We start from the raw sequence: 144,179 nt of genomic DNA, 5'->3' as shown, positions 1-144,179 counted from the left end.
GGTCAAAGTCTCACAGCCCCCTTTCATAATCCAGAGTTTTGAGAAGATTGGAGAAACATAATTTTTTGGCCGAAAACGAAAAAAAACGAAAGGGGTAACACTGTCGTTTTTTTTTTTCGGGTCGAAATTTTGAGTTTCGATATCTCAGCTGTAGAAGGGTCTAGAGCCTCCATTTTTGCACTCAGGTCAAAGTCTCACAGCCCTCTATCATAATCCAGAGTTTTGAGAAGATTGGAGAAACTTAATTTTTCGCTCCGAAAATGAAAAAAAACGAAAGGGGTAACACTGTCGTTTTTTTTTTCAGGTCGAAATTTTGAATTTTGATATCTCAGCTCTGGAAGGGTCTTGAGCCTCCATTTTTGCACTTAGGTCAAAGTCTCACGGCCCTCTATCATAATCCAGAGTTTTGAGAAGATTGGAGAAACTTAATTTTTCGCCCGAAAATGAAAAAAAAAAACGAAAGGGGTAACACTGTCGTTTTTTTTTCTGGTCGAAATTTTGAATTTTGATATCTCAGCTCTGGAAGGGTCTAGAGCCTCCATTTTTGCACTCAGGTCAAAGTCTCACAGCCCCCTTTCATATACCAGAGTTTTGAGAAGATTGGAGAAACTTAATTTTTCGCCCGAAAATGAAAAAAAACGAAAGGGGTAACACTGTCGTTTTTTTTTCGGGTCGAAATTTTGAGTTTCGATATCTCAGCTCTGGAAGGGTCTAGAGCCTCCATTTTTGCACTCAGGTCACAGTCTCACAGCCCTCTATCATAATACAGACTTTTGAGAAGATTGGAGAAACTTAATTTTTCGCCCGAAAATGAAAAAAAACGAAAGGGGTAACACTGTCGTTTTTTTTTCTGGTCGAAATTTTGAATTTTGATATCTCAGCTCTGGAAGGGTCTAGAGCCTCCATTTTTGCACTCAGGTCAAAGTCTCACAGCCCCCTTTCATAATCCAGAGTTTTGAGAAGATTGGAGAAACTTAATTTTTTGGCCGAAAACGAAAAAAAACGAAAGGGGTAACACTGTCGTTTTTTTTTTCGGGTCGAAATTTTGAGGTTCGATATCTCAGCTCTAGAAGGGTCTAGAGCCTCCATTTTTGCACTCAGGTCAAAGTCTCACAGCCCTCTATCATAATCCAGAGCTTTGAGAAGATTGGAGAAACTTAATTTTTTGGCCGAAAACGAAAAAAAACGAAAGGGGTAACACTGTCGTTTTTTTTCGGGTCGAAATTTTGAGGTTCGATATCTCAGCTCTGCAAGGGTCTAGAGCCTCCATTTTTGCACTCAGGTCAAAGTCTCACAGCCCTCTATCATAATCCAGAGTTTTGAGAAGATTGGAGAAACTTAATTTTTCGCCCGAAAATGAAAAAAAAACGAAAGGGGTAACACTGTCGTTTTTTTTTTCTGGTCGAAATTTTGAATTTTGATATCTCAGCTCTGGAAGGGTCTAGAGCCTCCATTTTTGCACTCAGGTCAAAGTCTCACAGCCCCCTTTCAAAATCCAGAGCTTTGAGAAGATTGGAGAAACTTAATTTTTTGGCCGAAAACGAAAAAAAACGAAAGGGGTAACACTGTCGTTTTTTTTTCGGGTCGAAATTTTGAGGTTCGATATCTCAGCTCTGCAAGGGTCTAGAGCCTCCATTTTTGCACTCACGTCAAAGTCTCACAGCCCTCTATCATAATCCAGAGTTTTGAGAAGATTGGAGAAACTTAATTTTTCGCCCGAAAATGAAAAAAAACGAAAGGGGTAACACTGTCGTTTTTTTTTTCGGGTCGAAATTTTGAGTTTCGATATCTCAGCTCTGGAAGGGTCTAGAGCCTCCATTTTTGCACTCAGGTCAAAGTCTCACAGCCCTCTATCATAATACAGACTTTTGAGAAGATTGGAGAAAATTAATTTTTCGCCCGAAAATGAAAAAAAAAAACGAAAGGGGTAACACTGTTGTTGTTTTTTTTTCGGGTCGATATTTTGAATTTTGATATCTCAGCTCTGGAAGGGTCTAGAGCCTCCATTTTTGCACTCAGGTCAAAGTCTCACAGCCCTTTATCATAATCCAGAGTTTTGAGAAGATTGGAGAAACTTAATTTTTCGCCCGAAAATGAAAAAAAACGAAAGGGGTAACACTGTCGTTTTTTTTTCGGGTCGAAATTTTGAATTTTGATATCTCAGCTCTGGAAGGGTCTTGAGCCTCCATTTTTGCACTCAGGTCAAAGTCTCACGGCCCTCTATCATAATCCAGAGTTTTGAGAAGATTGGAGAAACTTAATTTTTCGCCCGAAAATGAAAAAAAACGAAAGGGGTAACACTGTCGTTTTTTTTTTCTGGTCGAAATTTTGAATTTTGATATCTCAGCTCTGGAAGGGTCTAGAGCCTCCATTTTTGCACTCAGGTCAAAGTCTCACAGCCCCCTTTCATATACCAGAGTTTTGAGAAGATTGGAGAAACTTAATTTTTCGCCCGAAAATGAAAAAAAACGAAAGGGGTAACACTGTCGTTTTTTTTTCGGGTCGAAATTTTGAGTTTCGATATCTCAGCTCTGGAAGGGTCTAGAGCCTCCATTTTTGCACTCAGGTCAAAGTCTCACAGCCCTCTATCATAATCCAGAGCTTTGAGAAGATTGGAGAAACTTAATTTTTTGGCCGAAAACGAATAAAAAACGAAAGGGGTAACACTGTCGTTTTTTTTTTTTTTCAGGTCGAAATTTTGAATTTTGATATCTCAGCTGTGGAAGGGTCTTGAGCCTCCATTTTTGCACTCAGGTCAAAGTCTCACGGCCCTCTATCATAATCCAGAGTTTTAAGAAGATTGGAGAAACTTAATTTTTCGCCCGAAAATGAAAAAAAACGAAAGGGGTAACACTGTCGTTTTTTTTTCTGGTCGAAATTTTGAATTTTGATATCTCAGCTCTGGAAGGGTCTAGAGCCTCCATTTTTGCACTCAGGTCAAAGTCTCACAGCCCTCTATCATAATACAGACTTTTGAGAAGATTGGAGAAAATTAATTTTTCGCCCGAAAATGAAAAAAAAAAAAAAACGAAAGGGGTAACACTGTCGTTTTTTTTTTCGGGTCGAAATTTTGAATTTTGATATCTCAGCTCTGGAAGGGTCTAGAGCCTCCATTTTTGCACTCAGGTCAAAGTCTCACAGCCCTCTATCATAATCCAGAGCTTTGAGAAGATTGGAGAAACTTAATTTTTGGCCGAAAACGAAAAAAAACGAAAGGGGTAACACTGTCGTTTTTTTTTTCGGGTCGAAATTTTGAGGTTCGATATCTCAGCTCTGCAAGGGTCTAGAGCCTCCATTTTTGCACTCAGGTCAAAGTCTCACAGCCCTCTATCATAATCCAGAGTTTTGAGAAGATTGGAGAAACTTAATTTTTCGCCCGAAAATGAAAAAAAAAAAACGAAAGGGGTAACACTGTCGTTTTTTTTTTTCAGGTCGAAATTTTGAATTTTGATATCTCAGCTGTGGAAGGGTCTTGAGCCTCCATTTTTGCACTCAGGTCAAAGTCTCACGGCCCTCTATCATAATCCAGAGTTTTGAGAAGATTGGAGAAACTTAATTTTTCGCCCGAAAATGAAAAAAAACGAAAGGGGTAACACTGTCGTTTTTTTTTCTGGTCGAAATTTTGAATTTTGATATCTCAGCTCTGGAAGGGTCTAGAGCCTCCATTTTTGCACTCAGGTCAAAGTCTCACAGCCCTCTATCATAAACCAGAGCTTTGAGAAGATTGGAGAAACTTAATTTTTTGGCCGAAAACGAAAAAAAAACGAAAGGGGTAACACTGTCGTTTTTTTTTTTTCAGGTCGAAATTTTGAATTTTGATATCTCAGCTGTGGAAGGGTCTTGAGCCTCCATTTTTGCACTCAGGTCAAAGTCTCACGGCCCTCTATCATAATCCAGAGTTTTGAGAAGATTGGAGAAACTTAATTTTTCGCCCGAAAATGAAAAAAAAACGAAAGGGGTAACACTGTCGTTTTTTTTTCTGGTCGAAATTTTGAATTTTGATATCTCAGCTCTGGAAGGGTCTAGAGCCTCCATTTTTGCACTCAGGTCAAAGTCTCACAGCCCTCTATCATAATCCAGAGCTTTGAGAAGATTGGAGAAACTTAATTTTTTGGCCGAAAACGAAAAAAAAATGAAAGGGGTAACACTGTCGTTTTTTTTTTTTCAGGTCGAAATTTTGAATTTTGATATCTCAGCTGTGGAAGGGTCTTGAGCCTCCATTTTTGCACTCAGGTCAAAGTCTCACGGCCCTCTATCATAATCCAGAGTTTTGAGAAGATTGGAGAAACTTAATTTTTCGCCCGAAAATGAAAAAAAACAAAAGGGGTAACACTGTCGTTTTTTTTTCTGGTCGAAATTTTGAATTTTGATATCTCAGCTCTGGAAGGGTCTAGAGCCTCCATTTTTGCACTCAGGTCAAAGTCTCACAGCCCTCTATCATAATCCAGAGTTTTGAGAAGATTGGAGAAACTTAATTTTTCGCTCCGAAAATGAAAAAAAAACGAAAGGGGTAACACTGTCGTTTTTTTTTCGGGTCGAAATTTTGAATTTTGATATCTCAGCTCTGGAAGGGTCTTGAGCCTCCATTTTTGCACTCAGGTCAAAGTCTCACGGCCCTCTATCATAATCCAGAGTTTTGAGAAGATTGGAGAAACTTAATTTTTCGCCCGAAAATGAAAAAAAACGAAAGGGGTAACACTGTCGTTTTTTTTTCTGGTCGAAATTTTGAATTTTGATATCTCAGCTCTGGAAGGGTCTAGAGCCTCCATTTTTGCACTCAGGTCAAAGTCTCACAGCCCCCTTTCATATACCAGAGTTTTGAGAAGATTGGAGAAACTTAATTTTTCGCCCGAAAATGAAAAAAAAAAAAGGGGTAACACTGTCGTTTTTTTTTCGGGTCGAAATTTTGAGTTTCGATATCTCAGCTCTGGAAGGGTCTAGAGCCTCCATTTTTGCACTCAGGTCAAAGTCTCACAGCCCTCTATCATAATACAGACTTTTGAGAAGATTGGAGAAAATAAATTTTTCGCCCGAAAATGAAAAAAAAAAAACGAAAGGGGTAACACTGTCGTTTTTTTTTTCGGGTCGAAATTTTGAATTTTGATATCTCAGCTCTGGAAGGGTCTAGAGCCTCCATTTTTGCACTCAGGTCAAAGTCTCACAGCCCTCTATCATAATCCAGAGCTTTGAGAAGATTGGAGAAAATTAATTTTTTGGCCGAAAACGAAAAAAAAACGAAAGGGGTAACACTGTCGTTTTTTTTTTTTTCAGGTCGAAATTTTGAATTTTGATATCTCAGCTGTGGAAGGGTCTTGAGCCTCCATTTTTGCACTCAGGTCAAAGTCTCACGGCCCTCTATCATAATCCAGAGTTTTGAGAAGATTGGAGAAACTTAATTTTTCGCCCGAAAATGAAAAAAAACGAAAGGGGTAACACTGTCGTTTTTTTTTCTGGTCGAAATTTTGAATTTTGATATCTCAGCTCTGGAACGGTCTAGAGCCTCCATCTTTGCACTCAGGTCAAAGTCTCACAGCCCTCTATCATAATACAGACTTTTGAGAAGATTGGAGAAAATTAATTTTTCGCCCGAAAATGAAAAAAAAAAAAAAACGAAAGGGGTAACACTGTCGTTTTTTTTTTTCGGGTCGAAATTTTGAATTTTGATATCTCAGCTCTGGAAGGGTCTAGAGCCTCCATTTTTGCACTCAGGTCAAAGTCTCACAGCCCTCTATCATAATCCAGAGCTTTGAGAAGATTGGAGAAACTTAATTTTTGGCCGAAAACGAAAAAAAACGAAAGGGGTAACACTGTCGTTTTTTTTTCGGGTCGAAATTTTGAGGTTCGATATCTCAGCTCTGCAAGGGTCTAGAGCCTCCATTTTTGCACTCAGGTCAAAGTCTCACAGCCCTCTATCATAATCCAGAGTTTTGAGAAGATTGGAGAAACTTAATTTTTCGCCCGAAAATGAAAAAAAAAACGAAAGGGGTAACACTGTCGTTTTTTTTTTCAGGTCGAAATTTTGAATTTTGATATCTCAGCTGTGGAAGGGTCTTGAGCCTCCATTTTTGCACTCAGGTCAAAGTCTCACGGCCCTCTATCATAATACAGAGTTTTGAGAAGATTGGAGAAACTTAATTTTTCGCCCGAAAATGAAAAAAAACGAAAGGGGTAACACTGTCGTTTTTTTTTCTGGTCGAAATTTTGAATTTTGATATCTCAGCTCTGGAAGGGTCTAGAGCCTCCATTTTTGCACTCAGGTCAAAGTCTCACAGTCCTCTATCATAATCCAGAGCTTTGAGAAGATTGGAGAAACTTAATTTTTTGGCCGAAAACGAAAAAAAAACGAAAGGGGTAACACTGTCGTTTTTTTTTTTTTTCAGGTCGAAATTTTGAATTTTGATATCTCAGCTGTGGAAGGGTCTTGAGCCTCCATTTTTGCACTCAGGTCAAAGTCTCACGGCCCTCTATCATAATCCGGAGTTTTGAGAAGATTGGAGAAACTTAATTTTTCGCCCGAAAATGAAAAAAAAACGAAAGGGGTAACACTGTCGTTTTTTTTCTGGTCGAAATTTTGAATTTTGATATCTCAGCTCTGGAAGGGTCTAGAGCCTCCATTTTTGCACTCAGGTCAAAGTCTCACAGCCCCCTTTCATATACCAGAGTTTTGAGAAGATTGGAGAAACTTAATTTTTCGCCCGAAAATGAAAAAAAACGAAAGGGGTAACACTGTCGTTTTTTTTTCGGGTCGAAATTTTGAGTTTCGATATCTCAGCTCTGGAAGGGTCTAGAGCCTCCATTTTTGCACTCAGGTCAAAGTCTCACAGCCCTCTATCATAATACAGACTTTTGAAAAGATTGGAGAAACTTAATTTTTCGCCCGAAAATGAAAAAAAAACGAAAGGGGTAACACTGCCGTTTTTTTTTCTGGTCGAAATTTTGAATTTTGATATCTCAGCTCTGGAAGGGTCTAGAGCCTCCATTTTTGCACTCAGGTCAAAGTCTCACAGCCCCCTTTCAAAATCCAGAGCTTTGAGAAGATTGGAGAAACTTAATTTTTTGGTCGAAAACGAAAAAAAACGAAAGGGGTAACACTGTCGTTTTTTTTTCGGGTCGAAATTTTGAGGTTCGATATCTCAGCTCTGCAAGGGTCTAGAGCCTCCATTTTTGCACTCACGTCAAAGTCTCACAGCCCTCTATCATAATCCAGAGTTTTGAGAAGATTGGAGAAACTTAATTTTTCGCCCGAAAATGAAAAAAAACGAAAGGGGTAACACTGTCGTTTTTTTTTTTTTCGGGTCGAAATTTTGAGTTTCGATATCTCAGCTCTGGAAGGGTCTAGAGCCTCCATTTTTGCACTCAGGTCAAAGTCTCACAGCCCTCTATCATAATACAGACTTTTGAGAAGATTGGAGAAAATTAATTTTTCGCCCGAAAATGAAAAAAAAAAACGAAAGGGGTAACACTGTTGTTGTTTTTTTTTCGGGTCGATATTTTGAATTTTGATATCTCAGCTCTGGAAGGGTCTAGAGCCTCCATTTTTGCACTCAGGTCAAAGTCTCACAGCCCTTTATCATAATCCAGAGTTTTGAGAAGATTGGAGAAACTTAATTTTTCGCCCGAAAATGAAAAAAAACGAAAGGGGTAACACTGTCGTTTTTTTTTCGGGTCGAAATTTTGAATTTTGATATCTCAGCTCTGGAAGGGTCTTGAGCCTCCATTTTTGCACTCAGGTCAAAGTCTCACGGCCCTCTATCATAATCCAGAGTTTTGAGAAGATTGGAGAAACTTAATTTTTCGCCCGAAAATGAAAAAAAAACGAAAGGGGTAACACTGTCGTTTTTTTTTCTGGTCGAAATTTTGAATTTTGATATCTCAGCTCTGGAAGGGTCTAGAGCCTCCATTTTTGCACTCAGGTCAAAGTCTCACAGCCCCCTTTCATATACCAGAGTTTTGAGAAGATTGGAGAAACTTAATTTTTCGCCCGAAAATGAAAAAAAACGAAAGGGGTAACACTGTCGTTTTTTTTTCGGGTCGAAATTTTGAGTTTCGATATCTCAGCTCTGGAAGGGTCTAGAGCCTCCATTTTTGCACTCAGGTCAAAGTCTCACAGCCCTCTATCATAATACAGACTTTTGAGAAGATTGGAGAAAATTAATTTTTCGCCCGAAAATGAAAAAAAAAAAAAACGAAAGGGGTAACACTGTCGTTTTTTTTTTCGGGTCGAAATTTTGAATTTTGATATCTCAGCTCTGGAAGGGTCTAGAGCCTCCATTTTTGCACTCAGGTCAAAGTCTCACAGCCCTCTATCATAATCCAGAGCTTTGAGAAGATTGGAGAAACTTAATTTTTTGGCCGAAAACGAATAAAAAACGAAAGGGGTAACACTGTCGTTTTTTTTTTTTTTCAGGTCGAAATTTTGAATTTTGATATCTCAGCTGTGGAAGGGTCTTGAGCCTCCATTTTTGCACTCAGGTCAAAGTCTCACGGCCCTCTATCATAATCCAGAGTTTTAAGAAGATTGGAGAAACTTAATTTTTCGCCCGAAAATGAAAAAAAACGAAAGGGGTAACACTGTCGTTTTTTTTTCTGGTCGAAATTTTGAATTTTGATATCTCAGCTCTGGAAGGGTCTAGAGCCTCCATTTTTGCACTCAGGTCAAAGTCTCACAGCCCTCTATCATAATACAGACTTTTGAGAAGATTGGAGAAAATTAATTTTTCGCCCGAAAATGAAAAAAAAAAAAACGAAAGGGGTAACACTGTCGTTTTTTTTTTCGGGTCGAAATTTTGAATTTTGATATCTCAGCTCTGGAAGGGTCTAGAGCCTCCATTTTTGCACTCAGGTCAAAGTCTCACAGCCCTCTATCATAATCCAGAGCTTTGAGAAGATTGGAGAAACTTAATTTTTGGCCGAAAACGAAAAAAAACGAAAGGGGTAACACTGTCGTTTTTTTTTTTCGGGTCGAAATTTTGAGGTTCGATATCTCAGCTCTGCAAGGGTCTAGAGCCTCCATTTTTGCACTCAGGTCAAAGTCTCACAGCCCTCTATCATAATCCAGAGTTTTGAGAAGATTGGAGAAACTTAATTTTTCGCCCGAAAATGAAAAAAAAACGAAAGGGGTAACACTGTCGTTTTTTTTTCTGGTCGAAATTTTGAATTTTGATATCTCAGCTCTGGAAGGGTCTAGAGCCTCCATTTTTGCACTCAGGTCAAAGTCTCACAGCCCCCTTTCAAAATCCAGAGCTTTGAGAAGATTGGAGAAACTTAATTTTTTGGCCGAAAACGAAAAAAAACGAAAGGGGTAACACTGTCGTTTTTTTTTCGGGTCGAAATTTTGAGGTTCGATATCTCAGCTCTGCAAGGGTCTAGAGCCTCCATTTTTGCACTCACGTCAAAGTCTCACAGCCCTCTATCATAATCCAGAGTTTTGAGAAGATTGGAGAAACTTAATTTTTCGCCCGAAAATGAAAAAAAACGAAAGGGGTAACACTGTCGTTTTTTTTTTTTTTCGGGTCGAAATTTTGAGTTTCGATATCTCAGCTCTGGAAGGGTCTAGAGCCTCCATTTTTGCACTCAGGTCAAAGTCTCACAGCCCTCTATCATAATACAGACTTTTGAGAAGATTGGAGAAAATTAATTTTTCGCCCGAAAATGAAAAAAAAAAACGAAAGGGGTAACACTGTTGTTGTTTTTTTTTCGGGTCGATATTTTGAATTTTGATATCTCAGCTCTGGAAGGGTCTAGAGCCTCCATTTTTGCACTCAGGTCAAAGTCTCACAGCCCTTTATCATAATCCAGAGTTTTGAGAAGATTGGAGAAACTTAATTTTTCGCCCGAAAATGAAAAAAAACGAAAGGGGTAACACTGTCGTTTTTTTTTCGGGTCGAAATTTTGAATTTTGATATCTCAGCTCTGGAAGGGTCTTGAGCCTCCATTTTTGCACTCAGGTCAAAGTCTCACGGCCCTCTATCATAATCCAGAGTTTTGAGAAGATTGGAGAAACTTAATTTTTCGCCCGAAAATGAAAAAAAACGAAAGGGGTAACACTGTCGTTTTTTTTTTCTGGTCGAAATTTTGAATTTTGATATCTCAGCTCTGGAAGGGTCTAGAGCCTCCATTTTTGCACTCAGGTCAAAGTCTCACAGCCCCCTTTCATATACCAGAGTTTTGAGAAGATTGGAGAAACTTAATTTTTCGCCCGAAAATGAAAAAAAACGAAAGGGGTAACACTGTCGTTTTTTTTTTCGGGTCGAAATTTTGAGTTTCGATATCTCAGCTCTGGAAGGGTCTAGAGCCTCCATTTTTGCACTCAGGTCAAAGTCTCACAGCCCTCTATCATAATCCAGAGCTTTGAGAAGATTGGAGAAACTTAATTTTTTGGCCGAAAACGAATAAAAAACGAAAGGGGTAACACTGTCGTTTTTTTTTTTTTTCAGGTCGAAATTTTGAATTTTGATATCTCAGCTGTGGAAGGGTCTTGAGCCTCCATTTTTGCACTCAGGTCAAAGTCTCACGGCCCTCTATCATAATCCAGAGTTTTAAGAAGATTGGAGAAACTTAATTTTTCGCCCGAAAATGAAAAAAAACGAAAGGGGTAACACTGTCGTTTTTTTTTCTGGTCGAAATTTTGAATTTTGATATCTCAGCTCTGGAAGGGTCTAGAGCCTCCATTTTTGCACTCAGGTCAAAGTCTCACAGCCCTCTATCATAATACAGACTTTTGAGAAGATTGGAGAAAATTAATTTTTCGCCCGAAAATGAAAAAAAAAAAAAAACGAAAGGGGTAACACTGTCGTTTTTTTTTTCGGGTCGAAATTTTGAATTTTGATATCTCAGCTCTGGAAGGGTCTAGAGCCTCCATTTTTGCACTCAGGTCAAAGTCTCACAGCCCTCTATCATAATCCAGAGCTTTGAGAAGATTGGAGAAACTTAATTTTTGGCCGAAAACGAAAAAAAACGAAAGGGGTAACACTGTCGTTTTTTTTTTCGGGTCGAAATTTTGAGGTTCGATATCTTAGCTCTGCAAGGGTCTAGAGCCTCCATTTTTGCACTCAGGTCAAAGTCTCACAGCCCTCTATCATAATCCAGAGTTTTGAGAAGATTGGAGAAACTTAATTTTTCGCCCGAAAATGAAAAAAAAAAAACGAAAGGGGTAACACTGTCGTTTTTTTTTTCAGGTCGAAATTTTGAATTTTGATATCTCAGCTGTGGAAGGGTCTTGAGCCTCCATTTTTGCACTCAGGTCAAAGTCTCACGGCCCTCTATCATAATCCAGAGTTTTGAGAAGATTGGAGAAACTTAATTTTTCGCCCGAAAATGAAAAAAAACGAAAGGGGTAACACTGTCGTTTTTTTTTCTGGTCGAAATTTTGAATTTTGATATCTCAGCTCTGGAAGGGTCTAGAGCCTCCATTTTTGCACTCAGGTCAAAGTCTCACAGCCCTCTATCATAATCCAGAGCTTTGAGAAGATTGGAGAAACTTAATTTTTTGGCCGAAAACGAAAAAAAAACGAAAGGGGTAACACTGTCGTTTTTTTTTTTTCAGGTCGAAATTTTGAATTTTGATATCTCAGCTGTGGAAGGGTCTTGAGCCTCCATTTTTGCACTCAGGTCAAAGTCTCACGGCCCTCTATCATAATCCAGAGTTTTGAGAAGATTGGAGAAACTTAATTTTTCGCCCGAAAATGAAAAAAAAACGAAAGGGGTAACACTGTCGTTTTTTTTTCTGGTCGAAATTTTGAATTTTGATATCTCAGCTCTGGAAGGGTCTAGAGCCTCCATTTTTGCACTCAGGTCAAAGTCTCACAGCCCTCTATCATAATCCAGAGCTTTGAGAAGATTGGAGAAACTTAATTTTTTGGCCGAAAACGAAAAAAAAATGAAAGGGGTAACACTGTCGTTTTTTTTTTTTCAGGTCGAAATTTTGAATTTTGATATCTCAGCTGTGGAAGGGTCTTGAGCCTCCATTTTTGCACTCAGGTCAAAGTCTCACGGCCCTCTATCATAATCCAGAGTTTTGAGAAGATTGGAGAAACTTAATTTTTCGCCCGAAAATGAAAAAAAACGAAAGGGGTAACACTGTCGTTTTTTTTTCTGGTCGAAATTTTGAATTTTGATATCTCAGCTCTGGAAGGGTCTAGAGCCTCCATTTTTGCACTCAGGTCAAAGTCTCACAGCCCTCTATCATAATCCAGAGTTTTGAGAAGATTGGAGAAACTTAATTTTTCGCTCCGAAAATGAAAAAAAAACGAAAGGGGTAACACTGTCGTTTTTTTTTCGGGTCGAAATTTTGAATTTTGATATCTCAGCTCTGGAAGGGTCTTGAGCCTCCATTTTTGCACTCAGGTCAAAGTCTCACGGCCCTCTATCATAATCCAGAGTTTTGAGAAGATTGGAGAAACTTAATTTTTCGCCCGAAAATGAAAAAAAACGAAAGGGGTAACACTGTCGTTTTTTTTTCTGGTCGAAATTTTGAATTTTGATATCTCAGCTCTGGAAGGGTCTAGAGCCTCCATTTTTGCACTCAGGTCAAAGTCTCACAGCCCCCTTTCATATACCAGAGTTTTGAGAAGATTGGAGAAACTTAATTTTTCGCCCGAAAATGAAAAAAAAAAAAGGGGTAACACTGTCGTTTTTTTTTCGGGTCGAAATTTTGAGTTTCGATATCTCAGCTCTGGAAGGGTCTAGAGCCTCCATTTTTGCACTCAGGTCAAAGTCTCACAGCCCTCTATCATAATACAGACTTTTGAGAAGATTGGAGAAAATAAATTTTTCGCCCGAAAATGAAAAAAAAAAAAAACGAAAGGGGTAACACTGTCGTTTTTTTTTTCGGGTCGAAATTTTGAATTTTGATATCTCAGCTCTGGAAGGGTCTAGAGCCTCCATTTTTGCACTCAGGTCAAAGTCTCACAGCCCTCTATCATAATCCAGAGCTTTGAGAAGATTGGAGAAAATTAATTTTTTGGCCGAAAACGAAAAAAAAAACGAAAGGGGTAACACTGTCGTTTTTTTTTTTTTCAGGTCGAAATTTTGAATTTTGATATCTCAGCTGTGGAAGGGTCTTGAGCCTCCATTTTTGCACTCAGGTCAAAGTCTCACGGCCCTCTATCATAATCCAGAGTTTTGAGAAGATTGGAGAAACTTAATTTTTCGCCCGAAAATGAAAAAAAACGAAAGGGGTAACACTGTCGTTTTTTTTTCTGGTCGAAATTTTGAATTTTGATATCTCAGCTCTGGAACGGTCTAGAGCCTCCATCTTTGCACTCAGGTCAAAGTCTCACAGCCCTCTATCATAATACAGACTTTTGAGAAGATTGGAGAAAATTAATTTTTCGCCCGAAAATGAAAAAAAAAAAAAAAACGAAAGGGGTAACACTGTCGTTTTTTTTTTTCGGGTCGAAATTTTGAATTTTGATATCTCAGCTCTGGAAGGGTCTAGAGCCTCCATTTTTGCACTCAGGTCAAAGTCTCACAGCCCTCTATCATAATCCAGAGCTTTGAGAAGATTGGAGAAACTTAATTTTTGGCCGAAAACGAAAAAAAACGAAAGGGGTAACACTGTCGTTTTTTTTTCGGGTCGAAATTTTGAGGTTCGATATCTCAGCTCTGCAAGGGTCTAGAGCCTCCATTTTTGCACTCAGGTCAAAGTCTCACAGCCCTCTATCATAATCCAGAGTTTTGAGAAGATTGGAGAAACTTAATTTTTCGCCCGAAAATGAAAAAAAAAACGAAAGGGGTAACACTGTCGTTTTTTTTTTCCGGGTTTGAAATTTTGAATTTTGATATCTCAGCTGTGGAAGGGTCTTGAGCCTCCATTTTTGCACTCAGGTCAAAGTCTCACGGCCCTCTATCATAATCCAGAGTTTTGAGAAGATTGGAGAAACTTAATTTTTCGCCCGAAAATGAAAAAAAACGAAAGGGGTAACACTGTCGTTTTTTTTTCTGGTCGAAATTTTGAATTTTGATATCTCAGCTCTGGAAGGGTCTAGAGCCTCCATTTTTGCACTCAGGTCAAAGTCTCACAGTCCTCTATCATAATCCAGAGCTTTGAGAAGATTGGAGAAACTTAATTTTTTGGCCGAAAACGAAAAAAAAAACGAAAGGGGTAACACTGTCGTTTTTTTTTTTTTTCAGGTCGAAATTTTGAATTTTGATATCTCAGCTGTGGAAGGGTCTTGAGCCTCCATTTTTGCACTCAGGTCAAAGTCTCACGGCCCTCTATCATAATCCGGAGTTTTGAGAAGATTGGAGAAACTTAATTTTTCGCCCGAAAATGAAAAAAAAACGAAAGGGGTAACACTGTCGTTTTTTTTCTGGTCGAAATTTTGAATTTTGATATCTCAGCTCTGGAAGGGTCTAGAGCCTCCATTTTTGCACTCAGGTCAAAGTCTCACAGCCCCCTTTCATATACCAGAGTTTTGAGAAGATTGGAGAAACTTAATTTTTCGCCCGAAAATGAAAAAAAACGAAAGGGGTAACACTGTCGTTTTTTTTTCGGGTCGAAATTTTGAGTTTCGATATCTCAGCTCTGGAAGGGTCTAGAGCCTCCATTTTTGCACTCAGGTCAAAGTCTCACAGCCCTCTATCATAATACAGACTTTTGAAAAGATTGGAGAAACTTAATTTTTCGCCCGAAAATGAAAAAAAAACGAAAGGGGTAACACTGCCGTTTTTTTTTCTGGTCGAAATTTTGAATTTTGATATCTCAGCTCTGGAAGGGTCTAGAGCCTCCATTTTTGCACTCAGGTCAAAGTCTCACAGCCCCCTTTCAAAATCCAGAGCTTTGAGAAGATTGGAGAAACTTAATTTTTTGGTCGAAAACGAAAAAAAACGAAAGGGGTAACACTGTCGTTTTTTTTTCGGGTCGAAATTTTGAGGTTCGATATCTCAGCTCTGCAAGGGTCTAGAGCCTCCATTTTTGCACTCACGTCAAAGTCTCACAGCCCTCTATCATAATCCAGAGTTTTGAGAAGATTGGAGAAACTTAATTTTTCGCCCGAAAATGAAAAAAAACGAAAGGGGTAACACTGTCGTTTTTTTTTTTTCGGGTCGAAATTTTGAGTTTCGATATCTCAGCTCTGGAAGGGTCTAGAGCCTCCATTTTTGCACTCAGGTCAAAGTCTCACAGCCCTCTATCATAATACAGACTTTTGAGAAGATTGGAGAAACTTAATTTTTCGCCCGAAAATGAAAAAAAAAACGAAAGGGGTAACACTGTTGTTGTTTTTTTTTCGGGTCGATATTTTGAATTTTGATATCTCAGCTCTGGAAGGGTCTAGAGCCTCCATTTTTGCACTCAGGTCAAAGTCTCACAGCCCTTTATCATAATCCAGAGTTTTGAGAAGATTGGAGAAACTTAATTTTTCGCCCGAAAATGAAAAAAAACGAAAGGGGTAACACTGTCGTTTTCTTTTCGGGTCGAAATTTTGAATTTTGATATCTCAGCTCTGGAAGGGTCTTGAGCCTCCATTTTTGCACTCAGGTCAAAGTCTCACGGCCCTCTATCATAATCCAGAGTTTTGAGAAGATTGGAGAAACTTAATTTTTCGCCCGAAAATGAAAAAAAAACGAAAGGGGTAACACTGTCGTTTTTTTTTCTGGTCGAAATTTTGAATTTTGATATCTCAGCTCTGGAAGGGTCTAGAGCCTCCATTTTTGCACTCAGGTCAAAGTCTCACAGCCCCCTTTCATATACCAGAGTTTTGAGAAGATTGGAGAAACTTAATTTTTCGCCCGAAAATGAAAAAAAACGAAAGGGGTAACACTGTCGTTTTTTTTTCGGGTCGAAATTTTGAGTTTCGATATCTCAGCTCTGGAAGGGTCTAGAGCCTCCATTTTTGCACTCAGGTCAAAGTCTCACAGCCCTCTATCATAATACAGACTTTTGAGAAGATTGGAGAAAATTAATTTTTCGCCCGAAAATGAAAAAAAAAAAAAACGAAAGGGGTAACACTGTCGTTTTTTTTTTCGGGTCGAAATTTTGAATTTTGATATCTCAGCTCTGGAAGGGTCTAGAGCCTCCATTTTTGCACTCAGGTCAAAGTCTCACAGCCCTCTATCATAATCCAGAGCTTTGAGAAGATTGGAGAAACTTAATTTTTTGGCCGAAAACGAATAAAAAACGAAAGGGGTAACACTGTCGTTTTTTTTTTTTCAGGTCGAAATTTTGAATTTTGATATCTCAGCTGTGGAAGGGTCTTGAGCCTCCATTTTTGCACTCAGGTCAAAGTCTCACGGCCCTCTATCATAATCCAGAGTTTTAAGAAGATTGGAGAAACTTAATTTTTCGCCCGAAAATGAAAAAAAACGAAAGGGGTAACACTGTCGTTTTTTTTTCTGGTCGAAATTTTGAATTTTGATATCTCAGCTCTGGAAGGGTCTAGAGCCTCCATTTTTGCACTCAGGTCAAAGTCTCACAGCCCTCTATCATAATACAGACTTTTGAGAAGATTGGAGAAAATTAATTTTTCGCCCGAAAATGAAAAAAAAAAAACGAAAGGGGTAACACTGTCGTTTTTTTTTTCGGGTCGAAATTTTGAATTTTGATATCTCAGCTCTGGAAGGGTCTAGAGCCTCCATTTTTGCACTCAGGTCAAAGTCTCACAGCCCTCTATCATAATCCAGAGCTTTGAGAAGATTGGAGAAACTTAATTTTTGGCCGAAAACGAAAAAAAACGAAAGGGGTAACACTGTCGTTTTTTTTTTCGGGTCGAAATTTTGAGGTTCGATATCTCAGCTCTGCAAGGGTCTAGAGCCTCCATTTTTGCACTCAGGTCAAAGTCTCACAGCCCTCTATCATAATCCAGAGTTTTGAGAAGATTGGAGAAACTTAATTTTTCGCCCGAAAATGAAAAAAAAAACCGAAAGGGGTAACACTGTCGTTTTTTTTTTTCAGGTCGAAATTTTGAATTTTGATATCTCAGCTGTGGAAGGGTCTTGAGCCTCCATTTTTGCACTCAGGTCAAAGTCTCACGGCCCTCTATCATAATCCAGAGTTTTGAGAAGATTGGAGAAACTTAATTTTTCGCCCGAAAATGAAAAAAAAACGAAAGGGGTAACACTGTCGTTTTTTTTTTCTGGTCGAAATTTTGAATTTTGATATCTCAGCTCTGGAAGGGTCTAGAGCCTCCATTTTTGCACTCAGGTCAAAGTCTCACAGCCCTCTATCATAATCCAGAGCTTTGAGAAGATTGGAGAAACTTAATTTTTTGGCCGAAAACGAAAAAAAAAACGAAAGGGGTAACACTGTCGTTTTTTTTTTTTTCAGGTCGAAATTTTGAATTTTGATATCTCAGCTGTGGAAGGGTCTTGAGCCTCCATTTTTGCACTCAGGTCAAAGTCTCACGGCCCTCTATCATAATCCAGAGTTTTGAGAAGATTGGAGAAACTTAATTTTTCGCCCGAAAATGAAAAAAAAAACGAAAGGGGTAACACTGTCGTTTTTTTTTCTGGTCGAAATTTTGAATTTTGATATCTCAGCTCTGGAAGGGTCTAGAGCCTCCATTTTTGCACTCAGGTCAAAGTCTCACAGCCCTCTATCATAATCCAGAGCTTTGAGAAGATTGGAGAAACTTAATTTTTTGGCCGAAAACGAAAAAAAAATGAAAGGGGTAACACTGTCGTTTTTTTTTTTTTCAGGTCGAAATTTTGAATTTTGATATCTCAGCTGTGGAAGGGTCTTGAGCCTCCATTTTTGCACTCAGGTCAAAGTCTCACGGCCCTCTATCATAATCCAGAGTTTTGAGAAGATTGGAGAAACTTAATTTTTCGCCCGAAAATGAAAAAAAACGAAAGGGGTAACACTGTCGTTTTTTTTTCTGGTCGAAATTTTGAATTTTGATATCTCAGCTCTGGAAGGGTCTAGAGCCTCCATTTTTGCACTCAGGTCAAAGTCTCACAGCCCCCTTTCATAATCCAGAGTTTTGAGAAGATTGGAGAAACTTAATGTTTTGGCCGAAAACGAAAAAAAACGAAAGGGGTAACACTGTCGTTTTTTTTTCGGGTCGAAATTTTGAGGTTCGATATCTCAGCTCTAGAAGGGTCTAGAGCCTCCATTTTTGCACTCAGGTCAAAGTCTCACAACCCTCTATCATAATCCAGAGCTTTGAGAAGATTGGAGAAACTTAATTTTTTGGCCGAAAACGAAAAAAAACGAAAGGGGTAACACTGTCGTTTTTTTTCGGGTCGAAATTTTGAGGTTCGATATCTCAGCTCTGCAAGGGTCTAGAGCCTCCATTTTTGCACTCAGGTCAGAGTCTCACAGCCCTCTATCATAATCCAGAGTTTTGAGAAGATTGGAGAAACTTAATTTTTCGCCCGAAAATGAAAAAAAAAACGAAAGGGGTAACACTGTCGTTTTTTTTTTTTCGGGTCGAAATTTTGAGTTTCGATATCTCAGCTCTGGAAGGGTCTAGAGCCTCCATTTTTCCACTCAGGTCAAAGTCTCACAGCCCTCTATCATAATACAGACTTTTGATAAGATTGGAGAAAATTAATTTTTCGCCCGAAAATGAAAAAAAAAACGAAAGGGGTAACACTGTCGTTTTTTTTTTTCGGGTCGATATTTTGAATTTTGATATCTCAGCTCTGGAAGGGTCTAGAGCCTCCATTTTTGCACTCAGGTCAAAGTCTCACAGCCCTTTATCATAATCCAGAGTTTTGAGAAGATTGGAGAAACTTAATTTTTTGCCCGAAAATGAAAAAAAACGAAAGGGGTAACACTGTCGTTTTTTTTTTCGGGTCGAAATTTTGAGTTTCGATATCTCAGCTCTAGAAGGTTCTAGAGCCTCCATTTTTGCACTCAGGTCAAAGTCTCACAGCCCTCTATCATAATCCAGAGTTTTGAGAAGATTGGAGAAACTTAATTTTTTGCCCGAAAATGAAAAAAAAAACGAAAGGGGTAACACTGTCGTTTTTTTTTTTCGGGTCGAAATTTTGAGTTTCGATATCTCAGCTCTAGAAGGGTCTAGAGCCTCCATTTTTGCACTCAGGTCAAAGTCTCACAGCCCTCTATCATAATCCAGAGTTTTGAGAAGATTGGAGAAACTTAATTTTTCACTCCGAAAATGAAAAAAAAAACGAAAGGGGTAACACTGTCGTTTTTTTTTTTTCTGGTCGAAATTTAGAATGTTGATATCTCAGCTCTAGAAGGGTCTAGAGCCTCCATTTTTGCACTCAGGTCAAAGTCTCACAGCCCCCTTTCATAATCCAGAGTTTTGAGAAGATTGGAGAAACTTAATTTTTCGCCCGAAAATGAAAAAAAAAAAACGAAAGGGGTAACACTGTCGTTTTTTTTTCGGGTCGAAATTTTGAGTTTCGATATCTCAGCTCTGGAAGGGTCTAGAGCCTCCATTTTTGCACTCAGGTCAAAGTCTCACAGCCCTCTATCATAATACAGACTTTTGAGAAGATTGGAGAAAATTAATTTTTTGCCGAAAATGAAAAAAAAAACCGAAAGGGGTAACACTGTCGTTTTTTTTTTTCGGGTCGAAATTTTGAATTTCGATATCTCAGCTCTGGAAGGGTCTAGAGCCTCCATTTTTGCACTCAGGTCAAAGTCTCACAGCCCTCTATCATAATCCAGACTTTTGAGAAGATTGGAGAAACTTAATTTTTCGCCCGAAAATGAAAAAAAAAACGAAAGGGGTAACACTGTCGTTTTTTTTTCTGGTCGAAATTTTGATATCTCAGCTCTGGAAGGGTCTAGAGCCTCCATTTTTGCACTCAGGTCAAAGTCTCACGGCCCTCTATCATAATCCAGAGCTTTGAGAAGATTGGAGAAACTTAATTTTTTGGCCGAAAACGAAAAAAAACGAAAGGGGTAACACTGTCGTTTTTTTTTCGGGTCGAAATTTTGAGTTTCGATATCTCAGCTCTGGAAGGGTCTAGAGCCTCCATTTTTGCACTCAGCTCAAAGTCTCACAGCCCTCTATCATAATCCAGAGCTTTGAGAAGATTGGAGAAACTTAATTTTTCGGCCGAAAACGAAAAAAAAAAAAAACCGAAAGGGGTAACACTGTCGTTTTTTTTTTATTGTCGAAATTTTGAACTTTGATATCTCAGCTCTGGAAGGGTCTAGAGCCTCCATTTTTGCACTCAGGTCAAAGTCTCACAGCCCCCTTTCATAATCCAGAGTTTTGAGAAGATTGGAGAAACTTAATTTTTCGCCCGAAAATGAAAAAAAAAAACGAAAGGGGTAACACTGTCGTTTTTTTTTTCGGGTCGAAATTTTGAGTTTCGATATCTCAGCTCTGGAAGGGTCTACAGCCTCCATTTTTGCACTCAGGTCAAAGTCTCACAGCCCTCTATCATAATACAGACTTTTGAGAAGATTGGAGAAAAATAATTTTTCGCCCGAAAATGAAAAAAAAAAAACGAAAGGGGTAACAATCTCGTTTTTTTTTTCGGGTCGAAATTTTGAATTTTGATATCTCAGCTCTGGAAGGGTCTAGAGCCTCCATTTTTGCACTCAGGTCAAAGTCTCACGGCCCTCTATCATAATCCAGAGCTTTGAGAAGATTGGAGAAACTTAATTTTTTGGCCGAAAACGAAAAAAAACGAAAGGGGTAACACTGTTGTTTTTTTTCGGGTCGAAATTTTGAGGTTCGATATCTCAGCTCTGCAAGGGTCTAGAGCCTCCATTTTTGCACTTAGGTCAAAGTCTCACAGCCCTCTATCATAATCCAGAGTTTTGAAAAGATTGGAGAAACTTAATTTTTCGCCCGAAAATGAAAAAAAAACGAAAGGGGTAACACTGTCGTTTTTTTTTCAGGTCGAAATTTTGAATTTTGATATCTCAGCTCTGGAAGGGTCTTGAGTCTCCATTTTTGCACTCAGGTCAAAGTCTCACGGCCCTCTATCATAATCCAGAGTTTTGAGAAGATTGGAGAAACTTAATTTTTCGCCCGAAAATGAAAAAAAACGAAAGGGGTAACACTGTCGTTTTTTTTTTCTGGTCGAAATTTTGAATTTTGATATCTCAGCTCTGGAAGGGTCTAGAGCCTCCATTTTTGCACTCAGGTCAAAGTCTCACGGCCCTCTATCATAATCCAGAGCTTTGAGAAGATTGGAGAAACTTAATTTTTTGGCCGAAAACGAAAAAAAACGAAAGGGGTAACACTGTCGTTTTTTTTTCGGGTCGAAATTTTGAGGTTCGATATCTCAGCTCTGCAAGGGTCTAGAGCCTCCATTTTTGCACTTAGGTCAAAGTCTCACAGCCCTCTATCATAATCCAGAGTTTTGAAAAGATTGGAGAAACTTAATTTTTTGGCCGAAAATGAAAAAAAAAAAACGAAAGGGGTAACACTGTCGTTTTTTTTTTCAGGTCGAAATTTTGAATTTTGATATCTCAGCTCTGGAAGGGTCTTGAGCCTCCATTTTTGCACTCAGGTCAAAGTCTCACGGCCCTCTATCATAATCCAGAGTTTTGAGAAGATTGGAGAAACTTAATTTTTCGCCCGAAAATGAAAAAAAAAACGAAAGGGGTAACACTGTCGTTTTTTTTTCTGGTCGAAATTTTGATATCTCAGCTCTGGAAGGGTCTAGAGCCTCCATTTTTGCACTCAGGTCAAAGTCTCACGGCCCTCTATCATAATCCAGAGCTTTGAGAAGATTGGAGAAACTTAATTTTTGGGCCGAAAACGAAAAAAAACGAAAGGGGTAACACTGTCGTTTTTTTTTTCGGGTCGAAATTTTGAGGTTCGATATCTCAGCTCTGCAAGGGTCTAGAGCCTCCATTTTTGCACTTAGGTCAAAGTCTCACAGCCCTCTATCATAATCCAGAGTTTTGAGAAGATTGGAGAAACTTAATTTTTTGCCCGAAAATGAAAAAAAAAACGAAAGGGGTAACACTGTCGTTTTTTTTTCAGGTCGAAATTTTGAACTTTGATATTTCAGCTCTGGAAGGGTCTTGAGCCTCCATTTTTGCACTCAGGTCAAAGTCTCACGGCCCTCTATCATAATCCAGAGTTTTGAGAAGATTGGAGAAACTTAATTTTTCGCCCGAAAATGAAAAAAAAAAAACGAAAGGGGTAACACTGTCGTTTTTTTTTTTTCTGGTCGAAATTTTGAATTTTGATATCTCAGCTCGGGAAGGGTCTAGAGCCTCCATTTTTGCACTCAGGTCAAAGTCTCACAGCCCCCTTTCATAATCCAGAGTTTTGAGAAGATTGGAGAAACTTAATTTTTCGCCCGAAAATGAAAAAAAAAACGAAAGGGGTAACACTGTCGTTTTTTTTTCGGGTCGAAATTTTGAGTTTCGATATCTCAGCTCTGGAAGGGTCTAGAGCCTCCATTTTTGCACTCAGGTCAAAGTCTCACAGCCCTCTATCATAATACAGACTTTTGAGAAGATTGGAGAAAATTAATTTTTCGCCCGACAATGAAAAAAAAACGAAAGGGGTAACACTGTCGTTTTTTTTTTAGGGTCGAAATTTTTAATTTTGATATGTCAGCTCTGGAAGGGTCTAGAGCCTCCATTTTTGCACTCAGGTCAAAGTCTCTCAGCCCTCTATCATATTCCAGAGTTTTGAGAAGATTGGAGAAACTTAATTTTTCGCCCGAAAATGAAAAAAAAAAAACGAAAGGGGTAACACTATCGTTTTTTTTTTTCAGGTCAAAATTTTGAATTTTGATATCTCAGCTCTGGAAGGGTCTAGAGCCTCCATTTTTGCACTCATCTCAAAGTCTCACATACCTCTATCATAATCCAGAGCTTTGAGAAGATTGGAGAAACTTAATTTTTCGGCCGAAAACAAAAAAAAAAACGAAAGGGGTAACACTGTCGTTTTTTTTTTCGGGTCGAAATTTTGAGGTTCGATATCTCAGCTCTGGAAGGGTCTAGAGCCTCCATTTTTGCACTCAGCTCAAAGTCTCACAGCCCTCTATCATAATCCAGAGCTTTGAGAAGATTGGAGAAACTTAATTTTTCGGCCGAAAACGAAAAAAAAAAAAAAACCGAAAGGGGTAACACTGTCGTTTTTTTTTTTATTGTCGAAATTTTGAACTTTGATATCTCAGCTCTGGAAGGGTCTAGAGCCTCCATTTTTGCACTCAGGTCAAAGTCTCACAGCCCCCTTTCATAATCCAGAGTTTTGAGAAGATTGGAGAAACTTAATTTTTCGCCCGAAAATGAAAAAAAAAAACGAAAGGGGTAACACTGTCGTTTTTTTTTTCGGGTCGAAATTTTGAGTTTCGATATCTCAGCTCTGGAAGGGTCTACAGCCTCCATTTTTGCACTCAGGTCAAAGTCTCACAGCCCTCTATCATAATACAGACTTTTGAGAAGATTGGAGAAAAATAATTTTTCGCCCGAAAATGAAAAAAAAAAAACGAAAGGGGTAACAATCTCGTTTTTTTTTTCGGGTCGAAATTTTGAATTTTGATATCTCAGCTCTGGAAGGGTCTAGAGCCTCCATTTTTGCACTCAGGTCAAAGTCTCACGGCCCTCTATCATAATCCAGAGCTTTGAGAAGATTGGAGAAACTTAATTTTTTGGCCGAAAACGAAAAAAAACGAAAGGGGTAACACTGTTGTTTTTTTTCGGGTCGAAATTTTGAGGTTCGATATCTCAGCTCTGCAAGGGTCTAGAGCCTCCATTTTTGCACTTAGGTCAAAGTCTCACAGCCCTCTATCATAATCCAGAGTTTTGAAAAGATTGGAGAAACTTAATTTTTCGCCCGAAAATGAAAAAAAAACGAAAGGGGTAACACTGTCGTTTTTTTTTCAGGTCGAAATTTTGAATTTTGATATCTCAGCTCTGGAAGGGTCTTGAGTCTCCATTTTTGCACTCAGGTCAAAGTCTCACGGCCCTCTATCATAATCCAGAGTTTTGAGAAGATTGGAGAAACTTAATTTTTCGCCCGAAAATGAAAAAAAACGAAAGGGGTAACACTGTCGTTTTTTTTTTCTGGTCGAAATTTTGAATTTTGATATCTCAGCTCTGGAAGGGTCTAGAGCCTCCATTTTTGCACTCAGGTCAAAGTCTCACGGCCCTCTATCATAATCCAGAGCTTTGAGAAGATTGGAGAAACTTAATTTTTTGGCCGAAAACGAAAAAAAACGAAAGGGGTAACACTGTCGTTTTTTTTTCGGGTCGAAATTTTGAGGTTCGATATCTCAGCTCTGCAAGGGTCTAGAGCCTCCATTTTTGCACTTAGGTCAAAGTCTCACAGCCCTCTATCATAATCCAGAGTTTTGAAAAGATTGGAGAAACTTAATTTTTTGGCCGAAAATGAAAAAAAAAAAACGAAAGGGGTAACACTGTCGTTTTTTTTTTCAGGTCGAAATTTTGAATTTTGATATCTCAGCTCTGGAAGGGTCTTGAGCCTCCATTTTTGCACTCAGGTCAAAGTCTCACGGCCCTCTATCATAATCCAGAGTTTTGAGAAGATTGGAGAAACTTAATTTTTCGCCCGAAAATGAAAAAAAAAACGAAAGGGGTAACACTGTCGTTTTTTTTTCTGGTCGAAATTTTGATATCTCAGCTCTGGAAGGGTCTAGAGCCTCCATTTTTGCACTCAGGTCAAAGTCTCACGGCCCTCTATCATAATCCAGAGCTTTGAGAAGATTGGAGAAACTTAATTTTTGGGCCGAAAACGAAAAAAAACGAAAGGGGTAACACTGTCGTTTTTTTTTTCGGGTCGAAATTTTGAGGTTCGATATCTCAGCTCTGCAAGGGTCTAGAGCCTCCATTTTTGCACTTAGGTCAAAGTCTCACAGCCCTCTATCATAATCCAGAGTTTTGAGAAGATTGGAGAAACTTAATTTTTTGCCCGAAAATGAAAAAAAAAACGAAAGGGGTAACACTGTCGTTTTTTTTTCAGGTCGAAATTTTGAACTTTGATATTTCAGCTCTGGAAGGGTCTTGAGCCTCCATTTTTGCACTCAGGTCAAAGTCTCACGGCCCTCTATCATAATCCAGAGTTTTGAGAAGATTGGAGAAACTTAATTTTTCGCCCGAAAATGAAAAAAAAAAAAACGAAAGGGGTAACACTGTCGTTTTTTTTTTTTCTGGTCGAAATTTTGAATTTTGATATCTCAGCTCGGGAAGGGTCTAGAGCCTCCATTTTTGCACTCAGGTCAAAGTCTCACAGCCCCCTTTCATAATCCAGAGTTTTGAGAAGATTGGAGAAACTTAATTTTTCGCCCGAAAATGAAAAAAAAAACGAAAGGGGTAACACTGTCGTTTTTTTTTCGGGTCGAAATTTTGAGTTTCGATATCTCAGCTCTGGAAGGGTCTAGAGCCTCCATTTTTGCACTCAGGTCAAAGTCTCACAGCCCTCTATCATAATACAGACTTTTGAGAAGATTGGAGAAAATTAATTTTTCGCCCGACAATGAAAAAAAAACGAAAGGGGTAACACTGTCGTTTTTTTTTTAGGGTCGAAATTTTTAATTTTGATATGTCAGCTCTGGAAGGGTCTAGAGCCTCCATTTTTGCACTCAGGTCAAAGTCTCTCAGCCCTCTATCATATTCCAGAGTTTTGAGAAGATTGGAGAAACTTAATTTTTCGCCCGAAAATGAAAAAAAAAAAACGAAAGGGGTAACACTATCGTTTTTTTTTTTCAGGTCAAAATTTTGAATTTTGATATCTCAGCTCTGGAAGGGTCTAGAGCCTCCATTTTTGCACTCATCTCAAAGTCTCACATACCTCTATCATAATCCAGAGCTTTGAGAAGATTGGAGAAACTTAATTTTTCGGCCGAAAACAAAAAAAAAAACGAAAGGGGTAACACTGTCGTTTTTTTTTTCGGGTCGAAATTTTGAGGTTCGATATCTCAGCTCTGGAAGGGTCTAGAGCCTCCATTTTTGCACTCAGCTCAAAGTCTCACAGCCCTCTATCATAATCCAGAGCTTTGAGAAGATTGGAGAAACTTAATTTTTCGGCCGAAAACGAAAAAAAAAAAAAACCGAAAGGGGTAACACTGTCGTTTTTTTTTTTATTGTCGAAATTTTGAACTTTGATATCTCAGCTCTGGAAGGGTCTAGAGCCTCCATTTTTGCACTCAGGTCAAAGTCTCACAGCCCCCTTTCATAATCCAGAGTTTTGAGAAGATTGGAGAAACTTAATTTTTCGCCCGAAAATGAAAAAAAAAAACGAAAGGGGTAACACTGTCGTTTTTTTTTTCGGGTCGAAATTTTGAGTTTCGATATCTCAGCTCTGGAAGGGTCTACAGCCTCCATTTTTGCACTCAGGTCAAAGTCTCACAGCCCTCTATCATAATACAGACTTTTGAGAAGATTGGAGAAAAATAATTTTTCGCCCGAAAATGAAAAAAAAAAAACGAAAGGGGTAACAATCTCGTTTTTTTTTTCGGGTCGAAATTTTGAATTTTGATATCTCAGCTCTGGAAGGGTCTAGAGCCTCCATTTTTGCACTCAGGTCAAAGTCTCACGGCCCTCTATCATAATCCAGAGCTTTGAGAAGATTGGAGAAACTTAATTTTTTGGCCGAAAACGAAAAAAAACGAAAGGGGTAACACTGTTGTTTTTTTTCGGGTCGAAATTTTGAGGTTCGATATCTCAGCTCTGCAAGGGTCTAGAGCCTCCATTTTTGCACTTAGGTCAAAGTCTCACAGCCCTCTATCATAATCCAGAGTTTTGAAAAGATTGGAGAAACTTAATTTTTCGCCCGAAAATGAAAAAAAAACGAAAGGGGTAACACTGTCGTTTTTTTTTCAGGTCGAAATTTTGAATTTTGATATCTCAGCTCTGGAAGGGTCTTGAGTCTCCATTTTTGCACTCAGGTCAAAGTCTCACGGCCCTCTATCATAATCCAGAGTTTTGAGAAGATTGGAGAAACTTAATTTTTCGCCCGAAAATGAAAAAAAACGAAAGGGGTAACACTGTCGTTTTTTTTTTCTGGTCGAAATTTTGAATTTTGATATCTCAGCTCTGGAAGGGTCTAGAGCCTCCATTTTTGCACTCAGGTCAAAGTCTCACGGCCCTCTATCATAATCCAGAGCTTTGAGAAGATTGGAGAAACTTAATTTTTTGGCCGAAAACGAAAAAAAACGAAAGGGGTAACACTGTCGTTTTTTTTTCGGGTCGAAATTTTGAGGTTCGATATCTCAGCTCTGCAAGGGTCTAGAGCCTCCATTTTTGCACTTAGGTCAAAGTCTCACAGCCCTCTATCATAATCCAGAGTTTTGAAAAGATTGGAGAAACTTAATTTTTTGGCCGAAAATGAAAAAAAAAAAACGAAAGGGGTAACACTGTCGTTTTTTTTTTCAGGTCGAAATTTTGAATTTTGATATCTCAGCTCTGGAAGGGTCTTGAGCCTCCATTTTTGCACTCAGGTCAAAGTCTCACGGCCCTCTATCATAATCCAGAGTTTTGAGAAGATTGGAGAAACTTAATTTTTCGCCCGAAAATGAAAAAAAAAACGAAAGGGGTAACACTGTCGTTTTTTTTTCTGGTCGAAATTTTGATATCTCAGCTCTGGAAGGGTCTAGAGCCTCCATTTTTGCACTCAGGTCAAAGTCTCACGGCCCTCTATCATAATCCAGAGCTTTGAGAAGATTGGAGAAACTTAATTTTTGGGCCGAAAACGAAAAAAAACGAAAGGGGTAACACTGTCGTTTTTTTTTTCGGGTCGAAATTTTGAGGTTCGATATCTCAGCTCTGCAAGGGTCTAGAGCCTCCATTTTTGCACTTAGGTCAAAGTCTCACAGCCCTCTATCATAATCCAGAGTTTTGAGAAGATTGGAGAAACTTAATTTTTTGCCCGAAAATGAAAAAAAAAACGAAAGGGGTAACACTGTCGTTTTTTTTTCAGGTCGAAATTTTGAACTTTGATATTTCAGCTCTGGAAGGGTCTTGAGCCTCCATTTTTGCACTCAGGTCAAAGTCTCACGGCCCTCTATCATAATCCAGAGTTTTGAGAAGATTGGAGAAACTTAATTTTTCGCCCGAAAATGAAAAAAAAAAAAACGAAAGGGGTAACACTGTCGTTTTTTTTTTTTCTGGTCGAAATTTTGAATTTTGATATCTCAGCTCGGGAAGGGTCTAGAGCCTCCATTTTTGCACTCAGGTCAAAGTCTCACAGCCCCCTTTCATAATCCAGAGTTTTGAGAAGATTGGAGAAACTTAATTTTTCGCCCGAAAATGAAAAAAAAAACGAAAGGGGTAACACTGTCGTTTTTTTTTCGGGTCGAAATTTTGAGTTTCGATATCTCAGCTCTGGAAGGGTCTAGAGCCTCCATTTTTGCACTCAGGTCAAAGTCTCACAGCCCTCTATCATAATACAGACTTTTGAGAAGATTGGAGAAAATTAATTTTTCGCCCGACAATGAAAAAAAAACGAAAGGGGTAACACTGTCGTTTTTTTTTTAGGGTCGAAATTTTTAATTTTGATATGTCAGCTCTGGAAGGGTCTAGAGCCTCCATTTTTGCACTCAGGTCAAAGTCTCTCAGCCCTCTATCATATTCCAGAGTTTTGAGAAGATTGGAGAAACTTAATTTTTCGCCCGAAAATGAAAAAAAAAAAACGAAAGGGGTAACACTATCGTTTTTTTTTTTCAGGTCAAAATTTTGAATTTTGATATCTCAGCTCTGGAAGGGTCTAGAGCCTCCATTTTTGCACTCATCTCAAAGTCTCACATACCTCTATCATAATCCAGAGCTTTGAGAAGATTGGAGAAACTTAATTTTTCGGCCGAAAACAAAAAAAAAAACGAAAGGGGTAACACTGTCGTTTTTTTTTTTCGGGTCGAAATTTTGAGGTTCGATATCTCAGCTCTGGAAGGGTCTAGAGCCTCCATTTTTGCACTCAGGTCAAAGTCTCACAGCCCCCTTTCATAATCCAGAGTTTTGAGAAGATTGGAGAAACTTAATTTTTCGCCCGAAAATGAAAAAAAAAACGAAAGGGGTAACACTTTCGTTTTTTTTTTCGGGTCGAAATTTTGAGTTTCGATATCTCAGCTCTGGAAGGGTCTAGAGCCTCCATTTTTGCACTCAGGTCAAAGTCTCACAGCCCTCTATCATAATCCAGAGTTCGAGAAGATTGGAGAAACTTAATTTTTCTCCCGAAAACGAAAAAAAAAAAAACGAAAGGGGTAACACTATCGTTTTTTTTTTTTCGGGTCGAAATTTTGAATTTTGATATCTCAGCTCTGAAAGGGTCTAGCGCCTCCATTTTTGCACTCAGCTCAAAGTCTCACAGCCCTCTATCATAATCCAGAGCTTTGAGAAGATTGGAGAAACTTAATTTTTCGAACGAAAAAAAACGAAAGGGGTAACACTGTTGTTTTTTTTTTTATTGTCGAAATTTTGAATTTTGATATCTCAGCTCTAGAAGGTTCTAGAGCCTCCATTTTTGCACTCAGGTCAAAGTCTCACAGCCCTCTATCATAATCCAGAGCTTTGAGAAGATTGGAGAAACTTAATTTTTCGCCCGAAAATGAAAAAAAAACGAAAGGGGTAAAACTGACGTTTTTTTTTTTTTTCTGGTCGAAATTTTTAATTTTGATATCTCAGCTCTGCAAGGGTCTAGAGCCTCCATTTTTGCACTCAGGTCAAAGTCTCACAGCCCTCTATCATAATCCAGAGTTCTGAGAAGATTGGAGAAACTTAATTTTTCGCCCGAAAATGAAAAAAAAAAATATGAAAGGGGTAACACTGTCGTTTTTTTTTTCAGGTCAAAATTTTGAATTTTGATATCTCAGCTCTGGAAGGGTCTTGAGCCTCCATTTTTGCACTCAGGTCAAAGTCTCACGGCCCTCTATCATAATCCAGACTTTTGAGAAGATTGGAGAAAATTAATTTTTCGCCCGAAAATGAAAAAAAAAACGAAAGGGGTAACACTGTCGTTTTTTTTTTCGGGTCGAAATTTTGAATTTTGATATCTCAGCTCTGGAAGGGTCTAGAGCCTCCATTTTTGCACTCAGGTCAAAGTCTCACAGCCCTCTATCATAATCCAGAGCTTTGAGAAGATTGGAAAAACTTAATTTTTTGGCCGAAAACGAAAAAAAACGAAAGGGGTAACACTGTCGTTTTTTTTTCGGGTCGAAATTTTGAGGTTCGATATCTCAGCTCTGCAAGGGTCTAGAGCCTCAATTTTTGCACTCAGGTCAAAGTCTCACAGCCCTCTATCATAATCCAGAGTTTTGAGAAGATTGGAGAAAATTAATTTTTCGCCTGAAAATTAAAAAAAAACGAAAGGGGTAAGTAACACTGTCGTTTTTTTTTTCGGGTCGAAATTTTTAGTTTCGATATTTTAGCTCTGGAAGGGTCTAGAGCCTCCATTTTTGCACTCAGGTCAAAGTCTCACAGCCCTCTATCATAATCCAGAGTTTTGAGAAGATTGGAGAAACTTAATTTTTCGCCCGAAAATTAAAAAAAAACGAAAGGGGTAAGTAACACTGTCGGTTTTTTTTTCGGGTCGAAATTTTGAGTTTCGATATCTCAGCTCTGGAAGGGTCTAGAGCCTCAATTTTTGCACTCAGGTCAAAGTATCACAGCCCTCTATCATAATCCAGAGTTTTGAGAACATTGGAGAAACTTAATTTTTCGCCCGAAAATGAAAAAAAAACGAAAGGGGTAACAATGTCGTTTTTTTTTTCGGGTCGAAATTTTGAGTTTCGATATCTCAGCTCTAGAAGGGTCTAGAGCCTCCATTTTTGCACTCAGGTCAAAGTCTCACAGCCCTCTATCATAATCCAGAGTTTTGAGAAGATTGGAGAAACTTAATTTTTGGCCCAAAAACTAAAAAAAAAACCGAAAAGGGTAACACTGTCGTTTTTTTTTTCGGGTCGAAATTTTGAGGTTCGATATCTCAGCTCTGGAAGGGTCTAGATCCTCCATTTTTGCACTCAGGTCAAAGTTCCAAATCCCTCTATTAGAATCCAGAGTTTTGAGCAGATTGGAGAAACTTAATTTTTGCCCCGAAAACGAAAAAAAACGAAAAAAAACGAAAGGGGTAACACTGTCGTTTTTTTTTTCGGGTCGAAATTTTGAATTTCGATATCTCAGCTCTGGAAGGGTCTAGAGCCTCCATTTTTGCACTCAGGTCAAAGTCTCACAGCCCTCTATCATAATCCAGAGTTTGAGAAGATTGGAGAAACTTAATTTTTCGGCCGAAAACGAAAAAAAACAAAAGGGGTAACACTGTCGTTTTTTTTTCGGGTTTAAATTTTGAGGTTCGATATCTCAGCTCTGCAAGGGTCTAGAGCCTCCATTTTTGCACTCAGGTCAAATTCTCACAGCCCTCTATCATAATCCAGAGTTTTGAGAAGATTGGAGAAACTTAATTTTTCGCCCAAAAATGAAAAAAAAAAAAAAAAAACGAAAGGGGGGGGGGGGGGGGGGGTTGGTGCAGTAAAAATGAAAGGTTGCAAATCAAGACCTAATGGGTTCCAGATTAAACATCAGTCTTAAGGAGATTCTGTATATATTCACCTCTATTTATGTCCCTTTAAGAGGCTTTAACCACACACACACACACTGCCTTTGGGCACACAGTGAACCCATAAGCAAAAGACAGCTGAAGTCAGCAGATCTAATTATATAGGACTCATTTTACATAAGGGGCGTTTCACTCCATTTTAACCTTTTCCCAGCAGTTTACTTGATTAGCTTAAATTTACATCCAACAATCATGCATTTTTGCCCTTCTGATGATACTTTGAACAACTATTTTGTGCAGTTACCTATGTATACAACTGCACAACATTAGACTGAAACCACATCAGCAGTAAAATATTTGATATTAACACCCACAGTTTTTTTTATCCCCCTACAGGTGGCAGACTGTTAGAGATTCAGCAAAACACTAATTTACTAATTATATATATATATAATATAATATATTGCAACCATTGTGGGAACTTTCCATTAATATATCATAAAATGTTATATTATGCTGCTCTTTTAGATTTAACATTTGTTTCGTTATACATTTTATTCTGGGTCGTACACCATCATGCTGTTGTTTATTACCACTTACAATTGTAAAAATTGTAAGTGGTAATAAGTAATAAATTTTAAGTGGTTTATCACCACTTACAAATAAAATTGTCCAGTTTGTATAAAATAAAAAAAAAATCTTACAATAGAAAAACATTCGGGAAATTAATGTGGTTTTCTCTTAAAAAAAAAAAAAATCATGCAAAATCGCCACCTTAGTTCACCGAAATAGTTCTCACAAGATCAGGTTGTAAATATCAGTAATGTGTTTTTTTTTTAGATGTAAAGTTGTTTAAAGCATCCTTCTAGCCTTCTGGTTATGCATGATTTTAACACGATTTTGTCTTGTTTTCTGCTGCTTTCTATTATACTGTCAATAGGGTTTAACTTGTAATGAACCCAGAACATTCAGTCAATATGTCCAGCATCCTGGTGGAATCATAAGCCATCAATTAGCGCATGGTGAGACGTGATTAACTATATCTCAGTGAACAAGAGCAAAGCCATTCATTCATCAAGATTTTATTATCGGACTGCAGTACGTACCATCGTTACATTTATAAAATGTGTTCTAACAGAAACCATGGTCAGACCTTTCTACAAACTGTATTATGTGTTCTCTGTAGTCTGGTATACAGTCCATTAGGTTCTTGAGTGTAACGGGTAATTAGCCTGATTAGTCTTGATGCCTTTAATCGTATGGAAATCTCAACAGTCTGTTTGCGCTATATGCTGCTTCAGTGCCTCGTTTTATGGCCCCCTCTCGAAGCTAAATAGTGCTCTGGCTGGCAAAAGCGGGTGGAAAAGGAACAGCTTGTCAAAGTTAAAGCAGCGTAGCAGAGTTTCAAAAATACACACAGAGCTCAATGCTGCCCTAATCAGTCTAGGATGGAACTGACATGTGAAGATGAATTAATATCAGATAAAGCAGGGTGTCCAAACTCGGTACTGGAGGGCCACCATCCTGCAGATTTTAGCTCCAACTTGCCTAAACACACATGTCTGGAAGTTTTTCCTTGATTAGCCTGTTCAGGTGTGTTCAATTGGAATTGGAGGCAAACTTGGCAGGACAGTGGCCCTCCAGCTAGGAGCAGAATTGGACACCCCTGAGATAAAGGAATATTACAGTTTTCTGCACAGGTTTGACATTTCTCCAAACTAAGCTCTCTATATTTAACAACTCATGTAGTAATAATACAGCAGGTTTATGCTAAATTCAATACCGAAGAATCAGATTACTTCCTTTGAATTCACGAGTGTGAATTTGAACTGAATTGGATACACTTCACGAGAAGTTGAATTTACTATATTGGTCCCACTTTATATTGTGTCTTTAACTACTAGGCTATGTATTAACATTTAAATAAATCATTGATGCAATGCACTTTTTGTGTACATACATGTTTTAACATTGTACTTATTTTAAAAAGTATTTTTTCGGTAATTAGCTCTATATTACACTGACTCATCCTTTACACCTTAAAAGAGAACTCCGGCACAAAATGAACCTTTGGTCTAATAAAACATTGATACTTAGTCGACCGTTCTCTGAGATTTGTTTTTTATGATAATCGAATGTAAAGAGTTTTATCTCTAAAAACTGTTTAGCGTATAATGCTAGTAATGGGGGCATTGACTAAGTAAAAAGAAATCGCTAGTTTATACCACTAACAAGGCTCAAAATAGCCCCACACTAACACAGTAACATAATGAGGGTCCCTAAATGCAAAACGAAGCATTAATAACTTTGTACAGACCATTTAATAAGAAGATATTTTATAAATTCACTTCCTACTCAGCTACTGTTCGGACGCTCCTGCTTACTGCTCTATCGCTTTAATATTTTTTTATATATTTGATCTCCTTTTCACCTAATTTTAACTTCAGCAAATCATTATGGGTATATAAAAGGGAGCCTACCAATGTTTTATTAGACCAAAGGTTGATTTTGTGCCAGAGTTCTCCTTTAACCCACTTTTAAACTACCATTACCAATAACACCCCTCCCCAACTTTACCCGTATCCCACCTCAATAACAGCAAAAGTGTGTTGCAACACTACATGAACACACGTACATTGTATCAAAGTACATATTAGTTTAAACACCTAAAATAAAGTGTGACCCTGGATAGTTATTCAAATAAATTCAACACAGGGAATGCATAGGATCTCTATATCATATAATGTTTTTTCAAGTTCTGGATCCAAGAAAAGTAGCTAGTTAAATACAACAATTTTCATCCCCATGCAGACATCCTAATAAGACTTCACAACTGAATTTAGAAAAGGAAAATTTCCTGGAAGAAACACTAGGCCTATAGCAAAATGGGTGATTTTCAATCCATGCACGCACCACCGCTACGTGGTGGAATTGGACATTGTCCCAAACCACAAGTTGCTCTGGTTGTTCCTGCTGTGCCTCCAATATTGTTTTTCCCTTTCCTCTTCCTACATCATGTCCAATTTCACGCCTATCATCTCTTTCACCTGTAGTGTTACAAGAAAATGATGTAATTTGTATGAAATCATGAATCAGTACAATACATTTAGGAAAAGATAACTGTGTTAATTGCTTAACAACTGTGTAACAACATTGACCTCAACATTGACCTCACTTTGGAGAAATGTCTAATTGGCGTGCAAGCATCTTCTTTCTGATGCGGATCTGCCTGCCGGATTGCACAACAACACCTTCTAAAATTACTCCACAGAAAACAGTTTCCACCCTAATAGCAATGATCATAAAAGATAGTCCCTTTAAAAAAAAAAAAAAAAAGACCTTGTTTACAGGCAATTGCATTTCAACATTTGGGCAATTCCTTCTGCACAGGTAAGATAGGCTACAAATGCAGAAATTTACAACTGGACAAGCGCATGAGGTTGACAGATAGTGCTAAATCAAATCTTGGACATGCACTGGTATGCCAACTCGTCTGGTCTCACTGCTGACAGCAGAGTTATTTATGACTGTAAACTGTATTATTATGCATAACTGACACAGTGTGCCATCAAGACTCTTACTGGGAACCTTTAAAAATGCTACTCTGATATTAAAAGCCCATATTACCCATGATTACTATTATATAGATGGATATGTGCTGCATGTTTTGGATATGACATCCAACTATAAAATGCATTCTGCAAAACATGAAAATAATGGTACAGAATCTCTCTCTCGCTGATGGGATCTACCCAACAGAGAAATTGATCTATGGAGGATATACAGCTCTGTCACATATACGACATATGTGGTGCCCTATTTCTGAATGTGGGAAAATAAAATAAAAATACTTAACAAATGTGCAGGAGAAAATTATATATAATTCTGCTTATTTTAATAGCACAAGTCTTACACACATTAAGTTAGAAATAATTAACCCAATAATAATCAGAGAAGAAACGTTCCTGAAATGTCAGATTATAAGAGAAAAAAAATATATATCAGAGGTGCTACAGTTATTAGAGCCATATCTGTAACCACAAATATAGAAACGTTTTTAGTCTATGAATTGTGCTTGCTGAATTTCACACACAGAAAAGTCGGTGGTTTCTGATTGAAATGCTTTGCACATCTGGCCTTTAGTCAAAGAGACCGCGAGACATTTCACAGCTAAGAACCCTGAGAAAAACTCATCGACCGACTTTTAAACATCTAGCCATACGCTGCTGCGGTGCATCAGATTACTCATAGTTTGCAAGTATGCTGAGCAAACCCGGTTTATCATTCTCTATGGGACTGTTGCACTCCTTCTCATTCAAAAGTGAATCTAGGAACATAAGGTCTGTTTTATTAAATACTTTTGGGAGGTCTGGGGGAGTGAATCCATCAGCTGATGGATGGATGAAACAAACCTTTTCCATATGGTTACCCGTAGAGGCTTCCTCTGGTTCTGGTAGTCTGGCGGGCTTACTGTTCGCATCGTTTGGTTCTCCAATAGGAAGTAACCTCACAAGAAGATTATGTTATTACTGCTAATGACACCCATTACCACTCACACATTACATCTCTATAAATAACATTACAAAATATGTGGATTATTCAATATACTTTAAGTTAAACCATTTGAGATAAAGGAAACATTTACCAAACATATCCAATAGAGATGGATACAAATTACTTTTCTGAAACACAAACTATTCTACACCATCCCCCATGATTTCTGTGAAAAACCCGAATTAAGATATTTCTCTACCCTCTGGGTCCTAAGGGTTGATAGCCATGATCAAATACATAATTTACATTTGTAGATTAATCTGAATGATAATATTTCACAAGATAAGAATTCACCAAATAAAACTAACAGCTGACAAAATATAAAGTAAGAATGTAATGCTTCAAACAGGATATGTAGTATAAAGTGGCTCTAGATGTCATGCAGTCTATGCCTTGATATAGTAGAGGCCCAATACCAAGGTTTTCAGTGTAGAAATCGTAGAGTTTCCACTGATGTCATTTCCTGCGAGAGGATGGGGGAAAAGGACAGGATTTCAGAGAGTCTCCTGCTGGACCGTAATGTCCGATCCGTGCCTGTGTTGGGTTCGAAGCGAGGGTTTAGAGTTCGACTTTGGCTGTAGCTTTAACTGGTGACAGCGAGAGAGATTAGTGCTGAGTTCTAAGGGTCTTTCACTGAGCCCACCTTCAGCACTGAGAGAACTCTTTCTGCAGACGTCAACAGCACTAGACCTGTCGGCCTAGCAGGCAAAGTCTTCGAACACTCGGTGGTGGGTACGGTGGTGGTGATGGTGATTTGGGAGGATGGTGTTAGCATAAGCTCCCTCCGAGTGGCTCCGGCTCATCTCATCAGAATCCTGACAGGAACAGAGAATGTCAGATGGGATTCTGTGAGAATACTTTAACTCCTACATCTTACACACTATTTCATTGTGAATAAAGTGCATTGAATGACTTACACTGTGACTCATTGTTTAATCTGTGGTGTGATAAAGAAAAAGCCACTCGAGGTTGAGACTTTACAGCGCTTTATCATAGTTAAACCCCTTTGAACAAACTAACTCACAGTTATGGCCTTGAGTGGCTTATTGCATCTATAAAATGGTGGCAAAAGTACAGTGATTAAAGACAGCAAAGTTTTTAATTAGATCACACACACATCCAAAAAAAAATAGGCCTTTATAGACTGTTTATGAATTAAAAGTTCTGCAAGTAATTCAGCTGCTTCTTATTAGACTGAAGTCTCCCCCTATCTACTCAACTTTCGTTTCAGAATTTTGTCACAAAAGAAAACAGAATATTTTGGATAACAGAATATTTCTTGTGGAAAGCATGATTATTTTTTTTTCAGGATCCTAAAGGTCAACGTGATCTCATGAGAGTATACATGTACGTAAAGTGTCGTTCTATCATACGTATAATTACGTTTTATATTCGCAGAAACGTATAATACTGACGTATTTACAGTACTATTTCGTAAAATATTTACGTATTGACAGCACAAAAACGTAATGTATTTACGCATTAACAAATCCACCGACGTACGAACACATTGTACGTATCACAATTTATGCATATCGTATCGTATTATGTTTTGACTCTATTGCATACCACTGTCTTATTAATGAAGTTTTCAGTCACATTATTGATATAATACTCATAAATATTAACATTTTGCTCGTTTCGCCTGCATGGTGTTAAACAATACACTATAAAACCTTAAAAATACATTATTTAACGTTACTCGTTTAACCATTTTGTAATAGTTTATTTACCTTGAGACACATAAAGCGTTTTCTCCTATAAAACACAACAAAAATTCACAAAAGACATCAATTTTATTAGTTTGATGTAATCCAAATCTTTTGAATCCATAGTTGTTTGCAAGAAACAACTTCTAATTCAGCCTCTTATCCAGTCGTGATCTCTCCATTCTCAGCAGCGACCGTACATGTCAAACCCCGCGCTGGTGATGATGAATTCAAATTCAAATATTGCGCCCTTGAGAAGCGATACGTCATCTTTTACGGCAGCGATATCAAACGTTCATTGGCTCTTCCCTGCTTCGTCACAGTTTGCGACATGAAGGACTGTGACGGTTGGTTAGTTTAGTTCATGATTTGAAATGGAGAAGCGCGAACCAACCGAAGCCGGATTAACATTTTCATTAGTGATTTAATTTCTGCTCTGTACTTCATACAAAACTATTACAATACTGCCAGAGAGAAGACACTTCATCACGCTTCATCATGTGAACGGCTTTTGGTATCGGTTTTGACATTGTCGCAATACATAAATTATTGTGATTATACTTGTCTGTTAGTTATGTTTTACTTCATAATTGTAGTTTTTTACGTAGTTTTAAGGAATTGTTATGGGTAGTTATCCAGATATCTTTATGATATAGAATATACGTAAATAGTTTACGTTTTGTAGCTGTAAAAACGTAATAATGATACGTTTAAATGTTGCAGATACGTCTATATTATACGTTTCAGCATCTATCCAAACCTACTAAAAAGTACGTTTTCTATCTTTGCAAAAACGTAAAATACCTACATATTAACAGTGAGACCAGGCTGTAAAGGTCAAAGGGGTAACATTCATTTGAAATATGACATTAAAAGCATTTAACCTTATGGACATTTTTGTTTTTTTCAGTCAGTAGGTGAGATGTGTTTGCGTCTCCAAACACAGGCAAGAAATTAACACCTGTCAGGCTCCAAATGCAGATAAAGTTCACAGGCCAGCCACTCTGATGGCTGATAATTTCATCGTCTATTACTGTAGTTGAATATGTGTGCTGTGGCAGGAAGAATCTCTGTCATTAATATCACTGGCAGAACAGAAAATTAATCATTGTATGATAAAGCATAATTTGCATTACTCTTATGCACGTATTTATATGTCGCTGAATAGTTTGTCATAACAGCAATAGAGTAACCTTTAAACTTCAAAGACGCGTGTCTAACAGATGGAGCTCATTAAAAAAAAATGAGCACAATAAAGTATCTTGATTAAGAGTTTAGGATATAAATTTGAGTAATATGTTACTGTGTTCAGACAGAGGACTGAATGTGTGTGATGCTGCAGTTTGAATGATTTGTGATTTTTTTAAAATATAAATATATTTATATATAGTTTATATTGCATACCACCGTGTTAATATATGCTACAACAACATTTATGCTATATACTACACCCTACTGACAAAATCTGGAGCATAAACTAAAATAAATATATTTTTATACAGTATATATTTATATTTATATACTTACATGACGCGATCCTACGGCGTCATCTAACTGACGCTAAAGGAAAGCGTCAGTTAGAGGACGCGGTTAGGTTTAGGTGTGGGGTGGGGGTAGGGTACACGCGATCCTAGGGCGTCATCTAACTGACGCTAAAGGGCGCCTAAAGCGTCAGATATTAAAGCATGTCCAAATTCTTCCCAAGGCGCCAGTTAAGTGACGCCTTGGGGGTGAGAATGGGCTGATTTATGACACCAATGCCATCAAAATCTCACTCCAGCAATCATCTAAAGTTGACAACCCTGATACTTGACGCATTAATATAGAATTGAAGAATACAGGTATAAGCATACCAGCATAAGCATAAGCATTCGGTTTTATACTAATCGAACAATCTTAGATCACAATTGCAGTGGTCATGCCTAATTGAATTAGTTTTGAGCTAGTTCTGAATTAGTTTTAATGTGCTCTGCAACATCTGTGTTCCTCTTCCATGAACAGAAGATCGGATTGGAAAAAAGAACAAGGGAGATTTGATTCAATCCTGGTCTAAGCAGACAGCCTGGCATCCCATTCATTGCTCAATATCCTGCCGCTGATGTCGTATTCCCCTCCGGGCTTTGTTCCTGTTCACAGATTTGATCTGTGCTGCATCCTAACACTAGCGCTTTAGAGCATGTGGCTTACCTTAGCTTTCATTTCCTCTAGGTTTACTGTGGCGACTGTGCTGGCCTGTTGCTGCTGCTGGGTTTGCTTTTTGTCATCTCTCTGTGGCCTCAGCAAACGCTCCAACCTGTGTTTGATCACCTAGGAAAGCGAGGGGGAGTGAGGGTGAAGAGGGCAGCAGGGAAAGTAGGACAAATGAGGGCTATAAACAGTTTTGCAGCATCAGCATTCCTGCTGCTCAGCTCAGAGGTCCTGTCTTATCTGCTCTTATGGGAAATACTGGTCACAATGGGGGGGGGGGGGGGGAAACAGTGCAGGAGAAGAGCTATTGGTTAAAAATGAATGATTGTGGAATATGCAGAGGGCCAAGACAATGTAAGCTTACCTCATATACATAATCCAGAATCTCCAAAATGGTAAGAACGCTGGCTCCTATAAAAAGACCCATCTGCCCGCCAATGTCCCCTGAAAACAAAAAGTAAAAAATACTATTTTTTTTTTCATGTGAACTGAAGACTATTTAACTTTATAAATATGCTTTATTTCTGACTGAAACTGTGTTTAAAAAATATAATGTATGTTCATTGAAATAAAGCTGAAATCAAATAATCTCACACTTTTACAACTAAAATGAAAAATAGATATGTAAGCTTGGTATGGCAATTAACTGAAATAAATGAAGTTAATGTTAAGTGCTAAAATTACTAAAACTAATTTTAAAGGTCCTGGTATTCAGATATAAAGCGAAATCTAAGAACTAACTGATGTTATGTCATTTAGAACAAAATCAGGCCAAAACTAACTTCGTTGGAGTTAGTTTTGAGAGTTAGAAACAGCTTGCCAAAGCCAATTTTCTGGAAAAGTCAAAAGTTTCTGCAAAAATGGGCTGGTAAACACTTTTGTACAATTGAGGCTCCAATTTATTTCACGTGGCAATCTTTTCCACTTCATTTTTCCTGTCCAATCCCTGGAGGTCAGATGTCCTCCAATGAAATCATGAACACACTGAATGGAGAACTGCTTTATAGTAGAAAATTACGAGACATTGTTTTGCATGTTTGATACAGTAAAGCCGCTTGATTTTAAGCATCTATTGAATAAAGTGCTGCAAATAAACGTGACTTGATTCTGCTAAAGTGCTGAATTGCAGAGCTTGTGCAAAAATATCCATGTTGCGATCATATGCTTTCTGTTTTTTTTTTTTAATTTTGTTATGTGTTTATTTGTTATTGAGAGAGGAAAGTGTCTTTATGTTGATGTTCAATAACAGTATGTCTGGTCACATATTTTCAAAACTACGTTTTACCTCTAAGTGAAGAACAAAAAAGAAATTTGCCGTGGGTATACTGGAACTGGAAAAAAAAAATTGAGTGATATAAGCCTGTTTGGCTGAAGTGATTTTTGCAACAACAGCAACAAAAAAAAAAAAAACAAAAAAAAAACAATTTATGTGAATGTGTAAGTGTGGTGAGCAGGACGGGATTGATAATGAGCGACACCTGCGTGACACACTGGTCTCGAATCTCTCACGGAGGAGCGTAGGCATAAAAGGAGGAGCGGCGATCTGAATGACGAGAGAGGACCAGGCCTGGACTGTTTTATTTGATGACAAACATTTTCTTCGTAGGAACAATGTGAACCAAGGAATTGTTCACAATAAGACCAGGAAAGTGCATTAAGAAAGTAAATAGTCGTTTTCATTTTATATTGATGTCAAGCTTAGTTCAGAATCAGATACACTGAAAATTACAATGTATAGAAAACAATGTGATAAAATGAAGCATAAGAGACCCACCTAATAATCCTGCAACGTCATACGCTTTTTTCTGTTCTATTGTTTCATAATTTAGAGCTTCGAAGAAGATGTCCAAAACAAGAAAGTTGTCTCTAAAACAAAAGGACAATAAAATAGTTATGTGTAAATCCTACCCTATCTCACGACCATTTCGTACGAATTCGACGAACGATTAAAAAGTGTCTAATTCGTACTAATTTGTACGACCTCATTCGTACGAATTCATACGATTTGTCTAAACCCACGTGATGGGTAGGTTTAGGGGCGGGGTAAGGGGTAGATCATTCGTACGAATTCATACGAATTGGCCAATTCGTAAAATATGTACGATTTAGCAAAATCATACTAATGCATGAGTGAGGTCGTATGAATTCGTACGAATTAGCCCCTTTTTAATCATTCGTCGAATTCGTACGACTTGGTCGTGAGATCGGGTTGGTAAATCATATACATTCATTATATATTTAGAATCAGAAAAAACTATATTGAAGGTGGAAAGGTTGCCAAACCTGATGTATTCTTCGGACTTGTCATATTTTCTAGATAGGTAGCGAGCCGAGCCCTTGCTGGGGATTTTAACCATGGACAGCTCTTTACCATAACGGGTCAGATTACAGGGAGTTTCACAGGAGCATGTGTCACCTGAACTTTTCTGAAGCAGTGCTGCAAAGAGGACACACATATCAGTTTAGAGCAGAAGAAAGATATGTGTGTGTGTGTGTGTGTGTGTATGAGAGAGAGAGAGAGAGAGAGAGAGAGAGAGAGAGAGAGAGAGAGAGAGAGAGAGAGAGAGCGAGCGAGCGAGCAGGTGCTCTAGCCCACACCTGCACACCCATTCTTCATTCATCAAACTAATGTGGAGAGATAACACCAGTGCTAAATAATCATCCATAAGATGCTTGAAACACACTCAACGTGTTGTTCAGATTTAATTTGGTTTCTGAAGGGCATCCAGAAGAGAGCACACACACTCGACCTCCCTGAGAGGAAGTATCATGAATGTCATGATCATAAATTGTCTACAATGAATGCACCATGTATTTAGCATTAGTGCCTTCTATTAAGAACAAAATTTAGTTTACATGCCACGTCACCGCCAATTTGATTTATATTATTATATGCAGATGTTGCAGTAAGGAAGCTACTTCACAATTTGTCAAGCCTCTCATATTTTAAAGTAGTTCAAGTAGTCAAGTGACCCTTTTGAAAAAGACTCAAACCACAAACTAGTTAGAAGCTGAAACTATATAATGAGCAATATAAATGTATATATTGTATAAAAATTATGTATATAAATTAAGCTGTATGTAAGCATAATATTTAATCCACAGTATATAAACTACTGTTCAAATGTTTGGGATCTGTAATTGTGATGAATTATCAGTGTTTTCCAATTGTAATTTTTAATATGTAATTTATTCCTGTGATGGCTAAAATTTCTGCATCATTACTCCAGTCTTTAGTCACATGTTCCTTTAGAAATAATTTTATATGTTGATTTTCTGCTCAAGAAACATTAATATCATAAAAAACGCTGTTCTGCTTAATTATTGTTGTTAAAACTGGGATACTTCATGATATTCGTCATTTGATTAATAGAAAGTTCAAAAGAGCAAGATTTATTTGATATATAAACTTTTGTTACATAACTGTCTTTACTATCACCTTTGATTTATTTATGTAATTTAATGTGTCCTTGCTAAATAAAAGTGTTCATTTCTTTCAAAAAGAAATGAAAAGATACACTGAATACAAATGAAGAGTTCAGATGCAAAAGCCTCTAAGTGTCATTTGAAATTTTCTTCTAAAATTATCATTTTTATCAAGCTTGTATATTTAAGTTCAGTAATTTTACTTAAATGGCAATGAAGATTACCTATTAATTGTCATTTAAGTGAAATTACTGAACTTAAATACACAAGCTTGATAAAAATGGTCATTCTAGAACAAAATTTCAAATGGCACTTAGAGGCTTTTGCATCTGAACTCATCAAATACAACTGGAAAACTGTAACAATAATTCATGTCAAAAATAAGTACCTGAATTTGATATTATTACTCATTATTATTATTATTATTATTATTAGAATAAATATTGTAATAAATATTCTAAAGTTATTTAATATGAATCGTTGAAATTTTAAAATAAATTTAAATAATGCTTTATGAGTAAGCAGGCATTTTAAGCAAGCTTTTTGTGTCTTAATAGGCTGTGGCATTTAGACATGTTCCTGTAATAGGGTGAGAAAATAAATCATTATTAAAGTAAACAATCAAGATTTCAGTCAGAATATTTGAATAGCTAGTGAATGCAAGTACAGTCTATTCTTTCGAGATATATCTGGATTTAGTTCAACTACCCATTAAATGGGGTCGAGTTTCCTTTTGACTGCGGAGATAATTAAATTTCTGGCTTATTAGATAAGGGCTATCATAATTGTACCGATACATCTCTCATCATCAACTTTTCATGAGCCGCTCCATTTACGAGTGTCATAAAATCAGTGGAACAAAATACCTACAGCGACCGATAACACCGTGAGAGTATCAGAGGGTAATGCACTACAGAGATACTCTCTAAAGAATGTCAAAGCACTGGAGAGCACTCTCCTTCTTGGACTGACCTGTTTCTCCCACCTCAAACCATGCACAGAATCATCTGTTTATCAAGGATTTAATTATTTGTGCCCACAACCTCCAGAGATATTACACTCCAGGGCGTTAGCAAAAATGAAAAATGCTTGCTTACCAAGTGCTTTGTCCACACATTTGATATTGCTGGGAGTACAGATATCGGCATCTCCTGAGAAACAAAATACATAATGACTCTGATCAATCACAAGCAAAATGATTGCTGTTATTTCACCGCCAGCCAAGGAAGAAAAAGTGTGAGTGGCAGAGAAAGAGACAGCGCGGCTCTGCTTTGTTATTCATCCTAAAATGATGGAAGGTAGTGTGTTACTGAGGGAGATGGGTTTGCTTTCACAACGCCTCCCTCATGACCATCATTCTAGGCCTAATTGCACCCAAAAAGAACTGATCCAAACCCTCCCTAAAGGCACATTAAAGGTCTAGCCCAATCCCCATCAACACACAATACCGCAGGAGGTCCAACTCGCCCAAATCATCAGGTCCAAATCAAAAGCACCACTGGTCTGAGGAAATATGCATGTCACCTAAGAGAAAATGGCCTTTGAGTTAATTCTTTTGGTCCCTCTTTTCAATTTGCATTATGGGAGATTGATTTGGAAACATTAAAGGAGAAAATCAGAGAAGCAGAGCTTCCATTAGAGCCCGGCCTCCAACAGTCACACGCTCTCTGAGAAGCCACACTGATAACAACTCAGGTGTGGTGGAGTTAATTAGAAAAGAGGTTTCTGGAGGGAGAGAATGTCCTCCACTCCATACGTTGTTGGTTTTCAAAAGTGAAAATTAATGTATTTGCTTTTTTGAAGTTTGCCAAATGCTTTGAGTGGAGCGTCACAAATCAGCAGCTCTGGGTCATTGGTGTCAGATTGCAATCGTTCCAGATCTTCCCTTCGATCGCCCGAATGAACTACTCGAGCTCCTCGTATTGTGTGACTAGACAGTAAGTTAATTTAGAGACTTGCATTAAGCTTTCGGCTCCACTGCCTGGAGCAAATTAGATGAGAAGAGTTTATTCATTTAGCATTTTAGCAATTAGCAGAATACATTAGCACGCTGATTAGGTTGAGTGGGAAATGAATGCGGCGGTGTAGCGTTACCCGGCATGTGCACCATCCTGCAGTTGCACTCACGCAGAACCTCAAGAGTCTCGCAGCGCAGGCGGCAGGCGCTGATACTGTAGGTATCGTAACCCGGGATCATCTGCTCACTGGTGGAGCGGCAGTTCCCCCAAGGCTGGGGCAGGTAGGTCAACTACACACAGAGAGGGAGAGCAAATGAGAAGAGCAGGGAAGATAAAGTGAGAGGGAGACAAACAGAAAAAATGCAAATTAAGTATGCATAAAAGCAGCGTTCTCAAGCTGAAGTGATTGACTAAGCGGTACGATTTTATTTTTCTATAATCTCTGTCACTTGGATGTACATTACAATATGGAGAGAAAAAAATCAGTCACTACTTCCATTTCAAGTAAAATTTCTCTATAGTTCTCTATAAATTTATCAGATACATAAGGTACAGTTAAAGTTGGGGTAGCCTACTAGGACTTGGACTGCAATTGAAGAGTTCAGATGCAAAAGCCTCTAAATGCCATTTGAAATTTTCTTCTTTAATGATGATTTTTATCAAACTTGTATATTTAAGTTCAGTGATTTCACTTAAATGGCAATGATAATTACCTATTAATTGTTATTTAAGTGAAATCACTGAACTTAAATATACAAGTTTGATAAAAAACATCATTAAAGAAGAAAATTTCAAATAGCATTTAAAGGCTTTTGCATCTGAACTCTTCAATTATAAATGAACTCAAATTTAGACGCATTTGAGCGGACTTGTACTTGAAGAGTTCAGATGCAAAAGCCTCTAAATGCCATTTGAAATTTTCTTCTAAAATGACCATTTTTATCAAGCTTGTATATTTAAGTTCAGTAATTTCACGTAAATGACAATTAATAGGTAATCTTCATTGCCATTTAAGTGAAATTACTGAACTTAAATATACAAGCTTGATAAAAATTATCATTTTAGAAGAAAATTTCAAATGGCACTTAGAGGCTTTTGCATCTGAACTCTTCACTTGTACTTGAAATTGGCATGGACACAGTAACAACATAAAATTAAGATAAGACATTACTAAATGTCTCCAACTCAAACTCAATTGTTTAAGGACCTGAACTCAACTTTGACTCGATAAGATGGACTCGGGCCCAACACTAGTTGAGAAGGTTGAATTTCATCATAGGTGGTACTTGGCCTGAAAAGTTTGAGAATGATTCAAGAGAAGGGTTATACCCTTTGCTCTTGACAGGATACAAAGGTCTGGAATCCCGGAGAGACTCCAAAGCCTAGCTGATGGATGTAGGGTGGCTCATCCTGACTGTGGATCTGAACACGGATTCCTGCCTCTAAAGATGTTTCATCTGCAAAAGAAATATAAAATAAAAATAAAACACAGAGGTAAGAGAGCAGAACTGCCAATATGAATGGGAACACAAAGATAAGCCTCACATTTCCCCTATCAATACAAATGGGGGAAAAAAAACAACATCACAAATATCAAAAATCTAACTTAACAGCTTGTGCAGGCACACTTCTGAGAAGCAAAAAATATGGGATGACTTTGCAACTTTCGGACCAAAAAAAAAAAAACATCTCTGTGTGGCATAATAACTCACTTGTCTCTTTCCAGATAGGCAGATATTCATCCTGCTGGATATCCAACATAATCTCCAGCCCGTTTCCCATTCCTCCTTGTTTTGTCTTCCTGGAGGTTGTTTTGTTGCCATTGAAAGTATAGCATTTCCCATATCTTGTGTAGACCTATGAAAAAAAAAAAAAAAAAACAACAACACAAATGATTCATTAAAAATGTCATACTCTGGCATTGGGGATGCCATAACAACAAACAAGCTTCAATATTTAGAAGCCATAACCTTTGTTATTATAAGATGCCTTTTTAAGATGCGTATGATTAATTGGGGAAAAGACCACTTTAAACATCAAGAGTTGTCAAATCAGACATTCATTAAAAGTTTAACAATGTATCACCTTGTCAGTAGGCATTTGTATTTGGAGACATAACAAACAATGTTTTTCTGTCTCATTCCTGTCAATTTCATTTTCAATTGAGGTGAGACAGTTCTACAATCCATAACATTAGCATGCAATACGTTTGTTCCTCAAGAGGAAAATGAATTGTCCACATCCCCAGAAACATATCTGCCTCAAATGAAATCATCACATCAAAATAAATTGCTCCATGTCGGTAATATTGACAAGAGTAGACTAGATCAAATGCAATAACTTTTGAAATTTGACTTAATATTCTTCCATAAACCACAACCACTAAAAATAAATAAATAAATAAATAAATAAATAAAAGCATGCAATTTGTTATTTATATAAGTTCATGTCTTTCTTCAAGCAAAAGTGACAAAAAGACTATTATATTATTCAGGTACAATGCATCCTGACGCACAGGACTCAATGGAATACTCAAGAATAAAAGACAAAACCACTGACACATAAATGTCAGGAGAGAATGGATCAACAAAAAGCACAGGTGGATAAAAAAAGAAATCTTAGTGGGTGTACTACCTTGTAACAATTCGTCTAGTATTCACACCCAGACTAATTGCCACAAGATTTATATTAGGGAGCAAACCAAAGTCATTTTGTATCCACCATTTTTTGAAACATATAAAACATCTCCAGTTAACTGGCAGAGCATTCATTTTGTTCCCTATTAAATAAGAGATCTAGCATTAAATGCTTTTAGTTTTAAACTCAAGCTGAACGCTCATTGCCACTGCTATCAGTTGCATATGTTGTTCTCTTGTGGCGCGAGCGCAGTCTTCACTCGGATGCGCTCTTCAATCTATCGCCGTTGTGGAGACTCTCTATTCACTCTGGTGAAATCACTAAATAAAATGCACACAAACGTTTCCCTGCTTGATATAGACTGTAACCACTGATGAACATATTCAGTTTTGATGAGAAAAACAAAAACAAAACAAAACAATATACTAGCGTGGATTAGAACCTGCAACCTCTGACACACTTGGAAAAGGATCTACCACAAGACTATTTAAGAACTCAAATAACATTCATATATAGTCATGATATATACGCGCACGCTTCTGTCTCTGCGTGCATTTCATATTTGAAGAGTCTTTGTGCAGTTTACAGACACTATTCAATAACGCAATTAGAAAAATGTACTTATAATTATTAATAAATGACTTACATCAGCTGCATCCGTGTGCTCCTCGAAATGAAACAGGTAACTGAGGTAACTTTTCCAGGTTAGATTTGTGATAAACTGGAAGTTTTATCTTGAGCTATTTGTGGTGTCTTGGCTGTGCACAATGGAAACATTTCCACCCATTTCGTCAACAACCACAAGAAGGTATTAATTTTGTTTACTGCTTTTAGGGAAAGGTCCCATTCAGTCCACTCCTAACATTTACCCAGGTTCGACAACATGAGTTGATTAAAGATGACCAATCAGCTTTGTTATTGCGGGTTTGTATTTTTGACTGGTAGTACATTCTTTGCCATACTTCCATAGATCACTTCTCAAATTATGCCAATATGCAATATCAAGTAATTTTAGAGTTTTCAATCTCCCCAGATGTCCACTAAGGGGACTATGATGTGAATAGTGTAACATAGCTTCACGTTGACTGGACAAGAACATAATTTGGAGTTTTTGTCCTTGTCCTTTTGGTAGAATACCAAACAGAAAACTGTTCTTCATCACATAGTGGATGCGTGTAGGGTCCGCAAATTCATTGCATTGTGCCTTGTGAATCAGTTCTTGTAACTCTGGGTCGTTTTGTTGATCCGTGGCAATCTGAGTTAGATCTACTTACAAGTTGCTTGGTAGTACATTGGTGGCTTTCATTACTGCAATAATTTTCTGAGGAGTATGGTTATGCACTCTGGACAATACGTCAGGCACCACATTGCATTGACCTTTACGATACTATTGTGAAGTGAAAGCCTTGTAATCTCAATGTTCAATGGGTGAGGCATGATGAAGGCTTTGGGTGCTGAAAGACCCAACGCATTCTCATCCTTTAACGTCATATAGAACGCTATATGACAAAACAGCGCTATACTACACACATAGCACCCGTTATCGTTAATATAACACGTGCTGTGAGGGCTAAGTTTAGGTATGGGGTAGGGTGTGCGTGTCATATTCACGCTAAAGGATTTATAACGTCTTGGGTTCGCGTGTTATATTAACGATAAAGGGTGCCATGTGCGTAGTATAGCGCCGTTTTTGCATATAGCGTTCTATATGACGTTAAAGGATGAGAACGGGCTGAAAGACCCATGTCAGCACTGACTGGTCCGTGATAACTGTAAATGGTTGACCCTCCAAATATGGCCTCCACTGTTCTACAGTCCACATTACAGTTAAACATTCCCATTTCAGAAACAGTATGCCTTCATAATATACATAAGGCATAGGAGATGACCTTTTCTTCACCTGCTGTTTCCTGAGTAAGCACTGTACCTAAACCAACCTCACAACAAGCATCTGTTTGCACTGTGAAAGTTACATCATGCACATCATCTAAGCTATTTTCCCTTTCCTCATCTTCTTCTTCATCAATGTACAAGTTGCTGAATGTGTGTAACGTACCCAAATGGGTCTCTTCTGGTTATACATGTCTTAGATGAGAAATCCAGTTCAGGATCATATTCATCCTTTCCCAGAGCAGCCTGACTTGCCATACTAAAACATCTGAAAAATCCACTGAACACAAGAGATTATAAATGCCTACGGGTCCCTGTTCGGTGCCAATGCGTAATAATTTGTCTAGTATTCACACACGGACTAATTGGCACAAGATTTATATTAGGGAGGGAACTGCCGGCTAGGTTCTGTGTTAGTCTAAATACTCAGTAAGACAAGAAATAGATGCAAAAGTGAGTATTATTCATAAAAGAAAGAGGTATACCACCATCAATACATGATAGGAAATCACACATAGCATGCCCAGAGTCAAATGATTTCAACGAAGGAACAAGTCACACATCAACAACACTTTACAAAAGCAGTGCAAAAGTTCTTATCTGGATATAGGCAAAAATGACAAAGTCCATTCAGTTGTACTTAAGTGTAAGGAAGTCTGGAAATGCAATGGCTGGAATCAGTCCGGTATATTCCATCATAGACCATATGAGCAACTAGACTTTTCTCCTTGTACACTGACCCAGAAGATCACGAGGAGAATAGAAGTAAGTAGTTAAACAGTCCTTTTGAACAATCCTCCTGGATATTATCAGTAGGACTAAAGAGTCCTTCTACAAACAAGCAAACAAAAATTAACATCATACTATAAACACATAAAGAAAACACAGAATCTTACATTGACTGAGCAGAAAATCCCATAGATGGCGAGTCTGGAATCTAAATGGGGGATTATCACGCTTACGGGTTTCATGGGCGGGATTTGTCAATTTTGTGCATGTCCACTTCTGACGCAGTTCAACAATGGCTGAGGCGAAGGCTATATATGTCACTGCTCTGTTCCACTTTGTAAATCTAACCAACAACGCCAACCCTACTTAAGCTTTGGATTCCCGACTGAATTGAGTATAAGGAAGAAGTGGATTAAAACTTTAAAATAAAACAAGGTAGCACGTTTATTTGCAGCCGGCACTTTAGTGAATCAGACTAATTTACCAGGGATGACGTATAAATAAACTTAGTGTAGTCTGTCATCAGTTCGCCAGTGAGATTAGTAATTCAACAGAAGTGGCAGTGCACATCACTGAATCCGGAAGTACCACGTATCAGCGTGATAATCCCCTATAGACCTTATGTAGCCCCCCCCCATTTTCAGCGTTGCGCTCGTTGTCTTTTGACTTTCGGGTATGTATTTCCACAGCGATCTTGCATAGGTTTGAATGAACTGCTCGTAAAAAAATTCCCGTTCGACATTTGTTAAGACATCTGCTTTACAATGCTTATGATAAACATTACAATGCTCATGATAGCTTTTGTTAACTCTAAATTCACTTTAACAGTAAATCCACTTCACCAGCTAATTACTCCTCAACAGCAATGCCATAGAAATATACAGAACCGGAAGTTCAAAGACAATATTCTAAAGATGACGGCGCCCACGTTTCTCTGGTGCATAAGGTCTATAGTGGCCCGCAGACACCTTCTTCTTCCTTGGTGTTTTACGACAGTTGGCATCCAAAAAGTTGCATTACTGCCATCTACTGATTTTTATCTTGTCATTTCATACTCATATTCGTCCTTCCAGTCCAGTCCTCTTTAGAAAATAAAATAAATATTTTTTTTCCTTGTTCACTCTTACCATATTCTAATATATTTTTAACATTATATTATCCTATACCAATTTCTTAAAAATTATGTTTCAACTCTTTTGCCTTTCTTGGGTAAATTTCCTGCATGACATAAAAATGTGACTGACTGTTTCCTCCTCTTGACATTCATCACATAGTCCTGTGGGATGTTTTCCTAAAATACAAAGAGTTCCATTTAACTTACTATGTCCAATTCTAAGTCTTGTTATCATAACTTGCTCTTTCCTTCTATTTGACATCTCTCTTACAATACCTACTTTATTTTGAATCCTGTAGCCTATAGATGTCTTCCTTTACTTTCCTGATCCCATTGACATTGCCATATTTCCATTACCCTTTTCCACTCTAGATTCTTACCTTCTGATTTTGACAATTTAATTTCTATGTCAATATGCTCTTTTTTGATGCATTTTTTGCCAATCTATCAACTTTCTCATTTCGGCACACAGACACCATTCTGTTCATCTTCTTTTATCATTTCCTTACTGATATCCTAGATCAATAAGCACACTACCTCCCCCTAGTGTCAGGTAGTAGCTTTACATACCAAAGAGAAGCTAATGTGACAGGCCAAGACTGTTACAACAACCTCACAATACAGGAAAAAATCACTTTTCATTAAATATATTAAATAATAATTATTTATGACCTTTACTTCTTAACGTTTTCAGTTCCTATCTTTAGCTAACATGCCAAATCAAAACACTACCATAAATAGAAACAAAGCTTAATTTGTAGGATTTATTGAAAGCACAAACAAAGAAAGAAAGAAATGTTACAGTAGAAAGACTCTTGGCAAAAGTCCAGAACAGCACTGGTCTCCAACATACTTTGTATTATGGAAGCTGGTATCAGCATGGGATGAAATTAAAATTAAAAGTCTGTCCTCATTTATTCAACCTCAAATCACTCCAAACTCTATGGTTCTCTCTTGTGAGGCATTTAGAAGAATGAGGCTGAGCCACTCGTCTATTTAAAGTGGATAGTTTAAGTCGAAGAAGCAAAATTACTGAAATTGAAATAAAAATAAATTCAAGCAATAGAAATATTTAATACAAACACAAATGACCAAAAAAAAGACAAAAGCACACAAAGTTACTAAAACTTAAACTAGAAATAAATGGAGTGTCTATTTACACCAAGTGAAAAATCCACCTTTTGACAGAGGCTATTTGCACTAACTCCGCCCACCATAGACCAGTAACGCATAAGAAATGCATGCTGGTTTAAGATGATCTTTTCATCAGAGTGACTGACAATAACATTTTTTTTTTTTTTTGTAAAAAATCCACCAAATTTCTCCATCAGCTGAGATGTTCTGATGAGAAGAGACCATTAGGGGCCACACTTATATGTATGTAACACATGGCTGTTCATTTAGCAGCCTGCATGTGGATTCTAATCTCAGCTGGCTCCGTGCTGAATCAAAGCAGGGCTCTCTGAGCAATATGGGCGTGCAGTAATTGCCAGCTGCAGCTGTGGACGACACACACCACACAGCTCTAATTGAGGCTGGAGATAGCCAGTGTTTTCACAAGCAGACGCTGGTCAAACAGGGTACAAGAAAACGGATATAAACATAATTTTACATAATCAGACTGTAAAAGAAAACACACAAACACCACCATAAATGTACTGTTTAGTTCATATAAAGTGTCACACAAGTGTGTCAAATACATTGATGCAACATGATTAAGTAAAGCACTATATTTTATAATATATTGCATAATCCAATGAAAGAACATTTAAAAAGGTCAAAATGTTAAATGTGGCATTTAAAATAATCATATTAGTCAGCATCAAAGCCAGATTTTCAGCATGATGCCTTTTTGAGTGACATGAGGTGTATTAAATGTAAGAATGGACATTGGAGGCAGAGATCCGGCAAATTGATCGACTAACTGATTCAGTCCTGTTTATTGACTTTTATCTGGTCCGATAGAAAACCTGGGGACTGCATAGAAAGAAAAGACCTCTCGTTTCACAGTTTTGCTCTGCAACTTCAACTTTCAGGGGACAAACATTTGTTCCTTTTTTTGGGGGGATGGGGGGGGGGGGGCAATGGAAGCTTTCCCATCATGCAGCAGTGGAAATGGCTGCTGGCACATTCTCCTCTGCCTCATTTCTCTGCTTTAGAGCCCAATGCCCAGAGTGCCTCTGATTGATGGACCATTTTTTAACATCTTGTCCAAAGTTCGCAAAGGTAAACAGTCCAACATTTGTCTGTTCCCAGAAACAGCCATCCAGCCTAGTCTGTTACTAAATCCTCCAGGTGCACAACTCCCACTGTCCGATGAGTTATGGGCATTCTATTATACATTTAAAACATAAATCTAAATATTTTTAGCAATTTCTAAGCAATTTCTGTTGATACTTTAAATCAACACTGTTGATATTTGAAATCAACCCCAAACAAACACACCTCTCCCTTCATTTCTTCACCTCAGAATCCATGAATATGCAATGCAAGAGCTGAAGAGATGCAAAATAATGCTCCGTGAAAAATAAAGCAAAGACGACGAATGAAAAAAAAAAGAAAAAAAAAAAAAAAAGGAAGAGTTGGTTGTCAGTCACCAGCAGACAATGGCACTCAAAACTGTCCAGGTATAACAAAAGCATATCTTGTTTCTGTGAAACAAAGCAAAAAGGTTACTTAACGTAACCTCGGTTCTTTCTAGAAGAGGGAATGAGTTTGCTTACACTAGGCGAGAGCAAAGCTTGAGGGAGGAATTGTTCAGTCATTCCTGCTTATATTCAGTATACAGTGTATTGTATATGGTATACAGTATATTGTATATGGATTGAAACTGATATATATATATATATATATATATATATATATATATATATATAAATCCTTTAGCAACAGATCAGTGGATTGAAAGCATTAGTTCTTCCCAAATGTAAATATGTCATTACAAAATAAATGCTTGTATAAGTACAGAATGTCCATTTTTGAATAAACAAATTTTCCATTCTTGCAAAAACTATTCTGAATGTAATGAATTTGCTGAGATTGCAGTCTTCCCAGAGGTGGGGAGTATAATTTTGTTGTGACAAACATATAATATTTGCTTACCTTTGAAACCATTTCACATTGAACCACTAACCCAAGCTTTCAGTTGCAACCTTTGTTGTAGTAACGCCTGACTGCAAAGCATTTGCATAAATCTCCCCTTTTCACTAACATCCAACTTAATTGGGCTTAATATCTAGCTATTAACTGTCCTCAGCTACAATTTCCCCTCTAAAATTGCTTTGTTTCTTTCCACTTCCACTCAGTTTGATGTGCCTTTACTGTCTTTCTCTTCCTGGACTGAATTTCTGCAAAAAGATGAAGTAAAACCCAAAGCCTCTCATTTATGGCAGGTATATGACAGATTCCACTCTCGACTGGTCTTCAATTATCTAGGGAAGCTACATAAGAACTTCAGTTTCTTAATATGCAGGATGTGAGTTGGACAGACTGAGAGTTTAAAATTCAGTTCTGGTGTTTGAAGGATTTGAGCTAACTGCCTCATAAGAAATTTGTACGGATCAGAGTGCTTGAGAGTGTAAATGTATCAGTCATTCCCTGGTCCTATAAAATGTGGTGGTTTGATTGACAGGATAGTGATTTAAACATTGACCCAATCGATATATCTGAAAGGTTCTATTGCTGACTGAATGTTAAATTATTAGAAGTTAAAGGGTTAGTTCACCCAAAAATGAAAATTAAGTCATTAATTACTCACCCCCATGCTGTACCAACCCCGTAAGACCTTCGTTCGTCTTCGGAACACAAATGAAGATATTTTTGATTAAATTTGAGAGCTGTATAACTACCACATTGGCTCCTAAGGGACTGCCTCTTGACGGCCCAGAAAGTCAATGAAGAAAATGTTTAAATATCCCAAGTGACTACCGTGGCTCAACTATATGTTTATCAAGGGACGCGAATACTTTTTGTGCGAAAAAACAAACAAAAATAACGAGTTTATTCGACTATTTCTTTTCTTCCTTGTAGGCCAGAACGAGACTTCCTTAGATTTCCACGACGCATGCGCGAGAATTGCGATCTGAAGTAGTGTAAGCTGGTGTAAGCAGATCGCAATTCTCGCGCATGCGTCGTGGAAATCTAAGGAAGTCTCTCTCTGTCCTACAAGGAAGAAAAGAAATAGTCGAATAAACTCGTTATTTTTGTTTGTTTTTTCGCACAAAAAGTATTCGCGTCGCTTGATAAACATATAGTTGAGCCACGGTAGTCACTTGGGATATTTAAACATTTTCTTCATTGACTTTCTGGGCCGTCAAGAGGCAGTCCCTTAGGAGCCAATGTGGTAGTTATACAGCTCTCAAATTTAATCAAAAATATCTTCATTTGTGTTCCGAAGACGAACGAAGGTCTTACGGGGTTGGTACAGCATGGGGGTGAGTAATTAATGACCTAATTTTCATTTTTGGGTGAACTAACCCTTTAAAGGTGTCCTTGTAAATAATCTGGGGTGCGTTTTCCAAAAGCATTTTTATTCAGCTATGTCCGCAAGTATAAGTATATAATCGAATAAGTATATTCGTTGCCAAACTAGAAACCAAACAGATGTGACAGAACCCTGGCACTAACACCTAACCATAACCATAACAAAGAGTCTACTGACAGTCTACTACAGCTTACTAATACTCTAATGACATTTAGATTACATGTAGTTGAATAGTTACTTATAGTTAGTAGAATGTCTAAAGTGGAGTATCGAAATAAAGTGTAACCCTTACTAAACCAAAACGGTGTGGTCTTGCTACAATTAATTCACGCCAGGCTATACCTTAAAAATTCGCTGAAAACTATGTTTTAGGCAACTTCAACTATAGTGCAGAAAACTCGAATTGCAATTAATTTTGACATGTCATTACATTAAAGAAATGCACAGCAGATATAAATACTGTGTGAAATAGTCTTATTATTAAATGTCATGCAAATACTGCCTCTATAGGCAGCTCACTATAGGTTTTAGAAGAGTCTTTCTTTTACCTAACATATCAAAATCTTCAGAGTAAACGGTTGAGACTTTTAAACAGTCAGACTAAACAGTTGAGCCAGAAAGTGCCGTACAGCATTACGCTCCATTAGTTCAGCTTTTGTGGGCAGCCGCTCATCTCTGCATCTACGGTATCTCTTTGGCAGGCTATCAAACACGTTATATTTATTGTATCAATTCTTAACTTCATTAAACAACTGACTGGCAGTATCTTTTCCTAAGCAGCTTATCCCTCATGCACACCATGCAGAAAAAATGGGCCATGTCTCGAGGACTTATCGACAGCGTTTTACACTTGTTCTGAGAGGATTATCACAGTTCTTTATCTTTCTGCATCAATCTGAGGTGGAAATGCTCACACATCCGACACAATCTGACACTCACATAAGACATTTCAACACAAAAGTATGTCCCTCTCCAGTGAGAAGAGCCTCTCTATTGTCATTGTTCATAAGCTGAAAAATACATCAAGTAATCACAGTAAAGAGGTCTATCAGTCAAACATTTCAAGGTCTAAGGGAGCATGAGAGCGTCATAATAATATAATGAAGAAATCCTTTCAAGATAGCATTAAAGCTTTCCATTACAATATAAACTGAGAATACTAGCTGACATATTGTGGCCCCTTAAATGAATATTTTGGGTTAAAACAAGCTATTGAAAGCATCTGCATGATGTTCTCACTCTTTGCACAGTTTATGAAAATAAAAATCATGCACTTACAATGCATTGACATGCTTTTATGTAATCTTTAGGTAAATAGAAATTGCCAAGCAAATGTTTTTGGTTCATAGCTAGCAGGTATGCCTATAGTGGATTTAGATGTGTGGATGTATTTGACTCCTGCACTCTTCTTTAAGGTGGGATGTCATCATGACTTATTCTCAAACTGTCGCTGTCCTCCTCAACACTATCATTTAGACCTCTACAGAGACTGAAAAGTGAAGCGAATGAAACACTGAAGCATCCCTCTTTGCTGCCGCACCATTTAACACAGTCTCATCCCAAAAAGTCATATAACTGACGTCTTGGGACGTCTTTTGACCATACGTCAATATCCGCCTTTTTAGGGCCCCCTTAAACGTCGGTAGATGGCGATCCCGGGCTGTCATACAACTGACGCTTTACCTTTAAAGTCAGTTAGGTTTAGGGTTAGGTTCAGGTCTGGGGTAGAGTTAGGATCCCATAACCTCATCTACCGACGTTTAAGGGTACCCTGAAAAGGCGAATATTGTCGTATGGTCAAAAGACGTCCCAAAACGTCAGTTATATGACGTCTTGGGATGAGATCGGGTTGCACCATTAAAAGGCACATACAGTAGCCTAATGATAATCTCAAGGGACCCCGAGGTAAGCTTCCATCGTTCCTGTGTCTACATGTTGGAACATGCCAGTTAGCAACAGAACTGGGTTTGGCCGCAACTCTCTTGACCTCGACCACAAATTTAAACCACTCTCTCTGAGTCCAAAAATAAACACTTATTATAGGTGTACCATGGTGATTCACGATTCAGGATACTGACTCCAGTTCTCATAATATGGTTTCGGAACGAGATTCTCCAGTGTTGAAGTGCCCAGAGAGAAACACATTCACTGGCAAACCACTGCAAATATAAGCAGGAAGAGTGCACTCGCTGGGAGATCGCCATCACACCAACACTGGAGAATCTCGCTCGTCAGAGTGGCAACAGTTCAGAGATGGCTTATGGAGTAAAGAATAAATTTGGCTCCGAAGCGAAAACATATTTGCAAGTTGCCGGCGTCATCCTTTATACCCATGAGGTGGGGTGGAGTTGCGCTATGAAAATTCCACAGACCCATGGTATTGCTTTGCCATTGGCTCGTTTTGTAATACTCTAAATTGATAGGCTTTATAAGCAAAACCCCATTCGTCGTCATCCGACGATACTCGGAGTGACAACGAAAGAGAACTGATGATACACTCTCTGCCCGAGGGTGGTCAGATAAACTATTTTACTTGATAGTCTGAACCGGAGCTCAGCTGAGTGGGGAAATTTGCAGCTGTGCAGCTTGTGTGGGTCTGCAGACCATGAGAATTATTTTTATTTTTTTTTTATTTTTATTAACCATCTGCCATATGGGCCATGTTTGGATTTACTTGTCTCCTTTTCTCCACATACTTTACCACTCAGTGATTGTTGACCGTGCCTGCAAATAAGCAGCAGCTGTCACCTATGTTTTTGAGGCGCACTTTGTTTCCTTCAGTTTTAATTAAGATTTAGCTGAAAAGTAAAGGCAAATAACTTCCTTAGGTGCTATCAGCATGACACCTTGTTCATATTAAAATGGTAGGAAAATATAAGTGAATTAAGTACCCTGGATGTTCGTGTTTTTACAGCCTTGGGATTCAGACAGCATACCAACACTAGACAAACAGGTTTAATGTTTTAAAAGTGCTCAGAGTCCAAAAGTATTTGTGACAGTGTATTGAATGTCGCTTCTCTCATGTAAATAAGACATGTAACACTTGATTTATTCACAAGGTGGTGCAATAGCCACAAAATAACATACTGTATAAACAAAACAAAAAAATAAATAAAATAAAGTATTTGGGATCTGAAAAGTCCTGGTCAAACGGGGTTGAGCACACTACAGTGTAATCAGATAAAATGGAAACCACGAAAGCTTGATTTGATGTGAAATGTTCGAAAAAATATAAGCCTGTCTGTCCAGAGCTTTCACCTATCCATAATGGGACTTTGCCTGAATTTCTGTCTCTTCTAAATGAAGAGATGTATCAGAACTGCTGGTGTGCTATTAGTGGTGTGGAGCAGGGCCATCCTCGCAGATGTCCAGCATGTGGACTCCATGCTTGCCAAATTGGGATCACGAGATGGCAAGGTACTCCAGCAAGGCCACTAAGGCTCCCCAGCATCAGGGCCGAATGGATGGTCAATACTCTCTTTCCATAAAGAGCTGCTAATAAGCTTAGCTTTCTCAAATACACATCTAAAAAAGTTTCACACTGCTGACTTGCAGCTGTTTGATTTGCAAGTTTATCTGGCAAACATGTCTTAGATGTTTTTTTTTTGTTGTTTTTTTTTTTGTTTGTTTTTTTTTTCCTAATTCCCTGCTGAATGAGTGACAGATGTTTTTGTTGGTTGCATTGTATGGCAAAAGTACAAGATTCAACATCAGAGCCTCTTACAAGCTTTCAAATGATTTGGAGTCCTGAGCACAGACGACAAATGGAAGAGGAATAGACATATGAAATATGTTTTTTATGGTCTGTCTTGTATTTTTCTTTCTTACATTTTTTAATGAAATAATATCCAGCTGGAGTGGTGCATTTTCTCCTCTCATTTTTTTTTTTTTTTTTTTTTTGGAGTAAGATATTTGTTTTGAAATAAATTGTATTAAGGAGAGGTGCATTAAAATTGGATAGAAAAAAATGAATTTCAAATAAATGTTGTTCTTTCTATTCATTAATGAATCCTGAGGAAAAATCATCACAGTTTCCACAAAAATATTCAGCAGCACAACTGTTTTTTTTTTGTTTTTTGTTTTTTTCAGAATTGATAATAATAATGAAAGCAGATCAGCAGATCGGAATATTATAATAATTTATAAAGGATTATGTGACATTAAAGACTAGAGACTGAAGATTCAAATTACTTTTTAAAATATATTCAAATAAAGAGTTATTTTAAATTGTAAAAAAAAAAAAAAAAAAAAAAAAAATCACAATATTACTGCTTTGATCAAATAAATGCAGCCTTGGTGAGAATAGCTTTGAGCTGATAAGCACGTTTAAAATATACAACCTGTCTTTCCTGCGACAACAGAGCAGAAATATTGATGGCTTATCTTGCATTACACATTTTTGTCCAATCAAAGGCTCTTGTGATTTTTAAGGAAGTTTGTTTCAGAAGAAAAAAAAGTTAATTATGAGATAAAGTTTAAGATAAAAAAACTAAATAAATTAAAAAAATAAAGACTTTTGCAAGAAGAAATTATTGTGAGTTGTAAAGTCACAATTAATTGATATGTACCCTTTGTATTTCAATAGGAAATCCAACAAAGGATGGAAAACGTCACTTGTTAGGTAGATATTTAAAAGGAATGCAAACAGAAAAAAAGACTGTTTTGGTGTCAACAAAAATGAAGGAGAACACCAATGTCTATTCCATTCCACTGTAAAAACAGCCTCTCTTCCAGTCTAATTCATGTGTTATTAACATGCGTCAATAGCGCTGAACTATTCCTAGCCAAGAGGGTGTCAAATAATGTTCATCTGAAAAAATTGCCTTGCTTGGCATTTGCATTCGGCGCAAACATCATTTGAATTTTTCATTTTATAAAGGTTCTTTATGATTTTGCATAAGCAGTAGCAATGACAAGTGTTGGTTAGCCCTGATTCCACCTGTGCGCTGTGCAATTTAGAGGGGTATAAGTGACACGAATGCCCTCACTGATAACTTCAAAACCTATTTTTTTTTTTTTTTACCATATTTTTTTTTTACCATCAAACGCTGACATGAGAGGGAAGTTAATAGATTGATTCACCTATGAGCCCCAGACAGTCTGGAGCTGAGCAACATGCTTCAGTATCTTCCCCTTCATTTGGACTGAATGACATTAAGATTTTGCTCAATTAATCTGATGCACCAATCTAATTCATTATGGAGCTGTGAACAACTACTGTAGCAGGGTGAGAGTCAGAGTCATGTTGAATTCCAGAGAGTTTGATCTTGTTTTGATTATTTTTTCAATCAAATCTCAAGGTCGTGAAACAGGGGACCAGGGAAATGGAAATCTATCCCTTGGTACCCACCACAGCAGCTGACAGATTTTGCACAACTGAACCTAATCACAGCAGAATACAAAACATTGCATTTCATCACTGAATGCATTAACAATTCCCAATAGCACACATTATATATGTAAACAGCAAAGCGTGTTGGCGGTGAGATAAGAAAATGCTTCGATTTAATGCTTTGAGATGGTAATCTTGATACACAGGTCTATTACATGTTAGTGAGGGCATGAATTTGCAAGTCACAGGGATTTTGTCATTTTAAAAATGTTTAACTGTATCAATTAGTCTCTGGTGAATCAATTTTTTTTTTTTTTTTTTTTGCTAATAACCTGAATCTATTTTGACTGGTGAATAAACAAAGGACAGAGGTCTGAAAATATCCATAAAAATTTGATTTAGAATGCGAGACGAAATAATTTACCAAGCTGCCAGGCATATGCAAGCTCTTCTCTCTCTCACTGTCTATCTCTGTCACTTGATGTGGACATACTGTCCTGTAAAAGGGGAGCTGACAGAATTTTATGTGACTGCCTGAGATGAAGGGACATAATTAATAATGGTCTAGGTCCAGTATGGCATTCAATTCAGGGTTTAATGAATCAGCTTTAGTGTCCTTAGTTCACCTTGCATGGTTTAACATTTGCTATTATTTACCTTGCTCTTGTTTTTATATTTTCAGTTTTCATTTCATTTAGAATGTTGGCATCAGCATCTACGAACTCAGGCATGTGTAAGTACCGATCTTTTATATCGGAACACAATTGGTTAGATGTGCAAGTAAGTGAACAAAAATGCCATAAAAAAGAATAATAAATATAAAAAGCTAAAATGGATCTAAAACTGATGGAAGGAGTATTTGAAGAGTTCAGATGCAAAAGCCTCTAAATGCCATTTGAAATTTTCTTCTTTAATGATGATTTTTATCAAACTTGTATATTTAAGTTCAGTAATTTCACTTAAATAACAATTAATAGGTAATTATCATTGCCATTTAAGTGAAATTACTGAACTTAAATATACAAGTTTGATAAAAATGATCATTTTAGAAGAAAATTTCAAATGGCATTTAGAGGCTTTTGCATCTGAACTCTTCATTTGTGAAACCTGTTTGAAAACAGACATTATATTTCAACACTGTTTGGTGATGAAAGTGGTGCAAAAACAACACACAGCATGAATGCATAGCAATCAATCTACCCCAATGAATCTTCAAGGTCTTGGCTACACCTTGAGGTTTACACACACAGTGCACATTTTTAGAGGGTATGCATCTTTATTGATGTGTGTGTGTGTGTGTGTGCGTGTGTGTGTGTGTGTGTGTCTGTGTTTGTCTTGTGGTTGGTTGTGGGGGACAGCGAATATATAGATCAATGAGGTTAGCTTCCCTGAGTTGCTCTTTGTCTGGTGGTAATGCTTTGTGCAGAGGTGGCAACTCCAGGGGGTTTAAGTCAGACTTCTTATACTGACGTCCAGGAGTTTGTGCTGAACTATACAGATATAGGGACATAGGGAACTATAGGGATACCTGTGCAAGAGCTAAAAGATTTCTAAAGCAGCCATGTCTACCTCCTCTATAGCCCACCACCAGCAGCCAACCTCTGGTTTACTTAATGGGTCATTTTTAAACACAGCAGGGCCCCAAACACACCAATGAGACTGCTGTATCTTCATCTATCATTCCTACACTTCTCTGTTTTAACTATAAATCCCAAACCTCATTACTGACACTTTAAAATGTATCTTAATTATTATAAATCTGTTATCACCTCCAATACACAGTATATATATATATATATATATATATATATATATATATATATATATATATATGCTGGTCTTAAATAAATGTCTAAAATGCTAAATTGGATACAATGCAATATTCAAATTCACTAAACAACAGAATGTGTAATGCCTAGGTTTTCTTAATAATTTCTTAATCTTAATTTCTTATTTTTTGCACTGTTAATATCATCAAACAAAATTGATGTTTTCTTAACAAAAATGATGACATTTTAGTGTAAAATTATAAGGAATTTCAAATGAGGAAATAGTGAAACATTTTTCAAAAGACAAAACCTATGACTAAATATATACAACACATTCTCACCCCAAGGCGTCACCTTTGACCATGCTTCAATATTTGACGTTTTAGGCGCCCTTTAGCGTCACTTATATGACGCGATCCGACGGCGTCATCTAACTGACGCTAAAGTAAAGCGTCAGTTAGAGGACGCGGTTAGGTTTAGGTATGGGGTGGGGGTAGGGTACACGCGATCCTAGGGCGTCATCTAACTGACGCTAAAGGGCGCCTAAAGCGTCAGATATTGAAGCATGGTCAAATGCTTCCCAAGGCGTCAGTTAGGTGACACCTTGGGAGTGAGAATGGGCTGATATATAATACATTAACAGGACTGTCTAAAAATGCAAATACAAAATAAATAATAATAATTCATTGCTCATGGTGGCAATAGATAAAAAAAACCAACATATTATCATGAATTGCACAATAAACTTAACCATACACCTTTCATTGTACAAACCACAGAAGTAGTTGCATCAGTCTTGCTCAAAATTTAAATGAAGTTTGACCCTTAAAGTGAAATATCCAGACAGAAAATTAACAGGTGTGTGCCACTTTCTTTCCTCTTTTGTATGTCTTGAAGTTCTTTATAGGATTTCAAAGAATATGAGTAGTAAATTGGATCAAAGATATTGGACAGCCTGAACCCTTGTGGCTCCTTTGTCCACTGCAGACACAGGAAACCCTGAAGAGAATTTCAGCCATGAATCTCATTATCACTCCAGAACATACAGCCCATTCTCATTTGACCATGCTTCAATATCTGACGCTTTAGGCGGCCTTTAGCGTCAGTTAGATGACGCCCTAGGATCGCGTGTACCCTACCCCCACCCCAGACCTAAACCTAACCGCGTCCTCTAACTGAAGCTTTCCTTTAGATGTTTCCAGTTAGATGACGCCGTAGGATCGCGTCATGTAAGTGACGCTAAAGGGCGCCTAAAACGTCAAATATTAAAGCATGGTCAAAGGTGACACCTTGGGGTGAGAATGCGTTGCAACATATATATCATTATCCAAACCACATGCATCACCTGCTGACAAAGCTGATTCTTTTGATGAGTTTGTATTTTGGCAAATTACATGGGATGCAACAGATTGTGATCTGCTGTTAGTAAGGGAGATTTCCTTCCCAGCCCACACAGAATGTACACCGATCTGTTCTAGTGTGCTGCTCATTTCTCTGTGACCTACAACCCCACACATTAGCTCTGAGTATATGATACTTCATAAAGAAATAAAAAAAAAACTCACCCTTTCAAAATCCCAGTTTAATTAAAACTCAGTCTGTCATAGCTACAGTAATTCAAGGCCTCCTTTATTAAAAATAAATATATATAATGATGGAAAAAAATTAAAGGTCTCCTCTCCAGAGAGTCCTCCAGTCAGTGGGAAACAGTTTGCAGCAATACAGCTTAATTTCCCATGAGACCTTGGGCATTGCAAGTATTTAACAATGGGAGGGACAAGCCCATAGAGTGTAAGCAAAAGGTAGGTCTTTTTCCACCCCAACATCATCTGAGAGCCATCTCAGTGTTTTACTGCAGGATTGCACTTTTCATGACACCTGACCATAAAAAACTCTTTGGTACAATACAAACCGTGTTCCAACTCTGATCTAATAAGACCCTTTTGTGTTGGGGCACAGAGTACAAAATCAATCTGTTCTGCCTTCTAGAACATGCACAGTGTGCAAATATGCTAATGCACATGTGGAATCACCTCCACAGTATACAGGACCAACCCCTACGTGGGTAGAGTAAATATAACCTTTATGTGGGAAAAATGCGACACAGGTTTGGCAAAACGGGTTCCTTGCGAATGCATAGACTATGCAGAAAGGCTTTGCACCTCAAGCACAATGGATCCTTTGAAGAGCCTTGCAGTCAGAGCCTGAATGAGATTTGGTGCTGAGGGAATAGACTCCACTGGTACAATCCTGGGTGCTTCTGTACGCAATGGCAGCATGCCGAACAAACTGTTTGAAAAACATATCTAGAAATATATGAGTATAATATGCATTGTGGGTGCTATTGTTCCCTCAATCTACTTTACCAGAGGCTTAAGAGCTTCATGACTTGGCACTGTGCTGTTCTTTGGATTGTGGATATCGCTGTTTTTCCATGGAATCTGTAGAAGACGTTCCTCGAGCTGTGGTTTCGAAGTCAGCTTGACGTACTCTTTCTATCTAACGCATCTTTCAGTAACGCATCTTTCTCATAAATAATCTATTCAATGTTACTGTCGGACCAGCACATCTTTCATCTACTGTATGCCCTGTTACTGTCTATGATCACTATGTTGGTTTGGTTTGCTAGTACTATTTGCTAGTACTTGACTGGATGTTGACGTCCCACTGGATCTTGGGCTTGTCATTTTGGATATTTTAGCAGTGAGGTGTGCCAAGGAGTTGTTTGTGCTGTTCACTGTATTTGTTGTTGCCACCTGAATCTGTCTTCCCATTGTAAGGTGTTTGATCGTCTCTAGGGCTTTCTTGCACAGTCAGGGGTGTTTTGTGGCATTGTAGACCCCTGTCACTATTGATTTGGGGCTGAGCGCTCATGATTATTGCCTCTGCGCTTTCTCAGGAAATTTCCAGTAACGGAAGGAATTTTACAGTCAGTTGTTATCTAGGTCAAGCTATGGCATGTCCTGTGCTCCCATCTCCAACAAGTCTTTATTAAATACATTCGTTGGCATTACCAATAACTAAACATATGCAGAAGAGAAATTCTTCTGAAGATTTTTTTCAGGGACTCTTTCTGCAAGTTACATCGATAAGCCAGTTCATTGAGTGAATCATTGGATCCATTCCCTTAAGAGATTCATTCAAAAACACTGATTCATTAAAAAAAGATTTTACTTTACAAGTGTAATTTAAATTATTAATTCAACTGATTTGTTCTACAATACTGACTCATTAATGTCATACAATATACTATTTTAATTTGTTTGATTTTTTTTTTTTTTTTTTTTTTTTGGTGGAGTAAAGAAGACAAAGTAATTGTCAATAAATTATATAAAAGTTACCCATGTTAGTAAGTTACTCAACATTATTATGTTTTTTTTAATAATTTTTTGTCTGTAAAAGCAAGTTCACATCACATCAGTCCAATATCAAACACAACAGTATTCTTGCTTTTAATGCTTAAATTTGCATTATGCTAAAACCATTTAATGCTACAATCAGTAATGTCACAGGGACATTGCGACCAGGTGTGCGGATAGATAAAGAATCTAGGAAAAAACATCAACAATGCGAGCACGTAAAAGTATTTATTTGGTAATAATATGCCATTTTCTCATAAACAATCTGATTCTTTTTTTAATAAAGAAAGATTAATGCATGGCATCTGACATTCAGTCTGGCTTTCATTGATTTCAACAAATCATACTGGTTCAATTCAAGTAACAGCTGAAGTGCGGTGATCTTCTCAATGTAAATGTAGTGCAAAGAAAGCTAAATATTCCGTAACTAATCTAGTTCAACCTGTACAATGACTGAATCTTGAATGTGCTTTATAGAGACAATGAACTAATGCTCAAGGAAGAGGGTTATTTAGGGTTATGCTCAGATTTTAAATGCATCTTCATTCGAAAAACATCTGGTTATATAGAACACCAAGCTGAATGCAATATCAGCCCTTTGGGAGAAATATTGTTTTACTCACAGCGGCTAGAGCTCTTTGTTTGATGTATGTATTTCATGAAGAGTGTTTGACTCCTCTGGGCCTTATGTTATAGAACCAAACGGTCAATTATGAAGGGCCGCAGAGCATTTTTTATTAATGCGTGGAAGCAAATATCATACTAGATCAATCTCACAAGACTTATGTCAAATGTAGACATGTTCCATAGATAGAGCTGACTGAAGAATTCATGTGGGGATTGAGGTCTGAGATGAATGAATGATATGTATACAAGCTGAAATTCAAGCATGCAATTCAAAGAGGAAAGCTTAGCCGTTCCAAATATTTGCTTTTCATGCAGCTAGTGTTCTGACTAAGGCTTTCTATTCTATTGACTAACAGCATATACAGAAGACGATTTCATGCAATTCACCCACTCAGTAGGGATCTTTTTGAGGATATCAGGGGATTCAGGGATTTATGCAATAACTTGCAAGAAAAAAAAAAGTGGATGATCTTACAATGCAAAACATCGCAAAAAAAAAAACAAACAAAAAAAAAACTTGGGAGTTAGGTGAACTTGAATATGTGAGCTTGCCTAATCGTTGAGCCAACAAGTCGTCCACAAAACTCATATAGTATATGCGTTTCCCAAATCTACTATAAGTGCAAGTTCTGTTGTTACCAATAGAGTTCAATTGAACGTTTGACCATAGTTGGCTAACGCTACTTTTGGGAAATGCACATCAGGTCGATTTTGATATTGGTTTTATCCATCCCTAGCCTTGGGTGAATTACAACGCTTAAACAAATAACAAACCCTGAACTATTAGCTTGTATGTTTAGTCGTTGGGAGATAATGTCTTAATCTATGTGTAATACACTGCATGCTATTAGCGATGACACTGATCAATAGGTTCTTATAGGACATTCTAATCCTTAAATATCCAGTGGGGCATTCGTTTATCCCTCCAGTTTGTTCCTCACTGCCGTGTGCTGAGTGGCAATAGAGTGAACGTCTCACTCCCATCAGCTGTAAAGAGGGATTAAGTGATAGATTTAGAGCCATAGCCTCTACAAGACCAGCCAGAGGATCTTGAGCGAAACAAGACACGACCAGTTTTGTATTGAGAGTCCATTGACATTTACGAAAACAGAATAAAGCCCAATAAAAATAGGTAGTGAGGGGGAAAAATTATGTATTAACAAAAATGTCAGCTAAAAAAGTTATTTGTCAAGTCAGAAATATAATTTAATTTGACTTAAACAATCTATCTAAAATATCTTACGAAGATCAACTACATTTTATGGATTAGAGCAAAAGGAAATTGTTTCTTGGGGTAACAATTGCACCAATCTTACAATAAATGAAACTGGCAGATGAAAGCCATCTGTTATACTTAATGCTGACATTTTTCAGTTGAATATGTAAAACGATTCACTGGGTGGGGGGAACTACTCCTGTGTATCTGAATACATGACAATCTATAGTGGAGGATGGGAATAAGCAAAGCATCTGTCTTTAATTCCATCCCCAGTAGAACTAATATCTGTCTCTTACTGTTAATATGAAACAGTTAATATATAAAGCAAACTATATGCCTGTCACGCCTTGGTTAAGATGAGAGTAAGTGTATATATGAGGGTATATTAATTAAAGCGTAATATTGTAAATGCTGTGCATACATGCAATTAATAGTAATCCTGAACAAGGACTGTTGTACTCTAATACTGTGCTTGTAATGTTCCAGGTACAAGAGGGTTATTGTACACCTATAATTCAGCTTCTCCACAGTTGGGATTTTACAGTTTCCTTTAAACTGTAATGTGGAACATTTTTCAAGAAAAAACATGAGGTGAGTGGGTTGGGATATTGTTGGGGAGAAAAAAGGGCAAATTGTGTCTAAAAATTTCATTTCTCTAAATGTTCTCCGTAATGGACAGAGGATGATGAAAAGGTAGGTTTTTCCTAGATGGATGTGGCTTGAGTTGGGCATTACAACCCACTCAGTTTGCATCAGTAATCCTCTTAGGAGCACTTATGCCACATTAGCCCTGTTTTCAGCCCAGGAAACCCAGCACCTCCATTTCCCTTCTATTTTAGGAGACCCAAAAAATGGGCAGACAAATAAAAGAGCATAAGTGACGTTGAATTATTTTTCCAGGCGAACACCGCGTGCGACTCGACATAGAACTAACGTCAGATCTGTGGAGAGAGATGGCATATAAATGAATCGAAAAGCACAAAGTCTCTGCAGATCGCATTTAAAACTACTCCGAGCCTGCAAATTTGCAAGCAAGTCACGACCCCGGCGAGCCCTAAGTGCAATTTCTACGTCAAATCTTGCTCGCCTGCTTGTGTGTCTCTCCGTCACAGGCAATCCAAATTCCCCCATCAGCTGGGTGGCAGAAAACATGATCCCTGACAACTTTTCACATCAGCCAAGGATTAAGGAAGAGGGGTTTACGCTGGCCTTGCCAAAATCAGGGATAACATTTTTTGATTCAGCAATTTAAACTAATTTCAAGGCTGGCTCCGCAGCAATTTTCTGGATCAATGGAATGTCATAGTTGGCTTGGTCACCAGCCCTCTTATCGCAGGTGGCTCCAAGAGAACGTGTATATGCTAATAGCTGACGTTTGGATGGTGGAGTGGGGTGTATTTAGCACATCACAAATTGTCCTGATTCGAAGAGGCAGACTTTTTTTTTTTTTTAAATGATGTTGGAAAAAAAAAAAAATACTTGACAGTTTATTCCAGCAAATAGCTTGAGTCGTTTTCACTGAAACATGTTAAAAAGAACACAGCTGTGATCTGGTTTCCAGTTTCTTTGATTGCCGTTTTGAAACTAATTACATATTAACATTACAGCATAATTTTGCAGAATTAAACTGTCTGTTAAACTGCTAATGTAGCCAAAGCTGCTCTGAAAATGTCCAAGTGATTCCCTCATTAAACTTTAAGAATCGTGAAGCTATGTGAGTCACAAAGTCTTGACTGATAAAAGCAAAAGTAATGCAGAGTAAAAAGGGGGAAACCAAATTACCTATAGAAATGATGGCAATATTATTGTATATTATACATTATAAAATGTATATATAAATAGTATATAGTTAGCATTATATTTTTAGGAAGTGACTACTTCTCAATTCTATTAAAATATACTATAAAATAAACACAAATAAGTCAAGTTTCAGGTAGCACACACAAAATGAATATAGCTATTTATTTTCATATATACTTTCATTATTGTTTGATTGAAGAATTATGTTTTTTAAAGTAATAAATGATATGCAGTACTTGATTACTTTTTTTTCAGCTCCATTTGCCCTCTTCTCTGGGTCTTGAATTAAAAAAAATGTAATATAATTTGCCAGTTTTATTTACACTGTTGTTTTTTAGTCACATCATTTTGTAAACATAGACGTAGATATGAAACAGGAAGTGCTGACGACTTGTTTGTTTTTTGACAGTTCAGAATTGATTCTTTCTTTTAGGAGACAATCATTTTCTTTCTCCTTGCACTTTGAGCTTTAGAACTTTGCAAACCTTTTACATGCACAAATAGCTATATTATACACTTTATGGAACGAAAAAGAAAAAAGAAAAAAAAAAAAGAAAAGGGTACCTTAAATTTTAGCTCATTTCATCGCTGTGTAGTCACACCAAACAAAGTATGCCACTGTATTTCTTCATGATAGCAGCACAGACCACCTCAGGCTACATCATAAAACTGAACTATGTAAATAACATTAACTTCATTTTAGTGAATTCACTTCAGATAACATTTTGCATCGCAGACATGAGAGAGAATATATATATATATTTTTTAAAAGGACAGTCAGTCACTGTGGTTAAGGGTATGGCAGAGAGCCTTGAGGCTGTAAAAATAAATAAATATCTACAAATCATTTTAGTCAAGTGGCTTCGGGGTGTCACTGCTGTGTTATAACATTCTCGATTTACTGGAGCTGCGGGCACCTTCATTACTTTGAACACGAATAACTCAAATTTGCGTTGGAATCCTCAAAGTTATTGCATTTTGTGAACATGGAAAAAAAAAATAGATATCAATATTGTAATTCAGTAAATGTGTCATTTTAGACACATTCAATGTCCAGTGCTTCTGCTTGAAGTCAGTTATTCCTTTGTAGAAGTTAAAAACAAGAACAGGCCTTTTTTAGTATGTACCACTTGTGGGGCCATTTTTAATTATATTATATTATTTTAATTGTATTTAAATATTTACACTGTACTATTATCCTGTTCATGTTAGTTCACAAGTCACAGTGTGTTACAGTCGACATGAAACAGAAATTGACATAGTCTTTACTTGCCTATGATATCATGACTGCATATCTCAATGAAACGGCCTCTTGAACAAGAAAAAAAAAAGTAGGACAGGCCTTGATGTCCATCAGGAATAGATTGGATTGTTGTTATTAATTGCTATTGTACGATCTCATGTGAGTGACAGGTTGTCCCACCCTTGCAGTTGTAAACGCATCATCAATTGTTATTTGTTAGTTGATGTTAACTAATGTAGAAATTTGATTGTACTCTAAAGTTTAATATGTGTACACTACAGGAGCCTGGTGGAGAACTTGAGGTGTGAGGTGGTGCAGGATCAACCATCTGCAACTGAACTCCTCCAAGACCAAGAAGACTTCAGAAGGAAGAAACCACATCTCCAGACTGTGTCCATCGAGGGGGTTGATGTGGAGGTGGTTAGGACTTATAAATATCTGGGGCTGCAAATGGATGACAAGCTGGACTGGACAGCAAATATGGACACTGTCCACAGGAAAGGGCAGAGCAGTCTATACTTTCTGAGAAGGCTGGGGTTCTTAAACCTCTACAAAAACAAACTGCTGCAGATGTTTTACTAGTCTTTTTGTTTTACTTTTTGTTTTAATTTTTTACTGTGGTTGCCAGCGTCCACTATTATGCTGTAGTCTGTTGGGGAGGAAGCATCAAGAAGACAGACATAGGTCAACTGGACAGATTGAGAGCTGGCTCAGTAGTGGGCTCAGAGCTGGATTCTCTGATTACTGTGGCGACCCTGGACAAACTGCTGCCCATACTGAACAACACCAACCACCCTTTGCATAACACATTTATCGGGCAGAGGATTGTGTTCAGTGGCAGATTGCTGTCCCAGCCCAGCTCCACCAACAAACTTAAAAACTCTGGAGGTATAGACAATAGGACATTTTTTTTTTTACCTCCGTACTGTACTCTTTACTTCCATTTGCACTCCATCTGGACTGTTTACATCCATCTGCACTTCATTTGCACTTTTTATTGTTTTGCAGTGTTTTACTGTGGTTATTGTGTTATAAGTTCATTTTCTTTTATTTTTTAAATATTTTTTGCATTTTGTATTCTACTGGACACTTGAAGAGTTCAGATGCAAAAGCCTCTAAATGCCATTTGAAATTTTCTTCTAGAATGATCATTTTTATCAAGCTTGTATATTTAAGTTCAGTAATTTCACTTAAATGGCAATGATAATTACCTATTAATTGTTATTTAAGTGAAATTACTGAACTTAAATATACAAGTTTGATAAAAATCATCTTTAAAGAAGAAAATTTCAAATGGCATTTAGAGGCTTTTGCATCTGAACTCTTCACTTGAATCTCCATCGGGAATAATATAAAGTATATCATATCATTACTAAGCGAAAGAGATTTTTAGATTTATTTTCTGTTTAAAATCCAAGTTAAAACGCATTATTATGCCCATCACGACACATTTTTAAATATATGGTGGCAAATATTGGTTGATACGGAGAGGTTGGGGAGGGGGAGGGGAAAGATAAGGACTGGTGGAGGAAAGAGAGGTTAATCCCCCTGTTTAATCTGTAAGGGTATAGGAAGCCCTTATCTCCCTTTTTCTGTTGCCGACACACACTTTCTGCTCACCGAGGTTGACTGGTCGAGATCACTGAGCGGAGGTGCAGGGGAGGGTTGACTGCCATCCCTCATGATAGTCCCTCCGCCTCAGCCGGGCCCCAGACCCCGGCACGAACAACCACAACGCTGATGCTATCGGCTGCCCTGCGGGCTAAAAGCATGGTGTTTTTCCCTGAGGCTGTTTGTTTTTCAGTAGGAATGATGAGGGAGTATATCTGGAGGCCCAAGACTCACCATCAGCTCAAACATGGTCTCCAACAGACTGAAATAAGAGCTGAGAAAAAAGCAGCTCTAACTGAATAATAGGCTGAGTGCCTTTTCGAGACAAAAATGTACAGCTTGTTAAAGCGTCCAGAATGTCACTTCTATATCCATTTAAAAGGTGCTTCACAGCCTCTAATGAACCTTCTAGCTCAAAGTGTTAATGGTAATGCCAACAAAAGGTGTTTGAACATTTTTTCTTTGGCTTTTATTCTGGTAAAGGTACAGGAAGATATATCTATCTCCCTTGTGAGATAAGAACAAAGTTTGTTATGGAAAAGAAAAATTCAGTGGGTGGAAAAATGAGCCTCAATACGCTGTGTTCATTTTTTTTTCATATAAGGCAAACGTTCCGCACTGACATTACCCTTACAACTCTTATTAGTAGATGAGCATGAAATATGAGGGTAGAGATGAGAGTAGAGAAAGAGAGAGAATGTTTGGAAGTAGAAAAGGAAGAAATGAAAAGGAAACAGAAAAAGTGTTTGTGGTTGTCTCACACATCCGGTTAATGCTGTGGATTGCCCAAAGAAGAAATGTCACATCAACTCTCTTTTAAAAGGCCTACACCATCCGATTATTACCAAGGACAATGAACGAATGATTAAAAAAAAAAAACTACTTTCATTGCCAGCCTGAACAGTTCTAAGAATGGTAATGAACAGTTCAATTTATATTTCCACTTCAGCTTGGTTTGGCACACAAACAAAATCACAAGATCACAAACAAAAACTCATGATTTAATGCCTTCAAAAACTTCTAACTGGAAATGGACACTACTCTCAGAATATAATAAATTACTATTAACATTACCCCATATGTTTTAGCAACAAATGAAGCGGAAAGTGAAGTTCCAAAACAGGAAACACAGGAAAAGTGTGAACTGAAGTAGTAACACAAACACGGTAAATTAACAATATACAGCTAAAAACAACAAACTGATCATGTTAGTAACCATACAGACAAATGAGTGGCAGGAAATTCAAACAAAGTAATACATGTGACTGATGAAAACAAACTAAACGTCCATGAAAACGACACTAAGAGCAAAGAATATTTGTATCAATATGTATGTCTGATAAAGAGCACATATTTAAGATAGATTCTCTTAATTGCTGGGGTTTCGATCCAAATGTGAAACGAATTTCTGAAAACCGACTACAGAGAATGCAAAACATTGTGCATTTCCATCAACTGTGCTATGCTGATTATGTTCAGAGAGCATCCAGGTATGCAAAATGAGCTAATGGGAAAATCCAGAAAATCCACCTCAGCTTAGTGCAGAAACTTGTATGTGAATTTTGAGTTTATGTACATATCAAGCATATCCATTCAAGATGTATTGAGCAAAATCTGAAACAAATGAAACAAAGGAATTGAGAGGAAAATATTGAGGTGTTACAATTCAAGCAAGCCACCTGCTTTGTGAAAACGCAAACAGTGGGCAAATCACGTTTGGATTTGCTTGGATGCTAATGAATTTTGATAATGAATTACTGGTTATGCTCGGTAGCTCATTTTAAATGGGTTGAAAAGATTGTTCCAAGTTAATCTGAAAAGGCACAGTGTTAAGTCCAAATGGAAAATGTTCCCTGAATCAATTTTCGCTAAAACAGGAATAATAAAACCATTATGACAACCATATGTAAAAAAAAAAAAAAAAAAAAAAAAAAAAAAACATATAGCATTTCTCTCCCTTTATTATATGTTTATTCAAAAGGGAAAGTATTCTTTTGCACAATAGTGACATACTGTATATTGACACACATTATTTACATGATTTCACAGAGCTTTCCCAGCTTTGTTTTAAACTTCATGCCAGAAAGTAAAATTCGTCTGTATTCTTCAAGAGTCCTAGGCAATTTATAGCGGTTAACAAACCCACAAAGGCTAATGGCTGACATATTAAGTGATCATAAGCTTTTAATGGCCATTAAGTCTTAAACACTTGGAGAGATCATCTATTTAAAAATGAGCAGCTGAAAATAGCCAGCACAGCTGTCATCTTGCCAATCAGGGAGATGGCTATGAACCTCCAAGACCAACTCTCCGAAACTCTCCAACACTTTTCTACAGTAAATGAATACCAATCCGAAATCTTGTTTGAAATGAAAGGCACAAGTGAAAAGCCATTAGTTTAACACAACACTTAGGCCTATATTTGAAATAGTTTTTGACAGGATTTGTCAAAGTTTTGGAGGACATGACGCACAATAGTTTTTCTTAACAAAAACAGGCGCTAAAATAAGAATCATTAGTGCTAAATGACAAGTTTAGATTTATGGCGGCGGTGAATGTATACTGCCAGCCGAGCTCTTGTTCTTATCTCCTCCTGTGACAGAGAACACTTCCTGCATCTCAAAGGGCTTTAGATGAAGAGACACAAACCGATCACACGCCCACATAGTGTAAGTTCAGCAGTGCAGCACCCCCTGCTGAGAGCTCTGTGGAATACTGTCTCTCAATGATCACTACTACCCATCATGCAGTGCAACAGTTTTAGAGACTTTTGCCTTGTACATCAGTGATTGAGTATGTTTCATTCAGCACTGGTAATAGTTGCCTGTAATCGGTAACTGGTAATAGTTGACTGTAATAATGTGTAGCATTATTACAGTCATCATCATGCTCGATGATTACATTATATAATAAATGCATTTTTCACACCCCATGAGAGCAAAACTGTTTGTGTATTCAAGGCAAAGAAGCATTTTTTTTCTGACTCATTTCCCATTAGTATCTGGGAGACCTGCTCAGCACCAGCAGGCTTTCTGAAGCAGCCAGAAGCTCAGGCTGAAGACAGCCATACAAGAAGCACATCTTGTGACTTTCAGCTGTCAATATGCTTACTTTCCTGGATCAATTCATTTCCTTTTTCTTGGCCACTTCACACATTTCATCAAGCCTCATTTTAAATGCCAGTGGTTTCATCGATTTCCAATAGGGTGACTCATGTCTCTTGGCCAGAGCCGGGGCAGGGAAATTTTAACATTCACTCCTAACACACTCCATTGCACTCAGATATGCCGCAACTGTACACAGCCCTAGCGAGAGGGTGTAAAATGTGTTTAATTCAACCGTTACATGCCGTCTGATGTCAAAAATATCCCACAGACCACCTCGAGAAAATCAGACGATTGAGTGTGAAGGAGGTTCAACCTTCATGGTGTTCTAATATCTTTTCTTGTCAATGAAACGTTGCCCATTGACCTCCCGAAGCTGTCGGGATGGAGTGGACACCATAAGACATGTGGAGTGCAGGGTCAATCTCTTAACGAATGCTCGACATAGAAGCGCACCCAACAGCACTCAGAGCGGAGGCTCTGTCCAGGGGACATACTTGGATGTCACATCGTATAACATCACAGGAAGTAGGAGAAGGTCAGTCAGGGCATGAGTGCCTCAATGTAAGTCTTTGAGCTAATGGGGGGAGGGGGCTCTGCGAATGGACTAAGCCAAAACACAGTCCCTTGATGATTAGAGAGTGTGAAAATAGCCCTCAGATCACACCCTGAATCCATCAGACCCTTAGTGGGGAGAATTTGTGCCACTGCCGCTACCAGACAGACAAAGCTGCCCACACAATTAGTGTAATTGTCAGATTGAAAGCTTTACCGTAATTGGCCGACTGGCTGCTAATCTCCAAAAGAGACATCAGAGCTTTTGATTAATGTGTTATGGTCAAATGTCGCCATGGCCGATGAAGACAGGGAACATGGTCTTGATGCCGTCTCCATGGTAACGCACAAATGTTAATATGGTTCATCTCATTGTCTGCTCCTTCTGTACAGAAGTTGCTTATTGTCATTGCTTTATTGGGTAATGCTAATTGCCAATCCTTTTCGGTAACACTTTACTTGAAGGGGTGTGCATAGGACTAACATGACACCTTCATAATCATGACATGACATATGTTATGAATATGAAGGAAGTTTTAAGCATGTTTGTGACAACTGTCATTAAGTGTCATTTGCTCAGCTATGACATTTTTAATGCAAATATGACATTGTTTGAGATGTCTTTGTTATGACACCTTGACATAAACCAATACGTCATAACCTGTCAGTGTCTTTGTCATGACAACTTTTCATTACTAAGACAACACAACCTGTCATAAACATGACACAGCAGATTAATAATCAAACTGAAGAAACCACTTGCCTTTATGAATTAACATTACATTAAACTGTCATGTGGTTGGTTTTGACTTTGGCTGTCCTGAGTCCATTGTAACTTTTTAATAACAAATTAAATTAGCACCACTGTACCACTGTACCACTTTACGGTTGCAAATATTTATATTGTTCAGTTGCTGTTTCAAATCATGTAATGAGAACATTTGTTTTAATCACTGAAACACAATAAAATAACATAGAATACAAGATGCAAAGAGTACTACTGGGGTGTAAAGTCCGTATCTCAGTGTTCTTATGGGATAGTGCCATTTCAAAATAAAAAGCTTTTATTTACTCATTGTTAGCAATTTTAAAAACATTTAAAACACACACACACCCTGATGAAGGCATATTAAAGCATTGATGGATGCATGTATGTGTAGGTGTGTGGATATATGTAAATACTGGAAGTGAATAAATGAATATATTGATAAATAAAGGATTTTTATATTTTCAAAATTCTCAAGTGCATTGGCCTTATATGATTTTTACAAAACAAAATAATTTTCATTCAGTTTAGACAATCAGCTCAACAGTAAACAATGCAGTTTACACATCTACTAATGTAAGAGGAATGTAAGATTTAAGATTTTGCATTATTGTAATAAACTGTCACCACAAGTAGTGAAAACGTTTATGTTACCAAACCAAATTGAGATAAAAAAAAAAACAAAAAAAACAAAAAAAAAACATAATGCCTATCTTTACCTATCCATGTGCCATCAAAAGATTTATTAACAAATACAGTGTAAGCGTCAGGTTTTCTGTTAATTGTAACAGTGGAACAGAGTGTACCATCATATTTACAGGATAATTATGGTGTAAGAAGAGGGTATAAATTACTTGAACTACTCTGTAATCAAAGTATTCTGTAATCCATGTATGGTTTACCACTGTACTGTACTGCATATACTTGACAGTGTGTTCTTACAAGTGTGACTGGCTTGATGCTGTAGTTGACCTTTCCAGACAGGGTTAAGTTACAGTAATTTGGTGGCCCCTGCCAGGGCAAGACCTCTGTTTATCACACGGTGGACAGCTCGGACTTCATTTGAAACAACATCTCTCTGCCCTCTGCCTCACTCTCTCTCATGCCCACCCGTGCCGGTGTGTCTTGATTGGCTCCAAGTCAATCACATTCTTGATGAATACGGCCAAGAGCAAAATTGGCGATACTTTAACAAGAATTTATTAGGTCTACTATATTCCAAAAAAAGTGTGCTGATACAACATAAAAATGAATAAAAACATAATATGATTACATTTTTACATTACGGAAACCATCTACGTTAAACTAAGCAATGTCTGAATGAAGGTGTGGTGAAAATGTTTCAAATTCGTGTGCAATTGAAAACAAGCTTAAAGAGATTGCTCTAGCAAAAATAACAATTTTGTCATCATATATCAATCTCATGTTGTTCTCATTATTTTGTCCATCTATTAAAAGTCCATGTAACTGAACTTACACACATTAAAAGTGCAAAAGACATTATAAAAGTAATACATATGAATAGAGCAGTTTAATCCACAAAGGATAGTACATACAGAAAAATCCTTGTTGGTTTACCAAACGTACCAAACATAGGATTAAAATATACACAAATGAAATTCAGTATTTGCCACCAAAGCAAATTAAACCTCAATCAAATTACACCTGGGTTAAAAAAGCAACAATTATACATGCAATTGAACTCATGAGACAGACTAGAGGGCGTAATATGAGGGACTCAACAAAGATGTATGACCATGACAATGCAATATTCCTCTGCCAAATAAGCCAATAAACTCTCAGTAAACACAGTGCTTAATCTACATTCATGCAGTCAGTGTTAATCTCTCAGTCTGTATCTGATCTTCTTGTGTTAAGCATTTAAAATTACAGTCATGTAATGCAAACACTAAATAAATAAGTAATGCACCTGCAGTCTTAAAATGTTCTGACTGACAAATTATGCAGATAACATCAAAGCACCTGTCATGCCAATAAGAAATTTCTTGTGGACAGTTTTAGCTTACCTATGCACCTGCTATGACCACTCAGGTGACACTGATGATGCCCTGAAGATTTGGAGATCAAGGCAAACTTCGCCACAGTCTCGCCCTAAAAAAGCAGCAGCATTCACCTTGCTCTTGTCAGCAGAAAGCGACCAATCCTAACACAACGTTAGCTAACCAAGCACTTTGTGAGCCTGGGTGGAAAGCAAGCCTTCCCTCAGAGTCAGCTGGTTCATGTTATGATATGTTTGGGGAATAATTTTGTGAAAGGTAAAGACTATGAGTTTATGATGTGGAGGAATGAGAATACCTGCTGCAACTAATGAATTATTATTGATTTTACAATCATAAACACAGACAGAAGGATCAGAGTTTGTACACCAGCACATGCGCTTCTGATTATGTGTTCCCTTGATATTTTCAAGATAAAATATAGATCTAACACATGCTTGCATATAAGAGATGGGAAATGCCTGAGGAGAATTTTAAAACATTGTATACTCTATAGTATTTTTTTTCTGACGTAATGGAGATAAAGTAAATTGTCCAAAGTGTGGATAAATAGCGTTTTGGTATGGGGCCTTAAAGGGTTAAGCATGTATGGGTTAGAAAACGGCTATTTTTAACATGAAATGTTGTGCAAAGCACCTTTAATCTTGGAGATAGAACCTTACATCATATATATATAATATTCTAAGCTCACGATTTTTTAAAAATATTGCAATGCCAAAATACAAACAATGTAGAAAAGCTTGAATACAGCACACGTCTCCATCAGACTGTAAACGAAGCTCGGGCGCACAAGATAACACGTCAGCATTGGAATCGTGAACGAGCAATGACAACAGAACCGGAAGAGAATAAAATGCTGAATAAATTCATTGTTTTTGCTATGTTTGGACCAAAAAGTATTTTCGATGCTTCAAAAAATTCGAACTAACCGACTCATGTAACATGGACTACTTTGATGATGTCTGTATTGCCTTTATGGACAAGGACAGTATAAGGTACATACATTTTCAATGGAAGAACAGAAAGCTCACCGACTAAATCTAAAATATCTTAAACTGTGTTCTGAAGATGAACGGAGGTCTTACGGGCTTGGAACGACATGAGGGTGAGTCATTAATGATATAATTTTAATTTTTGGGTGAACTAACCCTAAAAAAGGGATAATTAAGAAAATAATAATAATTATCAGCATTTAGGCACCCTTACATTGTTCAACATCTGTTAACCTCATCTACCGACGTTTAAGGGGGCCCTAAAAAGGCGAATATTGACGTATGGTCAAAAGACGTCCCAAAACGTCAGTTATATGACGATTTGGGATGAGACCGGGTTGTAAGTTTAGGTCTGGGGTAGAGTTAGGATCCCATAACCTCATCTACCGACGTTTAAGGGGGCCCTAAAAAGGCGAATATTGACATATGGTCAAAAGACGTCCCAAAACGTCAGTTATATGACGATTTGGGATGAGACCGGGTTGCATCTGTTCATATTCAAAACATAAATTAAAATACACAGCATATATGGTGGTATTCAACTTAAAGGGATACTCCACTTTTTTTTGGAAATAGGCTCATTTTACATCTCCCTCAGAGTTAAACAGTTGAGTTTTACCATTCTCAAATTCATTCAGCTGATTTTCTGATATTTAGAAGAATATCAGTAACCAGACAGTTTCTGGTCTCATTGACTTCCATAGTAGGAAAAAATATATACTATGGAATATGGTTTTAATGCAGATTACTTTTCAATTTTTACGAGAAAAGCATTTTGAGATGGCAAACAGATGATACATATAATTTTGACGTGATGGACAGATGTATCTAACTTAAATTAGGCACGTTCTTCAGTACAGTACATTCCTTCAGAGATATCACCATCAGAGTAATATTGTAGAAAAAGGCAAAACATCACTAAATATCATTACTAACTTTTCAGGGAGGTCTTACATTTGAGATTAATTTGAAATGAAATGAAATACTAACAAACAAGAAAGAATTCTCTGAGGTTAACATTAGGGAAAAGAGACTATTTATATGTTCTGATTGAGAACGTGGCGATGCCGTTTGCGGTTGTACTCTCGAGGCATTTCAATGGCTCTCTCACTGTTCACATATCCCTTTGCCGAACACAGCAGCAAGTAGAAGCAAATGTTAATTAGCTCTTGTCAGCAGAGCCTTGCCTTTAAAAGGGGCCGTAGAAAAGGTCAATGTATTACATTATTATTTCTTCTGCTTTGTGACACAGGAACTTTCCTCTAAAGTTTACGAGTTAGTAATGATCTAGTGAGCAACACCAGAATTGTGCTGTCCAATTAGCTATTCACAATGCTATATGGCATCTGGCTATTAGAGTTTCACAGAAGTCCTTAAGATGGTCTTTGGATGTTGTGAGTTATGAGTCTTCGCTGATATTTTACTTTAGATTTGGCAACAACAGTTCTAACAGTATTATATGTTTATTCAAAAGGGAAAGTATTCTTTTGCACAATAGTGACATACTGTATATTGACACACATTATTTACATGATTTCACAGAGCTTTCCCAGCTTTGTTTTAAACTTCATGCCAGAAAGTAAAATTCGTCTGTATTCTTCAAGAGTCCTAGGCAATTTATAGCGGTTAACAAACCCACAAAGGCTAATGGCTGACATATTAAGTGATCATAAGCTTTTAATGGCCATTAAGTCTTAAACACTTGGAGAGATCATCTATTTAAAAATGAGCAGCTGAAAATAGCCAGCACAGCTGTCATCTTGCCAATCAGGGAGATGGCTATGAACCTCCAAGACCAACTCTCCGAAACTCTCCAACACTTTTCTACAGTAAATGAATACCAATCCGAAATCTTGTTTGAAATGAAAGGCACAAGTGAAAAGCCATTAGTTTAACACAACACTTAGGCCTATATTTGAAATAGTTTTTGACAGGATTTGTCAAAGTTTTGGAGGACATGACGCACAATAGTTTTTCTTAACAAAAACAGGCGCTAAAATAAGAATCATTAGTGCTAAATGACAAGTTTAGATTTATGGCGGCGGTGAATGTATACTGCCAGCCGAGCTCTTGTTCTTATCTCCTCCTGTGACAGAGAACACTTCCTGCATCTCAAAGGGCTTTAGATGAAGAGACACAAACCGATCACACGCCCACATAGTGTAAGTTCAGCAGTGCAGCACCCCCTGCTGAGAGCTCTGTGGAATACTGTCTCTCAATGATCACTACTACCCATCATGCAGTGCAACAGTTTTAGAGACTTTTGCCTTGTACATCAGTGATTGAGTATGTTTCATTCAGCACTGGTAATAGTTGCCTGTAATCGGTAACTGGTAATAGTTGACTGTAATAATGTGTAGCATTATTACAGTCATCATCATGCTCGATGATTACATTATATAATAAATGCATTTTTCACACCCCATGAGAGCAAAACTGTTTGTGTATTCAAGGCAAAGAAGCATTTTTTTTCTGACTCATTTCCCATTAGTATCTGGGAGACCTGCTCAGCACCAGCAGGCTTTCTGAAGCAGCCAGAAGCTCAGGCTGAAGACAGCCATACAAGAAGCACATCTTGTGACTTTCAGCTGTCAATATGCTTACTTTCCTGGATCAATTCATTTCCTTTTTCTTGGCCACTTCACACATTTCATCAAGCCTCATTTTAAATGCCAGTGGTTTCATCGATTTCCAATAGGGTGACTCATGTCTCTTGGCCAGAGCCGGGGCAGGGAAATTTTAACATTCACTCCTAACACACTCCATTGCACTCAGATATGCCGCAACTGTACACAGCCCTAGCGAGAGGGTGTAAAATGTGTTTAATTCAACCGTTACATGCCGTCTGATGTCAAAAATATCCCACAGACCACCTCGAGAAAATCAGACGATTGAGTGTGAAGGAGGTTCAACCTTCATGGTGTTCTAATATCTTTTCTTGTCAATGAAACGTTGCCCATTGACCTCCCGAAGCTGTCGGGATGGAGTGGACACCATAAGACATGTGGAGTGCAGGGTCAATCTCTTAACGAATGCTCGACATAGAAGCGCACCCAACAGCACTCAGAGCGGAGGCTCTGTCCAGGGGACATACTTGGATGTCACATCGTATAACATCACAGGAAGTAGGAGAAGGTCAGTCAGGGCATGAGTGCCTCAATGTAAGTCTTTGAGCTAATGGGGGGAGGGGGCTCTGCGAATGGACTAAGCCAAAACACAGTCCCTTGATGATTAGAGAGTGTGAAAATAGCCCTCAGATCACACCCTGAATCCATCAGACCCTTAGTGGGGAGAATTTGTGCCACTGCCGCTACCAGACAGACAAAGCTGCCCACACAATTAGTGTAATTGTCAGATTGAAAGCTTTACCGTAATTGGCCGACTGGCTGCTAATCTCCAAAAGAGACATCAGAGCTTTTGATTAATGTGTTATGGTCAAATGTCGCCATGGCCGATGAAGACAGGGAACATGGTCTTGATGCCGTCTCCATGGTAACGCACAAATGTTAATATGGTTCATCTCATTGTCTGCTCCTTCTGTACAGAAGTTGCTTATTGTCATTGCTTTATTGGGTAATGCTAATTGCCAATCCTTTTCGGTAACACTTTACTTGAAGGGGTGTGCATAGGACTAACATGACACCTTCATAATCATGACATGACATATGTTATGAATATGAAGGAAGTTTTAAGCATGTTTGTGACAACTGTCATTAAGTGTCATTTGCTCAGCTATGACATTTTTAATGCAAATATGACATTGTTTGAGATGTCTTTGTTATGACACCTTGACATAAACCAATACGTCATAACCTGTCAGTGTCTTTGTCATGACAACTTTTCATTACTAAGACAACACAACCTGTCATAAACATGACACAGCAGATTAATAATCAAACTGAAGAAACCACTTGCCTTTATGAATTAACATTACATTAAACTGTCATGTGGTTGGTTTTGACTTTGGCTGTCCTGAGTCCATTGTAACTTTTTAATAACAAATTAAATTAGCACCACTGTACCACTGTACCACTTTACGGTTGCAAATATTTATATTGTTCAGTTGCTGTTTCAAATCATGTAATGAGAACATTTGTTTTAATCACTGAAACACAATAAAATAACATAGAATACAAGATGCAAAGAGTACTACTGGGGTGTAAAGTCCGTATCTCAGTGTTCTTATGGGATAGTGCCATTTCAAAATAAAAAGCTTTTATTTACTCATTGTTAGCAATTTTAAAAACATTTAAAACACACACACACCCTGATGAAGGCATATTAAAGCATTGATGGATGCATGTATGTGTAGGTGTGTGGATATATGTAAATACTGGAAGTGAATAAATGAATATATTGATAAATAAAGGATTTTTATATTTTCAAAATTCTCAAGTGCATTGGCCTTATATGATTTTTACAAAACAAAATAATTTTCATTCAGTTTAGACAATCAGCTCAACAGTAAACAATGCAGTTTACACATCTACTAATGTAAGAGGAATGTAAGATTTAAGATTTTGCATTATTGTAATAAACTGTCACCACAAGTAGTGAAAACGTTTATGTTACCAAACCAAATTGAGATAAAAAAAAAAACAAAAAAAACAAAAAAAAAACATAATGCCTATCTTTACCTATCCATGTGCCATCAAAAGATTTATTAACAAATACAGTGTAAGCGTCAGGTTTTCTGTTAATTGTAACAGTGGAACAGAGTGTACCATCATATTTACAGGATAATTATGGTGTAAGAAGAGGGTATAAATTACTTGAACTACTCTGTAATCAAAGTATTCTGTAATCCATGTATGGTTTACCACTGTACTGTACTGCATATACTTGACAGTGTGTTCTTACAAGTGTGACTGGCTTGATGCTGTAGTTGACCTTTCCAGACAGGGTTAAGTTACAGTAATTTGGTGGCCCCTGCCAGGGCAAGACCTCTGTTTATCACACGGTGGACAGCTCGGACTTCATTTGAAACAACATCTCTCTGCCCTCTGCCTCACTCTCTCTCATGCCCACCCGTGCCGGTGTGTCTTGATTGGCTCCAAGTCAATCACATTCTTGATGAATACGGCCAAGAGCAAAATTGGCGATACTTTAACAAGAATTTATTAGGTCTACTATATTCCAAAAAAAGTGTGCTGATACAACATAAAAATGAATAAAAACATAATATGATTACATTTTTACATTACGGAAACCATCTACGTTAAACTAAGCAATGTCTGAATGAAGGTGTGGTGAAAATGTTTCAAATTCGTGTGCAATTGAAAACAAGCTTAAAGAGATTGCTCTAGCAAAAATAACAATTTTGTCATCATATATCAATCTCATGTTGTTCTCATTATTTTGTCCATCTATTAAAAGTCCATGTAACTGAACTTACACACATTAAAAGTGCAAAAGACATTATAAAAGTAATACATATGAATAGAGCAGTTTAATCCACAAAGGATAGTACATACAGAAAAATCCTTGTTGGTTTACCAAACGTACCAAACATAGGATTAAAATATACACAAATGAAATTCAGTATTTGCCACCAAAGCAAATTAAACCTCAATCAAATTACACCTGGGTTAAAAAAGCAACAATTATACATGCAATTGAACTCATGAGACAGACTAGAGGGCGTAATATGAGGGACTCAACAAAGATGTATGACCATGACAATGCAATATTCCTCTGCCAAATAAGCCAATAAACTCTCAGTAAACACAGTGCTTAATCTACATTCATGCAGTCAGTGTTAATCTCTCAGTCTGTATCTGATCTTCTTGTGTTAAGCATTTAAAATTACAGTCATGTAATGCAAACACTAAATAAATAAGTAATGCACCTGCAGTCTTAAAATGTTCTGACTGACAAATTATGCAGATAACATCAAAGCACCTGTCATGCCAATAAGAAATTTCTTGTGGACAGTTTTAGCTTACCTATGCACCTGCTATGACCACTCAGGTGACACTGATGATGCCCTGAAGATTTGGAGATCAAGGCAAACTTCGCCACAGTCTCGCCCTAAAAAAGCAGCAGCATTCACCTTGCTCTTGTCAGCAGAAAGCGACCAATCCTAACACAACGTTAGCTAACCAAGCACTTTGTGAGCCTGGGTGGAAAGCAAGCCTTCCCTCAGAGTCAGCTGGTTCATGTTATGATATGTTTGGGGAATAATTTTGTGAAAGGTAAAGACTATGAGTTTATGATGTGGAGGAATGAGAATACCTGCTGCAACTAATGAATTATTATTGATTTTACAATCATAAACACAGACAGAAGGATCAGAGTTTGTACACCAGCACATGCGCTTCTGATTATGTGTTCCCTTGATATTTTCAAGATAAAATATAGATCTAACACATGCTTGCATATAAGAGATGGGAAATGCCTGAGGAGAATTTTAAAACATTGTATACTCTATAGTATTTTTTTTCTGACGTAATGGAGATAAAGTAAATTGTCCAAAGTGTGGATAAATAGCGTTTTGGTATGGGGCCTTAAAGGGTTAAGCATGTATGGGTTAGAAAACGGCTATTTTTAACATGAAATGTTGTGCAAAGCACCTTTAATCTTGGAGATAGAACCTTACATCATATATATATAATATTCTAAGCTCACGATTTTTTAAAAATATTGCAATGCCAAAATACAAACAATGTAGAAAAGCTTGAATACAGCACACGTCTCCATCAGACTGTAAACGAAGCTCGGGCGCACAAGATAACACGTCAGCATTGGAATCGTGAACGAGCAATGACAACAGAACCGGAAGAGAATAAAATGCTGAATAAATTCATTGTTTTTGCTATGTTTGGACCAAAAAGTATTTTCGATGCTTCAAAAAATTCGAACTAACCGACTCATGTAACATGGACTACTTTGATGATGTCTGTATTGCCTTTATGGACAAGGACAGTATAAGGTACATACATTTTCAATGGAAGAACAGAAAGCTCACCGACTAAATCTAAAATATCTTAAACTGTGTTCTGAAGATGAACGGAGGTCTTACGGGCTTGGAACGACATGAGGGTGAGTCATTAATGATATAATTTTAATTTTTGGGTGAACTAACCCTAAAAAAGGGATAATTAAGAAAATAATAATAATTATCAGCATTTAGGCACCCTTACATTGTTCAACATCTGTTAACCTCATCTACCGACGTTTAAGGGGGCCCTAAAAAGGCGAATATTGACGTATGGTCAAAAGACGTCCCAAAACGTCAGTTATATGACGATTTGGGATGAGACCGGGTTGTAAGTTTAGGTCTGGGGTAGAGTTAGGATCCCATAACCTCATCTACCGACGTTTAAGGGGGCCCTAAAAAGGCGAATATTGACATATGGTCAAAAGACGTCCCAAAACGTCAGTTATATGACGATTTGGGATGAGACCGGGTTGCATCTGTTCATATTCAAAACATAAATTAAAATACACAGCATATATGGTGGTATTCAACTTAAAGGGATACTCCACTTTTTTTTGGAAATAGGCTCATTTTACATCTCCCTCAGAGTTAAACAGTTGAGTTTTACCATTCTCAAATTCATTCAGCTGATTTTCTGATATTTAGAAGAATATCAGTAACCAGACAGTTTCTGGTCTCATTGACTTCCATAGTAGGAAAAAATATATACTATGGAATATGGTTTTAATGCAGATTACTTTTCAATTTTTACGAGAAAAGCATTTTGAGATGGCAAACAGATGATACATATAATTTTGACGTGATGGACAGATGTATCTAACTTAAATTAGGCACGTTCTTCAGTACAGTACATTCCTTCAGAGATATCACCATCAGAGTAATATTGTAGAAAAAGGCAAAACATCACTAAATATCATTACTAACTTTTCAGGGAGGTCTTACATTTGAGATTAATTTGAAATGAAATGAAATACTAACAAACAAGAAAGAATTCTCTGAGGTTAACATTAGGGAAAAGAGACTATTTATATGTTCTGATTGAGAACGTGGCGATGCCGTTTGCGGTTGTACTCTCGAGGCATTTCAATGGCTCTCTCACTGTTCACATATCCCTTTGCCGAACACAGCAGCAAGTAGAAGCAAATGTTAATTAGCTCTTGTCAGCAGAGCCTTGCCTTTAAAAGGGGCCGTAGAAAAGGTCAATGTATTACATTATTATTTCTTCTGCTTTGTGACACAGGAACTTTCCTCTAAAGTTTACGAGTTAGTAATGATCTAGTGAGCAACACCAGAATTGTGCTGTCCAATTAGCTATTCACAATGCTATATGGCATCTGGCTATTAGAGTTTCACAGAAGTCCTTAAGATGGTCTTTGGATGTTGTGAGTTATGAGTCTTCGCTGATATTTTACTTTAGATTTGGCAACAACAGTTCTAACTCGTAAGATAAATCAAATGGACAATTTTCATTTTCTTCTTTTAGTTGACCTTTGGAATTCTCTCTTTTGGGCTGAAATCAAAAGTGAGCAATCTCAAAATCAGCCTCGTCCTCAGTAATCTCTCTCTCTCTCTCTCTCTCTCTCTCTCTCTCTCTCTCTCTCTCTGTCTGTGTGTGTGGCCGAGGTAAACCCAACATTATGAGGACAATATGGCCCCACAAAAATGACAATATCTGAAATCCTTGTCCTTGTGGGGAAAAGAGCTTATAAATCATACAAAGTGATGTTTTTTGAAAATGTAAAAATTTGCAGCAACACTTTATTTTGATGATCCCTTTTGAACATTCTTTTGACTGTAAGTAACTTTGCAACTACATGTCAACTACCTCTCATTAGAGTATTAGTAGACTGTCTGCTTAATATCTTCCAACTCTTTATTGTGATGCTCCTTCAACAAACATTCTACTGACTATAAGTAACTTTGCAAGTAATGCCAACTTATTCTATCCCTAACCCTACCAGTCTACTAATACTCTACTATCACTCTAGTGAGAGTTAGTAGAGATGTACTGTAGGTGCAATGTTACTTATAGTCAACTGAATGTGTTAAAGGGACCCTCCAAATAAAGTGAAATTTTATGTAATGGGAAGAAGGTTATAATGTGGATGTGTGTGTGTGTGTGTGTCAGGGTTCGCTTAAAAAGCTTGAAGTACTTGAATTTGAGTCATGGAAAAACCTTGAAAACAGCCATATTTATGAAAAGGTATAAGTGCTTGAACTATTGAAGTACAAATGTTAAATTAGTGTTTAATTTTAGCAATAAAATCTTTTCACACAGAATTAAAGCTGCAGCCCGTCTGATATAGCTACAGAGCAATTTCGGAGCATGACAGTGGCGGACCGTGCATTTCACACCTAGGCCTTCTGTCCTACCTGAATTAATAACTTTTAATAGTGTATCAGCGCAAAGACTCTCTATATTTGTTTTTTTTTTTTATTTTGAACTGGCAGTTATTGGATTAATGCGGTGAATTCTGGAAAGGTCGGTACAGAGAAACGAGCGCGTGAGTTTGGCTGGTGCGTTTCTACAGTGGTTCTTGCGTTACGAATCCGATTATAAATTCAGAAACGGAGCCTCCCTTATCTTGTCGTTCAAGGGTTACAATAGTGCCTTTTCAGAAGTTACAATAGTATGAATGTTTTTTTTTTGTTTTTTTTAAATGAAGTTTCGATCATGAATTCATAAGAAAAAATAAGAAGAATATCATATTCACCACGGGGGAAAAAGCATACTCACCAAAACTACAGATTATTTTTTACACAAAATCCATCCTTAATTCTTTCTTCAAAAAGACTTCAATTACTGTCGTACAGGTTCTAACTGCGTTTCAGTTCCAATAATGTCGTGTCTGTCTCATCATATTTCTAGCATAAGTTTTAATTCGCTTTATGGCTGAGAGTGCCTGCTCGACAGAAGCACACAGTCACCGCAAAACATGATGATGTGCCATTTTTCTCTACCATTTTTCTCTAAAACGACACACATTTGAGATAAGATGTTTAGTCATATAACAAAGCATGCCTTAAATGTCATGAAAATTGTAATAATTAATGCTTTACCAAAACTGCAGTATACTGCCTTTTTGCTTTGTATGGCAGTGCAGCTGCCCCATGCTCTCACACAGAATTTTGAACGAAATCAACGAGATCAGCGGGACTTTTGCCTTCAAAATCATTTGTTTCATAACTTAAATTAGTCAGTTCTGTTTTTACCCGGAGAGATCGAATAGAGTTTTGTTACTCTGCGTTCAGGCTGATTAAGGGATTTTTTTTTTTTCTGCTGGGGGTCAAGGAGGGAAAAAACATTAATTTGAGGGTTGAAAAACAATTACATCTACAGGAATATATATATTTAGTTTACGCAGTTCGCTACAGATGCGGATACTACCGGTAATAGTACGCGGTGTGTACGCGCATCCAATCAAAGAACGAGAAAATACAGACGTTATAATATGCCAGGCAGCAAGATGGCCCCGCTGCAGTCAAAGCAGAATATGATTGGGTGATTAAATCTGATGGATTATCTGATTGGTTAAAAAAACGGTTTCATTGCCATTCATTTTATACTACAGGCGCCCGCACTGTGGATTCTGAAGGACTCCAGGCAGATTTATGTGACCAGGCAACGCATGATGGCTGAAATACGATTGGAGACAAGCTCTAACATAAAAAACATACTACTGGAAGCAGCGCAACCAAGAGAAAAGCTATGAAATTAAGAGAACGAACTGTTTGGAATAATTTAATTCTCATTCATGGCAAAAAATATATTAAAGTGCAAGTCAGTGATTCTGATAGTGTTTAGGCCCTGACGACCCACCACTGGAGCATGACATTGCTCATTTAAATATCAAAGTATGTGATACACCTTTCATTCTTCAGGTCAATCATATATTAATGTGGGGAATATCTTTGTAATTGTATCCTTAAAGTCATTGCATGTGATCCACTTTATTGGAACCATTTTGTTTTATAGGTTTATTTTCATTAATCTATGTACTTTTTAGTCCTTGAAATTCCTGGAATTTCGTATACAGTATCTATACAAACCCTGATGTGTGTGTGTGTGTGTGTGTGCATAAGAACAAGGCAAAAAACTGACAAGATATTGTTCGGTATCAGCAGTAATTGGTAGCCTCAACATATGGAGGCGTAGGTGCCACAATTAAGCCTGGAACACACCAAGCTGATGGTTGGCCGTCGGGCAGTTTTTGTGCGTCTTCTCAACTGAAATTGTTCCTCGTTGGCTTTGTTTCGGCCGATTCAACATGTTGAATCGGCGCCAGGCCGTCGGTGAAAGAGTGAACTCTGGCTGTTCAGCTTAGTGAACAAGTCAGTGCAAGAGAATAATAGCAAAACAGCGAGCAAAGAATTCGAAACGGTAAAGATAGAACGCTGTTATTATGTTACATCATCTTACCTGAGTGTTCCTTGGCGAAAATTTCAATATTAACATGAGTGGAATAAAAATATTGTTAACGATATTGTTTAGCAGGATTGATATTCAAAACGTTCAGCACGCACTGCTTTGTTTACTATGTGTACTGTATATGCAGCCTGGAGCGTCAGTTGCATGAGAGCTGACCGTTGGCTGCAGTTCTCTTGGTGTGTTTAAGTGCAGATTTGTACCCCGACACGAAGTGACAACACAGTCGGCTTTCATCAGCGCTAGTTTGTTGGCGTCGGCTTGGTGTGTTCCAGGCTTTACCCTTAAATGTGCATAATGGACTGAGACATTGCTGCTGTTGTACACCTTGGATTATCAAATTTGGATTATGCCATGATATATGCTTATCTTTTAATTCAAATAAAGAATTTAAACCAACCCTTGGCTCTATTAAGATAAGATCATCCTAGCTGCATTAGAGTCACAACAAAATTAAATCCATAAGAAACATGTGTTCAAAATTGAGTGCAGAAAAAGTGTGCGCCATAATGTATTTATTGGTTTTACAAGGCAGTCAGGGTCTTAATGCTTCCAAGTCGCTACATTAACAATATGTCAAATGTCAAACGAGTCTCATGTCTCATGTTACAATATATTTTCATTTCGAATTCATTACATAATTTTATCATTTTAAATCCTCTGCAATGTTCGGTGATAACAGAAATGAACAGTCAATACTACAAGAGCTGCATCAGGCGTGATAGCATATGCCTCTCTCTTTAGCGGGAAAAATGTTCAACCAGGTGAGAGTCTTTACTCCGGAGCGGGTCATTAATCAGGCATCATTCTCGTTCAATACCAAGCAAACGGGAGGGTAGAGATTATACAGTATTATCGTCTCTACCTTCATCATCATGACATTTGTTACGCCTCACCAAAGGGGCAAATTATGCCTATGATGTGATGCAATGTTTCAAAGTCATATTGGGAAAAGACACAAAGGCTCAGAGACCATCAAGGGCCTGTGAATGCAGAGTCATACAAGCCCTTTTTAAAGATGCCTGCCCACTGACAGAGGTGGGGTGGTGGTTTATTACCATGTCAATAGCAGCCAAAACAGCCATGCTTTATATTCACTCTGTCCACTCGGACTGGCACAGATCTCCTGCACTCTCCCTGTAATCACACACTGGTTCAGTCATAGGCCATATATCCATAAACACAGTTAGACTTCTGAAAATGACATTTCTAATCTGCAGCCTCAAGCCAGGTGGGATGATCTACAGCAGTTTACATCTTGGCATATAAAACATAAATCTGACTGGCTCGTAACTTATGAACATTATAATACAGAGGCTCATGTGACTCATTCGGTGAAGCGTATCTGCCTAGCAGAGGAGCATCTTACAAGTCTCTTCACAAAGTTAACTGCTGTCCATTTTTTTTCGGGAGATGTGTGAAACATACTTCATAGGGCAGACCCATACTAAGATGAGGAATTTGTCCTGGGTAATAGTGATGGATAATTTGTAATACTATTTAGTTAATATATATTATATTTTTTTATTGATTTAGTTGTGGTTAATTTATGTATTGTTATTTATATTAGTTTTGGTAGTATATCAAGCTAAACTAAATAAAAATAAAAAAATGTTCCCTTGGCAAGTACAGTAGCTGAATTAAAATATTTGCAGTTTGAATTTTTTATATATTATATTTTAGTTTATTTCATTTCAAGTAAGAAAAGTTTTTTTTTTTTAATTGTTTTATTTTTAGTTAACTATTAGAACCCTGTTCATCATGAATTCGGAAAGAAACTAAAATGTCAAAAGTAAACAATCTTGATAAAATAATAAAGGAGACTGCTGACATTATTTACATTTAGATGCAGATATTTTCTCTTTTAAAGAACATATATATCATAAAAATGGATATCCTATGGATATCCTAAAATATCCTATGGATTATGATGGTCTTTAAAATATACAGTTTCATCTAATGCCATGTTTCTTGAAGGAGTGAAATGGCCCATAATAATAGCTACACACTTTAGGTCAATTAATTTCACTTTCGTTTGATTTTCTTGACAGGGTTCAGGTTTATGGATTTATTTTAGTGTGAAATGTTTAATCAAGCTTGTAAGCTTTAATATAATAATTGCATACTTGCATGAACAAACAACATGGTGCAGAAACTAGATGTTTTTGTGGACCAAACCAGCTCATTAGCTTTAGAAAGTGTGAGCATTTGTCTTGACTATAAAGCTTTATCTTAATCTTACTTTAGTTTTAGTTTTTGCATTACTCAAATAAATTGTTCACAGTGGAACCATGTTGTTCTCTCGTCCAGCTCACATCATTTCACCCTCTTTCTCTCCCCATAATTGTTTCTACACTTAAAAACATGTCAAAAGTGGATAACTAGTTATTTATGGCAGTACACCTTTAAGCACTCTAGATTCCTTTTCGGCCAGTTAGTCATCAGAGGGAGCAGATGGCTAATTTGAGGCACTTGCTGTGTGTGTTGAAGAGGATGTCACGGCTCACGTGTACGAACTAAGATCAAGAGGGCGACTGTGGTGTTTTAGGTTCATGCTGTTACATGGATCCCAGGCATACTTGAGCACCCTCGGGGCTCAACACGAAAGTAATTTACACTTCCACTGTGCTCAGTGTCACACAGAGTACCGGCATTATAAGCTGCACACATTCTGCATTAGGGCGTAAAGTTACAGCTGCTGTAGACCTCTCCTCACCCCGTTGGGAGCAGCACTGTTCAACATCTCACACATCCAGTTCTGGGATAAGTCAATGCCGGAGCTTCTGTAAATCAATTTGGGAACATCCTTTGATTAAATATCAGAGTTAGGTTACACTTAATGAAGTAAATCTCTCAATATTTTTTTAACTAAAAAGGTCAAACCAACTTTAGCCTCAGGCTTGACCAAAGAAAAGAAATTGGCATCATTTAAAACATCTATAAGGAATCCTCTTTTCAATATACAGCATGGAAGGTAAGCATTTTTTTTTTCCCATGGGGAAAAATGTTTGAATGTAACTCTACACACTTGCTTCATTTAATATATGCGGATTGCGGACCCATGAAAATGCTAATTAGTCCCGTCTCCATTAATTCGATCTACTTAATGAGATAAACGCTAAACTATGGTAGGCTACTGCTCTTTCAAATGTCGGACACATAACAGCTATAAATATGATTAGCCTTTTGCTTGAATATGTTGTCAAACGGCAAATAATGTCTTGCTAATGTTACACAAATGTTCCTGTTCGCCATCTCGGAGTAAGACTGCTGCCTTCTATTCTTAGAAATGCTTTGAACAACTCAGAACGTCGGTGGAGAAAGGCATATAGTTAGCATTGTAATATACTAATAATAATTCATTACATTTAAATAGTGCTTTTTCTCTGCAAGTCAAAGATGCTTTACATAGAAAGGAAAAATCTCCTCAACCACCACCAACGTGCAGCATCCACCTGAATAATGCGACAGCAGCCATATTGCGGCAGAATGCGACCACACAACAGCTACTGGTGGAGAGGAGATAGAGTGTTCAAGCCAGTCAGTCAATATGGGAATGATTAGGATGCCATGATGGACAGAGGACAATGGGCAAATTTGTGCAGGATGCAGAGGTTACACCCCTACTCTATCGAAGGTTATCCATGGATTTTTAATGACGACAGTGAGTCAGTACCTCGGTTTAACGCCTTGTTTCAGAGTACTATAGTAAGTATAGTGATGAAAGCTTTATGATGAAAGTTTACCAGGAAGACTCAATTGTTACGTTACTTATTGCCGTCTCATCTAACCAATTGCGTTCTAATACTCGTAGTATAAAATATCAATATGTCTGAGTTTGCAGATGCTGACACCAACATTCACCTCCATCCTCCCCACCACCACCAGGATTGTCCCTTCCCAGGGGGTCGCTTAATATTTAGAGGCAAATTCAATGTTACTCAAAAAACATTAAAATATATCAAATGTAAATAACAATAATTTATATTTATATAGAATATAGAAGAGAATTTATTGCAAGTCAACATAAAAATAAGTAAAAATATTTCAATATATAATGGTTAAGATAGTACATAAAAGCATGCACCGTTAAAACTCAGCAGCCACCGAAGCAAGATCCGCCTTGAACAGAATCATCATCCAATATAAACCAGGGAGGAAAGAACATCTACTCAGAAAGCAGCTGTGGTAAAATAGCTATCAGTTTGCTGAGGCATATTTAGATTCTCCAGGTCGGAAGTTTGTGGAGGTTGTGCCGTAATCTGTTCTACCCAACCAGTAAAGGTCAGGCGTGTTTTTGATATGTTCGTTATCTGTCTCACAGGGCGGCTTTTCTTAAATTACCTCATTATGTTCATGACAATATCAAGTGCGCCCAGGAGGCCCATGTTCTGTACTACAGATGATGTCACCACCTTGCTTATGCATAGTCACACGCTCCCACCTGCTGTGCATTACAGCCGATAAGCCAGTCGGGTCACGGGCCCGTATCCGGCAGCACACAGCTCCATGAGTGTCTTACAAGCGTTGCCAATTACATGATTCTTTTTGGGGCAAGTGTCATTTAAAATATGCACATATTAATCACCGAAAGGTTGGAATTGATTTCAATGATTCAGGTCAATGATTTATTTTTATTTTTTTTTGAATTGTCTCCATTCTTTTTTCTGAAATTCAAGATTATTGTGTTTGCGACCAAATTCTTTTATGCCTTTAGAGGTGAACAACATTAATGCTGTTGACCTATGCAAACACAAAGAGATTGTCTGACAAACACAGAAGACGAGCAATAATTACAACAAAATCAGATCAGCGAGCAATGACTACCTCAAACACTTATCCAAAGATTAGCCTCTCCATGACCCCCATCCAGCACCACAATCCAGGGGATTCTGGAGGATTAACAACATATTTACATAATTAGGGTCATAAAGTGAGAAACAAGTGTTGCATATAAATGCATATAAAGGTTAAATATAAATACAATATGCTTTTACTCCACATAAATAATCAAACTCATTGATCACTGAGATTTGGAAATGAACCACCAAGGTTTGTGCAATGCTCTGTGAAGAAGTTAATTACTAGAACAGGCGATTATGTTGTCCATGATCCATAAAGGTCAGGAAACGGAGGCTGAAGGTCAAGTCTACGAGAGAATCTTGACGGTTCCCAATTGTGATATTACTTCAAATATATAATTGCTGTAAACTTTATTACATTAATGTTAAACATTTTAATTGTTATTTATTCACATAAACCAATAGGCTGCGTGACCTAAAATAAGCAAGTCAAAAATAACAAATGGACCAATGATCGATATTTATCAACAAAATATTGCTATAGGAATATATTCAAGTACTCAATATATTAGCACCAGTAAAAACAAATGCAAACTTTGACCACAGGATGGTCAACTCATATCTCACTGGAATATAAATAAAAAAGAACACCCAACAGCAAATAATTAGCAGTTTCACGTGTATTATGATTATGAAACCAGAACACCCACCAACTATAAAAGGTATGATTTTCACATTGGAAATATATCAGTCTATTTCGCACTACATATCATTAGAAAACACCCACTGCCAGGTCTTATACATAATTATGAATAAATAATTCAAAACAAGAACAGAACAAAATGTAGACTGCTGATGCTTGAGAATAGCTTTCATTATTTTTTCGTATCTTATGTTCCACACTTTCAGGCATGTATAGCACCGGTACCAGTTTATAACACTAAACCAGAAATCACAAAACTGTTCAAGGTTAATACAAATACCACAAAATTATGATTAGAATAGAAATTCTGAGCTTTTCAACTTCCCAAAACATACCTGTAGTTATTTAAACATACATGTACACACCACACCATTTCTGTACATTTGGATAGACACTGAAATGCACAATATCAACATATTTACAGCATCTAAGAGTTTAAGAGATGTACAAATGTTTATGAATCCTCTGAGGATTAGTCAGAACTGAAATTGCCTGAACGTTTGCCAGGACACTGCTATTGCAACCCGCTTTACTCAGAAAAAGTCCACGTATAAATGAAATTTCGGTGGGACTAATAGTGATTGCACTCTTTGTACGGCTGAAATTATTTAAACTCAAAACATATTAAAACAATTTACTTGTTTCTTACTGTATTTGTATTTCAGGACCTCGATTAACTGAAACTGCTAAAATGAGTTAAATATGTTAACTGCACTAAATAAATCTGATATATCTGATACATCTGATATATAATCTGATATATAGCAGGAAACATTTAAAGTTTCCATATATTTTATCCAACTTTTGTTTTGGAGGTCTAGTTCAATAGATTCACATGCATACAATGTCAACACTTTAATTTCCCCATAATATGAATTGCAGTATCACCTATATTCTGAAACGGTTTGATCAAGGATCAAATCCATCTTTTCCAAGAGCCTATATTCTGCTCTGATAGGTCAGATGGTCCAGTCTTTTGTGATTGGTCTGCTCTGATTGGTCAGATCCTCTCTCCAGTCTGTTGTGATTGGTCTACTCTGCACTGATTGGTCAGATCCTCTGTCCAGTCTGTTGTGATTGGTCTACTCTGCTCTGATTGGTCAGATCCTCTGTCCAGTCTGTGATTGGTCTACTCTGCACTGATTGGTCAGATCTTCTGCCAAGTCTGAGATTGGTCTACTCCGTTACTTACTTGGTTCTACGACGTAACTCGCTGCTTCACTACCATTGTACGATGCATCATTAAAGAAATCATCTAGCTAGTCATGACTGTTTCCCGAAACCATACTGTCGCAAAATGGTCATCAACCACATTGGTTTATGACGTCACACACTTGGTGGAGTAATAATTACTTTTAAGGAATCTGTTTGAGTTTGAATTTAGATGTTTTGATATAAATGACAGACATGGCATCTGAAGGCTATTTCTAATTTGAAGAGTTCAGATGCAAAAGCCTCTAAGTGCCATTTGAAATTTTCTTCTAGAATGATCATTTTTATCAAGCTTGTACACTCTAAAAAATGCTGGGTTGTTTTAACCCAATTTTGGGTCAATTATGGACAAACCCGAAATGTTGGGTTAAAAATGTAATGTAAAAATTTAACCCAACGGCTGGGTTAGTCCATATTTGACCCAAAGTTGGGTTAAAACAACCCAGCATTTTTTAGAGTGTATATTTAAGTTCAGTGATTTCACTTAAATGGCAATGATAATTACCTATTAATTGTTATTTAAGTGAAATTACTGAACTTAAATATGCAAGTTTGATAAAAATCATCATTAAAGAAGAAAATTTCAAATGGCATTTAGAGGCTTTTGCATCTGAACTCTTCATTTGTCTCAGTTATTTTGCTTTATTTCCAGATTCAATCATAGGTTCGTTCTAACATAGTAGAGCATGTTCGCACATGAGCACTCTGTGCTTAAAACGGTGCTTTAAATCTCTTAACAAACTAAAAGACGTAAATGACATTTGTATGTATTCTAAATAAAAGACACAGGCTGTACTGAATGTCAGCTTGCTCAAGATAAATGCACCATTGGTGATTGGTCAGATCCTCTGTCCAGTCTTTTATGATTGGTCTACTCTGCTCTGATTGGTCAAATGGCCCAGTCAGTTGTGATCGGTCTAAACAAAACGTTCATTACCATATCTGAATTTCTGGGGGTGAGAATGGGCTGGAATTTCAGCTCCAGATGCTTTCTCAACACCTGCCACATACAAACAATAACAATGGTGTCAGTTTTACCATATCCTCATCCTTTGGAAGTGTATGCAAAGTGGATTTACTTTCAGGGCACAGAAAACAGTGTCTTCTCGGCTTATCTACAGCACAAACCAAACTATTCCAGGCCTCAGCTACAACTTCAGTCTTTGAGGGTGTGTAAAAGAAGATGTTGTTCACAGACAGCCAATGAAGACCAGAGGCTGGCATGCGAATATGTAGATTTGTAACAGGAAGTGAGACTGGAATTGCTGAGGACAGTTCAGGCAGTTAAGAATCAGTTCTTTCTTTTGGGAGACAATAACATTTATTGTGCACTTTGATCTTTGAAACTTTACAGACCTTTTACATTCACAGATAGCTATCCACTTTATTTTTCATGTAAGAGCAGATGTGGCCATTTGTGGTCTGGTTTCCAGTCTCATCCGCTTCCAGTTATTAATTAATTAATTTAGTTTTTTTTTTTTTTTTTCCAAGTTGCTGTAGAAACAACTTGTTAAGCTGCTTGAAATTGCAAACGGATATTGCTTACCATATTATTTAATGTACTGTTATAAACACTGGTTTGTAGGAAAAATAGTTTTGCCATTATTGCACTTTGTCATTCTTCTCATTATTTCCCTGGTAGCTAATGAATCAGAAGTTCCGCACATTCACAGAAAATAGCCTATTTCCTTATCAAAAATAAGGTGGATATAACACTTGAAAGGTAAAATCTGAAACAGCATAGGGCACTTCAATTAACATAATTTACTAAACTGTCATTATATAAATTCATTCATAGAACAAATCATTCTATGAATTACATTACTTTAATACTCAATCTAAAAAGATTCATACGTATTTTCACAGTTCTATATGAGTAAAAGTGCCTGCATTGTAGATGCTCTCTATATCCATATTTTCAAGGTTTTGTGAGCTTGAACATATGACAAATAGATACGTGCTGGAACCACACACTACAAATACTTATTTCATGTTGCAAGAAAAGTGCTTGTAAATATGAAACTCTTGGTTTTTGGTAAAACCAACAGTCAACACATTTTCACTGCTAACCCCTTTACAGTTACCAATAACAACTATCTTAGTGGAAAGCAGCACATTCAGTGTTTCAGAGATCTCTTTTGTTGCCCTCTTTCTGCTGTTGAGGGCTATATTATCTTTGGAGACCTCCAAGAATGTATGGCAGTAGAAACAAATCTGTTTTACGGTGTAAACTTTTGTTTTCCATTTGAAGGTCTTCATTTCTGCTTTTTATTCCATGGACTATCAAAAAAGATACAAATAAAATCAGCACTGCTGTGAGGGGTCCCTTTACTGCTATGAAATGCCAATACTGTTCCTTTCAGCTGGAGAACACAGTCATAAAATAAAAGCATCAGAACTCTCTATACTCAAATTGACACTGACATCTTCATGTGCATCCAGATTCTACATCTCCAACACAACATCAATGATGCAATATCTATTAAAAATACAGAGACATGCTAATATAGAAGATGACATATATATGTATAAGAGTATATATTACAGTAAAATACATGTTATTTAAGGAGCTGAGGTTGTCAATCACTGCATTACTGTATAAGAAGGGAGTAACTTCAAACATTTAATTGATTAGAGGGGGGACTTATGATAATATCAATTCAGATCTGAGTGTTTTAGACATGCCAATTAAAATAATTTACTCAAAATTAAAATGATAAAGTAGTTCAGGAAATTAGCATTAAACCATATATCATATATATGAAGATTTCAGATGCAAAAGTGCTATCTGAAATTTTCTTCTAGAATGATCATTTTTATCAAGCTTGTATGTTTATGTTCAGTTATTACCTATTAATTTCCATTAAAGTGAAATTACCGAACCTAAATATATTGCTTGATCCTAATGCTCATTTTACAAGAAAATTAATATATATATATATATATATATATGTATATATATATATATATTACCAATCTTTCCTCATACACTTCCCTTTGGTTACGTTTAACTACAATTGTTGTTTATATAGTAGACCACATTCAAAGGCGTGGTTTCAATTGGGATTTGGGGGAGATTCTGGATCAAACTAAATATGGACTGGATTATACCAGAAAAGGGAATGGACTGAATAAGAAACACTATAACCTCTAGTCAAAGGCTAGGCTGTATTTCTATATGGGGCAGATGAACAGGCTCCTTTCTCGCTTCACTGTTTGACAGAGCATTGAAAGTGGCGTCTGAGTAAATACATCAGAAGCTGAAGTTAAAGTCTCCTGTTGCCCATGTGCAATGACTGACAGCCTGGTGACAAGATACAAATGTGAGCCTTCATCACTCTGGGCACACACATAAACACTCGCCACCCCCGGGCTGCACTTTGAATTGCTAATTTATTTGCCACAAAAAAAAAAAAAAAAACGATGAGATGCATTCAGAGAGAGAGCGCCGCCACTTTACACGCTTTCCATCTCCAGACTTCCTACGATGTCATCAGTTTAGGTTGTTTTTTGCTGTCCTGCTGCTGGCGGATGGAGCGGACAGTCTTCCATTTAAAGGCTTTGATAAGCCTCAATGTAGCACAGTTGGGTATGTGAGAGGGGAAATGATCAGTTAGAGATGCTGAAGCTAAGTGCACTGCAGAGAGATTTTGATTGAGTTTCCACCAGGGATAAACTGTGTTTGGGCTGAACATTGATGATTAACCGAACTGCTTGAAGGAAACCATGAGAGTTTGAGAATGAGAGAAATAAATTTAGAAGAGAAAAAGTGTCTTTGTTTTTGCCTTAATGTGGACCCTGCCCAGTCAATACAAATGTGGAAATACAAACCAAGCTCCTGCTAGGAGCTGAAATGTAGCTCCATTCCCTATCTTCTATAATAATACTCTTAAAAACAACATGCAACAGCATTTGCAGCACATTTAACTTTAACAAATGTATACTAAAGAATGATATTCAATGTTTATTGTTGGGAGGACACAGATAAACTACTGTTGTAATAAACTGCAAAGCCATATATTAAAGCACAACATTTATTTTAAGTACACACTTTTAAAAAACCTTTTACAATCATTTTCCTACTTTCTACTTTGTGAGACAATTTCTTCTCATTCTTTATGTTTTCCCCAAACATAGTCTTTAAAACACAATACATTTGATGTATTGCACTAGACTTTTATAAAACACACCAGGCTATTAGGTGCGATTGCTATAAAAACCATCTTAAGTGTATGATTGAAATGGGTCATATTATGTCTGTCTATCCTGTCTTTTCTAAAATGGATCATGGAACATTATTCCATCAATCCAAAGTTGCAGTTTTAACTTATGCACACAATTGGAATATCACATAAAACATCTGTGAATAAAGCACTACAATACTTGACTAGTATTAAAGGGTTGTTTTACTGCTTTTTTTCTTTGCATGATTGTGTTTATGGGTTGCAATATAACATGTCTTTGTGTGTGTGTGTGTGTGTGTTTGTTTTCTTTTTTTTAAAGCCTTGTTTTTAATAAATTTCACCTTTATTCTAAGCCTTTCTCCTCTGTCATTTGAACGACCGGTTGACTTCCTGATTCTACAAAACCATTCCTTGAGAAACAGGCAATGGGCTCAGATTGGTTAGTTTGGCCGGTGTGTTGTATTTGTGTAGTGCATGTTGTCTAGAAACATCACTCCCATTATTACCTTTATGGGAAAAATGTAAATATTGGTGTCAATACTGCCGTATCAGTTTGAGCCAGAATGAGGCCCATAAAGCCGCGATGAAGAGAGTAAAGCAGAAACTCCCCAAACACGGCTCCTACAAAACGTTTCTGAATGGTACATTATTATTATTATTCTATTCTATTCTACTATTAATATATAAGAATTTCGATAGGCTGTTACGTGAAAAATGTTACGTGAAAAATTTTAACTTTATACACATCTTATACACACAAAAAAGCATTTACAACTAATCTACAAGCAATAACAACTGGCTACTATAAACAAATAGCATTGGCATTACGTTCTTGATCAAATCGAAAAATTACATCAAAGTATACATGGAAAATACATTTACAAAATTAGTAAGTAATTACAAAATCAGGTCCAAAATATTTGTACGCGTTTGACTCACAAAATAGCATAACTAAGTGGCTACTAAAGCCAGCGCTGGCATTTGTTTACGTCCTTTATAAAACTAAAATATTACTTCTGAAATTATACGTGCAAATACATTTAAAATTTTAAATTATTAAGTCTTACTTACAGGTTGTGGCCCAACAACTACTGCCTCTGGTTTTAAAGTTGGAACTGTTTCATTTTTTTTTCTAATTTTAATAAAAGTTTCTTGAGATTCTGGAAGCTGTCTTTACGTAAAATGTGCAGGAATTTTTAGGAACGTAATAAAACATAAATTTTGGCCATGTTTGATGAACTACTGAGTCTGTGGCAGGCCCGGACACAGAAGACCTGAAAGGGTGAAAATAACACACTTTCGACAACATAATATGGCTTCAGCTCTCCACTGTAACTCTTTCTCTTTGACAAAGCCGCAGAAATATGGCCATGCTCCCTTTTTTGCATATTCCGGAGGGAGGGTTGATGTAAATTTATGGGTTAGTTACGTATAAAACCCAGGAAGTATCTTGTTGTAGTCCCATTCGTTTATGTAGGCATTAAACTTCCTGATTTTTAAAAGACGATATGTCTGCTTACATTGAACGTTCAGCACAGCAACTTTGCAGATACTGTTCATGCACCAACAGCAACATTACACACTATTTAAAATTTAAAAAAAAAATAATAATAATAAAGCGCAATCACCCTCCCCTTTAAGCAGCATAACTGTTTTCAACTTTGGTAATAACAAGAAATGTTCCTTAAGCAGGAAATCAGCTTATGCTTTCTGAAGGATCACGTGTTGCTGTAAATTCAGCTTTGCCTTCACAGGAATAAATTAATATAAAATATATATAAAAATATAAACCATTTATATCAAATAAATGCTGCAGATGTGAGCATAAGATACTTCTTTCAAAAAATCTTACCAACACTAAACTTTTTAACAGCAGTGTATTTTAATATTGTGTTTATTCGATGAATAATAACACTTTTATTTTAACTGCAGAGACATCTTAAGACATCTTAAGACACCCTTCCCCCCCCCCCCCCCCCTAAAAGAATGGCAGGTTTAATAAAAATTCATTGCATGCAGGCGCAATCTGCACTTCTGTACTTGATTGTTTTCTGCTTATGCCGCACACGTTAACATATGCTGAAACAAGATTTTATAATTGATGTGATACCTCTGTGGGTGCGTTCTGCAACAGATGGGTTCCACCAGGTCTGAAATAGATGGGATTAGCCAGAGAGCAGCCTCGTCCTTTATGGAGAGATCTTTGTGTTCTGGCCAGAGCTTTGTCTATGGGGACTTGTGCCTTGGCTAGTGGGGGTAACAGATGGGTTTCCCCATCTGATGCACGTTCATGCAGCACTGGCTCACATAATTCCATTCATCTTTTAAACAAGTTTGGTGAAAAATCAATTTCAGGCCATTCAATAACAAAATGCTTGGGTCAGGAAATGAAGATATGAAGTGGTTGTTAATTTGCTGAAAGGCCTTTTGTACAGCACATCAATAGCATGCGGCATGAACTTCAGCAATGAGTTACCACGCTAGGGCACTCAACATTACTTGTGTTTGGCTTTCTTCATTTATGGACTTTGTGGTTCAACAAACAAGCTTATCCATATGGAACACTTCGAGCTTGTATAAGAACCTCTCAGGAAGAAATTTTCATCCGTTTGACAGGTGTGCAACACATCTCTCAGACTTGTCCTCTAAAAGTGCCTCTTGTGATAGAACATGGAATGTTGAAGCAAAGATTACCAAAAATCAAATCAAGTCAAATGCCTAAAAAGACAGCAATATAAAGCATTGTGTGAAACACAGCAACTTCGACTAATAATTTGTAAGGAACTGAAATGCTCAGACAATGGTATGATAGCAAAGATTCTCTTTTCACCACACCAGCGCCACAGTGAATTTCTTTGAAAATAGCCACAGTACAACCATGGACATGTGTCTTATAGGAAACATTATCCTGCACCTTCAAAATCACATATACCACTGAGGATTTTAAAATCTGGATCAACAAATAAGGGTAAAAGCAGCTGAGGTACTCTGTGATTAAGCAAAACTTGACATTAAAGCGCCTCTGACAGGCTTTTAAGCATTTTAAGCAACTCCAGGCATGGTTTGAGAACCTACAGAGAATGCGAAATGATCAGGCCTCCGCACACTCCATAATCTCCATGACTCTCCACGCTAAAGCTGATAAATTGTATTAGATTTCTCTTTAATACACAGGGCTAGGGCCGAGCCAGCCTCTGAAGTTTGGGCACATCTCTTTTCCCCAGACGGAGTGTCTGGGGTGACATGAAGAATTTAACTCAAACTCCAATGGGAACACACCAATCAGGTAGATATATTACAGCCCTGTCTTGATCAACAGATCCCGCTCTCCGCTCTCAGAGCCCCCTTTCCACATCCAATTTTTATTTATCTGTTTTTTTCTAAACTTGCTTCCCTTCTTTACAACCTATGAATGCCTTCACTATTCAAATGTTCTTTCGAGTCACTACAAATAGGCAGGTTGTCTTGCACAGCTCTATAATGATTCCACAAGCATAGTCCCCTCGATGTGGATTCACAGAAAGCCACAACATTCGTGTAGCCTCTTACAAGTGGCTCGATGTCCACTAACAGGTGAGTTGAAAAAATTCAAAGCAGGTTCCAGTCAAGCTCTGAGTCAGTCAGGACACTGCTTAACATTCAAATCATGAGGCTTCTGGCTAGTTTTAAAAAAGAAATGTCAGGTCATTATAGATTGCAATTTTTGCCTGAGTAAAATGAATACATGAAATCTTTATTACCCACCAGACACCGAGCAGGGGAGGAGCGAGAGCTTCAGAATAACTCGGATTCTATTCTCTCCCGCCTTCCCTGGGTACATCAGAGAAAGTTTTCCCTTTTTTTTTTTTTACCCTCCTCATGCTTCTTTTACAAGTTCTCGGGCCTGTCATGTCAGGGTCAGTCTCTAATCAGGAAAGGGCTTGATCAAAGCTCCAGGAGTGAGGAAAGGAACACAGAACCTAATTTCTCAGAGGGCAGGAATTAATACCGTTCCCCTGTCAGCCCACACTCTCACACCCCTTCCAGCAAATACACCGCCTCTCACTGGGCCTGATGGCTCCTACACCTGTTGTAATCAGGAAGATTAAGTATTTAAGGAGAATCCCAAATATATACTTCCAACAGATAGATGATAGAGCTGATGACAGATAGAGGCTAGCCAGACACTGAGCAAACTGATTAAAAAACTTCTAAAGTTTGAGACTCTCGAATGTGCTTCCTTCCAATCCCAACATCAGTATGTTACAGTGCACACTCTTTTATCTTGAGCAAGGACAATTATCATTGTTGAAAAAGATTTGTGGAAACCAGTCAGGGATTACTCAATTATGGACAAACTGGGAGATATTAACTGGTCAGTTAAAGTCATTGTTACGTCACAAGTTATTTACTTTTCATTAGTTAAATATTTGCAAAAGCCACATGTAAAAGCTCTGTGTGAGATTTCTAGTGCCGTATTCAACTCGTTTTGAGATAATCCATCACTTTACACAAGCCAGAACTTTAAAATGTAAAAAAAAAAAAAAATTTAAAATGAACACTCTGTCACTATTTAATCATAATTTAATCATTTAGTTTGGATTTTGTTTGCTATGAGACAGTCAATATAATTTAGTCAACTAATAATGTATAAATGATTCATAACTCCATTAACAAAACCTTCATAGAATCAACAAATCATACATAAAATGTTAGCATACAACCTAATCATTTACAACGCACTCTCATCCTGGGACGTCATCTAGATTCTAACTGACACTTTTGACCATGCATCTACAGTAAATCCAATGCACATGGCAACCTTTAGCATCAGTTAGATGACGCGGGTAGGTTTAGGTCTGGGGTAGGGTTAGACCACTTGGAGGCGCATCTCATATTGACGCTAAAGTGTGCCTTGGGATGACGCCTTGGGATGAGAACGGGCTGTCATTTATGAATGTATAGTAATGTTTTGTAAATACTTATAAATGATGGAACATTGTAATAAAGTGTTACCACTTATTAATAGTTAAGCATTTTCATTATAACAACACCTTTATAGGTTTAGCTTGAATTGCTAAAATCTGCATACACTGAGTATGCTGTTCTTCTTTCAACTCTTGATTTGTGGAGGCTGAACATAACCAGCTCAAAAAAACAACATGTTGTACGTGTTATCAACCAAATGGAAAAAGCACATACACAATCTCTTTGGAGGGCATTTTTGGCCTGTGAAACTCACAAATAACAGCATAACTGAATGAGACATATCACCTCAATTATGAGTTTTCTGCTAATGAGAAAGGTGAGAGACATGACCTGCTTGGTCAAATCAGACTACATCAAAGCTTGTTTGCAGCATCATCTATGCCTAAAGTATCCTTTTGCAGCACACCCAAGTTATTGGAGTCAAAGTAAAGAGTTACCACTGTGCCAATCACATATCCACCATTACTCTCTCTATATGCCCCATGGTGAGTGCTCTCAATAGCATAACCTAGGGGCCTAGCATGACACGAGGACTACTAGAGACTGGGGGTGGACTAACATTCACTTCATCTAGCAAAACAGCACTAATTCGACCAGATGTTGAGAGCATGAAAGAAGCGTCACGTCTCCAGAATCTGCTCCTCTGAGGGTCGACTGCTATATGAGGTTCTGTGCCCTAATGATGGGCAGGTTATTTGATTCTTACGATTGTACATGCCCCGCTGTCAACAAGCCCCTTGACTCCTTTCGGTTGCTGCTCCGGTGAGCAGTGGTGGAATGTAACGAAGTACAAATACTTCGTTACTTTACTTAAGTACATTTTTCACGCATCTTTACTTTACTTAAGTAGAATAAATAGTGCATACTTTTTACTTTTACTTCGTTACATTTTGCAGCAATTATTATACTTTCTACTCCACTACATTTCTACAGCTTCTGTTACATTTTCGTTACATTTTCTGATCAGTTTTTCCCCTGCCAAAACGTAATCTGACCGTCCGTTCGTTGCACGTTTGTCTCACCAGTGACGTTTGGTTGCCATAGATACAGTATATCAACCCGGTCACACTAAATGCGTCTCACACGCAGTGTGTTTATCATGCAACTCATACGCGAAAATTTGTTTTTACGTGCATAGGAAACACACCGTGTGTAATATATGTTTGGTTTGGTTAGGATTATGGCAAGCCAAGAGGTTCAGAATTACACCATAAATGAATCGCGTTTACTGCCAAACATAGTTATTGACATGTAGTACTAAGGATAAGCATGATATTGCCTAATTGCAAGCTTATTTCAGAAATGGTGACATTTTTTTTCCATCATTATTGAACATCATTATAGGAGTAGGCTATTAGGTTGAATGAGTTAGAATTAAATGTTTTATTAATCATTAGAAAATAGACATTAAGATAATAAATTGTTATGCAAGTACTTTTACTTTTAATACTTAAAGTAAATTTAAAATAAAGTACTTTTTACTTTTTACTTAAGTATGGTTGTCATTGTGTTACTTCTACTTTTACTAAAGTAAATATTTATCTGGGTATTTGTACTTTTACTTAAGTACTGAGATTCAGTACTTCCTCCACCACTGCCGGTGAGCAGGGACACTTATCTGAGAGAAATGAAATCAGGGGTAATTGCATGTTCATGCCACAGAAAACGCTGAGTACCAGACAGTGGGGGACTCCTTCCTTTCGCCACATTATCCTGCTAACAGTCTGCTTCTAACTTGCTCTGTTAAGCATCCTGAAGAAAAAAAATTCCTTGATCTGTGGGTGCAATTTAATCCAAATCTTTCTCACATTAAGTCTCTCCATATCTTTCTCTTCTTTCTGTCTTGTGTTTCTACCAGGGACAATGTCTGTGTCTCCTGTAAAACATATTTGGAGGACAAAATAATCAACAGTGCAGAAAATAAAATAAATAAATAAAATTAAGTCTCCTATTTGCATTTGGCCTTCATTATTTTACCAAGCAGTTTATGACTAATTGTCCACAAAGAAGGTACTAATAAATAATAACAATAATAAAATGAACATGAACAAAAGCAAGTAATAACAAGTAAAAACGTTTGCATTTATTCATTTAGCTGACGCTTTTATCCAAAGCGACTTACTTACGCCTCTGGAGCAACTAGGGGTTAAGTGTCTTGCTCAGGGACACATTGGTGTCTCACAGTGGATTCAAACCCGGGTCTCTCACACCAAAGGCATGTGTCTTATCCACTGTGTCATCATTTTTAAAAGTCCACCACATGTTAATATACACAAAACACCACTGAAATATACACAACATTCTCATAAAAAGAGATGAATGACAAGAACCACACACAGTCTAATAAATAAATTAATTAAACCTGCAGAACAAACTTGTAATGTAAAGTTACATTTTTGATTCAACAACCTTGTGGACATCCCTGAATGTTGTTTCTATTCATTGTAAGGTAAATACACTGCATGTTTAATTCATTGCGAGCTTTTCCAATCAGAGTTCATGAGCGCTTGTATATTCCGAGCAGGCAGACCGATGTGGTCCCACTCTTGCTCTGTGGTTCAGACCTTTTGTCTGCAAACCCTCACACTTTTATTTTAATGAAATGCTAATCCCAGGCAAGTTATTCCACTGTTTGGGTTGGAAATGCTTTTATTTATGCAACATCCAAGTACATGTTCTGTCTACAGAGATCAAGCCACACTCCAAGAGCTGCGTTCATAACAAAAAAGAAAGAGAGAAAGAGAGAGAGAAAGAGAGAAAGGTGACCTCGTCCTGAGCTTCATTACACCTGCTGTGTTGCTGTCTTTTTATGTATAATCTAAAGATTTCCACTCAGTTTCACTGACTCATTTCTATGTGGTTTCATTATTCGTTCAAAAGTTGTCAAAGTGGGACTTTGTGAACACTGTGGTTCCATTAAATGTAAAGGCTGCCTGAAATATCCAGCATTTTCTACCTGAGAAATTTGCAGTGGCCTTGAGGTAAATAAATACCTAGCATTAGCCTCAGGTTCATTTCAATTACAGATTAAATGTGGATTATGTGTTCTGCACTAATTGTTGGAGTTTGTTCAGAGCACATTTAGAAATCCCACAGAGAATCAAGGATTCCTCTATGTCACTGTTGGGAAAAAAAAAAAGCTAAGTAGCAGCACTAGGTTTAAAAACAAAATCAAAACATCGCCTTTAAAGTTGACCATTTATGTTTGCTATTCTGCTGCATTCACTCACAAAAATGAGGCTCTGTGGAAAAAGGTATGACTAAATACTGTATATTCATAGAACACGATCTTTACTTACTATAAAGATTTTTGGCATACAAGAAAAATCGATAATTTTGAACCATACAATGCATTGTTGGCTATTGCCACAAATATACCGGTGTAACTTGTGACTGGTTTTGTGATCTAGGGTCACATTTTATCTCTTCTAAGTCTGCTACTATTACTAAATGAGATCAGTTATGAATTCATTAAAAAAATCTTCATTGCATAATAATGATAATTTTAGATGTGGCTAATTTGTACAAATTTGTACCATTTGAATCATATGAATTTTCAAAAAAGTCACCAGGAAAAATAACAAAACGTATGAAAACATACAAGTGAGGTTGTATGAATTTGTATGAAATCATACTTGCAAATTGCTGTGAGATAACGTTACATTACAAAAACAAACAAACAAACAAACAAACAAAAACAATAAAATACATATCTATTATATGCCCTGTTTTGTAGTCTTGTTGTTGTTTTAAGGGTATACTACTAGAATAGGATTTAATGCTTGATTCTTTGAAAAACACATTATTTTTCACATATTGTACATTATTGCAGCACCTATCTTGCCTGTCTGTCTAAAACACTCTGTCCTGTTTCACTGAAGCCCCTCTTTCTGAAATGCAAAATGTGCTCTGATTGGTTAGTGTGTTGTGATTGGCGAACCGCTTAGCGCATTAGCTGTAAATGTTAAAAGCTAGCAGAGCTATACAGCGTTGTTTATATTGTATAGCAACAACACAATTTCTAACAGATAACATAACACATAATGCTTACAGGTGTGTTCCACAAATAGCCTAAATTGTCCCTCAACTAAGTGGGAACTGTTCTGTTTCAGAACAAACTTATCCTGTGTGGTGGATCTGCAATGAGCATTAGCACACACACACACACACACACACACACACACACACACACACACACACACACAAAAAACCATAACCACAAACAGGGAACAAAGTGGTCTTCAGTCTTTATTGATTTTTGCAAGAAAAAATGTGATTTCTATTAAACAAAACTCACATTGATCAGTCATCCCATTTTCCTATGTCCCCTCTAATACATCAAAGTTCGTACAGTCTCGCGTCCTTTAAAATTCCCATAAAAACAGTTCCTGTTTGAATAACTTTGTCACTAGGTTGGTCCATTCCCACAACACACCAGGTACTAAACATGTCAAGTCAACTTAATTAAAACATTTACCTTAACCATTTTAGCTACGTTTTTGAAATCACATTTTATCCAAAGAGTATTTTTAACTGGCTTTAACCCAGATAGCAAACTGACATTGAATCAACGTGGAAATATGACATCGAAACAACGTTGATCTGACATTGTTTTGCTCATCGAATTAACGTTGAACCAACGTCAGACGCGTGTTCTTTCAAAACTAACGGAAAATCAACTTGAAATCAACGCGTTGTTCCAACGTAATGAAAGCAAACCAATTTTCGATTTTATTTAACTTTGAAGAATGCCGCGTCTGACGTTGGTTCAACGTTAATTCGATGAGCAAATCAACGTTGTTTCAATGTCATGAGAGACGTCGTTTCCACGTTGATTCAATGTCAGTTTGCTGTCTGGGAAATGTTTAACCTATAAGCCAAAAACCTAAGCTTGTGCACTAACTCAGTATAATGACGAATCAAGATATTACAATAAACCAATATACAGTTGTCGCAGTTATGTTCAGTTAATTTGTTTTCATGGACATTCAGTTTGTTTTCATCTATCATGTGTTCCTTTGAAGGATTTTCCTGCCAGTCAACTGTTGTCATGGAAAATCATCTAATCATCACACCTGTTCGTAATTGTTTCATTATCTTTGTGTATTAAACATAATAGCATTTTAACCTTTGTTTTCTAAGTGTGTCTGACTTATGCCGAGTTCAGACTGCATGATTTTAGCCACGATTTTGGCTCGCCGACAGGTTTTGAGAAATCGCCGACAAATGCCCGAAATCACAGGCAAATCGGCGCTCGTTCACGCGAGTGACAATCACGCAGTGTGAATGAACAAAGACACGAACTGAGAGAATCACCGACGAGTCGCCGACGCCCGTGAGATATTTGGCATGCTAAATATCTGGACCTGTCGGCGATTCAAAATCCTGCTGTGTGAAAAGTGTTTTGACTGAAAACTACATCGGCGATCACCGGCAGCCAGTGAGAGAGCAAGATACAGAGCAGCAGGGAGTTCGGGGAGGAGTTATAGATCACATATCAACATGATATGGCATTGTTTCAACAAAAAAAGCTTCTTCTCGGTCTATTTGGACACAATAAATGGAAGAAAAATTAGTAGAAATTTGGCAGGAGCACTCGTGTCTGTTTCACCAGCTGTACCACAACCGGGTCGAAAAAAAAAGTCTCACGTGAGAACTCCGGTCTTGCACGTGTGGTGTCGCGCGTTGTTTCCTTTTCATATCTCACGCGTGTTTGTTGTGAAATGTAGTTTGCGTGCAGCGTGCTAGACAGAGAGTCCGTCGGCGATTTTTCTAAAGTCATGCAGTGTGAAACCTTCTGTCGCCGATCCATCGTCCAGTGTGAACACAGCAGCGACTGAATGCTGGCCAAGATAGTCATGCAGTGTGAAAAGAGCAGCGACCTGACTACTTTGAAAATCGTGCAGTCTGAAAGAGCCATTAGGGAGACCAAAGAGCAACAACATGCTACCAAAGCAGGTCTTTGTTTTCTCTAGCGCAATGCAGCTCAACCAACCCTTCTGTGCATATTTTGTGGGTAGGGATTATTTTAATGATTACTGTAGCATGTGTAGTCCCAACTAATTGGGTGTTGTAATGCTTAGTTTTTTTCTGTTAAAGAGAATATCTTCCTATGGAGTGGACTTTGAGCTTTGCAAAAAAAAAAAAAAAAAAAATATATATATATATATATATATATATATATATATGAAGAGTTCAGATGCAAAAGCCTCTCAGTGCCATTTGAAATTTTCTTCTAGAATGATATTTTTTATCACGCTTGTATATTTAAGTTCAGTAATTTCACTTAAATGGCAATGATAATTACCTATTAATTGTTATTTAAGTGAAATTACTGAACTTAAATATACAAGTTTGATAAAAATCATCATTAAAGAAGAAAATTTCAAATGGCATTTAGAGGCTTTTGCATCTGAACTCTTCACACACACACACATATATATATATATGTATATATATATATATATATATATATATATATATATATATATATAAGTTGATAAAGTGAAAAAGCATAATAGGACCCATTTAATATCATATCAAATTTAGTTTTTTAAGTAAAAGTATTTTTTTATTATTATTAAACAAGACAAAAATATGGATCAAGAAAATAAAATACAAAAAGCCTTTCAACTGGTTGAAGCTTATAAATTATAAGTGTTATGTAAATATAGTAACTATAATATAGGTCCTTCCCTCAGCATTGTTCTTTGTAAGCTGTCGAGGTTGGATGGCAAGAACCTGACTCTCACTGTGGAATATATGATGTTTGTATTGTAATATCACCTTCACACAACATACATTCATTCTCTATTAGGCAAATTGGATTCTGGGCTTCTTTCATTGGAATTATGCATAAACTAAATGTTAACATTCTTCATTTTCTCAAGAACAGGGCATGAAGGTCAAGAAGGATGAAAAGAGGGGACAAATTGCATTGTGATTTGTGACTGAACAGCTGTGACATTTATTCCTGGTCTTAATGGATCCTTCCTTAGGTACTCCATTAGCTGTTCTTTAATCCCAACGAGAATGTCAAGGACAATGCCAAGAGGTCTATCCCTCATTAAAAGATGTATTTACTCTAAATGATGCCCTTATCATTGGCTGTGTAACCAAAATAATTAAAATACAAAAGAAGGATCAGGCATTATTTTTACTTTTGTAGATCTCATTGACATTTTCACTTTTGGTAATGCGTTTTGGGAAATATGCAACATGGATGAGGGTGACTGTTCTGAACACTTAATTTCTTTCTGACCACTTAATGTGGCTATGCAAAATCCACTAAAATTACAGTTGCTTTAATGCAGAGTTCTCTCCAAAAGAGGCACCAAGCGAAAATCTTAGAACTCTCATGAGTCACGTTGAAGCTAATTTGAAATTAATGAATGAGGACTAGACTGCTTTATTTGGAATATTCCCAATTTCAAAGTGAACAGGAGTAATACTTACCAGACATAAATCAATCAATTTGTTCTGCCTTCTGCTACAGAAAGCATGAACAAATTAGTTATACAATTCTGTGGCGAGTCACAGAATTGTTTGCTTTTACATTTTATATGGAGCTCATAAACAGAGCTCATTCTGTCGGGAAAAGCCAGAGACATGACACGATATTAACAGCCCAGCATCTCTCTCTCCCTGCCTCTCCCGGGACACAAGTGTTAATCGGAGCCATCAGGTCCTTTCCTGCTGGATCAATGTCAGCACAAATTTCAGATTGCTTTCCTGATGCACGCCAACTTATCTGTGATTCAACTTTAATAGGTTATTGAACGGCACAAGCATTTAGGGAGCAGGGCCGTATTTCAAGTTATTGACAATCAAATCCACACAACTTTCTCATTACCATACATTAGGACAAACAAAATTAATCTTTGGGAGCACTGTCAGGTGAAAGGACAACACTTTGATTGAAAGAGGTCACAACCTGCGCTGCAAGAAAATAAATGGATAATATCCAGTTGAGTTTGGTATGATAATGCTTTTCCAAGGGTTCTGTATTTTTACCAACTTTGTATTAAAACATGACCATACATCTCTTTAAAAGCAATCAGAAGTCTAATGCTAATGCATGAGCATATAGAGGGGTCCAAAAGTCTGAAATCTAAACATTTCAAAATTAAAAAAAAAAAAATTCAATACGATTTTGCATAATAATAAGCCCTCCTTCCATCTGCATTATCTCCCCATGAACTACATTTCCCATTACTCGCTGTCTGGACTCAATATGCTCAATTACATTTAGCAGTATCTCATTACCTTGTTAACTCTGCCTATATAAGCCATGCGTGTTCTGTCATTCTTGGTAAAGTCTTGTATGTGTAACCTCACTCGTACAAATTTGTACGATTTGTCTTTAGGGGCGGGGTCAGGGGTAGGTCATTTGTACAAATACGAATTTGGCAACTCGTAAAATATGTACGATTTAGCAAAGATCATAGGAATTTGTCAGGTGAGGTCGTAAGAATTCGTACAAATTAGCCACCTTGTACAATTTGTTATTTGCCATGATATCGGGTTGGTTATTCTTGTTTCTGTGATTTGTTTTTTGATTCTCTGCCCCTTGTTCTGGATTACCCCTTTGTCTGTGTTTTCTGCCCTGTTGCTTATTTGGATTGTTTGGCCCTTTGCTTGTTATATGGATTACAATTTTGGATGGTCCCAATAAAGCTGCATTTGGATATTCAACCCAAGTCTCATGAGCAGTTCATGACAAATTTTAAATTGGGTTGTTGCAATAAAAATTTAATCCGTCAAAATAATCCGTAATAATAAAAATAATAATAATAATAATAAATAAAAAAAATGGTGATCATATAAAAAGAATTACTGACCCTGAATTTTTAAATAGTAATGTATATTACATCCAAGAAAAAAAGTAGTATTATTTAGCAAGAAATATATCAAATTTAAACATTTCCATTATTGGTCTGTTGTATCCAATGTATATAGATCTTGGTGTCTAAAAAAGTCCAGCTGAATATCGAACACTGAAATGCGTTCCTTCTGTTGGTTATGAACATGTCAAGAACACTGGGTGGCCGTTTAGTGGGTCCCAGCTGCTGCCAGCAGTTCTTATACTGCAAATGGTTGACATGGCCTTGAATCACACAGAGCAAATTTCACATCAAAAGCAACAGACTTCAGACACAGGCGCCGAACTGACACTCTCAGAGCGGAGGGAAAATTCAGGAAACCTTTTTTACAAGAAGACGAAGCTACCTACTTTCTGCCTGGGAGTAAAAATGTATTATAATAAAAGTTATTCGGTAACAACAACAAAAAAGCTACATTTTCTTTCTGTCTTTCAAACTCGATTTAAATCAGGTGAATGCAAAAAGAAGAAAATGGGACAGGGTAGGTAGCCACACTTATGATTTACATTAAATCACGGCTGTGTTTTGGCTGGTTTTGTGACCACAAACAGCTTTAGCCTACAGCATATGTGCGACTACAGCTTACTGTAGTAAACAGCCTCAGCCAATTAGTGCTCCAAAGTAGAGATGCACCGATTGATTGGCTGGTGACCGGAATTGGCCGATTTTCACGTTATTGGTCATGACCAGCGACCGGTCGGTCAGTCTGAAATATGGCGATATCATGCCGGGCAAAATGCACTCAGGCGGTACAGGATTCACATCGCGCAACATCAGCACCACACGTGCATACCTTAGGAACGCATATAGTAGACCTTACAGCCTAAATTTTTTCAGCATGTTAATCAACAAGTGTGCAGTCACGTGTGAGCATCGAGGAGTCGCATTAAGCAGCAGTGAAGCGGTTTCGGCGCCGAGCCTATTTTTGCTGCGCTGCTCACGCTCAATTAAATTAAAAGCACACTTTTGATGGATAAAATAAATATGATTTCACACAAAAAGTGCCCAAAAATATGTGTTTTAACAAAAACTGGAGTATGTCAGATATACTCTTTATAGAAATTATTTATAAAATGTACCCATTTAAACTTGTTTTTATGATTCAGTTTGGGTAAAAGTATATGGTGTTTTTTAAATAAAAAAAAATATTATTAAATATTATTATTATTAATTATTAAAAGTGTTATTAAAAATTTAAAAAAGTGGTTCGAAAAAAATAAAATCGGCTAAAATCGGTGTCGGCAGGTCAAATGAAAATCGGAATCGGCCAAGAAAATTGTAATTGACTAATCGGTACATCTCTACTCCAAAGATGTCAGAAAAATTTCACTCAGTATTAAAAACACTAAAATCCTGCTTGCTGCAGCAAACTAGCCCGAATTTCTCCTGAAGGTGCCGAAATTATAACTTGCCTCATTGCAAACATGAACTTTATCTGCAAAGATAAAAAAAAAGACAGTTTAAGAGTTAGAATACATACCCACTTCTAAATTACAAAATAATTATACACCACAAGGTCATTTCCAATGCAGAGTCATGCATTTTTCATACAATGGGTCTTTAAAGAACAGCTGAAATAGATGCTGCCTCACATTTCACTCAGCGGCATGATGCAAAGTAATTTTGTCCTTTCTAGTGGCTTCATTACAGTGTAATGTGTTCTTCAAGACACTTCATAACTGAAATGTACTTGGATGGGAAAATGAGGTGTGGCGAATCAAGCAGAGCTTGATGAATTAGATGACATTTCCATGCATCTGAAGGTCGAGTGGTTTGTCAACATCGATGAAACCTTGAGATGAATGACTGGCTAATGTGCTGCGTACCGCGCTGTGAACGTCATTGTTACGGCATTGTCGGCCATACAAAGTCTGTTGTATTTACACTGAATGTTGCTTTTTTAATTAAACTTGGAGCTAGAAGCTAGAATAAAACAATCTTTCCTTTTATTTTGATATTGGATATTCAGATATTCAAACAACAAAATATTCTTTGGGTCATGAAACATTTGTGAAAATGCTCAAACATGCTGGTAGTGGCTGGCAACTCTTTTTCAAAAACAGGGAAAGATTTAAAAGTGATCTCGAATCAAACACCCACGTGATCTTCTTCCTATAAATGACAGCAATCCGTCTGTGTCTATTCAACCATTGACAAAACCACACTGGAAGATTCAAACCTGTGTTCATGCTTCCGCTGACCTAGAGAGAACAGTTGTCATGTATAGGTATTAAACAGCTTCGCAAACAGTCTTTTCAACCCCACGGTATCATTATTTCTGTTACAAATATTAAAATTATCACAGAAGTACTGGGATATAAGTTTATAGTTCAGATACAAACACTAATGTCTTTGGTAGTGGTCAAATTTTTTTTTAATAATGATTCATTAAAATGATTTAAACATTTTTAAATAGAATGCATTAAATATCATTTTGTCAGAACCTCGACTAAACTACATGTTGTTGTTTTTTGTTAAGTTGTCCGTTTAGAATTGTGATCTCTATTTGAAAGAGGGAAAAAAAAGGGATTCTAAATTTATGCAGAATCGTGCATCTCTACTTTTGAGGAAATAACCATTTTGTGTGTGTTTACGTGTGCCTAGGGCCTTTGTAGATATAGTCAGTTTTCCAAAGTGGCCCATTCTAAGCTACTCATTAAGACTTGTTTGTTGCCAGATAATTACAGTCACACAGGACCGTTTTCAGTATCATTTACCACACGCAATGCGGCTTATTAGTTCTAACAAATAAACATACTGAATAAAATTGCTAGAGAGTTACCGAGATTATTTTCAGTGAGCTGGATAAACTTACAACATTCCACACTAAACGTGCTTGAATTCACAAGCCAAGGGCCCTGAAAAACTTCCATAAGCCCCATCAAATGTCAAATACAAACAGTTCTACCAATGGACCAATAAAAAGTCCTTAAAGAATGAAATGAATAAAAATTAGCTGGAAGCATTTTTGTTAATCCAAACAGTATATCTAATTCACTGCTGCTTGTAGAAAAATAAATAAATAAATAAATAAAACAAAATGACATTTCCCTATGGAAGCTTGTGTTCAAGAGCCTTCAGCTCTGCTATCTGCGCTGAAGAGAGGGAGGTTCTGTGTCCGTCTCCCGAGGGAAGGATTAAAGAAAAAGGGTTTGTTGTTCAAAACAGAGATGAAAATATTCACTCTTTGTTTTTACTAGATTTAGATTCATTGTGCGACCAAGAGATGCTCACAGTTTCTGTGTATAGGCTATGCGGCAATTTTTGACGAACAGTTGATAGTGTGTTCACAGTTTAATAGCAGTTTGACGATTTTATTTTCTCACATTATATTGAAGAAGGCCACCGCGCAACAGCAGCAGTTATCTATCAGTATTCATTTCAGAAACCCTGACAGCTCACTCACACAAAGCTAAGAATTGTGAGAGGTCAAGGTTCAGCAATCAATCAACCAAAAAGACACAAAACATTATAAACAAACAAATAAATACATAAATGCAAATTATGAATTAATGGTGTCATTGCAATCCAATGAGAATTGGACATGCTGATGCTGAATTTGCTATTTTTATGCGACCTGTTTGCATAGGAGTTCGAGGTATCAACCCAATTTTTTCGAAACAGTACACTCTGCTCCGTAATGTGTGCAAGTGTACAAAACAAACCCCAAAGATCAGCAAAAGGCAGTGCCAAGTGTGTGACATTCGACATAATTCAGAGCACAGGGTAGTCGTCCAACCAAGCAGACATGCCAGCCCTTCATGCTTTACTAGACCGCAGACCAGAAAACACTGAGTGACATTTATGTTCTTTTATTTTCCACTTTAATGTTGCCTTACCCTCTCTGCAGTGACATTTTCATGCACTAAGCAGAACAAAGATTTTCACTTGTGCGATTCATTTGATATTTAAGCATATGCTGCTTTTTCACGCAGTAATTAAACCGTGGCAGCGAAGACAGAGGAGAAATGCACATCCATTACCTGGACCAGTTCGCGAGGCCAGATTCATTTTAACACGTATTTGTAGCTGGTTTTATTCTAGGATTTTAGTCTTGTGCAGATTCAAGCTCCATCCTGAGGAAATGTTAATCTTGAGCAAATTATAGCATCTCAGTTTGGTCAGTTGATTTAAATCAATAATGGCAGTGGTTTTGGAAGAAAAATATATGATGTGTAAGAAACGTTAAAGTTTTAGGAACACTTTACAACATTACATTTTAAAACATGACTTGGTTAAAGGGCACCTATTATGCCCATTTTTACAAGATGTAATATTGGTCTCGGGTGTCCCCAGAATATATTTGTGAAGTTTCAGCACAAAATACCCCACAGTTAATTTATTATAACTATTTGAAACATTTTTGGGGCCTGTTTTAAAAAGAGCTGTTTTGATGTGCACCTTAAATGTAAATGGGCGTAACTTGCATACCTATGGCAATAAACAGTTGTTGAAGGAGATTGGCTGAGAGTGAGAGACCCGTTGTTCTGTATGGCATTCAACCGTTTAAGCTTGAACTGGAATCAGACCCAGATGATGAAGAGACTCCGGCAGAACAAACACAAATGAAAATGTACCGGGACGTCTCGGAATGGTTATTTGATACATGTATGTACTTATAGAGTTGTAATCGCGTCCCCTTTGCAATTATGCATGTGCAACACACACACAGACACACACAAACTGTAATAATGCTGGCTCAATTTTTTTGAAACTACAAACACAAATTGTATGTACACAAGAAATTACATTGTTGCGTCATGTTTACATTGCTTGTCGTACAGGTGCTTATGTGGCAAATGTGAAAAGATGGCTACAGAACATACACAGTTTTTAATACAATATATGTTGAAAACAGTTGTGGAGCCTAATATTTTTGTTGAAAAAACATAGATGATGCATGCTGTGATGAATAAGCCATTGCAGATCTATACAGGTGGAGCTGGGGAAGGTGGAGAGTTTCTGATATAGCAGGAACCAATTAGTTACACCCTATAGAGAATGATGCAATTGCAAGCAGATTAAGTTAAGGACATAGCCTGTACCATCTCGAGTGTTATGGCAGAAATGTATTTATTAAAATATTAATATTTTGTGATCTTTTGTGAATCTATTAATCATTATATGTCTTTATTGTCACTTTGGATCAATTTAATGCATCCTAGCTGAAAAAAGTAACAATTAATTCAAATATATATTTTAAAATATACTACTTTTGTTAAATCATATAATTATTTAAAGAATGCCGACACCTAGACTTTAAGAGAGGCTGAGATGAAAGATGGGGCCTAGCAACAGCTATGATTTGGGGAGACATATTTGACGTGTAGCTTGGCAACTGGACGCAGAATATCATTGTGCGCCCCGATTAAAATCCAGTCAGATACTAAAGACAGACGACTGCTGTGCCTCTCTTCAGGGCTTATCACTTTCTTATTGCCTCAAAGCCACGGGGAAGTGGAACTTCTGAATGAAAAATAAGCTCAAACAGAATTTCTTGCAGCATGTGTAAACAGCATGCCAGAGAGTATATCCATCTTACGGCATTAGAAAAGTGCACTGCATTAACTTATTTTATTTGCACACATGCATTTAGCTATAAGCTGAAGTGCAAATGTATCTATACGGATAAGTTTCTCCTCATTATCAAACACTGCAGACTTCCCGCCAAAACCAGAAGAACAAGATAATTAGTCATGCCGGCTAGGGCCTAGGAAGCAATCTGACAGAGGAATATATTGATTTAGGAGGGAGGGTGCAGCAAACAGCCGAAGTTAGGGGTTACTATCAATCTTCTCCTCCAAGTCTATCAGTATATGATGAAGCACGTATGTGCGTTCGCTCACATACACTCGTTCCAACAGCTCGCCGGACAGCTTGTCAGAAAGAGACAAATGTAAGTGAGAACTAATGTCTCTGTGGACTCTGGAGGGAGTTTACATCCTCCAAACATTAGGGCCCTGCTTTTTTCGGCAAGTTTAAAGCTATCCCTTGAGCTGTAGACTTTTTGGATGTAGTCGGCTGGCTAAATCGGAGGATGATGAGAGGAATGGTAACAGAGGGAAAAAAAAAATCCTCCGAGTGAAACGCCGCCTCTGCATTCATAATACAGTGATCAGTCTCAGGTGTGGGTTGTCTTATGGAATGCTGCTACTGATACGTTTAGCCTAAAGAGCGCTGATCTATTTGCCGGGGATTGGAATAGCCCCACTGTGATTGGTTGTGTGTCTATGTGTGTTTACTCCGTCTGCCCTTGTCTCCTTCACACAAACATAAACACTCACAATGGTCCCAACGTCCCCTAAAAGCAAGAATGCCCAAAGGATAAGCATGTTTACAGCTACGCCTCTCACATGCAATTGCGTCTCTAGCATGCTGAAGGAGAGATACGGGCAGCTGAAGGCTGAAGCTTTGAGTGGGGGATTTTATGTATCGGCAGTTCAGCAGTTCAATAATCTGTGGAGACCTGCGACAGCGGAACTGGGTGGCTAATTGACGATCTGTTTGGACAGAGCCACGGGATTGCGGTCACTTTCACGCTCCCTCAGTCCTGTGTTTCTGTCAGGAAGACGGAAGGAGGAGTGGGGGAATGCGGAGAAGAGCCAGACGTTGAGCCCCGCAGGGGGACCTGATGTCACTCACACAGCACAGAGCTCTCAGAGAGAAAGACATCCTACCTCAGGAGCGAAGAGTGCCAGTTCCTTGCTAACACAATGTGAAACACCTGTTACTGCCAAAAGCCTTCACGTCTTGTACCTCAAACACACACGACACCGTTCCATTTCCATTCCATATATATATATATATATATTACATTTTAGTGAAGTAGACAGATCCCACATAAGAACTAAAAACCACAGCTCAATGTATCTGGAGCAAGGAGGTTTATAATTCTTGAAAAAGCTATCCATTAACATGCCTATTCATCACAATGACACTTGTTCAGTAGGTCTTGTTTCGGTACCCACACCAAGAGTCTCAAACTCTTCATTAGCAACTATCCTGAATTGGGATATGAGGTCAGCAAAACAAAATACATTTCACACTTATAATGAAATGCTTTGAGAGAAAAAAAGGAATTGTTATCTAAAACTAAGATTCTGTTAGACCTATTGCTTATAGAAAAAAGCAAGGTGTCGAAGATGCAACAGCATATTCTATAACATCTTGTTTATCATGTCTGAATATATCTTGGGAAAATTCACTAGTTTACTGCAGAAAAATAGTGATTTATACTGGCAAGCTGAAAACGTTAAGAACACACACGGCACAGTAGAGGGACAAAACAACAACAACAACAAAAAAAAAAAAAACAATCTCCCATTTAGCTCTTCTTCTCTTAACACTACAAAGACAGTTTCATCTATCAAAATAAACCACATAGAATAAACGCCCTGCCAGTATAAACTAAAATGGCACGTAAGTTTTTATTTATTTGTTTTTATCCAGCGTTATCATGTGGTGTGATGTGGAGCACAAGAGAACAACAGAGTCTGAAGCTGCTCGCTTAAAAGACCTTGCTCGCCTCTCAATCGTCCAATTTCAAAACAGTTTTCACAGGATGAATTTTAAGTTTGTAAGCTTTCAAATGATACCTAATCTATGATGATTACTAATGTGATATGAAAAGAAAAGCAACAGGACGTGACAGTTAATTAAATCTGTTTTTCTCAAAATTCCGTTTCTGAAAATCACAGCGATCAGCCGACGTTTGTTACAGACAAAAGATAAAAGAAATAAAACAGATTTGGAAAGGGCTTGAACCCAGCTTTTATATGGTCTCAAACCTGTAATATGTCAAATTTCACCATGTGGTGGGTTTTCCCAGATCGCATCATATTGCCGTGATGTGATCTGGGAAAGTATGGCATTGCAGCACTTGGAGGGTAGTAAAACACGTTAAGCTCTTATTTATTGATTTCTCATCTGCTTTTAGTTCCCTACAACCCCATATTTTAGCAAATAAGTTAATTGCTAATTTTGGTCTTGATCTTTACAGTGGGTTGGGTCTTAGATTTTTTACCTGAAAAAACTCAGAGAGTGAAAGTAAATGTCTTTCAGCCCCTCTGATAATATCTAAATGTTCTGCTCAGGTCTGTGTTTTGTCTCACTTATTGTATATTTTACATACGATTTTATGAGTAAATATAACAATAAGCATTTTGTAAAATTTTACAGACGACACCGTTATTGTGATTCTTCTAGAAAACAATGAAATGTGTTATGGTCCAGTAGTTGATAACTTTGTAAAATGGTGTGATGATGCCTGTTTGCAGCTTCTAAGACAAAAGATATGATTATTGATTTTAACACAAACACATTCTTCTCAAATCACATTTAGTAAGAGCGAGGACGTGGAATGTGTGGAAAGTTATAAATATCTGGGGACAATATTGATAAAGGATTCCATTTTGATGTGAACACAGAGGCTTTGTGTAAAAAGGGACAGCAGCACCTATATCGTCTTAGAATATTAATATAATTTAATTTAGACAAGACATTGATTGAATTGTTCTGTCACAAAATCAAAAAGTCTTATAAAGAGCCGGTGCTGTCCTTTTATATTAGTTGCTGGTTTGGAAATTCTAGTGTGAAACATAAAAATGCACTAAATCAATTAGTCAAAGAGTGAGAAGATCATAGGAAAATAACAAAAAAAGTTGGACAGTTCTGTATAACAGAAATGATTTGAGTCAAGTGCATTCTGTGATTCTAGATAGTGACCACTTCCTATACCCGGAGTTCTATTATAAGAGGCTCTCTCATACTGCGTAATATCTTACGCTAGGGGAAAACCTCTTTTCCATGAGATATTGAAGCCAAATTTATCCTTAGTTTTGAATTAATGTAAAACACGTAGCACCAGCACGCAGACATAGGCAGGGTAGCTCGCGTGCCTATTGGCTGTCCTGCGGCAACTGCAGCAGCCTATCGAGAGAGGCCCTTGTTGACGTCAGATCCAATGGGAGCGCGTCGCGTCCACTACGTCACCTTCTGCCAAAGCAGGCTTGGCCTGGGACTATAAATATAGCACGATGGGCTGATTTAATCTGATTTTTCATCTCTTCAGTGGAGCTCACACGTCGCTGGATCCGGACTGGTTTGTGGCAATAGATCTTAAGGACGAATATTTCCAAATACAAGTAGTGTCATGGCACAGGCAATTCTTGAGATTCGCCTTTGCGGTCCAGGCATATCAATACACAGTCCTACTGTTCGGCTTGTCCCTAGTACCATTTACAATAAGTATGGACGCGGCTCTCGCACCCCTGCAACTTCGGGGCATGTGAGTTTTGAACTACTTGGACGATTGGCTGATTCTAGCTCGATCACACTCAGAGCTCATAGAACACAGGACCATATTACTCGAACACCTCGATAATCTAGGTCTCAAAGTCAATTGGGTGAAAAGTTCGCTGTCTTCCAGTCAGAAAATACCTTTTCTGGGCACAGAACTGAACTCGCTGTCTATGACAGCGCGACTGTTCCTAGAGAACAGACTGAACATTCAGCGCATCACAAAATCCTTCCGCTGCGGCACTATAGTCCCGCTCAAAAGGTTTCAGAAAAAGCTTGGTATCATGGCCTCAGCATCATCAGTACTCCAGTTAGGTCAGCTTTGCATGAGCCCACTGCAGTTATGGCTAAAGTGCAAGTACCACCTTGGGCATGGCCCTCCGGTCTGTTTCGTCCTCAAGGTCGATCGGAAATGTGTCACAGCTCTGAAACTTTGGAGAGCAATCAACTGGTACCAGTCAGGTGTAAACCTGGGAACTTCCGCGAGTGTGAGAGTGGTGTGAAGATGCCTCCACCTCGGGATGGGGAGCTCTGCTCGAGGGCAGACCGTTCGTTGGCTAGTGGTCAGAACAGGAGAAGCTCCTACACATAAACTGTCTAGAAATGACAGCAGTCGATAGGCCATGATAGGCCATCAACGTTACCCACAAACCTAAACCACAAAGCAATCTCAGTAAGCGCGACGTGTACGGAATTTGGGCCAAATAACTCGAAAGTCATACTCAAACCAAGACACGGATACGTGCCAAAATTCCTCCACACACTGTTCAGGACTCAGGTCATTCCCTGTCTACCCTGCCGTTTTGTAACGAGAAAAAGGACGCAACCTACCTTTGCATTTAGAGCTTATACATTTCGCTTGTCTGTTTTCAGACAGACTGAGCAGCTCTTCGTTTCGTTCAGCGGATTTGCTAAGGGACTAGCTGCATTATGTAAAGGCTTGAAGTGTCCTTTAGTTGTTAGAGCGCACTCCACAAGAGGCATGGCCTTGTCGTGGGCTTGGTATAGCGGTATTACCTTGGAGGATATCTGTATGGCGGCAGGCTGGGCCTCCCCATCTATTATATCCCCGATTATATCAGCCCAACAACTATATTTATAGGCTCAGGCTATGCCCGCTTTGGCGGCAGGTGACGTAGTGGGCGCAATTCACCCCTATAGGATCTGACGTCACCAAGGGCCTCTCTCGATAGGCTGCTGCAGTTGCCGCAGAACCGCCAATAGGCACAGAAGCCGCCTTGCCTATGCCTGCATGCTGCCGCAATGCGTTTTACATTAATTAAAATTTAAGGATAATTTTTGTCTTCAATGTTTTGTTGGAAAGAGGTTTTTCCCTAGCATAAGACATTACACAGTACTCGTTCTCTTTTCTAGAGAGAACCAAGGTTACTTTAGTAACCAAGTAAGTTTTCTATCCTGCCTTCGGATCGTCGTTATAGATTATCAAAGATGAAAAATAACCAATACAAATACTCCTTTTGTTTCTTGTGCAATTCGATTGTTAGATAGTCTTAAAATAATGCTGATTGCTGAAAATTCAGCTTTGCTCTCACAGGACTATTTGAATAGAAAACAGTTGATAACTGTCAATGGAGAAAGATGCCTTTGCTTCCAGATGGTGGAAGCTATAGTTATGGCATCTACCAACACATACTAACCAGCCAAATCTTGACCCTTTGGTCTGGAGCATGTGCTAACAACTAGGTCACAGTTCTAACCACATGAAAGCAGGATTACTTGTGCAATGCTGCAAAATGCACAAGACAAGACACCTGACATTTGAAAATTCTGAACTGACTTGTTTTATTAAAGATATACTGTATCACCGTACCCTAGTAAATCTAATAAAGCATGTGCTTCTCAACACTGTTCCAAAGTGACCTTACAAATGCTAACAGAGACCCTATAATAATACCTGTCCTCTCTACCTGTCCCTGGGCTTTTGATCAATCTAGGTCAGTGTCACTTGGTTATCCATTGGAATGTATGCACAAGGGATCTGTCCCTGCTTAAAACAAAATCGGAAAATGCATCTGCAAATAGACCAAGCGGGAGAGCAAACACACACGGTGGAGCAGGCTAAAAGAACCTCTATGTATGTGGTGGACTAAGCTAAAGCATTCACAATCCCCTTCACCACCAGGAGCTGGCAGTTAGGTGGAAAGGAATAGTGAAGCGAAGCTATTTATATTCAATTATGTCTAAACATCTTATTATGATATCTATTGTGAGCAATTATCATGAGTCAATAACAGCTGAGTGTTTTAATTATACCCCATGTCAAGGGGGAAAAAAAAGCAAATAATGCTGCAAATCACACACACGCACACACACATTTTTCTATTTTTTCATTTATGCATTTTTACAATTTTATTCAGACATTATTTAGTATGTGTATTAAGCTAATTTAGCTGATTTCAGGGTTTTACTGTCCATCTTGGGACATTTGGCTCCCACAGTATAGTCAAACCCTGATTTAGAGTCCTTAACTTAGGGTTCCATGAATTTGCACACATTTTTATAAATTAAATTGCAAACCTTTTTCTGAAAAGCTAAAACATTGAATATTAATTCCAATAATTTCAAATTATGTTAATGTTTTTCTATTAAAACAACGACAACAAAAACATTGTATTGTAGTTCAGAGGTGTGCAAGTATATTTATTCAGCAACCACAATCGCAAACAATATTCATGTATGGATTTATTGAAGTTTGCGACTAAGAATTTTTGATCACAGATTTAGTAACAGCAAATAGCACAAGTGGCCTTGTAAAGGAACACACTGACTCTATTACACTCTCATTTGAGCAGAATAGCTCAGTTGAGGTTAATGTTTGTCTGTGTTTTCAGATCATCAGCGGTTTTTGTCTCTATATTCGCATTGCACAAAGAGTGTGTATAATACACTAAAGATTACGATTAAGTAAATCGCTAAGCAGAAAAGAAGATAAAGAGAACTAAGCAGATGGATATATATATATATATATATATATATATATAAATTGCAGATATATTGCAATTATATTGCAGATGATTAATCAAAAGAAGCAGAAATCATGATCATGGTTAAAATACGATTATAGAGCAGCCCTACCATGAAATGATTAAGACCCTTCTGACAGTGTCAGTAATTTAAATACTTTTTCATTTTACATAAATACAAACTTCATGGACATTCCAGACTTATGTTCTGTTTGTAAAATTTTAAATGTGTTATGCATGTCAACTGCAATAAGCTTTCTGGGAACAGTTCTTGTATCCACAAAACGCTATATTAAATTGAATGCAGTTACATAATTCATTTACCTCAATGAGGCAAAATGGAAATGCTATTTTTATTAACATCAGCATAAATCAAAGACCATAAAAAAAACATTTGTGCTTGGCAACAAATGCACATCCAATTTGAAAGTTTCTCTGATTTTTAGCCCTTTTCTTTGTTTATGAAACCATCTTATGATCCACGATGCAGACTTTCAAAAGTTCCTCTGTTCTTTTGGTATAATGATTATTGCCACAATGTTTCTGAGCGAGAAGAGCTCTAGGACACAGGGTGTGGGAATGACAAATGAACAGCTCATATTATGAGTGCAATTGCTGAAACCAAAGTAGTGGGGCTAAATGCCAGGGATGTGATTGATCGAAAATATACCGCTTTCCCTGCTGATGCAGACATTAAATAAATACAGCATCTGGAATCGGCTAGACACGAGCACGCCGTGTGCTTTATTCCTCAGGCTAGTGATCCGCACGCACCAAGAGGCCAGCGAGCTCAGCTAAGGTCATCTCTCACACTTCATGCTAAAAATATCAGTCGTCTGCTGTTAATACAAAGCTTCCGGGATGGTCGCAGTAATCCCGTTTACTCTTACATCTGCAATCTTGTCACACAGAAAAAAAAGGCTAAAGAGATACTTCCCAAAATTGCTCCTTGTTTTTCTGCTTGGGTTGTGCAGCCCGTGGGATGGACGAAGTGTCTCGTCATGCGTGGAGACAACAAGATGCCTGTAACTAATCTAACTGACAGCCTCTCAGACACAGATCACAGGGCTGATGGGAGAGAATGGTGGAGCAGGGAACTTTCCAAGCAGATTAATTTATAAAGATATACTTATGTGGCTCGAGAGAGGTCTGTGCCTCATATAGGATAGCCCACTCCATCTTCAGAAACAAATACTTTTAAAGATTATTCTAAAAAAAAAAAAAAATCCTCATTTACTAAACCTCATGTTGTTACAAACTTGCAGGACTTTCTTTTTGCAGTGAAAGACAACTGGAGAAATTACTGATGTTTTTGTTGTTGTTGTTGTCATGCAGTTACAATGGATGGTAATTGAGGACAAAAAATTTTTTGCAGACAAAATTTTGTCATTTCAATAGGAATCCATGACAGATAATTTAAACATGCAGACTTCGGACTGTGTCCAGGTTGGTCAAGTGGAATCAGACTGACCAACAGAAAGCTATTCGAACTTCTAAAGCTGTTGTTCATACATTGCTACACTATTGACAATGGACCTTCTTTTGTCTGTGAAATTTTGCTAATGGAACACACCTTAAGTCTTTTGAAGTAATAAAATAACTTTCTGTAAGGAATTTAAGTTGATATTAAGTGATAAGACTTCTCTTCAACAGCTATTAATCACTGCTAATGGAACAGGGGAGTCATGAGTCAGAAGAACTTATTCTGACCTGGTTTGTGGATGAATTATCAGACCAACGGATTTAATAAAAAGATATCACTCAAAAGAATCATTTGTTCATGAATCAGACATTATTACTTATTTTATTATCTCCTGAGAACATATCAAAGAGGCCAAGGCCAGATGATTTTAATTCAATAACAACTTAAATTCTGGTCTGTTCCTCAACTATTCATCTCACAAAGCTATTATGTGGCTCCAGAAGACTTTCATATAATGCTAAAGTCATACAGACTTTTATGAGACTTTTATGGTGCTTTTGCATTCAAGAAAAAAAATCACACAGGTTTGGAACAACATGACAGTGAGAAAATGTGTCTTTCAATGTCTGATGCAGTAAGCACACACAACAGTGAGGACAATACTTCAAATTTGCCTGTCACATGTTTTAGCACTTTCTCTTCTGAGCATTGCTTTTATCTTTCTGCAGAACTCTACTTTCCCTGCCATGACCAATGGGGAGAGAAAGCAGAAGAGGTGAAAGAAAGTAGCGGTGGAAGAGAGAAGCCGGGGGTCTCAACTGCCACTTTTAATTCCTTGTATCATAAATGGTACTTAGGATCAAACATATGTATCTACCTGAGAGAGAAACATTGAGTAGAACAGAATACTAAAGCTATATGACACATCAAAGGGTCACTACATGTTATCATCAGGATAAGACATTGAATGTCTCTGGAAGGCAAGGCTATGTATGTCCAACACATACTATTATGACTTGACAAATGTTCTTTGCCATTACCAAAGCAATATTCATTCATCCGTCGGTACACATAACATTAATAAATATGGCATGATGGACACATGTAAGAACTTCTGAAGTGCACTTGATGGGCTTATGGAATTTATTTCATTCGTTTTAACCAATTTAGCTAATGCAAAAATCATGTATGATTTCAGACTCTAAATATTTAATTCCAACAGTGACAGGATTGAAATACAACATTGAGGAAACTTCACTCTTGGCATAGGCAGGATGAAAAGTGAGTGTGAGTTTTTACAAAGCAATACTGTTGCCATGCTGACTTTCAGCGACTGACACTAGTGGAGGTATCAAACATCAGAGAAGTATACAAATATACACATGCAACCTGTTCTTCTCCCTTGAGGAGAACAGCTAAATATCCCGCTGTTGTAGGTACATTATAAGAAATCACGCACACAGGGAAACAGGATCCTTCCTGTGAACACAATGAGGGTAGCAAACCCAGTCTGTGCCCTATTTACAAAGACTATGTCCAAATGAATAGTCACTTCAGGGGAAACCAGAGAAAAAACATATCTATCCACCTCACTGCTGACAGAAACTGTTTTCTGTTGTAAAGATAAATTGACTTTGTTTCCAACACCTGCAGACTCCTAAGTTTTCCCTGAGAAAAGAACATTGAGTCCTAAAGTGCAAATAAACTCACTATTCCTGCAATATGACAGGAATATGGACATATTGCTCATTAACCCTCCATAATGTTATTGATTCTAATAATAAATAGCCACAAGTGTTTTTTTTTTCTTTTACAAGTTAACTTCCTAAAGCAAAAGTGCAACTTTTAAAACCGTAATCAGAATCTTTCCTCACGCTTACCACTGTAAAGTTTCCAGCCGAGCAGTTCTGCCCACTGAAGTTGCAGCTCTTCAGCATCTCTTCCAGCTGGTGACCCGTCCGGTTAAAGATGTCCTGCATGTCCGGTGCCGGATACTCCAAATCGGTGGGCTTATGGCCGTCCTTGTTTTTCGGGGGCAAGCCGGTCAGGTTGGCCAGGTGGTAGATGTCGGCGTCGGTAAGAGCGGAAAAGCGGAAACGGTTGATGTTGCAGATGGTCACGGCGGGGAACACCATCTCCGGGGTGGCCTCCTCGTTCAGGGCAGTGATGTGAGGATGCTCCAGGTAGGAGATGGCACACTTTGCCGCCTGGTACAGAAAGAGAGCCAGGGACACCAGAAACACTAGAGCCCAGAGGGTCTGTCTGACTCCCAGCCGGCCCGACACAAAGATGTGGTTAATTCCATGGAGAGAGCTGGTACTGGCAAAGCCGGCCAGGTCCTTGACTGGGGGGCTGCAGCTCTCCTCGATCAGGCTCTCTTTGTCCCCATCCTGGTTGCCTTTTTGCTTCTCATCCTCCTCTGCAAATTTGATTTTGCAAACAAATTCGATCGGCATGTGGGCAGCCAGGTCTGCGTTTGGGATGCTTGGATAACAGCTTGGAGCCCCAGTTTCTACTAACTCCCGTTGCTCTGACGAACAAGATCTCAACTCCAGAAAGAAAGGAAGGGAAAAAAAGGCATGCAGAGCGAGAGCGAGGGCGGCCGTTGCAGTCGCGTGCAGTGGAGGGAATTGCCTCTGTCTCTCAGTTCCAGCTCTTCAGTGCTGATGCTCGTAGTGCTGCGCTTGGACTGCTCATCTGAGCACTTGTTCAGCACGCTTACGAGTCCTGCTTACCAGCTGTGATACACCTAGGAAAACAAACAACAACAACAACAAAAAAACATATACCAAACCTCTTCTTTGCTTTATAGACACAGATGAAAATGCAGCATTATGGCTCAAGTTAAAAGAGGCTGGGGGGTTTCTTAATAATTCATGAGGAAGCAACACTGTGATTATTTCCTCTTCACCGGCACAAGCAGCGGCAACTCAAACACCCCCCACGCTCTAAGACCTCTCGCTTTCTCTCTCCGTCTACCGCTCTCTCTCTCTCTCTCTCTCTCTCTCTCTCTCTTACACACATACGCATACGTATACACTCGCAGCCCCCTCTCGCTCTGTCACTTAATCCACTTGTTTGAGATGCTTTCTTACCCCTTGACCACAATAAGTTGCCATCAAAGGCTGCTTCGCTGAACATCCCGGACAAGATGAGAACGCCAGGAGGGTCAGTGGGTTTCAATGTCGGCCCCCCACCCATCCACCCCCACCTAAGTCCTAGAAGACATCCTAATTGCGACAATAATGAGGCGTGAGGAGTGAGCATAAACAGCTCACAACTCTGAACAATCAATCTTCAAGAGAAAAAAAAAAAGAAAAAGGGAAAAAGAGAAAGAAAGGATATTGATTGTGCAGAAGCATCAGTCAAAGATTAAGGAAAGCAGTACAACGGTCCTTTCTTATCAGGAATTAATGGTAGCATCACCGGGCTCCGGCACGAATTTAAATTAGTGCCTGTCTCCCGATCTAGGATCGGATGACACAGAAGATGCAGAAATAACGTATTGATCTTGACCCTACTTTCACACTTTTTAGCTTCTTTCATAGGCGAGCACTCTTGTGCTGTTAATAGTGTTTTTCTATTGCCAAACAAAATTATGTAAAATGCTTCTCCCTAATGCATAGTTTTCTTCTAGAAATGCAATTAGCTTAACAGGTCACATCTCTGTGGGATAAAACGTTTTGAGAAAAGCAGTGTTTTAGGCTTATCGGAAGGCATTCAAAATTCAAGAACTATTTTTTTTCCCTCTTAGTACTGATTAGTATTAAGCATGTGCAACAGGATACATACATATAGACCATTTCACAAGATGTAAACAACACTGGTCCAGAAGCACTTCCTGTTTCAGTTTGTAAGTGTTTTCTTTATTTCACATGTAAAGAAAACATCTTAAAGATGTTTGTTTAACATTTTGATTCAGTTTTAAATGTTCTGTTAGTTGTATTTTATCCCAGCTTTTATGTAGTGCTCAAAAACTGAAACAGGAAGTGTTTCTGGACCAGTGTTGTTTACATCTTGTGAAATGGTCTATACATACAGTACCTATGTACAACAGGATATATGTGTCATTTATAACATAAAATAAATGTAAAATAAAATAAATGTATAAAAAAATAAATCTCGCGCCTTTTCCGTTGCGGCTCCTGCACTCTGGAATGTGCTGCCATTATCTCTCAAATCGTCGTCAAGCACGGACAATTTAAGAAAGGATTTGAAGACTTATTTATTTCATCAAGCTTTTGGCACTTGAGTAGGTCCGAGAACTGTGAGCGATTTGTGGGTTGATTATCTGGGTGTCATGTCTTGATGTATTTTTTTCTCTCTGTGTGTATTATTTATTGCCTGTGGACAGGACTTTGGTCCATTTTAATGGTTTTGAAAGTGCTTTTATAAATAAAAGTTGAGTTGAGTTGAAGTTGAGAAATGTACAGTACGTATATACTGTACTATACTGATAGATAGATAGATAGATAGATAGATAGATAGATAAATAGATAGATAGATAGATAGATAGATAGATAGATAGATAGATAGATAGATAGATAGATAGATAGATAGATAGATAGATAGATAGATAGATAGATAGATAGATAGATAGATAGATAGATAGATAGATAGATAGATAGATAGATCAAAGTGATCTCATGAGAATATGTATGTATGTATTTGTACGTAAAGTGTCGTTCTATCATACGTATATAATTACGTTTTATATGCGCAGAAACGTATAATACTGACGTATAACAGTACTAAACCGTAAAATATTTACGTATTGACAGTACTAAAACGTAAAATATTTACGTATTGACAGTACTAAAACGTAAAATATTTACGTATTGACGTACTGACAGTACAGTACACAAAAACGTAAATTATTTACATGTGAACAAATCCATCGACGTACGCATTTGTACGTATCACAATTTATGCATATTACTATCGTAACATTATGTTTTGACTCTATTGCATTCCATTGCATTCTCATTAATGAAGTTTTCAGTCGCATTATTGATATAATACTCATAAATATTAACTCGTCATATTTTGCTCGTTTCGCCTGCATGGTGTTAAACAATACACTATAAAACCTTAAAAATACATTATTTAACGTTACTCGTTCAACCATTTTGTAATAGTCTATTTACCTTGAGACACATAAAGCGTTTTCTCCTATAAAACACAACAAAAAATCGCAAAAGACATCAATTTTATTAGTTTAATGTAATCCAAATCTTTTGAATCCATAGTTGTTTGCAAGAAACAACTCCTAATTCAGCCTCTTATCCAGTCGTGATCTCTCCATTCTCAGCAGCGACCGTACATGTTAAACCCCGCGCTGGTGATGAATTCAAAATCAAAAATTGCGCCCTTGAGAAGCGATACGTCATGTTTTACGGCAGTGATATCAAACGTTCATTGGCTCTTCCCTGCTTCATCACAGTTTGCGACATGAAGGACTGTGACGGTTGGTTAGTTTAGTTCATTTGAAATGGAGAAGCGCGAACCGAAGATTTTCATTAGTGATTTATTTTCTACTCTGTACTTCATACAAAACTATTACAATACTGCCAGAGAGAAGACTGCGACTGCAACGCTTCATCATGTGAACGGCTTTTGGTATCGGTTTTGACATTTTCGCAATAAATAAATTATTGTGATTATACTTGTCTGTTAGTTATGTTTTTCTTCATAATTGTAGTTTGTTACGTAGTTTTAATTAGAGAACCTTCTGAATACTCAATAATTTTGTAAATCGTAGTGTGCACACTCATTCACAATTAGCACAATCCTGCCTATGAATTACAACTTCACATAGTACCTGCAGGCGCTCTCCTGAAAATGGCCATGGCGCTGCTGGCTTGAACTCTCTTTTTGAATTTGTTTATTTTATTGAAGTGTTGAATGTTCGCCGGGTCCCGCCTCCTTCTTTCCATAACAACGAACCCCGTTACATTGGTGCCGAAACCCGGGAAAAAGGTGGGACAAGCTACAAATTGTATGCAACAAACTGCAAATAATAAGCAATTAAGCACAGACGCATGCTGTAGAGCTGTAGTAAAAAACAGCACGTGTCTGTGACGTTAATTCATTCATTCACACACAGACACACAGCTAAGCGGGTGAAGGTGACTGTTCTTGTTTTAACAGGGGCATGGAGGTCCAGGAGGCTGCTCAGATGGCTGTTGCAGTAGTCCACTGCTTTGTCGGCTGATGAAAAGTGTGTGGAAAGATGCTGAAAGTCTGCTGCCAAGAGTACTGAGTTCATGTTTTTGTCAGTAGCAGTGGATGGGAACTGCCACCCAGGAACTGCTGGTTTTTCAAAGAGGGCAAGCTCACTTTTTTAAAAAACTTGACTGTCAGGTTTGGGGATGGTGAAAAGAGCGAGGACTCGTGTCCAGAGTTGCTTTATTTTAATAATAAAATAAAAAATACAAACAAAAACTATGAACCAACACAGGACAAGGATAATAGTCTAGAAATTTTGCATGCCAATGTTATTGGCTCTTTTTTAATTCTCTCGAAGGCAATAGCCTCCCTAGCGTGATCCCAATTCGTCAGGGAACGACATGTCATCAAAAACATGTTTGCAGAGAATTTTTTTTTTAATTTATTTTATTTTTTTTTAATTTTTGAGTTTGCAAATCTTATTTTTCAATCTTGCAATTGTTTTTTTTTTTTCTTTTTCGTACACTTTCTTTCAGAACTTTATTTTTAGTTTTGAATCATGGCAGAATTTTAATCCCATATGAAACAGGTCTTCACTACAACCTGTCAAAATAAAAGTTTGCTTTAACTAGAAGGAAATTGACAGAAATGTATTACAATTGAAGGCATAGAACGTAGTTCTCAAAATAATTTATATTTATTTAAACATTATTTAAAGAATAAATTTTTGTACATGGTTTCATTTCGTAAATCTGTTTTTGCAGCGCTTCCCCCCAAAAATAAAAGGACACAAGTTTAAATTTTCATTTGATCAACACCGTTTTTCATAATATATTTGGAATAAATCATAAAGAGAAACATTAATTTTCTGAATAAAATACATTTCATCGGAATATATTATTATTAAACATTTTGATAAATTATTAATGTTAAAAATAAGTTGTTAATTTAATTCATTATTGAATTTAATTGATTAGACATGTTTTATTGAAATTTTAATAAGCAAAACAAACAAATGGTTTCCAGGTTTTTTTTTAATAAAAGCGTTTGTTCAACCAATTTAACTGTCATTTTAACGGATGATTATAATAATAATAACCATAATTTAATAATACCGTTTATTCATTTAATAATTTATCAATACTGTAAACCATGATATTTTCTGAGACGTTATCATACTGTGAAAATCTCATACCATTACAACCCTACACGGGAGAGTCCCCCATCTCACCCCGCAGTTAAAAAAGTAACTCAGCTACTCGGAGTAAATCAGCTAATTTTTTAGACAGTTAATTTTACTTCTACTTAAGTAAAATTTCATTGAAGTAGTAGTACTTTTACTTGAGTGGAATATTTTAATACTCTTTCCACCTCTGGCAACCAAGACGTTTTTATTTATGTATATAAGAATTTGTTGTCTTTAAAAATTCTTTCCCAGAGGAGACTGTTTTCAGTTACATGTTGATGTAAAATGAAGCAAAATGGGGCTTCATCATGTTGTTCTGATGGATGCACTGCGGGGGGAGGGAGGACAGGGTGAGGAATGAATCCTAACCTTGTTCCAGTGATATGAGACAGCAGCATGCTCAGAGGACACATCTGTCACATGGCATAGGAAATCTCCTAAAACCGAGTAATGCTGCCTTTGGTACAAAACATGGACATTGGCCTGATGTGCCAGTGAGAACGGTTATTCATATAAATATTTGCAGCTATCTATTTTTACGACTTTGCAAAATATACTGTACATATTGTATCGGGAGGATTCTAAATTCAGAAACAACTGCAATAAACAACAGACCAATCACAGTAATGTATTTCATTAGTATACAGTGAGCCAAATTCAGTTGTGCATGCAACTTATTTTATAGATATGTGTGACTGTTATTCTGGTAAAAGTTGCTTGAGCATTTCTGTTCTGCACCAGGATCCCATTCCCAAGGTGAGATATTATCAGGAGCAGTAAGTTTGGAACGGTGTGAGTGAGAGAAAAATGAGGGATATTCATTCTGAAAGTGTCAAGAATACCTCTTGAATACCACTTCTGTTACTGCTTACACAGACATTATCTTGGATAGCACATTTCTTCTAGATTTGTCTTCAACTATGTTATAGAGGAGAGAATGTAAGACTTTTCCCCAATTTACAGAAAAACACCAGAATGACATCATGTTGTGAATCATGCTTAATACAAGAGGAACATTGTTAAACAAAATTGTCTATTGAAAAAAAAAAAAAAAAACTGTGTCTATTGAAATCAATCTGAAATACAATAAATTATAAATTTTAGATGAAAAAATGTACACTTAAAAATCTTAAACAAAAATTACAAATGCTGCCTTCCCTTACGAAAAATGTATACTTCAAGTTAATTTTATGAAGTATTTAAGTAACGTTTGTGTATATTTTTAAATTTACTTTATGTAGTAAAATAGTACACTTGTAAGTGTACTAGCATTAAAATAGTACACTTACAAGTTTACTAATATCAATATGTACTAGAAGTAAACTTGTAAGTGTCCTATTTTAATAGTGCTTCAGGGACTAAATTGTCCTACTTGTAATATAAAAGTATATTTTTAAGTATACTATAAGTGCAACAGTAGTAAACAAGTGCACAACTAGTTCATAATTATGTTTCTCATTTGTACTGCAAGTGAACGTATGGGTATACTAGTAGTTTAGTAGTTTTGTACAAGTTTTTTTAATTTTTTTAGTGAACTTACTTGTAGTTTACTATTTAGATATTAGTTTTGCTGTTTTAGTGTATTCTCAGTAATCTAGTTAGTTTAGTATTATATACTAAAAGGGCTTTAGTATATACTCGGTTACAGGCTACTCGGTGAAAAGAGTTACCCACTGCAAGCAAATTATACTTTTAAGTATATCTCGATCAGAAGATTGAGTACAAGTACAGACCAAATAGACTTCTCTCAGTAGAAATCAAGCATGTACACGCAATTGTAATTTCTGAGAAGTACATAAAGTATATTTGGGAAGTATATAAGATATAGACTGGAAGTATGCTTTATATTTAGTTGAAAAGTATACCAATAGAACACTTGAATAAATGTATGTCAAGTGCATCTTGTTCAACAAATATAGGCCAAATATACAGATTTTTCTGTCAGTGTAAGTATAGCCTACTTAAGTGCAATTTGAAGTATATTTATGAGAAGTACATAAAATGTAGACTGAAAGTATACTTTCTTGTTTTCAGTTTAAAAATAGTATAGCCTACTAATGGCACACTTGAATAAACTTTTTCATAAGGATTGTCAACTAACTGAAATACAATTTTAGTACTAAAAGAACTAAAACTGAAATTTAATTAATTAAAGATTAAAAAAAAAAGACAAAAGCACATTAAATTACTAAAATGTAAAGACGAAGACAAAAGCACATTAAATTACTAAAACGTAAAGACGAACGTTGACAAGACTAGACTAATAACTTGACAATATCATGGGACACAAACTCTGATAGCAGGATAACACAGCTAACAGAACAGGGTGACAAGATACAAAACGAACAAACACAGAGGAACAAACCCAAGGATCTTAAATAAGGGACATCATCACCAGGGCACAGGTGACACCAATGCACAATTAAGACTAACGAGGAGAACAAGGAGGCATGGTAAACAACACAAGACAACTCAAACATATAGCCCAAAGGGTTGTGTTTGCACACACAACATGAGAAAAAAAATCCTGACAGGCTGACCTTTTGTCTGCAGCCCTAGTGAAATGCTAAATGAATTAATGATGAATGAACAAATGCGTTAATCAAGCAAAGGACAAACCAATGACAGATGAAATTCTACTTCAGAATGACAAATCAAATCACTCAGTCACTCAAAAATATCATTCAAGAAATGTCTAGAAAGGGCATTTACAGTGCAAGATAGAAAACAGCCTTAGCCAAACAGGTTTATTTCCTGCCTGCACAAAAAATAAAAATAAATAAATAAACAAATAAATAACCAGATGTGGAAGGGGAGAGCGGGGCACAACCTAACATATTTTGGTTTTGGCTCAATTATTTTTAAAACAAGTGACAGAAGTGCAAATGTTACAACTTACACCATACGTGGGGTTAATTGTAACAGACAGAGGGATTAGTGTGTAACACACATAATTCAGTACAATTTTATTTGTATATTTGATATTGTTTGTGCATCTGTATGGATAGATATCCATACACCCATCCTCATCCAATCATCCTTCTATTATGGATCAATATCATGAAGATTTAGGAAAGGGCTGCACAGTTTTGCAATAAATAATAATAAATTAAATCATAAAAATATTGTAATTGCAATTGAATTAGATTTGTGTGTGGAAGGTGCATGTAAAATTATTTTTATTAATAATAATAACAGTAGCCTAATAATAATACAAATGAGCTTGAAATACAAATTTTATTGCATTAAAAACAGGCCATATTTTAAATAACAAGTGATCAATGCAATGCAGGTAAATGTATAAATAAATACTCAAACCTGAAAAGTTGTGTGGCTCCCTGTTTTCATTTGATCATCATTGTACACTTGACGGCTTAGCAACATAACACTGTAACACTGTGTTACAACTAACCCCGCTGTGCATTACATATTTTAAGCCTAGCTAACAGTTGAATTCCTGACATGATTCAAAACGGTGCTATGTTTGAGCCAATAAGAGTGATTAAGGCAATATAAAGTTAGATTTAGAAACGTATACACCCAACTCAGAAACCCCCCAAAAAAACCTATGATGAAAAAATGTACTTTCATGGTGTCAAAACACTCTTTGTCCAGTATTTTCACGAAATATTATCAAAACTTTCCGCAAATTCGCGGGAGACCGTCTTCTGGCAGCAAGAATAAAAGAGCGGAAAGACAACCTTGATTGTGACTAACTATGTAAAAGGTCCGTGTTACATTTAACCCCACGTTAGGTTGTGCCCCGCGCTCCCCTACAGTACATTTCAGTCATTAAGTTAAATTTTAAACTTAAATTTATTTTGGGATTTGTTGGATTGGCAGTTACATGAGGTGTCAGCACAGAAAAGCCGAGCAAAATGGGAATAAGAGCTGGATATTTCTCATACACCTTTTCCACAAAAGTGTTGATGTTTCGTGGATCAGAGGTACTTGGTTGGATCTTAGGTGCTTGGTTGGGCTTAGGAGGCGATGTGGAGCTGATTTTTCCAGTCGGCAGAACTGCCTTTGAAGTGGTAAACACACAGAACACCAGATGAGTGAAAAGGGGACAAAAGATCACTGCAGTCATTGTGCATCAGTAACTAAATCTAATGATCATTTTATGTGCAAGCAGATAGACCTTCCGGTGAAAACTTCAAAACTGCATTTTTATTTCATGTTCAGATGCCGTTGCTTCTTCCCACTATTTTTGATGTATAAAGCGGTTGTGGGAGATTTGAGAGCACTGCTCTGGTGCCGTAACCTTGCATGATCTTCTGAGGATTCAATGCATAATAAGAGCTTTCATTGATAGGCTGAGCCCGTTTTCACATCAAGTATTTAGAAACTCACTTTGCACTATATGTGTAAATGCATTGCCCTGAAGTGCAGAGAGAGTTTTAGTAGACTGACAAAAGAACTCACTCTGTGAACTTCAGAGGAAGGGTCAAGGTTCAGTTTTTTTTTTTTTTTTTTTTTTCATAATTTTTTTTCCCATGGGATCCTTTTGACTCTAAGAATAATGTTTTATTGAAGTGTACTGAAACCACTCAATATATCAAAATGTGATTAGTGTTTCATGTCCAGCAGAACAACTTAATTTCGCTCTTTCACACTTTCCGACTCGTTTGATTTGTGATGGCGGGGAGGTGAAAGGTCATCAAATGGGAAAAGCTTGGAGTGGTTCTTGAAATAAAGCAAGCATTGAATCATTATCTCACTGTCAGTCATGTAAAGAGGAGTCGAGTCAGAATGGCAAATCCAAAGGAAAAACCCTTTATGTCTAGTTTTATCAAAGACAATTCAGAATTCATGAATATACATTTTACGTTGTTGCAAGATTTAATTCTGTTACTCCAGCTCAAATGTCCATGATAACAAGTAATATCAATTGCAGCATACAGTGGTGTCATATTTCAATTCGAAAGTTCGGGGTCAGCAAGATTTTATGTTTTAGAAAGAAGTCTCTTGCTTAGCAGTCATTTGATCTAAAGTAAAATTGTTAAATAGTATTACTGTTATTCTTTTTTTTCTATTGGGATATATTTTAAAATGTAATTTATTCCTGTGATGGTAAAGCTGAATTGTCAGCATCATTATTCCAGTCTGCAGTGTCACATGATCCTTCAGAAATCATTCTGATTTGGTGTTCAAGAAAACATCCCAAAAATAGCTGAGCAGAAAATCTCTCAGATTTCATTAAATATCTTTATTTGTGAAGATGTACTAAAGTCTTACGGGTTTAAGAGAGTGAGTTAGTAATTCATAATTTTTATTTTTGGTGAATTGTCCCATTAACAATATTTTAAAATGGTTGTGCTGCTTATATATATATATATATATATATATATATATATATATATGAAGAGTTCAGATGCAAAAGCCTCTAAGTGCCATTTGAAATTTTCTTGTAGAATGATAATTTTTATCAAGCTTGTATATTTAAGTTCAGTGATTTCACTTAAATGGCAATGATAATTACCTATTAATTGTTATTTGAGTGAAATTACTGAACTTAAATATACAAGTTTGATAAAAATCATCATTAAGAAGAAAATTTCAAATGGCATTTAGAGGCTTTTGCAACTGAACTCTTCATATATATATATATATAGGGATAGGTATAACATTTGTTTTATGCATATTAATTTACTACAGTCAGTCATACATCTTTTTTTTATGTAATTGCTACTCTAATAAGAACTTTTTAAAACTTCAGTGTCAACTAAAACAGTATCTTTCCCCAATTGTTCAAACCATCATGTTTTGTTATATTACTGACTGATCAAAAACAAAAGTATTCTGCCCATAACAATTAACAATTGACAATTAAGCCCATAACAGGCTTCTCTACTTTGACAATACTCTCTGTGATCAAATCTGAGTTCTATTTTACACAAGCATACAGCAAGAGCAAAGCAAATTTGAGAGTAACCTTTCTTCACCGGTCTTCGAATTGTAAGAATTATTGTTTTCCCCCTTTGTTTCATTTCATTTCACTTTGTCCTTCCAAGACCTCAAATGGGAAAGAAAGACACTCTCAACTGGAACAAAACCTAAATGTCACAGGCTGATTTCCCTTTTTTTCTTTATAAAAAAGAAACCCAAAGAAAACTCATTCATGCACATTTTTACAACACACAGCTGCCTGTAAATAATAAATGAACTACTCTTTTGTAGCTCTTCTTAATAAAAAGTACTTTCCATCCTGGGTTCACTGGAAGTCATTGTGGCCCAGTGTGAACTGAAGTGGTTTTGCTTTGCATCCCTCTGGGAGCAAAGCCAGGGCCCTTTGTTTGTGTCCCTTCACTTCACCTCCTGCGGCAATAATATCAATCCTTCTCCAACCAGGCAGGATAGCACAAAGACAACACACAAACAAACAGGGTCATGCACCACCAAGATATTTTTAAAGCAGACACATTTTATTCAGTCAATAATATATTGACAAAATGACTAAACACAAGTATTTATGCATAGCCATATAAAGCTCACAGAGATTTGAGGATTTTATTTAATCTGCACATCAAGAGAGCCAATGACTAGAGAAGTACCTTAAAAGCCTAATTTCACATCTAT

The 144,179-nt window shown here is 37.3% G+C and overlaps 1 protein-coding gene across 1 annotated transcript; it reads right to left on the bottom strand.

Annotated features, from left to right (window-relative positions):
• Positions 1-32,417: 32,417 nt before the first annotated feature.
• On the bottom strand, positions 32,418-133,224 carry asic4a (acid sensing ion channel subunit family member 4a). Its single transcript, XM_039656035.2, has 10 exons — positions 132,127-133,224; positions 46,890-47,034; positions 46,507-46,634; positions 45,314-45,467; positions 44,317-44,370; positions 42,077-42,230; positions 41,568-41,659; positions 40,158-40,237; positions 39,794-39,913; positions 32,418-36,712 (listed from the first exon to the last, which is right to left on the bottom strand). The coding sequence occupies exons 1-10, from the start codon at positions 132,700-132,702 to the stop codon at positions 36,596-36,598; spliced, it is 1,620 nt and encodes a 539-aa protein (XP_039511969.1). The 5' UTR covers positions 132,703-133,224; the 3' UTR covers positions 32,418-36,595.
• Positions 133,225-144,179: the final 10,955 nt, after the last annotated feature.

Source organism: Pimephales promelas, chromosome 7 (genome assembly GCF_988280905.1).
Source record: "Pimephales promelas chromosome 7, fPimPro1.hap1.1, whole genome shotgun sequence".
Taxonomy (NCBI): domain Eukaryota; kingdom Metazoa; phylum Chordata; class Actinopteri; order Cypriniformes; family Leuciscidae; genus Pimephales; species Pimephales promelas.
The sequence above is the reverse complement of the archived record's forward strand: the minus strand, read 5'-3'. Positions and strand labels throughout refer to the sequence as shown.

Excerpts from the sequence above, each read along its gene's own strand:
- asic4a (XM_039656035.2), bottom strand. The coding sequence starts at position 132,702 with ATGCCGATCGAATTTGTTTGCAAAATCAAATTTGCAGAGGAGGATGAG. Across the intron at positions 42,231-44,316 it reads ATGTGTGGACAAAGCACTTG|CACTGCTTCAGAAAAGTTCA; the intron begins GTAAGCAAGCAT and ends TCCTCTTTGCAG. Across the intron at positions 41,660-42,076 it reads AAGTCCGAAGAATACATCAG|AGACAACTTTCTTGTTTTGG; the intron begins GTTTGGCAACCT and ends CTTTTGTTTTAG.